At 51.3% G+C, this 127,258-nt stretch overlaps 39 protein-coding genes and 1 non-coding gene across 40 annotated transcripts in view; 21 read left to right on the top strand and 19 right to left on the bottom strand.

Moving 5' to 3' along the window:
• BO80DRAFT_428635 (uncharacterized protein) overlaps positions 1-219 on the top strand; it is a 586-nt gene extending 367 nt beyond the window's left edge. Inside the window, exon 2 of the mRNA XM_025720297.1 lies at positions 27-219. Coding sequence (XP_025571291.1) covers positions 27-80 — 54 coding nt within the window. The 3' untranslated portion in view covers positions 81-219. The remainder of the gene's footprint in view (positions 1-26) is intronic.
• Positions 220-2,038: 1,819 nt separating this feature from the next.
• BO80DRAFT_483416 (citrinin biosynthesis transcriptional activator CtnR) lies at positions 2,039-4,032 on the top strand (the record flags this gene model as incomplete). Its single annotated transcript, XM_025723434.1, has 5 exons — positions 2,039-2,246; positions 2,291-2,504; positions 2,566-3,088; positions 3,135-3,620; positions 3,664-4,032. 5 exons carry the CDS (start codon positions 2,039-2,041, stop codon positions 3,856-3,858), a joined length of 1,626 nt encoding a protein of 541 aa, XP_025571290.1. The 3' UTR covers positions 3,859-4,032.
• Positions 4,033-4,345: 313 nt separating this feature from the next.
• On the bottom strand, positions 4,346-5,070 carry BO80DRAFT_212206 (uncharacterized protein). The gene has a single exon (XM_025714316.1). It carries the CDS (start codon positions 4,952-4,954, stop codon positions 4,511-4,513), a length of 444 nt encoding a protein of 147 aa, XP_025571289.1. The 5' UTR covers positions 4,955-5,070; the 3' UTR covers positions 4,346-4,510.
• Positions 5,071-5,828: 758 nt separating this feature from the next.
• Positions 5,829-7,572, bottom strand: BO80DRAFT_505073 (MFS general substrate transporter; the record flags this gene model as incomplete). The annotated part of the gene is made up of 5 exons (XM_025724459.1): positions 5,829-5,973; positions 6,016-6,564; positions 6,606-6,955; positions 7,053-7,208; positions 7,241-7,572. 5 exons carry the CDS (start codon positions 7,570-7,572, stop codon positions 5,927-5,929), a joined length of 1,434 nt encoding a protein of 477 aa, XP_025571288.1. The 3' UTR covers positions 5,829-5,926.
• A 1,798-nt stretch (positions 7,573-9,370) lies between these two features.
• On the bottom strand, positions 9,371-11,489 carry BO80DRAFT_390701 (S8 family serine peptidase; the record flags this gene model as incomplete). The annotated part of the gene is made up of 1 exon (XM_025717157.1): positions 9,371-11,489. The coding sequence occupies one exon, from the start codon at positions 11,487-11,489 to the stop codon at positions 9,429-9,431; it is 2,061 nt and encodes a 686-aa protein (XP_025571287.1). The 3' UTR covers positions 9,371-9,428.
• A 1,513-nt stretch (positions 11,490-13,002) lies between these two features.
• Positions 13,003-13,934, top strand: BO80DRAFT_212118 (DUF3632 domain-containing protein). The gene is made up of 2 exons (XM_025714315.1): positions 13,003-13,369; positions 13,439-13,934. Exons 1-2 carry the CDS (start codon positions 13,189-13,191, stop codon positions 13,873-13,875), a joined length of 618 nt encoding a protein of 205 aa, XP_025571286.1. The 5' UTR covers positions 13,003-13,188; the 3' UTR covers positions 13,876-13,934.
• A 1,791-nt stretch (positions 13,935-15,725) lies between these two features.
• On the bottom strand, positions 15,726-22,003 carry BO80DRAFT_390696 (putative DEAD/DEAH box helicase). The gene is made up of 4 exons (XM_025717156.1): positions 21,869-22,003; positions 21,147-21,807; positions 19,250-21,096; positions 15,726-19,195 (listed from the first exon to the last, which is right to left on the bottom strand). The coding sequence occupies exons 1-4, from the start codon at positions 21,895-21,897 to the stop codon at positions 16,048-16,050; spliced, it is 5,685 nt and encodes a 1,894-aa protein (XP_025571285.1). The 5' UTR covers positions 21,898-22,003; the 3' UTR covers positions 15,726-16,047.
• A 1,577-nt stretch (positions 22,004-23,580) lies between these two features.
• BO80DRAFT_365069 (uncharacterized protein) lies at positions 23,581-24,394 on the top strand (the record flags this gene model as incomplete). The annotated part of the gene is made up of 2 exons (XM_025716181.1): positions 23,581-24,101; positions 24,157-24,394. 2 exons carry the CDS (start codon positions 23,581-23,583, stop codon positions 24,392-24,394), a joined length of 759 nt encoding a protein of 252 aa, XP_025571284.1.
• A 66-nt stretch (positions 24,395-24,460) lies between these two features.
• Positions 24,461-24,539, top strand: BO80DRAFT_t264. Its single transcript has one exon. It is a non-coding gene; the product is annotated as a tRNA-Gly (tRNA).
• A 925-nt stretch (positions 24,540-25,464) lies between these two features.
• Positions 25,465-26,379, top strand: BO80DRAFT_458548 (4-hydroxybenzoate octaprenyltransferase; the record flags this gene model as incomplete). Its single annotated transcript, XM_025722288.1, has 1 exon — positions 25,465-26,379. One exon carries the CDS (start codon positions 25,465-25,467, stop codon positions 26,377-26,379), a length of 915 nt encoding a protein of 304 aa, XP_025571283.1.
• A 202-nt stretch (positions 26,380-26,581) lies between these two features.
• BO80DRAFT_438155 (Zn(II)2Cys6 transcription factor domain-containing protein) lies at positions 26,582-28,428 on the bottom strand (the record flags this gene model as incomplete). Its single annotated transcript, XM_025721027.1, has 3 exons — positions 26,582-27,693; positions 27,799-28,056; positions 28,116-28,428. The coding sequence occupies 3 exons, from the start codon at positions 28,426-28,428 to the stop codon at positions 26,582-26,584; spliced, it is 1,683 nt and encodes a 560-aa protein (XP_025571282.1).
• A 4,151-nt stretch (positions 28,429-32,579) lies between these two features.
• Positions 32,580-37,928, top strand: BO80DRAFT_505068 (ketoacyl-synt-domain-containing protein; the record flags this gene model as incomplete). The annotated part of the gene is made up of 5 exons (XM_025724458.1): positions 32,580-35,716; positions 35,813-36,798; positions 36,853-37,215; positions 37,263-37,342; positions 37,389-37,928. The coding sequence occupies 5 exons, from the start codon at positions 32,580-32,582 to the stop codon at positions 37,845-37,847; spliced, it is 5,025 nt and encodes a 1,674-aa protein (XP_025571281.1). The 3' UTR covers positions 37,848-37,928.
• A 202-nt stretch (positions 37,929-38,130) lies between these two features.
• On the top strand, positions 38,131-39,901 carry BO80DRAFT_211948 (Rieske [2Fe-2S] domain protein). Its single transcript, XM_025714314.1, has one exon. It carries the CDS (start codon positions 38,222-38,224, stop codon positions 39,632-39,634), a length of 1,413 nt encoding a protein of 470 aa, XP_025571280.1. The 5' UTR covers positions 38,131-38,221; the 3' UTR covers positions 39,635-39,901.
• On the bottom strand, positions 39,902-42,824 carry BO80DRAFT_211947 (beta-glucosidase). Its single transcript, XM_025714313.1, has 3 exons — positions 42,717-42,824; positions 42,505-42,644; positions 39,902-42,454 (listed from the first exon to the last, which is right to left on the bottom strand). Exons 2-3 carry the CDS (start codon positions 42,638-42,640, stop codon positions 40,170-40,172), a joined length of 2,421 nt encoding a protein of 806 aa, XP_025571279.1. The 5' UTR covers positions 42,641-42,644; positions 42,717-42,824; the 3' UTR covers positions 39,902-40,169.
• Positions 42,825-46,852: 4,028 nt separating this feature from the next.
• Positions 46,853-48,108, top strand: BO80DRAFT_458543 (D-alanine--D-alanine ligase family protein; the record flags this gene model as incomplete). Its single annotated transcript, XM_025722287.1, has 4 exons — positions 46,853-47,267; positions 47,357-47,658; positions 47,707-47,916; positions 47,968-48,108. The coding sequence occupies 4 exons, from the start codon at positions 46,853-46,855 to the stop codon at positions 48,106-48,108; spliced, it is 1,068 nt and encodes a 355-aa protein (XP_025571278.1).
• A 1,749-nt stretch (positions 48,109-49,857) lies between these two features.
• aspf34 (cell wall protein PhiA) lies at positions 49,858-50,461 on the top strand (the record flags this gene model as incomplete). Its single annotated transcript, XM_025722286.1, has 2 exons — positions 49,858-50,149; positions 50,208-50,461. 2 exons carry the CDS (start codon positions 49,858-49,860, stop codon positions 50,459-50,461), a joined length of 546 nt encoding a protein of 181 aa, XP_025571277.1.
• A 6,828-nt stretch (positions 50,462-57,289) lies between these two features.
• On the top strand, positions 57,290-58,134 carry BO80DRAFT_211862 (putative GPI anchored protein). Its single transcript, XM_025714312.1, has one exon. It carries the CDS (start codon positions 57,475-57,477, stop codon positions 58,078-58,080), a length of 606 nt encoding a protein of 201 aa, XP_025571276.1. The 5' UTR covers positions 57,290-57,474; the 3' UTR covers positions 58,081-58,134.
• Positions 58,135-58,143: 9 nt separating this feature from the next.
• On the bottom strand, positions 58,144-60,534 carry BO80DRAFT_428621 (putative GABA permease (Uga4)). The gene is made up of 7 exons (XM_025720296.1): positions 59,991-60,534; positions 59,801-59,946; positions 59,709-59,756; positions 59,511-59,658; positions 58,848-59,467; positions 58,417-58,801; positions 58,144-58,368 (listed from the first exon to the last, which is right to left on the bottom strand). The coding sequence occupies exons 1-7, from the start codon at positions 60,079-60,081 to the stop codon at positions 58,190-58,192; spliced, it is 1,617 nt and encodes a 538-aa protein (XP_025571275.1). The 5' UTR covers positions 60,082-60,534; the 3' UTR covers positions 58,144-58,189.
• A 564-nt stretch (positions 60,535-61,098) lies between these two features.
• BO80DRAFT_428620 (putative mitochondrial carrier protein (Rim2)) lies at positions 61,099-62,806 on the bottom strand. Its single transcript, XM_025720295.1, has 4 exons — positions 62,379-62,806; positions 62,270-62,326; positions 61,557-62,208; positions 61,099-61,509 (listed from the first exon to the last, which is right to left on the bottom strand). The coding sequence occupies exons 1-4, from the start codon at positions 62,507-62,509 to the stop codon at positions 61,300-61,302; spliced, it is 1,050 nt and encodes a 349-aa protein (XP_025571274.1). The 5' UTR covers positions 62,510-62,806; the 3' UTR covers positions 61,099-61,299.
• Positions 62,807-64,572: 1,766 nt separating this feature from the next.
• On the bottom strand, positions 64,573-67,686 carry BO80DRAFT_458539 (uncharacterized protein; the record flags this gene model as incomplete). Its single annotated transcript, XM_025722285.1, has 3 exons — positions 64,573-65,654; positions 65,724-65,853; positions 66,445-67,686. The coding sequence occupies 3 exons, from the start codon at positions 67,684-67,686 to the stop codon at positions 64,573-64,575; spliced, it is 2,454 nt and encodes an 817-aa protein (XP_025571273.1).
• Positions 67,687-68,377: 691 nt separating this feature from the next.
• Positions 68,378-69,489, bottom strand: BO80DRAFT_415666 (NAD(P)-binding protein). Its single transcript, XM_025718147.1, has 2 exons — positions 68,834-69,489; positions 68,378-68,770 (listed from the first exon to the last, which is right to left on the bottom strand). The coding sequence occupies exons 1-2, from the start codon at positions 69,384-69,386 to the stop codon at positions 68,634-68,636; spliced, it is 690 nt and encodes a 229-aa protein (XP_025571272.1). The 5' UTR covers positions 69,387-69,489; the 3' UTR covers positions 68,378-68,633.
• A 497-nt stretch (positions 69,490-69,986) lies between these two features.
• BO80DRAFT_496620 (threonine/serine exporter family protein) lies at positions 69,987-73,358 on the top strand (the record flags this gene model as incomplete). Its single annotated transcript, XM_025724033.1, has 2 exons — positions 69,987-70,009; positions 70,761-73,358. The coding sequence occupies 2 exons, from the start codon at positions 69,987-69,989 to the stop codon at positions 73,141-73,143; spliced, it is 2,406 nt and encodes an 801-aa protein (XP_025571271.1). The 3' UTR covers positions 73,144-73,358.
• Positions 73,359-73,420: 62 nt separating this feature from the next.
• BO80DRAFT_428616 (uncharacterized protein) lies at positions 73,421-75,590 on the bottom strand. The gene has a single exon (XM_025720294.1). It carries the CDS (start codon positions 75,150-75,152, stop codon positions 73,770-73,772), a length of 1,383 nt encoding a protein of 460 aa, XP_025571270.1. The 5' UTR covers positions 75,153-75,590; the 3' UTR covers positions 73,421-73,769.
• Positions 75,591-75,946: 356 nt separating this feature from the next.
• BO80DRAFT_483386 (anoctamin family protein) lies at positions 75,947-78,326 on the bottom strand (the record flags this gene model as incomplete). Its single annotated transcript, XM_025723433.1, has 4 exons — positions 75,947-77,608; positions 77,664-77,958; positions 78,016-78,169; positions 78,233-78,326. 4 exons carry the CDS (start codon positions 78,324-78,326, stop codon positions 75,947-75,949), a joined length of 2,205 nt encoding a protein of 734 aa, XP_025571269.1.
• Positions 78,327-80,697: 2,371 nt separating this feature from the next.
• BO80DRAFT_496617 (uncharacterized protein) lies at positions 80,698-84,283 on the bottom strand. The gene is made up of 7 exons (XM_025724032.1): positions 84,102-84,283; positions 83,944-84,045; positions 83,606-83,890; positions 81,904-83,551; positions 81,764-81,853; positions 80,895-81,712; positions 80,698-80,837 (listed from the first exon to the last, which is right to left on the bottom strand). Exons 1-7 carry the CDS (start codon positions 84,149-84,151, stop codon positions 80,735-80,737), a joined length of 3,096 nt encoding a protein of 1,031 aa, XP_025571268.1. The 5' UTR covers positions 84,152-84,283; the 3' UTR covers positions 80,698-80,734.
• Positions 84,284-86,645: 2,362 nt separating this feature from the next.
• Positions 86,646-89,595, top strand: BO80DRAFT_211551 (putative membrane bound cation transporter). Its single transcript, XM_025714311.1, has 10 exons — positions 86,646-86,812; positions 86,927-87,395; positions 87,455-87,457; positions 87,519-87,534; positions 87,582-87,689; positions 87,737-87,808; positions 87,858-87,935; positions 87,986-89,153; positions 89,208-89,394; positions 89,445-89,595. The coding sequence occupies exons 1-10, from the start codon at positions 86,809-86,811 to the stop codon at positions 89,500-89,502; spliced, it is 2,163 nt and encodes a 720-aa protein (XP_025571267.1). The 5' UTR covers positions 86,646-86,808; the 3' UTR covers positions 89,503-89,595.
• A 1,301-nt stretch (positions 89,596-90,896) lies between these two features.
• On the top strand, positions 90,897-92,062 carry BO80DRAFT_211523 (WW domain protein). The gene is made up of 2 exons (XM_025714309.1): positions 90,897-91,737; positions 91,790-92,062. Exons 1-2 carry the CDS (start codon positions 91,017-91,019, stop codon positions 91,921-91,923), a joined length of 855 nt encoding a protein of 284 aa, XP_025571266.1. The 5' UTR covers positions 90,897-91,016; the 3' UTR covers positions 91,924-92,062.
• Positions 92,063-92,330: 268 nt separating this feature from the next.
• Positions 92,331-93,214, bottom strand: BO80DRAFT_468154 (class I SAM-dependent methyltransferase; the record flags this gene model as incomplete). The annotated part of the gene is made up of 1 exon (XM_025722911.1): positions 92,331-93,214. Exon 1 carries the CDS (start codon positions 93,126-93,128, stop codon positions 92,331-92,333), a length of 798 nt encoding a protein of 265 aa, XP_025571265.1. The 5' UTR covers positions 93,129-93,214.
• A 195-nt stretch (positions 93,215-93,409) lies between these two features.
• BO80DRAFT_468153 (Zn(II)2Cys6 transcription factor domain-containing protein) lies at positions 93,410-94,812 on the bottom strand. The gene is made up of 2 exons (XM_025722910.1): positions 94,092-94,812; positions 93,410-94,046 (listed from the first exon to the last, which is right to left on the bottom strand). Exons 1-2 carry the CDS (start codon positions 94,800-94,802, stop codon positions 93,489-93,491), a joined length of 1,269 nt encoding a protein of 422 aa, XP_025571264.1. The 5' UTR covers positions 94,803-94,812; the 3' UTR covers positions 93,410-93,488.
• Positions 94,813-94,973: 161 nt separating this feature from the next.
• BO80DRAFT_468152 (phosphotransferase enzyme family protein) lies at positions 94,974-96,891 on the top strand. Its single transcript, XM_025722909.1, has 3 exons — positions 94,974-95,136; positions 95,190-95,849; positions 95,911-96,891. Exons 1-3 carry the CDS (start codon positions 95,028-95,030, stop codon positions 96,816-96,818), a joined length of 1,677 nt encoding a protein of 558 aa, XP_025571263.1. The 5' UTR covers positions 94,974-95,027; the 3' UTR covers positions 96,819-96,891.
• A 748-nt stretch (positions 96,892-97,639) lies between these two features.
• BO80DRAFT_365193 (uncharacterized protein) lies at positions 97,640-98,728 on the bottom strand (the record flags this gene model as incomplete). The annotated part of the gene is made up of 2 exons (XM_025716184.1): positions 97,640-98,427; positions 98,482-98,728. The coding sequence occupies 2 exons, from the start codon at positions 98,726-98,728 to the stop codon at positions 97,640-97,642; spliced, it is 1,035 nt and encodes a 344-aa protein (XP_025571262.1).
• Positions 98,729-100,599: 1,871 nt separating this feature from the next.
• Positions 100,600-101,857, top strand: BO80DRAFT_390640 (uncharacterized protein; the record flags this gene model as incomplete). Its single annotated transcript, XM_025717155.1, has 1 exon — positions 100,600-101,857. The coding sequence occupies one exon, from the start codon at positions 100,600-100,602 to the stop codon at positions 101,812-101,814; it is 1,215 nt and encodes a 404-aa protein (XP_025571261.1). The 3' UTR covers positions 101,815-101,857.
• A 657-nt stretch (positions 101,858-102,514) lies between these two features.
• On the bottom strand, positions 102,515-104,554 carry BO80DRAFT_211437 (SGNH/GDSL hydrolase family protein). Its single transcript, XM_025714308.1, has 12 exons — positions 104,458-104,554; positions 104,107-104,411; positions 104,041-104,047; positions 103,949-103,985; positions 103,845-103,897; positions 103,684-103,799; positions 103,618-103,636; positions 103,482-103,571; positions 103,342-103,435; positions 103,239-103,298; positions 102,958-103,194; positions 102,515-102,909 (listed from the first exon to the last, which is right to left on the bottom strand). Exons 2-12 carry the CDS (start codon positions 104,303-104,305, stop codon positions 102,604-102,606), a joined length of 1,218 nt encoding a protein of 405 aa, XP_025571260.1. The 5' UTR covers positions 104,306-104,411; positions 104,458-104,554; the 3' UTR covers positions 102,515-102,603.
• A 1,058-nt stretch (positions 104,555-105,612) lies between these two features.
• Positions 105,613-107,239, top strand: BO80DRAFT_428605 (amidohydrolase family protein). The gene has a single exon (XM_025720293.1). It carries the CDS (start codon positions 105,642-105,644, stop codon positions 107,076-107,078), a length of 1,437 nt encoding a protein of 478 aa, XP_025571259.1. The 5' UTR covers positions 105,613-105,641; the 3' UTR covers positions 107,079-107,239.
• Positions 107,240-107,460: 221 nt separating this feature from the next.
• Positions 107,461-108,528, bottom strand: BO80DRAFT_390633 (uncharacterized protein). The gene is made up of 3 exons (XM_025717154.1): positions 108,188-108,528; positions 108,042-108,125; positions 107,461-107,975 (listed from the first exon to the last, which is right to left on the bottom strand). Exons 1-3 carry the CDS (start codon positions 108,459-108,461, stop codon positions 107,812-107,814), a joined length of 522 nt encoding a protein of 173 aa, XP_025571258.1. The 5' UTR covers positions 108,462-108,528; the 3' UTR covers positions 107,461-107,811.
• Positions 108,529-110,362: 1,834 nt separating this feature from the next.
• On the bottom strand, positions 110,363-112,465 carry BO80DRAFT_505042 (cell wall mannoprotein 1 family protein; the record flags this gene model as incomplete). The annotated part of the gene is made up of 4 exons (XM_025724457.1): positions 110,363-111,338; positions 111,372-111,733; positions 112,073-112,161; positions 112,324-112,465. The coding sequence occupies 4 exons, from the start codon at positions 112,463-112,465 to the stop codon at positions 110,363-110,365; spliced, it is 1,569 nt and encodes a 522-aa protein (XP_025571257.1).
• Positions 112,466-115,310: 2,845 nt separating this feature from the next.
• Positions 115,311-121,173, top strand: BO80DRAFT_365039 (P-loop containing nucleoside triphosphate hydrolase protein; the record flags this gene model as incomplete). Its single annotated transcript, XM_025716180.1, has 5 exons — positions 115,311-117,133; positions 117,182-118,622; positions 118,672-118,772; positions 118,820-120,974; positions 121,024-121,173. The coding sequence occupies 5 exons, from the start codon at positions 115,311-115,313 to the stop codon at positions 121,171-121,173; spliced, it is 5,670 nt and encodes a 1,889-aa protein (XP_025571256.1).
• Positions 121,174-122,353: 1,180 nt separating this feature from the next.
• BO80DRAFT_448768 (uncharacterized protein) lies at positions 122,354-122,808 on the top strand (the record flags this gene model as incomplete). Its single annotated transcript, XM_025721699.1, has 5 exons — positions 122,354-122,371; positions 122,418-122,474; positions 122,521-122,536; positions 122,581-122,697; positions 122,741-122,808. The coding sequence occupies 5 exons, from the start codon at positions 122,354-122,356 to the stop codon at positions 122,806-122,808; spliced, it is 276 nt and encodes a 91-aa protein (XP_025571255.1).
• A 407-nt stretch (positions 122,809-123,215) lies between these two features.
• On the top strand, positions 123,216-124,916 carry BO80DRAFT_496606 (alpha/beta-hydrolase; the record flags this gene model as incomplete). The annotated part of the gene is made up of 5 exons (XM_025724031.1): positions 123,216-123,398; positions 123,450-123,595; positions 123,638-124,058; positions 124,102-124,776; positions 124,834-124,916. The coding sequence occupies exons 1-5, from the start codon at positions 123,320-123,322 to the stop codon at positions 124,914-124,916; spliced, it is 1,404 nt and encodes a 467-aa protein (XP_025571254.1). The 5' UTR covers positions 123,216-123,319.
• Positions 124,917-125,081: 165 nt separating this feature from the next.
• On the top strand, positions 125,082-126,792 carry BO80DRAFT_390622 (zinc-dependent alcohol dehydrogenase). Its single transcript, XM_025717153.1, has 10 exons — positions 125,082-125,349; positions 125,413-125,498; positions 125,571-125,619; positions 125,678-125,759; positions 125,813-125,834; positions 125,889-125,969; positions 126,024-126,123; positions 126,168-126,218; positions 126,264-126,330; positions 126,391-126,792. The coding sequence occupies exons 1-10, from the start codon at positions 125,207-125,209 to the stop codon at positions 126,763-126,765; spliced, it is 1,056 nt and encodes a 351-aa protein (XP_025571253.1). The 5' UTR covers positions 125,082-125,206; the 3' UTR covers positions 126,766-126,792.
• The last annotated feature ends 466 nt before the right edge of the window (positions 126,793-127,258 follow it).

The raw sequence follows: 127,258 nt of genomic DNA, 5'->3' as shown, positions 1-127,258 counted from the left end.
GGAGACTGATTTTCTACTCAAACCAGATTTCGGAAGCACCGAGGCTAGGCCTAAGGTTGGACACGGCGCGTGTCGGCTAGAGAAGACCCCGAGGTAATCTGGGGCTGGCCACATTGTCATTGCATTCTGAGTATTGGTGGATAGAAACTCCGCAGAGTTAGTTTTCGCTGTTCTTTCATGCGCTTCACAACTTGCCGCGTGATTTATGCTCAACTATTTCTTGAGGTTGATATGGGAAGAGTCTACCGTGAGATACACCTGCCAAGAACGGTTCAACTGTCACTATATAGACATGATGTTCGCGTGCATTCTCCTGCTGTATATCTCGTAACGACTGTACTAGATAGGCATGTGGCCTCGATGAAGTGTTGATTGACGATCCTGCCTGAACAAAGGCTGCACCCTTGTAGGCCGGTTGTACAGTGTGAAACCAGACCCACGAATGTCGTGATCATATCACACCAACTTATTGTTCAGCCTCGGGCTCCTGGGGACAATTAATGGATCCCGAAATGCGAGCTCCCAGCAGGCAATGATATTCCCGCAGTTCCTGCAAAAGAAATCCTCGCTAGCGGCCTCAGGTTCTGCAGGCAACCCGGGTGGGGCTGTAAGGCTGCCAAGAGCACCGGAGCAGCCGATCTTCACCTTTCCATCCACTTCATCCTTCCAAGGAACCACTGTTATTATTTTTTCTGTGCTACGCGATGCATACTAAACCCAATATGATTGGTCGAGAATGGGTGCACTGGGACACTTCAAGGTTCTCGGTAAGCCCTGCGCCATTTGAGATTTCTAGATAGTCCAGACCGGGCTTACTGATTGTTTGCTTTCAGCTAGCCATTTCACTCGAGGCAAGATTGATCCAGCGCTAAATTGGGTTCTACCATGGATGATCCATCCTTCCACGCAGGTGCTGGATTGATTTGCTGAAATCAGATCTCACTCGTCACCAATGCTCTCGCCCCATCTTAATGGTGTCGGGCTGGTTTGGCCGCAGGTGCATAAAAAGTAATATGGCACCACCCATACCCACCAAAGCCCGGGGCCCCGATGGTGCGTGGCAGCAAACCGAGGCTAGTCGAAAATCAATTTCAGAGGCTTGTTCCTTCCGAAGCGCACGCTAAGCTCTTTCGAAGCACGCTGATGCGGTGATGCATTTTCCAGCAGGTTCTACGCAAGCATCCCAGAACATGGCTGTCTGTTTAGCCCTAAGATTGAAGGTTAAAGCATGCAGAACGGACTCCTTTGCATCGCGGAATGAATTCTCGCAGTAAGCTAGGCGTGATTTATTGACCCGGTCTGCCAAACGACACTCTCTTCTCCGGCTTGAACAGACTATTGATGCACTTATGCATTTACACTGGACCTAAGCTGCAGCGTGCAACAAGCTTGCGGATGCAGATCAATAATAAGTCTCCTGCATCCAATGCTTCATTTGAAACGGTAACGAGTCTCAGCCGGCGTTCCACCCGGAGTTCCCGCATTCCATACGCTGTGGCTGCTGTGCTACTCTACCCTCGCAGCTGATCATGGCCAGCGGTAAGCATCAATATGATTGGAGATACAACACCTAAGGTGTCGGCTCAATGAAGACTACCCACAGATGCGCCCCCGGCTGGTATGTCTTCTATTGGTTGCGCGCTGAGAGAGATCGTCATATGCATTTCTGTTAAGATCCTCAGAGCCTGTTTAAAGGCCCGCTTCAAAGTTCGTAGAACCTGTGTGCAAAGTCTACCCGATCTCCATAACAGGCAGTCATTCTCTCCCGGATCGTCCTCCACCATCTGCATGATAATGACGCATTATATGGCTGTGATGCACGATCGTTTGTCGACTACCTCAAGTACTAGCCTCCAGCGTTGCAAGTATGCTATACCTCGGATTTAAATGCATCCTCCTTATGGTCGAGTTGACTGCATCCAGAAGTGCTAGGATATTTGTCAGTGTAGAAAAGCCACCGAGTGTCTCGGGCATCTGCAGGTGCCATATAAATACACACTCAATTTCGTCTGTTCGGATCCTAGACTATACAGAAATCATGTCTAGCCCTTCCAGCGAACAGCCCCAGTACCGCAATCGCCCCGGCTCGGCTTGTGCAGAATGCCGTCGCCGGAAGATGCGCTGCGATGGGAAACATCCCGAGTGCGATAATTGCTCTATCGCGGGTATACAATGTATATTCAGTTCCCAGCCTACACGCCGGGGTCCGAAGAAAGGTCATTTGAAGACCCTGCACATGCGCATCGGTAAGTCTTGACCGGTCTCACATACCAATACTCATCTGTGATAGCGCACCTCGAGAGTAAATTGATGGGACAGCGGCATCAGCGTTCTGCAGAGTCTGTCACGGATGATGACATTGTACCTGTGCGACCTCCTTTACGTGCCTGCACTGGGGAGTCGCAATTAGATGTGCTTCTCCAGGAGTTCGATATTCCAGGGATGACCCCTGTGCCACCATTCATAGGGGCGATCCCCATCTCGGAGTTACTGCACGCCGAGCTGTAGGTGTTCCGATGCAGCTACCGGCTGTCTTCTATCGTACTGTTGTGCTGAGCGAACTAGTGACCAGCTGTATTTCGACCGTGTCCATGTTTTTGCCCCAATTGTCAACAGAGGTCGCTATCTATCCTGGAGCAAGGATGTCGACAAGTCAGCATCAAAGATGTGCTTGCAGTACGCCATGTGGACAATGACCGCGTCCATGTCCGCCCAGCTGGATTATCTCTGCGACCCGCTCTACCGGTCTGCGCGGCAGTTGTTAGACTCCTCACAACTCGCGGATGATAATATAGCATTCTACCAGATCGAACACGTACAGGCATGGTTGCTACTTGCCATTTACGAGTTCACGCACCAGACCTTCCGTCGCGGGTGGATGAGTGCTGGGCAGGGCATCCGACTTGTGCAGATGATGAACTGGCATAGGATTGATATTAACGAGTGTAACCCGGGATTCCGCAGTATATATGGTATGCAGGAGCTCATTTGCGAAGAGGAGAAGCGTCGTGTGTTCTGGATGGCATATATCCTTGACCGATTTGTCTCTCTGCAGTTGGAGAACCCGCTGACGTTCGATGAGCGGCTTGTACGTTGATTAATCTGCGCTTGGTCTAGTCGCTGATATCTGGCAGATAGCGACACGATTACCTGCCACGGAGGAGGCCTTTCAGACCGGCCAGCTGAGTCGGCCCACCGGGTTTCTTTCGGAGTTGATCACTGCCAGGGATTCACCACCCCAGACAGAGCTAACAGATTGGATTGTACTAGCGGCGTTGTGCGGACAAAGCATGTTGCACCGGCAGCAGACCACCGCCGAGCAAGTCAACTGTGGCGTATCCACTAGCTTCTGGGAGCGGCATACCTGGCTCGATGCTATTCTGGTCCAGAAAGCGCAGCTCATTTCAACACTTCGGCCCGTGCTAACGATGCCCGTCCATCCAATGGCCTTGTTTCTGAATCTCGTGGCACAGTCGGCTCTTCTCTCCCATTCGATGGCGGTGGACTTGCTCATCAGTGCGGAAAACGAGATGGTCTTACCGGGTCGACAACAGGCGTTGATGGCTGCACAGGAGATTGTCCGACTGACCGGAATGGTGTCACAGCTGAGCTACTTCGAGGTAACGATTCTCGTTCTTGTCTTGACCAAACTGACATCTGTAGATCCATCCGTTCATGCCGCTTCCGGTCATTGTCTGCGCCAAGTACTTGGTGCGTCCGGGCATGGATGCCTCGTGTGCAGTGCAGCTGCAGGAAATCCTCGGTACCGTGCAGCACTTGGCGAGCACCAACTATCTCTGTCGGGAGTGGGTTATGCAGCATTCACATTTGTTCCCTCCAGACCCCAGCTATTCGTGAGATAATCTATAGATATGCCCAATTTATTGCTGTAGTCTACTAGGTGGAGTATTCTGTCTCACCCTCAGCAACGCATCCAACTTCGTCTCGCGCATCATCATCGGATACGCAGCCGACAAGCTAGGCCGAATCAACGCGCTAGCCGTCACAACCATGCTCAGTGCCATAGCGGTATTCGCGTTCTGGCTCCCCTCATCGCTGGTCTCGAGCGCTGCCGCCCACGGCCTCTTCATCGTCTTCACCATCCTCTACGGGGCGTTTGCCAGCGCGTACATCTCGCTCTTCCCCGCGTCGCTGGTGGAGCAGCTCTTCGGCGTGCAGCACTTTACTAGCGTGAACGGGGCACTCTATCTCGTGCGGGGGATCGGAGCCTTGCTTGGCACGCCACTCACGGGGTTGCTGATTCCTGGGGAATCTGTCCTCACGGAGTCGGGGACGTACGAGCGGGCCGCTATCACGGTGGGGGGTGTTGTTGTTTGCTGCGATGGGGGCGAGTTTCTGGGTGCGTGTTGAAGTACGGGGGAGTGGGGGGGGGGGGTGTGATACCCACTGATATTAGATGAAATGATTATAGATATCAACATGTATCCGAAACTCATTAGAATAATACAACATCCTAACCCCATCCCAACCACCAACATAATATACTACCCTAAACCAACCCACCCCCCCAAACCGCACTAACAACCACCATCCCCAACACCCCCAATCCCACCTTCCTCACCCCCCCGGCACCCCCCGTATGCGTCCCACTCGCCGCACTCCCCGTCCTCGTCCCTGTACTCCCCCCACTCCCCGTGGTACTCACACTCACCACCGCCGCCGTCGCAGTGGCAGACATATTCCCCGAGCAAAACGGCTCCGTGACAGCCCCATTGGCCTGAATACAGCCCAGCAGATCATGCACGGATTGCTCTTGCGCTAGACAGTAGATTCCGCAGTCGTTGTCGTAGGTTGTGGGCGGGGCGGGGGAACAGCATTTGCTCATTATGCTGGTGGCGTTGCCGGTGTTGGGGAGGGCGCAGGCCGCGTCTTGGATGGGGAGGATGTAGATGTTGGATGCTGTGCTGCATGTGGTGGTGGTGGTGGAGGACATTTTGGTGGTTTTGGTGGTTGGGTTGGACTGGTGGTGAGTGTGTGTGTGTGTGTTGAACGAGTGTCTGTTCTGTATGTATGTATGTAGATAAACGATTGTGTAAATACGTAGGTAGAAGGCAGTACACAGCACAGAGAAGAACTAGGAGGAAGGGGAGAATAAGAAGAAGAAGAAAGGAGCAATAAATAGGAATCCCTCTGACCTACCCCCGGCAGACGGCAGACGTATTGAATGATCAATCCAGACTCGTACCGTCCAAGACCCTTGGCGACTCCACTTGTCCCTAATTATAACCCACTTCGGGGCCGTGGGGGCTGCTCATTGGCGATCCGATGGTGGGGTTCAGGGTCGACCAATAGGTGGGACCGGGCGGGATCGGTGGCTGGGTTGTCTTTCTTCGGGTGGTCAGGTGCTGTGGGTGACGTGGTTGAGTTGATGGGTTATGGGTGTGTGAATGGTGGTTGGGTTTGTACTGTGTATTTGGGCGGTGTCTGTTGTTGTTTATTGTTGTTTTATTGAGGTTGGGTATAATCAAGTGTGTGTTGGGATAGGAGCACGGAGTATGACGATGCTCGGGAACTACCTGTCAGCTGGCCAAAGTACTTTCAGCCCTACTCCGTACATAGGTAGTATTTAATGGTTGATCATTGACAGCCTCCTCATAGCCTAATGTAGCTGCATCTCGTAGGTCAACTCCGTAGTGCATAGCGTATGCATTGCATCCATCCTCAGCCCTACCCATCACCATCTAAGTACACCTTCCACCTCTCCCTCTCCCTCTCTTTCTCCCTCCCCTCCCCACCCCAACCCCCCGATACCGCTGCTCGACCGTCCACGTCCGAATCACACCGATCCTATCCTCATCCTCACCCCTATCCCCTACCATACCATGGCTAACAAGCACATCCCCCTCCCCCCTCACAACCCTCAAAACCAACGTCCCGATAACCCTCCCCTGATACTTCGTCACGATCACAATATCCCCTTCACCACCCCCTCCATCTCCATCTCCACACGACCTAGGAAACAAACTCCGTACTCGTTCCGCCCTCTCCACATACCCATGTGTGCTATACGCAACACCCAGCAAAAACACCATAATGCAGGCAGGCCAGGTGATGAGCAGCATAGTAGGCCAGGTGGTCGGTTGGAGCATGCAGGTAGCATGGTAGGTGAGGGAGAGGGCGGTGATTCGACTGAGAAGGAAGAGTGGGTGGTGGAGGATGGATTTATTGGCTGCTTGGCGTTGTTGGGTGATGCTGGTGGCGATGAGGTGCAGGGAGGCGAGGTGGTCGGGGGGGTGGGTGGTTGTTGTTGTGGTGAGGGTGGGCATGTTTTGGATTGGTTGTCTGATTTCTTCAACGGCTCGTAGGCAAACCCAATGATGATGAAGAGAATAGTCAAGATCACAAACCCGGTGATCTGGATTGGCTTGCGGCCCAGCCAGTCCACTGTCGCAACTGTCATCAAGTATCCCGGGATAGCTCCCGCACAGATCAAAATCAGGTTGCCCACGGCGTTGCGATAAAAGTATTCGTACACGGTGCTGCCCCCATTCCAGCCGATGGCCGTCAGAATAATCGAATTGTTGAGTCCAAGACCGTAGAAAGCTACAATGTCAGCTCATTCGTAGTAAGAATGAAATACTCACCAACATGGAGGAAAAACCACGAGCCGGCACTCCCGAGCAAGACCTTGCCATGTCTCCAGGTCAAATAATGAGACCAGAAATCTGACCAGCTCGCCTTTGGTGTCACTAGTCGGACATCGACACTCTGGAGCACTGCCACCCGCTTGACCTCGTCCGGATGACCTTCGCGTTTACCTTCAATGTAGGCCTCGACATCTTCATCCGCCTTGAGTAGATCTCTCGCAACATCAAACGTGTAGCGCGGAGTCTCGGGAATGGTGAGACGATAGTAGAGTGCCACACAGGCCGGAACCGCTCCGAATCCAATCACAACCCGCCACATCTTGTCGACGGCGAGCTGGCAGACACCACTGCATGGCAAAGACGGCACCCATCATGGCTCCTCGGCGCTTCGTAATTCGCGAACCTAGAGGGTCAGCTCAGCGACGCGGCAAGGATGAGACATACTCTGAGGTTATGATCGAAGACAACGGATAGTCACCACCGATTCCGACACCCATCACTGTACGCCAGAAAACCAGCAGACCGGTGATAGACATGGCGGGAGAGCTCGAAGACAGACACTGCGCCAGGGTGGCCAGGATGATGATGATCAATTCAATCCTGTACATGCGCTTGCGACAATGTCGGCCAACCATCCAAAGAACAACTGGCCGATGACGGTACCAGCTGAGGTAGAGACTTTGATCGCAGTGTCGGAGCTGTATGGCATCTTGCCGGGGCGGGTAGCTGCGTCCTGCCAGAAGACAACGCCCAACATGCTCGAGCAAAGGTTGATGGCGAAGATGTCATACGAGTCGGTAAAGAAGCCCACGCCAGCCACGACGACCGCGCGAGCATGACGCCAACCGAACGGGGCATTGTCAATGCGGGCTAGGGCCTGCTGACGGCGCTCATTGGGATCCTCCACGTGAGAAAGGCCGACATTGTAGTTGGGGAACGCTGTACCACCAGAAGGAGCAGCCATGTCAGCTTGAGAGGCACGGTAGACTGGTTCTGCAGTAGCCAGAGCGGTTAGCGGTAGAGATGAGAGAGAAAAACAACATACAAGGTGGAGGCAGCCTGCTTTTGAACGATGTTCAATATGAGATAGGATCAGTCTTCCGTCAGTTTCTTCCACAACGGCTCACGCTGCTGTCATGCTTTGACATTGAGACCAATTAAAGGATGTCGCGGAGCTGCGTGCTCATGGGAATGAATTCGGACAGAGCTCAAGAAGTCGTTGCCAGTCAGGGTCAGGCAACCCACGTGCCCCCCTGACTGGGGTCGGCAGCACCCATGGGTCACTCCTGTCAGACGGTCTGGAGTCTTGTCGATCATCCCCAGATCAACCTTATTTGGACCTGGAGCAAATGCTTCCCCACGATACTGTACTGACATCATACGGGATCATCTTCCTGCCAAGCTGGCTTGTGACCGTACTTTAACCAGCGGCATGCTCTGACTTTAAGTCGGATTCGGCGTTAACAGAAGATGATCCACTCATGTGCTGACGGCTTTGGAAAAAGAAACCAGGCAACATAATGTTCCGGATGCGACCCGATCGCCCGTAAATCCTCGGCAGATCATAGAAAAGACGGAGGACATGATCTCACAGAAGGCTAAAGTGTCCAATGGCCTTGGAAGGAATAATTCGAGCTGAGGAAAGGGAGACAAGAAATACCGGGGGAGGAGAACACGCCAGCTCTGCTCAAGGAGAACTCCAGGTCGATGTACACAAACTGGTTGGTACGTAACAGAGGTAACGTATCAGCTGAGAGAAATTGCCGGACACAATGCTCATAATGGCTTTTTCTCTTCATCTTCTTTTCTTCTGATTTAGTGCTTGGAGGAATGGTAATGTGGATGGAGTTCCCGCTACTCGTTCAGGGGTCTTTGGCACTTCCCATGACAACTCATAACCAGGGCTGCATGTTGTGATAACTCCATTTCCATAGATCACCCGACCTCGTAAAAGTGTCAAGAAAAAAGCCCTTCAAAAGTTGAGAGGATAAAAGCTGTAGTTGTGCAGAGAGCGCGACATGGTCCATAAGTATTGTTTGAACAGCCACGACTTAGTCGAGTCGCTCGGAGATGATAACAAGGCAGATGGTTGGATGTGAGGAGAAAAATAGTGGAGGACCTGACCTGGTCCACGGCTAATAATCTTCACAGTCATGGCTTTGTCCGATGGCCTTCAGATTAAGGTTAGAAACAGATCGCACGCCAGTAAGAGGATGGGTGGATAAGGCAGGTCGGACCGTGTCCGGTGGCCGAGGGGATGGGATATGGAACGATTCATAGTGGGTAGGATGAGAGGCGATGGAAACATGAGAGTAGAAGAGTCGCAGTTGGAACAATCTCGCGCAAGGGGCGAAGGTCACAACACCTCGCTTAGCCTATCATTCACGGCAGGGATTCACGGCCTTAGCAACCCACCCCCCCTTTGTGCTTGAGGCTTAACATGTCACCCTGATATTTGAGTATGAAAGACACGTAGAAGCTTATACCAAAATAATGCTCGAAAGTAATAACATGTCCCCGGCAAATTGCTACAATTACTGGGCCAAAGAAATGGCGCAATGAAACATTGAGACTGAATAATATGTGGTCAACGACTACTGGAACTGATTGAATAATCAAGTACAAAAGGATATCAAATTGTCGCCGGTCAACCCCAGATTCAATTCCCCTTTCTCAATTCCTGCTTTTCGTTTCTGGACGAGGGAGCTCCCTCTCTTCGACTTTTCGAACATGCCAGTGATAAACTTGACTAAGAAACCAATCATAATACAAAGATCAATAAACCCGACAAGAGAAAGGAAGAGACTTTTGTGGCATGTGTCAGTGACGGTTGATGGTCCAAACCACTGCATAGGGCTGGCTGTGATTGCGTTGGAAGATATGGAAAGCATGCACTTTAATCTTGATGCTGGTGCCGGGCTGCAGACCTTTCCACTCGACTTGCTCGACATTGTTCTTTCGGTCAAACTCAGGACTATCACCCATGTTACCGTGTCTTTCCCTGCCGTCTGGACCGACCACACTCAGATCCAAATCATTCTGGAGCTCGGTACCAGGGGGGTCAGTCCAAACTAAAGTTACCTTGATAGTCGAACTTTCCGCTCCCGGCGGGATTGGGACGTCGAACTCTCTGCTCTGGCCTTGGGCCAGGGGACCTCCTTCAACAAAGCCTCCGTCGTTCTGGTTGGGGAGGATCACTGATTTGGACAGATTCACGCGCCCAAAGCCACTGCTGTTGTTTGGGGACGGTCCGGCCTCACTTGGGACATACTGACCAGTCAGTTCAACCGCTCCATTGATTAGCAATGCCTTGATCAGGGCTGCGGTGGGCTGCTGGGTTCCATTCTTCATCAAAGACTCCCGCAGCACTGCAGCACCACCCGCAACGAGAGGAGTCGCCATACTGGTCCCAGCCAGAAACCACCAGGCCGGATCATCGCTGTGCCCAAAGTCCTCCTCTGCCTTAATCACTTTCCTGGACAGGGCCGATAGAATTGCTGTTCCTGGCGCGACAATGTCGGGTTTGATGCGCCCTTCCTTGGTGGGACCGCGGCTGCTGAAGGCTGCCATTCCCTGCGGTCGATCCGCCATCAGATCTCCCGTAATGGGACCTCGAGGCCATCGAGAACCATATCGAATCGGAACCTCCGGGCGTTCATTCTCACTCGCTCCCACCGTGATGCAGTTTTTGGCGGCCCCTTCCGCCCCAATCTGGCGGGGGTCAATGACTCCGTTTCGATCTGCGTCGACTCCACTATTACCGGCGGCGAAAAGAATCACCATATCTTTGTGATCCCAGACAAACTGATCAATGGCTTCACTGGACTGGTTATATGGCAGCTGGGTACCATCGAAGGATTTGGTACCCCATGAGTTCGTATGGATACGCGCTTGAGCTTGATCATCTGCTTTAGCTTTATCGTCCCTGTACGGCGGCGAGAAAAGATCGTATAAATTAGATGGAATTCCGCCAAGTCCATTGTGACGGTCAAGAAGAGATTGCAGCACAAGCTTGGCTTGCGGTGCGGTGCCGCGGATATCCCCACCCATCGCCACAGAATTCCCATCCCCAAGAACCGATCCACAGACATGAGTACCATGGCCGTCGGGATCACAGGCCTTCCTGGGACGTCCCAGGGCGTAAAGACGACTGACTCGGCCGGTAAAAGCAGGGTGAACATCCCGTTTCGAGCCCTTATCAAATCCAGTATCGGCCACTGCTACGAACTGCCCTTCACCTTCAAAGTCACAGCCATTGACTTGGACAGGAGCCCCCATGATGGCTGTTGCCCGAGTGTTGAACAGTCGCGCCTTATAAACTGGTTCAATGACCCGCACTTCGTCGATGGCAGCAAGATCATCCAGGTATTGGTTTTCGACATTAACCCGGATCTTATTCCCTGCCACTTCCAAATCGGCCGGATCTGCATGTACAGCAGCTCCGATTGCTCTTCGAAGGCCCGGTGCTTCGGGATCCACATACTTATGGAGGCCGATGTCCACGAGATGAGAGGTACGATTTTTGGGCACGGCTGGAAATAGAGACTCCTCTGCAGCATGGGCGGAAGATTTCAAACTCGATTCAACGACGAAATGATCCAAGTAATCGTTCATCCAAGAGACATACCCAAGGTCTTTGATGTTTGAAAGTTGATCTCGTTTCTTCAACTCACAGAGATAGGTGTTCGCAGAGACATACTCCAGGATCTTGACTCCTAATCCCTCAAGTTCAAGTTCCTGCACATCGGAAAGGGGCTCGTTGGTCTGGACCAGGATATGATTTGAGATTGATACATCCTCCGACTGGAGCCCCAAAGCACTGAGTAACGGACGTTGTGCCGTGGGGTTCAGTCGGTTTCCATTAATTGTGAGGACAGACATGATGATGTATTCTGCCACAGCAAGGCTGATGATACAACACCGTTTACGAAAGTAAGATAGAACAGGATAGTTCAGCAGATAAACATGTGAATTGAAGGGATGGAATGATAGTAAAGGAGTGCTATTGAGATGTCAGGATTACCTCTGGGGGCTTCTTTCGATGGTTTATCGATGTCTTTTATAGGTGAGAGAGGACAGACGTTGACCCCAGGAGCCAAACCCAGGAATGTAGGTTTTGAGCGAAGAAGTCCTCTGACCATCCTCATTGATCCGGTGACTATATTTCGTGAAATGGAGCAATCTAGGCTCGACCCCTTGCTCTCGATCAAAACACATCTTTCTGCTCGTTGGCGGATTGAATACGATATAGCTGTGCAACTGCAAGGCCTTGGCGCCCGTATAAGCTTTGGCTACCAGCGATTGCCTATAACCACAGCCTCTTCCTCAAGCGCTACCAATCATGATACAGTAGACACGAGCCATGGGAGAGACAGCTAGCTATTCTCAACTTTATCAACCAGCCATCGAGACTGATGCCATTAGACTTGCTCTATTCTCGAACCAGTTCATGCAACAACACCATTTCTGTGATAACCCACCTGTCCGAATCTGGCTTAGAGCGATGCAGCCAATTGTGCCTATCTCACGGATTCCGTTCGAGGTATTCATCCTCCAAGACATCCGTGACTACCATCCTGATCATCAGATGGATGGCTGCCCCATGCAAACGCACCAGGCTTGGCATAAACCCCGCAATACCACTCCCAGCGATTGATGCGGCCGTTCGCGTCCATTTGACCCCGTTCCAGACTGGTCTGGGTGGGCTTGACGTCCGGTTCTCGTGCTAATCCCAAATCTCTGCTGTGGGTTCGTATTCGTGTGAGCGTAAAGCCTAACCTAAAGCTAAATTTTGAGCGGATCTGAACTTACGCTGGATCTTTAGTAGAGATACTTCATGGTAAGCTTGGAGGTCGATTGGTATCTAAGTATCACGTCATGAACCTAGAATCTGCAGGATCTGTTGTAGCTGGCTAGCTGTAGTTCTAGCTTGAGGCGGTGGTGAGATGGGATCGACGGCGATCGTCTGACCGGGACGTCCCGGACGGGGACTACGGCGGACCTTTGCCGCATGGCCGCTATAGCCTGCCGTACCGGAGGCTGTGCAGCGGAGAAATAAGCCTCTTTCTGCCTCCCCTCCTTCCTGCCTTACGGATAGGTTACTTAGGCGAGGATCATGGTCTTTTTCTTGTTGAATGGAAAAGGCTGGAATTGAATACAAATCAACCTAGGTCCTATTTTAGGCTTATGATCCTAACTAAAAGCTGACATGATATTTTAGACCGGGGTGACTTACTAGTTGTATACACTGAAGATGAGGTTGAATTGACAGCCATTGATTTTAAAGGCGGCGCATCGCAGCCTGCAAACCTTCCTACATACACACTTCGTACCAGCTATCCATCACCTGCGAGATGGCATCCAACCCCCTATGCCTATCCCGCGAGGATCCTCATCCACCCTCCCCGGTCGAGAAGATCGTTTTCAATCTCCTGTGCACCTACCTCCCGCCAGATTCCTCTCTAACAGCCATGGAAGCAGCGAGCCAAATCCACGCCGAATTCCCAAGTACCCCACCCAAGCCCAGAGACGATGATGACTTGGCCCGACCGGAAACACCCGAACACTTTCTCTTCGAGCTATGGGAGATGATGTTTCGCATTGTGCCTCAGCTACACTGGGGCGAGGAACCCATGCAACGGTTCTGCAAGCCGTCAGATCGTTACCTAAAGTCCGCGTTGAAGATGAGGACCAAGAAGATGGGTATAAAGATTGGTCACTCAAGGGTTATCTTCTTTACGGCTTAGATGAGCGGTGGCGTCGTATGTATCATTCTGTCATTTCTCGCCAATTCTGTGTGCTGTGGTAAGTCAACTAACAGTGTATCCTAGAGACCAGGACCCCCGAAGAACTCGGCGACAAGTGGGATTTGAAGCACAGGAATCTCAACGGGCTTCTGGCCCACTTCGCTAATCGTGGAATCTATTCGCCTTGGGATTGGGTAGCTTTGCGCAGTATGGTATCGTTAGAGACGCATAAGAGGATAGGTCATAAGGTACTGCTGAACGCTGCTATCCCGAATGCGACGGTCTGGATTATTTTGTCTGCACCCACTCTCTATACAGCTTGTCGGGAACGGAAGTGTGCGGACAAGGAGACACGAGGGCAATTGTGGAAGGCGGATCAATTGCAGGGCTTCTCAATCCCACGGTGGAAGTTCTGGAGGCATCGACTGGAGGAGGTGAAGGGCCATCCGGATGGGACGGAGGAATTCAGGGAACTGTGTCAAACTGCGCTTGATGCGATGGACAGATGCGAAAAGCCGTGAGGTAAGCGGATATATCTATGGCCTTGGCTATGTCCATGTTCAACCTGCAAGATCAGTCCGAGCATGCGAGAGCAGTCACCATTCCTCAAGGGGTAAGGTAAGTCGCATGATCTTCGGCTCACCGGCCTGACCACCTCGAGTTGCAACTCCTGCTGGCCCCGCACAGCGTGCTTGGAAGTCGGAATGGCTTGCTGATCCTTCCTAGCCAGGTAACTGCACACTGGAGGATATCCCGCGCTTCTAGAATGAAACGTCTCAAGTCCACTTCATGCCTTCGCAGGAGGACATCGGGTGGCATTGTACCCGAGTTCCGGACAACTTGCGCATTCGGCCATGATGGCCAGTACTCCAACGGCAGGTGAGATAGACATCAAAATCCAGATATTATCTAGCCAAACCTTCTGTAATTAAAGTCGGAGGATCAGGGATAGCAGGACCGCCAATCCCGGGCCTAAAAAGGTAAAGGACGCAATTCTGACAACGACCGAACCAAGCCCCGGAACAGTTTAATGCATGACATCGCAGCATAACCCAGCATCCAAGCATTGTTCAATCACGGAGACTGTGCACCGAAGAGACTGAGAATAAAAATAGACCTGGAGCCGTTTCATACCAGCCGCAGATCCACAGCGGTGTTGCATCTGGGGCTGGCTCGTCGGAACCGAACCGACCAGCCCACCGTTGTTCAAACACAGAAAAAGCGAGGTAAGACCACCCGTTCGTGTTTTTCGGTCCTCTCGCCAAGTCCCTCCAACTTGCGGGGTGAATCTCATAATATCCCAAAGACCAGAATGTCTAGCCAAGATGGTCATCACCCCCGGCAGCGGAACCCAAAATTGAGTCAACGGTCGAACCTAACCTCCTCAATCAACCCCCTTTCAGACCGAACCTTACCGATCGCAGTCTCGATAAGGAAGATCGGCGATTCCTCCGTTTGGAATCCCCACAATCTGAAATTAAGCTCCAGCCCGCGGTATCAGACCTCAAACGCCCCTGACCCCTCCATATACCCATCGCCCGACTTCTCGGAGATGCTGCTTTCAGAGGGGAGGCAAAAGATATAAAAGCATACAAGTATCCTGTCTGAACTGCTTCTATTCCATCCATCATCACAGCATCTGTCTCTTTCTCGGCCATCTCCTTCACTCGCTCTCTCTTTCTATTTCATTCCTTGACGGGTACGTTGATTCCCATCACAAACATATTAAAAATCATTTCTAACGAAGAGTAACATACAGAACCAATCCCGCAAAAATGCAGTTCACCACCCTCGCCGCCTTCGCCACTGCCTTCCTGGCTGCTTTCGTCGTCGCCGACCCCAACCCCAACCCCAACCCCGAGGCCTTCAACATCGGCATCGGTGGTCACGCCGGTGCTGCTGCCAACGTCGCTGCCAAGGCTGGTCTTGGTGCCGGTGCTGGTATCCACTTCAAGGCTTAAGCAGGTCTTTTTGCCGAGAGGTTGGTGCTTTTCCTGACTAGGAAATCTTGTGGATTTATGTGCTGATTGTTGGATTATAGGGACCGGTCCCTCTCGATACCCGCTATGCTGGAACATACATAGTGCTTGAATGGATGGGATTGCTTGGATTGGAATGGAGTGGATTGGGTTGGGCAATGTTTGATTTATTTAGTGGAGAGATGGGTATAATTGATAATGTTCTATCAGAGATCTTTTCTCGTTTTTGTAGTATATGTAGGTTGTTGACGTAGTAGGTGATGAGTTTCTACACGTCAAAATTGGAGCAGGAGCCTAAGATCTGAGTATGAACTTCGCTTTGCGTTCTGGGTGATGGCATTTGGACGCTCTTCACTGGAATAGAGAGGGATTTCATTAGTAAGCGTATCCATGATTCTCAATGTAGAAGCTTCCATCAGGATACACAAAGCTCCTTCTATTTCAAAAGGCAGGCAGGATAACTAGCAAGAGCATTGCCCTGAGTGCGAGTCGCGGCATCGGCCTTCTGCCCAAGACAACGCTCGCTTCCAAGAGTTGCGTCAGGGAAGTAAATCACATTCTGTATTTCATTCACCGTTAAATATCCAACAATACAACAAGCAACAAGCAACAAGCAATGTCTGCAAATATAGAAATTCAGCGAAAGCCAATCTGACAACACGTCCATCCAAGATCGGCCCAATCTCTATCCAAAAGTATCAAAAATCCGGTCTATTATGCCCACATGGCCTTGAATTTTTCATTAAATTCGGCCTGGAGCATTCTAAAGGCTTTGACGACTTGCAAAAATTCCTTCTCGTTGAAATCGCTGAAAGAGTCACTGCTCTGCTGGGTGGGCGCAATGCTACTCGTCCCCTTTCCTTGCTTCTGTTTAGCATTCGTGGTGGACTTTTCGGGTGCCTTGGGGACATTGTCCACATTTTCGCTCGGATTGTCATCCATCATCTCGTCTTCCCAGCTGTCTGCAACTTTTGGTTTCTTTGCTTTGGCGATGGGGCCCTGAGCGAGCGGAGTCTTGGCTTTGGATTGAGCCGTAGCCGAGGTTCGACCAGCTAATTTTGTGGTTCTTCCGGAGGATGGCGACGGGGATGGGGATGACTGGTCTGCGTCAATAGCATTATCATCCAAGCTGAGCTCGTGGTTATCCCCACTACCGGCCACATCCAACAAATCCAGATCTGTGTTAGGGGACAGCTTGAGGAAGTTCTCAAGGCTGGTGACAATGGTCGCAAGAACAAGGGAAAAGTCATTCAGAAGAAACCAAATGTCGCCTCTGCGGATCATATTGCCCGTTTCCAAAGCGCGCACATTGCCATGCTTGAAGAAGTCGTATAGATAGGCGTTTAGTGCAAACCGGCTCTCTTCGGGGAAAAGGCCAACATAAGGAACCACGGCCCGCTCCAGCCAGACGCCGCTACGGACCTTTTGACTGAGGTCCTCGATACTCTGCCATTCATCTCTATGCCCCGACAGTGCAACGAATGAAGATGTGACTCGAGTGGGAGGGGTGATGGGCAACGAGCGGCTGATTTCTTCCGGGGACTTATCGCCTCCGCATTTGATTCCTGTGAGCGGGAGAAAGCAGTCTGGACCCTTGACATGCTGCTCAACAAAGGTGGTAACATAGGCGGAGTAGATATCGAGAGTCTTCTTATTGTGGCAGCGGAGGACTCTAGCAGCCTGCTTTGGCAGGCCTGGAAGGACCACGACAGAGGCCGACTTCTTCTCAAACGCCCGAAGACATTCCATTATAGCAGGCCGTAAGTATTGGCGTCCAAAGAGGTGAGACATCACAAGCATTAACTTGAGAACGACATCCCCGGGTTTACTGTCGATGTCCTTGCATAATCGGTGAAAATAGCCGTCACTGAGGAGCGCATGAAATGCAAAGCTGGAATTTTCGGTATAGTACAGATGCGCCACTGTACCTGCAAAGTTGAGGGGAAACCCACTTGTGTCTAGGAGATGGTTCCGCCGAAGGTATTCGATCGAAAATCGCAGATGATGAAGGACGGTATGCTTGGACTCTGGGCCACCGAGATAGATCCGTGGACACGACAGGATCGAATTGATCGCTTTGACAGCAAATGGAGCCTGTCCTGATTTTTGTAGTAAAATAAAGAGTCGTAGCACCAAGCTCGTTGTAATGGGGAAATGACCATTCAGACTCGGGAGCCTTGAGCTCAGTAAACGGCAAACTTTGGAATGTGAGACACATTGGAAAACCACGTTGCCCAAAAAGTCGAAGCCTCGGCGTCCAGCTCGACCGGCTGCTTGCCGGAATCCAAGGGCTGTCAGGAAGACAGAATCGCCAGAGAAGACGACAGTCTTGCAAGGCATGTTGATTCCCAGAGCCAATGTCCCTGTAGCGATGACCACGCGTAGGTAACCCTTGCGGAAGAGCATCTCGCACACCTGACGGTACTTTCGATTCATACCGGCATGGTGGACACCGATTCCACGCTTAAGGGCATCGACTAGCCATTGGGGGGTCTCACGTCTCTTGAGCTCATCAGCATAGGCCTCAAATTCGGAAGGCAATAGCTTCTTTCTGTCGGCAAGGGAAAATCTGGGATCTGGCTCGTCAGGGTCAAAGGATGCGTGCCAGCTTGACTCCTCGGTAGCTTTCTCACGCATCTGCTCATCTTTGGACATGCTCTCTCCTTTTTTCGCCTGCTTGGTTGGCAGTTTCTGCTTGGCACGCTTGGCCTCCGCCTTTTTCCAGGTTTCCCACTCAGCTATCTTTTGTGCCCAAGCTGAACTCGAAGCTTTCCAATGGGCCTCAGACTCTAGCAATTCATTCAGAACATGTTGGCATAACTTTTCGCACCAACTCCGATCATAGTTAAAGAAAAGCGCTGGAAGAGCGTCCTGGTCATGTAGGGAACAAATGAGGGGAAGGGTCGTATCAAGAAGACTGTTCTTGTTTATTACCCGGGGTGTTCCTGGTTCGCCTAGTACGCCAGATGATACCTGAACATTAGTTCTGTTGCCGGACTGATTCTCAGGTGAAAGCTCCCGCAGAACCGCATCAAATGGCGAGTCCGGGTTGTTCATCCAATATTTCAACACAACTTTCAGCTGAGCCTCCCACTTCAGTATGCTAGCCTTCGAGATAATGGTTGGGAGTGCAATCGAAGGATCTAATTCTGGGTCAAGCGGATACTTTTCCGTTTTGTACTTGTCCATGGCCTTCCAAAGTGTCCAACAATCGCGTGGCTCCAAGGTTAAGTCGTCTGGGATTCCTTTGGATCGGTTAATGAGACTTGTGACTGGATGTATGAACGACATGTCCGGGCAACCATCGAGACCGAGTGCGGCCATATCGGTGACATCAAGTAGCCCCTTAAAGAGGAAAGCCTGCGGAGGATTGTACTTGAACTTCCTCAAATCAGACCAGCGCGTCTTATGTTCAATCATCTTCAAGTCACAGCCATTTTCCTTCTGAGTCAAGCTGAGCCAGTTATTGAATTCCTTCGGGTTTCCAACCGTCGCAGAGAGTGCAATAATAGGGCATGGGGCAAGGAGAAGCAATTGCTCCCATACGACACCATCTTCCGCTTGGCCGATGCAGTGGATCTCATCAAAAATTATCCGTTTGATTCGAGATGACCATGACATAGCATTCGATGGAGCAAGAAGCATGATCTGAAGTATATGAGGGACTGTGATCAAGACTTGACAGCCAGTCGGGTTGTTGATGCGGTAATCACGCGTGTGAATGGCCCAGACAGACTTCCCAGCCTTGCTAAATCTTGCCTGGACTTCAGCGGCGATTTGATTGACAAGGGCTTTGGTCGGCGCAACATATACCAAGACACCATCATTGCTATCTTCGAGGACCTGCTTCATTGCGTAGAAACTGGGCAACTTTCAGAATTTATTCCCCAGTAGCATGGCCATATCATGTACTTACGAGATGAATGTTTTCCCCGCACTAGTCGGAGCGACCACGAATAGACTTGCCTTCGCATCGATTTGGTCCAAAATATCTCGCTGCCATCGATCGGGTTCAAAATCATGGACACGAGGATCCGGCGCTGAGTCCATGTTGCGGTCAAAGTATGGCCCTGCATGAACAAGCTGAAATTCTACCGGAGACAAGTCTTCCTGATGGTTGAAGTTGGGAGATACTAGCGGCGTGAACTCGAATGAAAGCTTGCCTGTGCCGTTAGGATGGAGGTCGAGGGCTGGAAGATTAAGCACTTTTATGGTATCTTGTATGCAGCGAGCAATCTCGTCGGTAATGCCTTGCTTCGCCTTTGAAATTTGGAGGATAGTGTACCATGTGAGCGCCACTATCGGCATAGACTTGTCGTGCTCCTTGGTCGCACACTTTTGTTTCCAGAGTTGTACCAGAGTGCTTACCAGGTAAGCGAGTATGTCGACCTCCACCAAATACTTCTTTTCCTTTGGTATGCCGACAAGGTACTCACGTGCTTCTAGATACCTTCGGATCAAGTTATTTTCTTGCTCCAGACTTCGGCACTTATAGCCCCAAGCTCTCAATTGCTTTGCATCAGCAGTCTGCCGCTTTTCTTGGATCTGAATCGCCGCTTGGTGTTTAACCGTTGGCGCACTGGTCTTTTTGCGGGTGCCTTTCTTTGGGGAGTTTGCTTTTAGTTCCAGGTTCCCAACTGCTTCAGTCACTGGATGATTTGACTCCCGTGCCGGGTGACCATCCATACATTTCCCAGATTTTAGGAACACTGTCTCTGGTTCCAAAATACCCCCAGCGGCATTTGTGAGACTCGCAGCATACTTCGTAATCTCTGCCATGAAGAACTGATTCCGGCGAAGGAGCTTTTCTGGTAATGGGGCCTCATTTCGTTTATCAAGTGGGCGCTTATGGTTATGCCAGTGACTTATTTCCTCGAAAGTCCGCGACGTCACAAGATTGCTTTTCTCGGTGGAGGCCTCGTCGACGACGAGAGAAATAGGCTTGAGATGAGGATCAAAGACAGGGTTGCCGAAAGGCAGGACGGCACTAGAACGTTTTCCCTGCTCAATAGGCAAGTGCTTTATTGACATCTTCGTCCGCCTGTCCCCGCCTGTCGTTTTCTTGTCTACCTGTTTGCTCACTTCGCTGCCAGGTATCTCAGATCCGCAAAGACGTTTCACCAGTGTGGTGAGCACTGAAAACCTGGCTAATACCGACTGGCTGAACTCACATCCTCGATTTGAGGTGCGACATAACTCTAGCATTGTCAGGAACAAACTTTCGTCTATCATGTCTGCGAGGTCGCAACAGATAGATCGAGTTCTGACACCCTCATGCCACAGCGGGGACTTGAGAATGACCAAAGCTATCTCAGCATACTGCACCAGGAAGGATTTACCATTGCAATTATCTGTGGGGGTGTAGACTCGATTGCCGAGCTTGCATTCGCCCAGAATGACTGTGTGTAGGATTAAGGCACATATTGCCACCATGTCTTTCTCCTCGGGAGAGTCAGAGCTCAGCATGACACTTGCTGTGAGTACTGACACCCATTCGCGTTGGGTGATAGCGTGGCATGTAGTGTCTGTCATGGTGAGAAACTTCTGTAGCATAAACTCAGTCGAAGAGGAATTGGCATGAGTAGCGCTTTGAGAGATATGAGCTTCGGTATGGCCATGGGCTGTCTCGGTATCGGGTTTTGGTGTTCCTTTGGCGTTGGATTCTGATGGCTTTGGGTCTTCTGTTATTTCTCCATCGACAGGCCCCATTTGATAAAGGTTCTGAGCGCGTTCTGCAGAACCCTCTAAAACGGTTGTGAATACCTGTTACTGTTAGAATTTGGACTAATTAGTGGCAAAAGGGAGGGATATACCTTCGTGTCACGACACTCCACGCTGTTCAGCAATGAGATATTGAATCTATGGGCGATAAACCAACGAATCATCGATCTGAGAGCAATACTGGTCGACCAAGTTGCCGACGGAACGTCAACATCGAAATCACCATCCGAGTCATCGTCATCCGATGACATTCTCGGGCCGTGAGGGTTTCCGACCGGCTTTGCTAATATTCTGTGATGCTGGTTGGGTTCAATCAATGCTCCGTCGTGACACATCATGAAATAAACACCCTCTGCGGCAAGGTAATCCTCGAAATCCTGCTTGTCGTATTTCTCAAAGCACTTCACCTCCATGTATGGGACTGCCTTGGGAGCATTTTGCAGAAGATGCTGGAGGATAGCTTCACGAGCGAGTCGATACCTTGGCTTGGAGGCCTTGTCAGCATGCGGGGGAATCGACACGTCCGAGTGTTCTGAAAAGAAGACGATGTGAATATTGCAGTTCCGTTGACGAAGTTGTGCGAGGAATCTTTCCACGATGTAGGTAGCATGAAGCAACTGCAATCCTTTCGAGAAATCATGCTGGTCGTCGGTAAAGCAGTGCAAGAGAAGCGAATCTCCTTCAATGATGAATAGTTCGCTTCCTGCGTAGTCACCCACGAGATCGACAGTACGGGAGTAGATATCGTTGTACCTGACGAGGAATGAGTTAGTACTCTGGCTAAAGGTAGCCTAGTGGGCTGTGTCATACGTACCATTTTAAGAGCTTCTGGGGATTCTCCATGTTGAAAATCTTTAGAGAGAGCCCATAAACTCCAACGGTGTAATATGAGTAATGGAAGATGATGGGAAGAGGGAAGAATTTTCCGCAAGAGTTGGGCGAGTGTCTGTGGGCGCGGGGCAGACGGTAGAGACCAGGTCAGAGTGCACCGCAAGGCTGTAGGCAGCCTTCAAAAAAGCCTTATGCATGTGCCCGGTCAGCTTTGTTGATCTTGATTGTTCACTGAATCTGGTATCTTTGGATGCGGCAAATGAGTATATACAAGATGAACCATTTTCTGAACGATGAAATGATGACAGGCTGACAGGTACCTCTGTCGTTCGGTGCGGGTTGCGTATCAATGGGTCACCACAATCTGCAGCGACTTCTTTGTCTTGGACCATAGTAATTCCTAATTTCTTAGTCAGTGACTAGCATCACAGTCATCATCATATGACAAATTTATACGCCATTAACCACCAAGCGACTCGGCTCTTACCTATACGGTGGCAGTTCTCTTTCTTGATCATGACTCTCGTTTTTACCTTCATACACTCGGATATCCGACCGGAACATGCCTATCGCGATTGACCTTGATGCGTCATCTTTCGACTCATAGGTTGAAAACGGTGAAATCATATCTGAGCCTACTCAGTGATAGTTCAAAATTAACCCCTGCCATACGGGCATTCGAAGGAGCCAAAGATAAAAGCCACTGGATATATTCCTCCGAGATGGGGTGCTAGCTCTTTGGGGGCTGGACAATCTCTGAGGATGCTTGGAGCGAGCTGTTTTATACATTAACAGGTGCTGGGTGGTGATAGACGTCTAAATTTTTAAACCAATGCCCTGGTCAGCATCCATTGGCATAGCCTCCCACTAATGGCATCGCCGCCTCTATGCCTCTCATGGGACAAGCCTGTGCATGCTTACAAATGCCAATCATTGACACACAAGGCTTCCAGTAATCTCACCTTCGGGCCATGGGTGTTGTGACAGAGAGCATATTTGAGAAGACGCTGTTAGCGGCCCATGGTACCTCTTTCATGTTTTGTGCTACTCTCTCAGCAGCTACAGAGGGCAACCGGTGTTTGTCGTCTGATGACCCTCTCAATATACCCGGGGTGGCTCGATCCCATTGTACGGGTGGGCACTCTCTGTGTTTGATTGACACAATCACCATCCATGCAGCGTTTACATTTCGGTATTCCAACCATCTTCATTGTCAGGTTGCAACCTCTTAGCAATGTGGCATGATCTATTGGGACTCCAGCGTGCCCCGCCATTAGAGACCTCCTCTGGGCCAACGCTCACACTGAAAAAGCACTGTTAGGCCAATTTAACATCCACCCTGGTACGTCCTGTCACCAAATCGACCATTCTCTTCGGTCGATAGAATCTCTCATACGGTCTCGTTCGATGTGTTATCTCGGTTTGGGGCGGTTCATCATCAGAGAAGGTGGTAGAGGGGAACGCCCCGATCTCTGCCTAGGTCTTCCTGGTTTCGACCGGCATCGCAACGAGTCCGATATCATCTATCACATCCTCACTAATGAGTTCTTGCTATTACGTGAGCAAAACGGAATCTCATGTTCCTCTGCAACGCTGTCCAGCTCTCCGTCAATCCCGACTTCCCTTGTCTTTGAATGCCTTCCACTCACAAACTTTTTCCATTTTCTAGGACCATAGACGAGCAATCAAAGCGAAATGAGCGTCAATCACTCTGAGCCTCCCAGTTACCTATCCGCTGATTGGATTTTACCCGTCAGCTCGGCCGGTATACTCCTTTGGTGCATCAGCTACGTCCTCATGATCCGCGAGGGCATCCGCACCAAATCTTACACGATGCCACTCTTCGCTCTGGCCAACAACTTCGCCTGGGAGATAGTCTTCACACTTCATTTCGCAGATACTCCCATCAAAACCTCTGCCTTCGTAGCGTGGGCTGTCATAGACGTGGGCCTCGTCTGGCAGACACTGAAATACGGCAAGTATGAATGGGAGCATGCACCGCTTGTGCGAGACAACCTGGGGAAGATATTCTTGATGCTTACGTGCTGGTGCACACTGGGACATTGGCTCTTCCTCGACTGGTGGTTTAGCAGGTTCGGCGATCCGACGGAGTGCAAGTTCTGGGATGGAGGGCTCTCGCAGTTGTTCATCTCGGTATTGTCGCTTAATCAGTTGATTACGCGGGGGCATACGGGTGCGAACTCGATAGCTATCTGGTGAGTGCATGCTCAATTGTGAGAGATATCGTATAATGCTAAGGAGATGGGCCAGGCTCACTCGGACCTTCGCAACGATCCTCATGCCCTACATCCCACTCTTCTGGCGGACCTATACATGGCCGGATAAATATTCCTATGTCCATATGCCGCTGGGAGTCTACCTATGGTTAACCGCGTTGGTTTGCGATCTTCTCTATGGCATTCTGCTTGTCTACATCAGCGGGAGGGAAAGAGTCTTGCCCGACGGCCGAAAGGTTTCTATCTACGCTGGGCATAAAAAAGCTGAATAGCATTCGGAGGGGCTTGGCTTTTGTTACCAATGTTATTTACAAAAAAGGAGAGCTTTTCAACAAGTAGCATTAGTGGTGTAGCGGTAACATTCAACCCTTCCATGTGTGTGAGGTTGGGCTCTGGGTTCGACTCCCAGCTAATGCATCTGTTGAATTTACTTTTTGGCTCGGGTAGATTGAACCCCTCATCTTCCCCCTTTTTTGCTTCATCAATCAAGTCACTATAATGAAATTATAAAAAGCATTAAATACATAGAATCCTCATCTAAACATACTTTCAATCTAGTAACAGCTAATAAAGCATCATGCAATCTCTCGCGATCTCGACCACCAGAACCTCAGTCTGGCACACCAACGAAAATATAAATAGATCCCACTTGAACTCAACCACCAAACCTAAACCCAAGGCAACCATCGACATTCCATCCAGACTATTCTATCATGTCTCACCACCATTTTAATTCCCTCGCTAGCCACCATCTTTCCTTTCTTTTTTCTAGCTTTCATGGAGATCTAGACCGACCCACTAAAATCGTTTCCTGACAGCCATAACTCAAACCGACGGTATTCCTAAGATACATACATACATACGGCTAACGTCCCAACAAAACTAATTCTCTCTCAATCCCAACTAAAGGCGTTTACATATGTTAAACGGGCGCCTTTTAGCGCCAAGGGATATTTAAAAAGGAAACTTCAAGCTATTGGGGGCTGAAGATACGGAGTCCTGCAGCCACCGTATTCGGCGAATATTTATCTAAATCGGGCTCGGTGAGTTGTTTGGGGGGTTTCTTGAAGAGAGAGGGGTGGTGTAGTGTGTGCAGTTGGTTGTGTAACGGCTTTCTGCGATGGCGATGGATTGGGTACTGGGGATAGGTGATTTGAAGGGAGGGGTAGAAGAATAGTTTGAGATATAACTGAGGAGTAAATTGTATTATATCGTTGAGGATTTCTTTCATATTAGTTTACTAGCTATTAAGTTGATGCTATTCTTCTGTGAGAGGACCCGAAACATATCGCCCAATATGGTCTCCAAACTGGAATCATCTTCGTTGATAGAAGGAGAATACATGCCTCCTCAAGGAGGTCTCCTCTCGATCCTCCCCTCCTCCTGGGTGCCTTATGCGGAGCTCATTCGCATTGACAAGCCGCATGGAATCTTTCTCGTCTGGGTCCCTCATATCGTCGGCCTGGCCTACGCCTCCGCCATCGGACCATCACCGGCTCCACTTCGCACACTCTATACACAGGCCCTGCGCCTGATGCTCTGGGCCGGTCTTTGTCGAAGTGCAGGCTGTGTCTGGAATGATATCGTGGACCAGGACTTCGATCGAAAGACAGCCCGATGTCGGACCCGACCTATTGTCCGCGGCGCAGTCACGTCCTCGCAAGCATGTACCTGTGCGGCTGTGCTCTTCTCTCTCGCCTTCCTTTCTCTCCGGGATATGTCGACCAATGCTATGAATGTGGCGGGGATAGTAGCGGTACTGTCGCTCGTGTATCCGTTCTGTAAACGATTCACGAGCTTCCCGCAGGTGGTGTTGGGCTCATCGTTGGGGTTGACGGTCGTGCTGTCGGCGTGGTCACTGGATGTGGATGTGTTGGAGGGGGGGAATCGTGTTCCAACAATATGTTTGATGCTGGCCATTATGTTGTTGATTGTGTTTTATGATGTTCTGTATGCGACGCAGGATACGGCGGATGATGTCAAGTCTGGGGTGAAGGGGATGGCGGTCTTGTTTCGAAATCATATGCTGGCTCTTCTTTGGGCGCTGACTTGCGGCATTGCTGGTATGCTTTCAGTTTTGGGAGTATTGCTGAATATGAGACCGCTGTATTTTGTGTTCTCTGTAGGAGGGTTAGTCCTGGGGTTGATGGTGGTTGTAGGGTTGATTTATTTGCCCTCTCTTTCTCGATGGCGTGGTTTGTCTGGATGGGTCTTTGGGATTGCTTTCGCAAGTTTTATAGTTGGGTTTTTTAAGTGAACATTATCGCAGATTTTCTTTGGGTGTGTGAGAGAAGTACAATTTGCCATGAGACATGTCGGAGCAATGCTTCACTGTTGCAGTGACTTTATACGTCCATCTCCAAGTGAGAAGCTTTCGCGCCATCGTTCTGTCTGACCAATAGGGCACGGAGTGTAGGCAATAGATCTCATCGGAGGATCAGAGGGCTTTAGCCACTGCCTTAGCTGTAGTGTCGGCTGAAATTCACAACCTGGCTCAATGATTGTATCTTGCTCACAAGGCTTTGCTCACGCTCTCCAATTTCCCAGGATGCCTGGCCCAGAAGGACACCGGCAGTACTCTTGCCAAACATGGGTGTCGTACAGCCTGGACCCTGCGCCCGTAGATTGTCTTGACAAGCATACGAAACATTGTCCACCTCATCATGTAGAGGAATGTGCGGTGGATATGCATACAGCGCCTTGTGCAGGTGATCGAGCAGGTATGTAATCGTGTGAATGTGAAGGCAAGTCTCCAGCGAGGATCCGCTGCGGCTTTGACTGGCAGATACCGTTGGATCCTGATATAGACAGTTGATGATAGTTTCGAAAACGTACACAATTTGCGTGTAACACCCCATCACGAGGAAGATTAGTGTACTTGCTGGCATCGACTCTCGCTTGGCATCAGTCTCGGTAGATTCACCGGAAGCAGTGTGTGACAATTCATCGTGTTGAAAGTGGGTGTTTGAGTCCAGGCTGTGAGAGGCGCCTTCAGATTTGGTACCGGAACTATACATGCTGCAGAAAATATTTGAGCTAGGCTGGCTTGCCAGAGGGAGATGGCTCGAGCGAGGACATGGCGTGATATATGCCATGAGATCAATTAGCTCCCTTGAGAATTGGACCATCTCAACAATCACCTCATTCTCCCGACCAGCTGCAGGATTGAGGGATTGGGCAGTTGCTATTCTAGCTTTTCCCGATAACCGAAGAAGGTTCATGTTGAGATTTGCGAGTCTCGGAAGACAAGTGATGAACTTGTTGGGGGGGAGTCCTGCATATGAAGGTATGCTGGCGCCAGCCTGAGTCGAAAGCTCACCCCACTTGTGGAATGTGTCCTGTAACTTTCCACCGGTGAGGACATGACATGTAGTCATATTTCGAGGTGTCTGTGATACCATCGAGCCTTGACCGTGGGACGAGCTCGACGAAACGGCATAGTGAGGCATCGATTCATCCTTGTACATATCGCCGTACGATTGGGGATAGTGCGGAGCCTCTATCTCGTTGAACCCAGGCGAAGGTTCGTTCTGAGATTCAAGAATTGGGCAATCATAACGAGGGCCGCTCCCTGAAAGATGTGTACGTATTACTATGACCGTTCTGCATGCAGTCCAAAACATGGAACCGTGGATGCTCAAAGGGAATGGAAGGAGAGATGAAAGATGTTATGTACCCTCAGCTGACCGTGCCGCCATATTCTGGCCTAAATCCAAGATCTCAGCGTTCCCATCTGACTCTTCACCGTATATCGAAGGAATCGATCGTGTGGCAGGTATGGTAGTATCCATAGGTACCTCAGTGTTGGATGTAGTAGGGAAAGAGGCTCGGACCGGCTCCGTCGACTGCGGCACAGTTGAGAATTGATCGGGGTCTATTATCCAACCGGATTCGCTCAAATCGTGGCCCTGGGGCTTGTCGGCTTTGTAACGGCCTAATGTCATAAGATGTTGTTCACCTAAAATATGGAAGCACTGAAACCGAACCGCTCACCCTTTTCTGGTTCTTCAATGTCATCCTCTGTGCTCCCGGAAATCCTGAGATGTTCTGCATATGGTGTATGCATGCCATTTGGCAACAGCCTGGGCTTTCTATTGCGTGAGTTTGGTGGACGGCCGACCTTGTGAGCTACGCTGCTGGTACATGGTACCTGAGCTTTCTGGCAGCGAAGGCATGGTACGTTGTGGCAACTCTTATCAGCGCCCTGAGAGCGAAGGCAACGCAGCTTTTGTCCATGACATCGGTCGCAGGCATAACGTAGAGACTTTTCCGAGCCCGAGGAGGGGCCAGACTTGCCTCCAGCCATGAGTCGTGGCTAAGCACCAAGTAAGATGGAAGAACGCAGATGTTGAAAGGCTGGGCAAAGATGAAGGATGGTTTGCAGTTGGGTGACAATCAACATGGGTCAGCACGTGTCTGTAAGTATACACAGCCCCTGACGCCTGTTACGAGGATGCCACAGGTACAATTCCTCATCAAAAAAGATGCCCGCACAGTAATATCAACCCAAGTTATTGGGATGGAAGTGTCACCGACTCATTTTTATGCCCCTGAAGTGATATGACTGAGGTCCCTTGCCGGACGACCAGCAGCTCCTGGCTACAGGTCAGGCCCTGCCCATTAATTATTTACACCGGCAAGCAAGAACTTTGTTTATCTGCTCTCAAATAACGGGTGAGCTAAGATGGTACGTACGTTTATATCAGCGATCTGTGGATATGACACCATTTGAAGAGTGCTCAGAATTTTGTTATAGCCGGTAAGATACCTGGTCCAATGTCACAGGCATATGTTACTACCTTGGGGGCTGAGGCTGTACCTCTACTAGATCGTATGCGACAGTTACTCAATGACGATTGGTGCGGGGAGAAACAGGGGCAGTCTCGGCCCTTAGGCGGGGTGCTAGTACTTCCCAGGGGCTAGTGGCCGTACTTTAATCCGCCTGGTCTGCCGCTGTCACCGCCACTGCCCAAGGATCTTCCCTGACGAGAGTTGGGGCTGAGTTAGCAGACATCGAGCTGATAAAACAGCCACTAAAATGACCAGGGTTTGCCGTTGCTGTGTTGCTGACCCACCCCGTTAGTCGTTCGCTGACTGTCAGTTGAAAGAATCGGAGATTATTGACACATTAACGCCATGATCGAGCCTGTTCCTCTCAGGGTTCCCCTTGCAACTGATCGATTTCGGAAGTCTAGAGCAAGATTCTAAGACCCATGAAATGGCTCCAAATTCCCCCGTGAATCTAATTTTAATTGATGAGTTTCCCCAAAGTTGGCTGGTTTCTGAACTTTCTCTCAATCAGTACCTGAACCCCCTTGATGGCCAAGACTGACCCATAAACACTCTCATCCCGCAGCCACTACCGAACTCAGTCAGACTCTCATAAATCTGGGACTTAGATTGTGCATTGAAAGTACCCCAGCCTTTGCACACGCGGCATGCGAGCCACCGCGAATGGCTTGCGATCCGCAACACGTAAAATCAACGCAGGCTCGAGTGCCCAAGGAGAGAATGTGGTCTGCTGTACCAGGTTTCAACCTGGGTGGTAATCGCAGAGTTAGCCTTACCGGATGCGATAAGTGTGCTCGAGTTGTTTGCATCCAATTCGATCAAGTATGGTGTTTGATTTAAAATCCAACGGCTTCATTGCAGATACGACTAATGGCGCAGGATCGTTCTCTAACAGCGACCGGGAAATTATCGACTATTGAATTCTATCTTTTTTTTGACACATTATCCTTCTTGCTCGTATCGCCTGGACGACGTAGTCAGATGTTTGCCATCAAGTCTTACTTTTCTGCTCTTAGCCCTTATGTCGTGCATACCGATGTTGGCTCAAAAAACGAATGTTGGACTTTACTTATTGGTTATCTCTTGCGTTAAATCCAAAGGTCTACAAGGCTTTGTGGTTATTGGCGCACGACGGACCCGAACACTCGGGTCATTAATGGCTTGGGAAGGACAAGACTTGCTCAGACTACTGAACTTTATCTCACAGGACCTCCTTTATGAAACTGCTCACTTCGAGGAAGAACTCATATATTGCAAATATTGGCGATATACCTGTACCACAAATATGGATCAAGGTCTTCGTGCATTATTATCGGTAGTACACAGAACAACGAGTGGCATGATCGTCCCAGAAATAGGACTTGGAATCCACGTACAGGTCCCCGGCTATGCTGCAAATTTCGAGTTGCAACTCCTTGGCCCTGCGGTCCTGTTTCAAATTGTCCCTGACAGTACATTGCGGCTGTGCACGAGAAACATAATTCATACAGGATCGGACAGGTCCACGATGTCCTCACGGCGTCCCATAGTGAAATCAACGGTTCCAAAATTGCACGTACTGATGAGACGTCTGGTCTACTCTGAGCTAATCGGTCTAGACACTTAATGTCTCCCAACGGTATTCAGGAACGGCCCAACCGGTCTACTTATCTCATGTACAAGGTGGGTAAGTAACGGCCTACCACAACACAGGGTTATTGTTGGGCCTAGCATGTTCTCAATTCCCACTTGAACAAGCTGTGTCGTTAGAATGACTGGCATACCAAGATGCGTGGCCCCACTATCGAGTCTAGTGGCTGTTTCAGCGTCCCACATAGGCCATGATAGAGGCCCTGGGCTGCAGGGATCATGTAGATTGCTTACCCTCTTCGAGATTACAGTGATTGAGGCGGTGCACATTATTCCAGGACTGACAGCATAGGTCGATTAAACAGGATCCGTTCCTACGATCTCCTCATAATGGAAGGAGATTGACCAAAGCCTAAGATGCTCGCCTAGACCCACCACTCGCATGATCCATGCAGATCACAACGGACGATAGCTGTTCGGAGCATTGATAGCATAAACCCTGATTCTTTGCTATTAAGTTTGGATTACGGAAAGCCCCTGGGTATTGCACTTGCTTCCTGCGTGTAACGCGCGAGCGAGTCCCTTGAGATGTTAGTCTTAACGATGGACACCAGTTATCTCCGCAAGGATACGAATGCACTATAACAAGCTCCATCAACATATTGACTGCCAGTTGAGACTATGTACCTTCTCCCGCCAATGAAAGACAGGACGGGACCAGCTATGTCATGGTTGCCTGGTCTTGGTAGACTTCGTGTTCGGATTGTTGGACACACAAGTCACCAAACTTCTATCAACTGCAAGCCGATACACTCATAGGTTAATAATCATTCAGTAGCAGGGAATGATTGGTGTGCAGATCGTGATCGCGAAGGCGATTCCAGTCATTGCCACCATGTGAAATGATTGGTTACTAGTTGTGAAGCATGCATCCATGATTACGATATTAGTCGTGCCAGGAACGCAGGGCTACTTCTGAGCCAAGCTGGCAATTTGCGATGGTATCTGATAGGCTTGATATGCTCTCATTTGGCCACGAGCATCGTTGCGGTACACATGAGATAAAGAATGTGGACTGGTGGAAAGCTATGGAAGGCCTTCTGGGCATTCTTTCAACTTGCCACGAAACATGGCACTTAATCCCTGGCTATCCAGTAAGTTGTACAGCAAAGTCACCCAAAGATTTGGAGACTTTTCTGCAGCATACCTGCCCAATGATTCATCAGGGGTGACAGTGGTTTATTGCGCACGAATAAGCAGGAATACGACACGAGATCCGATGGGCTTGACACAAGATTACCTCCGCGGCCCTACGCAGACTAGCTATCTGACCAGATTCCTGTTTCCAGTAGCTTACTTTTCTATAGGCTTTTGAGATAAGTCAATCTTGGACGCGACTCTGAACTGGTCGTCTTTGTGCAGGGGAGGTGCTGACACGGACGATGGATGAGGGTTAGCAGTTGGAACATCCCATATCGCCAATTCAGCTATGCATGGTGTTCAAGCGCCTGCAAGGCGTAGACCGGTATGCTGAGCAGTGAGTCCTACCAGGCAGGGAGATAGGACCACTGCCAATTGTAAGGAAGAAGGTACAGGCGATAGCTACATTTATTTGCCAGAAAGGATCTTCTACACCGGGACCTAGTCGGAGAATTCATCTAGTGGTGATGGCACACTTCGGCGATCTTGCCGCAGACGGGTGAAAATATCCGACTTCAGCTCGGTGAGAATTACCCCAGTCTTAGTCTCAGACCTGGGCTTTGACTTTCGAAACCAATGGGGGAGGAAAAATGATACGTGCAGAAAACAGGGCTATCGACCTGCCCAGAATGAGCCCAAGGCCGAGACGCTTAGATGCATGCGGCAGGGGTGCTAAAGCAGCTGGCAAGAACGATGTACTGCTATTAATTATACCAGCGACATCCCGAGGAATTGTCCCTCCACCCAGGGGATCTTGTGAGAACTTAGCCAGCTTCCATTGTTTGGCACTGACCTCCATTCCTCTTTTAGTTCCACCGGTGGTAGTCAGTCCTACCTTGCCCCTTACATCAATTATACCACCATTCATTTCCCTTCCTTGGTTTTCTTCTTGCGAAAATGGCCATCCTTATACCATCGATACACACGCGCGACTCGTTTCCATCCGATGCTATTGCCATAGTGGGAGCTGCCTGCCGCCTTCCAGGAGCGGATACTCTGGAGGATCTGTGGGATGTTATTTCTCAAGGCAGGAGTAAAGTCCAAGAGATCCCTAGGGACCGGTGCATCATTGAAGAGACATTTCGTGGCCAACAGGATCAGGAATGGATGAAAGGACGGAGATTCTACGGCAATTTTGTCGCCGATGTCGCTGCCTTCGATAATGCCTTCTTCGGCATCAGCCCACGAGAAGCAAAATACATGGATCCTCAGCAGCGGCTTCTATTAGCCACCGCGTTCGAAGCCATGGATTCTAGTGGATATCTACGCAAGCACCGACGAGAAGATGGGGACACAGTAGGGTGCTTTATCGGATCGACCTACACAGAATACCTGGAAAACACATGTGCCTACAACCCATCGGCATTTACCGCCCCAGGCACGATCCGCGCCTTCTTGTCCGGAAAGATTAGCCATTATTTCGGTTGGACGGGACCGTCAGAAGTCATTGACACAGCGTGCTCAGCATCTCTCGTGGCCATTCACCATGCCTGTCGCGCCATTCAGGCTGGTGACTGCTCTATGGCACTGGCAGGAGGCGTTAACCTCATTACCGGAATTCACAACTACCTGGACCTGGCCAAAGCCGGCTTTCTCAGCCCTACAGGGCAATGTAAGCCATTTGATGAATCGGCAGATGGCTACTGTCGTGCGGACGGAGTAGGCCTAGTCGTCTTGAAGCCTCTAGACCAAGCTATCAGCAGCGGAGATCATATTTTGGCTGTGATTCGGGCGTCGGCTACGAATCAGGGAGGGCTCCACGCGCCTTCCATTACTGTACCGGATTCCAAGGCCCAGCAGAAATTATACCGCCATGCCATTTCTAAAGCAGGCATCTTGCCCGAGCAAGTATCTTACATTGAAGCGCATGGTACAGGCACGCGCGTAGGCGACCCCATTGAGATTGAGAGCATACGGGCAGTGTTTGGCGGGCCGCATCGAGCGGAACCATTGCATTTGGGGTCAGTCAAAGCCAATATAGGCCACTGTGAGACAGCTGCAGGTGTGGCCAGTTTACTGAAAGTCATCATGATGTTTTCTCACCGGAGCATCCCGCCGTTGGCGGGCTACAGCACGCTGAATCCTAAAATTGCCTCTCTTGAACCGGATCAGATAATTATCTCAAAGAAGCTCCTTCCGTGGACTTCAGAAAGTCGCAATTCATGTGTCAACAGCTATGGTGCCTCAGGGAGCAATTCTACCTTAATATGTTCTGAGTGGATGGGGGAGACAAACGTTCCGAGGGGATCTAGCCTATCCGGTGTGCCATACCCTGTGCTCTTGTCTGCAGCCTCAAAAGAGAGTCTGAAGAGATATGTCTGTGAGCTGTTATCATATATTCTCAAGTCCCCTTCGGGCATGAGTGTCGGCGACATTGCTTTTACGCTGAGTGAGCGACGCAAACATCATCAATTCCGGTGGACTACCACTGCCGCTGACTTACCCAGCTTAGTCCAACAGCTGCGTGCTGACATCCAACCCTTCGAGATCTCCAAGCAACCGAAGCGGGTAGTGCTTGCATTCTCGGGGCAAACCAAGCTCAACATTGGCTTACATCCCCAGCTGCGTGAGACGAGCCCCCGCTTCATGGCGTATATCGATGCCTGCAGCCAGATCTTGATAAACTTGGGACAACCCGACATCCGACCACATCTCTACAAGTCCGAGCCCATAGACGATGTTGTTATCCTACAATGTGGTACATTTGCGGTGCAATATGCCTCCGCGAGATGCTGGCTTGACGGTGGATTGAAGGTGGATGCAGTTATTGGCCACAGCCTGGGCGAACTTACTGCGCTTGCGGTCTCGGGAGCCCTGTCGCTGGCAGATGCGCTCAAATTAGTCTCGTACAGGGCACATCTTATGAGCAGCAAATGGGGCCCTGATCGTGGGACTATGCTGGCTATTCATGCCGACCAAGGCACCGTTAGAAACATCATCAATTGCGTTGCAACCGCCACCAGCTCGCCAGATTCCGAGACCCTCGAGATAGCTTGCTACAATAGCATGAAGAGTCATGTAGTTGTGGGCAATGAGTCATCTATAGCCGCGACTGAGATGATTTTACAGAACGATACCCAAAATTATGGCATCCGAGCGCAACGTCTGAATGTGAGCCATGGGTTCCACTCGCGATTCACAGAGCCTCTGCTCGGTGATCTTGTTGAATTTACCCGAACGATTGAGTTCCGACAGCCTAGCATTCTACTGGAGATATGTACAGAGCAGGGAGCCACGTCTATAACGGCATTAGGACCCAAGTATCTAGCTCACCACTCTCGAAAGCCGGTGTACTTTGTGAATGCCGTTCGACGCCTGGAGGAAAGGCTGGGCAGTTGTGTCTGGCTAGAAGCTGGCTGGCAGAGCCCTGTTGCGTCTATGGCGAGACGGGCTGTTGCGCACCCGGAAGCCCATATGTTTCAGTCCGCCGCGCCTATAGAAATGGCAGCAGCAAATCTCTGGCGTGAGGGAGTTGCCAATTCTTATTGGGCATTTCTCACTCCACGGGAATTGGACATCAGGCAGATCTGGCTGCCTCCGTATCAGTTTGATCGTCCGCAATATTGGCTCGAGTTTGTTGACCGTACCATCGAGGAGAGAAATAAACTTCTTTCAGCCATGGATCCGTCCTCACTCGACCCAAGACAAGCTGTCAGCCTGGTGAGCTACTGCAGCTGCCCGGATAGCAACAGTGGATCTCACAACTTTTGCATCCACACCAAGACCGAACGGTACACGCGCATTGTCAAGGGCCATGCAGTCCGCCAACGACCACTTTGCCCAGCATCCATGTACATGGAATGCGTAACTATGGCTATATTGCTGCTAGGTTCCGAGCTCAGCGGCAAGACGCTCATTTTCCAAAACATCAACTTCTATCGCGGTCTCGGGTGTGAGGAAGGTGTTGATGTGCACCTGCGTCTTGACTGTCGTGTCAAAGACAGCAGATGGAGCTTCACGGTTCACTCCACAAATGCAACCTACACAAAAGGCGACATCGATGTGTCACCTGCCGCAGATCCAGATTTTAAATTGTATGCTCATCTGGTGTCGCAACAGATAACGACGTTGCACAATAATCCGAAAACAGAGAAATTGTTGACCTACAGAGCCTATTCATTGTTTTCAAGGGTAGTCGTATATGGAGAGCTTCTTCGAGGAATTACCAGTATTACCCTTGCAGAAAACCAGGCCGTGGCGCAAATCAACGTTCCAACTGTAACGTTTGCACACCAGGAAAGCACTGCTGCAGCCATAGTTGATGCCCGAACTTTGGACACTTTCATCCAGGTACTAGGCCTGCTGATAAATAGCAGCACAGGATCCAACTCAGACGGAGAAGTGTATGTTGCCGCAGCGATAAACAAGATGGTGATCCTGCCATGCGACTTCCGATCTCCCCAGACATGGACAGTCTACGCCATGTTCTCTGCAACGGATCCGAAATATACCACTGGTGCCATTTTTGTATTTTCAGAGTCGGGCGAGATGCTTGTTCTAGGCTCGGGAATCCGCTTCGTTAAGACACAAGCAGCAAGATTAGAACGGATACTGGGAGGTCCTTCTTCACAAGCCACAACCTTAGCTCCTGGGGTTAAGCAGCCTTTGAATAACGATATTAGCGATGGAGCGACATCGCCCGCACCGAGAGTCAACAGTTACATAGACAGTCTGAAGGGAGTGAAAACTCTCGTCTCCACATACACCAGTGTCCCCGTGCATGAAATGGACGACAAGGAGAGCTTTGGTAGTATGGGTCTGGATTCATTGGCGACAATTGAACTGGCCGATGAGCTCAAAGCCAAGTTCGGAATAATCGTCAATTCAGACGACCTAATCGCATATGGCATCAAGGACTTGAAGAAGCAGCTCAATCTTCCTACGGAGAGGAAAGTTCCGAACGACGAGGGCAACGGCCACATGTCTAACCTCGCATCCATGCCCGACTATGTACCACTCTTTGATAGAGGAACGAACAGTCAGATCAAGAAGCGGAATCATCGTCCGAGCTCACGCCACAGAATCGAGACGTTAATATACAAGAAGGTTGAAGGTGTCGAGATCCCCGCTGATGTGTTCATCCCACTGGAAGCTCCACCGCGAGTCATGCCAATAGGTATAACCCAAACATAGCAGAGAGAGCCCATGACTGATTGCTCCTCTCATATAGCCCTGATGATCCACGGCGGTGGCCATATGACATTATCTAGGAAGGCAGTGCGACCTGCGCAGACCTCATTCCTGCTCGCCAAGGGCATTCTTCCAATAAGTATCGACTATCGACTTTGTCCGCTGGTCAACATCATCGACGGTCCCATGACGGATGTGCGAGATGCTTATGCATGGGTGCAGCAAGATCTCCCGCATGTCCTCAAAGGGAAGGTCGAAGTAGATCCTACGAAGATCGTGATCATCGGATGGTCAACCGGTGGCCATCTTGCCATGACGACGGCGTGGACAACGCGCGCAGCAGGCCTGGCGCCCCCACTAGCCATCCTCAGCTTCTACTGCCCAACCAACTACGATCCGTCCGGTAAGCCCATCGAATCAGTTGCTGGCTCCAGCACTAACACTTCTTAGCTCAGGCTGAAATGGGCAAACAATACCCTTCCCGAACAATGTCCATGAGCGAGATCCGCCAAGCGCTCCCCACACAACCAGTAAGACCATCCATCACATACAGCAGAACCTACTAACTAAATCCAGATAACCAGTCACTCCTTCAATACTTCTGACACCTCCAACCTAGGCTGGATTCAGCCCGGCGATCCTCTATCGGAGCTCGTCCTCGCCCTTGTCAAAGAAGAAAATGGCATGGGACTTCTCCTCGACGGCATCCCCACGGACGGCGAGCAAATCAAGCGACCGGACGCGAAACGCGCCGCGGCAATCAGTCCACTAGCGCAGGTTCGCGCAGGCTACTACCGGACCCCGACCTTCCTGATCATTGGCGAGGAAGATGAGATTGTACCGTTTCATTCGGCAGTGGAATTTGCCAATGCCCTTCAAGAGCAGGGGGTGAAGAGCGGGTTTCTGCCAATTCCGGGCGCGAGACATATTCATGATTTGTCGTTGATGCCTGGAGATGAGGAGTGGGAGAGGGGGGTGGCGCCTGGGTATAGGTTTTTGTTTGAGCAGATGGGATTATCTGATGAGGAGGATTAGTTGGTGATGATCATGGCGGTGGCGGGGTATCTCGGGTTATTGTTTGTATCATGTCATGCTGCTGTACTAATTTGAATGTGCTGTTTTGGAATGATCAGATAGTCTATAAGATGTCCCTTCATCCTATGTTGACTCGCAGCAAAGATAAAAGAAAGATGCCCGGGGAATTGCCAGGCACCCTACCCAACCCAGCCTAGCGCCACCCCACTCCCCAACCCACCCACTATCACACGTGACCTCAAAAATGGCCACCCCTCCCAAGAATCAATCTTCTCCCCAGTCCAGCCCCCTCACGGTACAGTACAGACTACACAAATCGCCCTCAATTCCTCGCTCTCTCGCCGGCCAAGCCACGACCTCACAACCCAACCAACATGGCGCGTATCCGCCTCGCCCCCCTCTCCACACTCACCCAAACCCGCTACGTCATCCACCTCTCGAACAAAAAACGCCTCGTCCTCTTCCGTCTCCCCACCATCGACCCGAAACCCAACCCCAATCCCAGATCCCCCTCAGCATCAACATCAGCATCAGAATCAGCATGTGCACCCCGCAACGAGTCCAACGGCTGGTCCTACTACGCCATGGAGGCCGAATGTCCGCACGCGGGGGGGCCCATGCAAGATTCGACCATCGATATTGAAGACTCGGCGTATATTGTGTCGTGTCCGTGGCATGCGTATGATTTTAATGTGGAGACGGGGGAGTCGAGTGTGGGCATTCAGGCGTGTACGTTTCCGGTGGATGTGCGGGGGGTGGATGGGGTGGTGGTTTTGGAGTATCCTTCGGGGGATAAGGTGGAGGTGGTGAGGCTGGAGGCGGTGAGTGAGGTTATGAAGTTGAAGAAGGGGGCGGTTGGGAGTGCGCATGGGAATGGGAGTGGGAGTGGGAGTCGTGGTGAGGTGGAGGAGTTACGGTATCTGGGTGATGATGCGACGGTGTGTGAATGGTGTGCGCATATTCTGAACACCTCCAACCCGGAACATAAGATTGAGTTGACGGCGCATTTATTCAAGTTGTTCACGGAACGGGAAGGCACGGAGTCCCCGATGGTAATTGGGAGCCGGACAGGAGTGGCATTACCGGATCTACCGCCGCGGGATGGCGTCAAGGATGTGAACCGGACGGCAGTCCCGAAGCCCGGACGAGGCGGGACGCAGAAGAGTCGGATTAACATGCTACATGCGCTCGCGAACATCGAGCAATGGGCGATCGATCTCGCGGTGGATATCTGCGTGCGGTTCGCGACGTTCCAGACGAACGGGGCCGACGCACGCGGGCTACCACGGGCATTTTTCCACGACTGGTTGAAAGTTGCGAACGACGAAGCGAAGCATTTCTCACTCCTGCGGACACGGCTCGAGGAGCTGGGGTCATATTTCGGAGCACTGCCGGTACATCATGGCCTATGGGACTCGGCGACGGTGACGGCGCATGATCTGCGAGCGCGGATTAGTATCATTGCGTTGGTGCATGAGGCGCGCGGGTTGGATGTGAACCCGGTGACGATTGATAAGTTCCGCAAGGCGGGCGATCAGGAGAGTGTGGATACGTTGGAGATTATTCATAATGATGAGATTACGCATGTCACGACGGGTCATCGCTGGTTGACGTGGATTTGTGGCCAGGAGGAGACGGATCCCGTGCAGGTGTTTCGGGGCAATGTGCAGAAGTATTTCCGGGGGCCGTTGAGGGCGCCGTTTAATACGGAGGCCAGATTGCAGGCCGGTTTGGATCAGAGGTATTATGAGAATTTGTCGGGGTATGATGTGGTGCAGGCTGCCTGATCATTGACGAGCAGTTGCTTTGTTTGACAGCGCTTCGAAAGTTATGATCTGGGTGGTGATACCCTGCAGAAAGCGCGTGCGTATCCACTGGACAAGTCTCACCGACTGACCCTAGGGTCCATAACTGCCGGTAGCATGAGCATCAGGATCAGAGTGGACATTTACCTGTCGGTAGTTGTCCCCGGGGAAACTGTGGCATCGAGAGCGGGCGTCTCAGGTACGCCTCCCGAGTACTCCCCCAGTACTTCTGGTCAAAATAGACACCTGAGGTGAGCCCAAGGTCTACCGGGTCGAGTCGTCCTCACGACAGATTCAACGAGGCCATCGCTTGTCTGCACCTACCGAAGCAAAGGCATAGACCTGCACATGTGGGCTCAACCGACACAAGTCCAGATCTGTCCCTCGAGTTGCATCACATCAGATGTCTCACAGACACTTGTACAAAATGAACAATACCCAGATACGCCATATATAGACGAACAATAAAAAGCGAATCATTTCAGAAATATCTACATCTATTCGTACAACACATACATCAAATCGTCAACGTCCCTGTCAACTGAATATCAAGCACGCTCTTCCCCACATAAACCGAATATGCTCCGGCCTGCAATCCCCAGCTCTGCTTCGTCACGTCCCAAGTACTGAGATCGCGTCTAGTGAGCTCAAACGTGACTTCCGCGTGATCTCCCGGCTGAATGAGCTGCTTCTCGAATCCTCTCAGGACCTTCGCCGGACCACCCGGGATACCAACGTAGAGTTGAGCGACCTCCGCCGCAGCCACGGAACCAGTATTCGACACCGAACAGGTAACGGTAGCCACCACATCCCAAAGGGAGGGGAGACCGCCTTCTGCGATGGTCGAGTTGGGGGGCAGATAGCTCGTGTCCACGCCCGTGTGGACGGAGACTTCAAGATCAGAGTACGAGAAGGTGGAGTACGTGAGGCCATAGCCGAATGCGTAGCGGGGGGTGATGTTCTTCTGCTCAAAGGCCTTGTAGTCGATGTAGACGCCCTCGGTGAAGTTGTCTTGCGGGTAGTACAGGTCTTGAGTTCCGGTGGGGACGACCGGGTTGAGGAGGGCACCATAGTCGGATTCGTTCTTGGCGACGGTGTAGGGAAGACGGCCGGAGGGGGACTGTTTGCCGTACATGACCTCCACCAGGGCACGACCGCTGTCTTGACCCGGGAGATGGGCGTAGATGACGGCGGTGATGTTGGAGTGGTCGATCCAGCGATCGACGAGACGGATGCCGGCGTTGTGGATGATCACCATGGTGTTGTTGCATTGGGAGGCGACGTTCTCGACCAGGGTGTCGGAGTAGGGGTCTGCCACGTATGGGCGGTCCCAGCCTTCTGCTGCGGCTTCGTTGATGAAGACGAGACACGCTTCGCTGGCTGGGTTCACGATCGGGTTTTGGGAGGCAAAGTCCCAGGCGAGGAAGGTGTTGTCGTCGTAGGCTTGGCGTTGGAAGGCATCGAAGGGGGCGTCGATGTAGGAGGGAGTGCTGGCGCCAGAGCCTCCTCCGGTGATCATGGTACCGTTTAGAGATACCCCAGGACCAGTTTCAGAAGGGTTTGCGCTGGAAAGGAACAGGTACTTGAGGTGGGACGGATCAACGGCAGTGCCATTGGGGTAGGTCAGGGTGTTGTCGAGCCCCATGGACCATAGACCCCATGAGAGATCGTCCATGGTATTTTGGGTCGCAGCGATGGCGTCGTATCCGAAGAGGGATAGGAATTTGGGCTGATTCAAAGGCAGGGCATTGTTTGTGTTTTTGACGAGGACGTGGCCTTCGACTGCCCCCTGGAGGATGGTGGCTTTGGAGGCAGGGTCACGAGCATCAACCGGTTCATGAGGGGTGAGCAGGCTGACGGGCAAGCCGTGTCCGGGGTTCTCCAGCTCAGCGTACTTGTACCAGGCGGCGACGATGCGAGTAGCCATGTCATCGAGACGCGTGGAGGACAAGGATCCATTACGGACAGCTAGAGAGAGGTTGCCGTTCTCCCAGTAGGTTGAGTCGGGCATGACCATATCGAGACCAGCTGCAGCGCTGGCAATACCAGTGTGTTGGGCATTCCAGTCGGATACAACGAACCCTTGGAAGCCCAGCTCCCCCTTGAGCAGTCCATTCATAGTCTTGCTGTTTTGACAGCCGTAGCTGTTGTTGATGCGGTTATAGCTGCACATGACGGCACCCGCACCAGCCTTGACTGCGTCTTGGAAAGGCCACATGTAGAGCTCATGGATGGTCTTATCATCGATGTTGGAGGAGACTGACTGGTTATAGCTTCCCTCCAGCAAAGCTGGCGTGTTCCGCCTTGTTTCCTGCTCATTTCCGATGAAGTGTTTGACGCAGGCAATGACGGACTCTTGCAGACCACGGATCGTATTCTGAACCAGGGAACCGGAGAGGTAGGGATCGTTGCTGTATCCTTCCCAGTTGCGACCGCCTCGGGCTATACGGCCTAATGGTCCCACGACAGGACCGAGAGCAACATTGGCTCCCTTGCGCTTGAACTCCGCTCCCATGTAGTGAGCGTTTTCATAAGCGAGATCACGGTTCCATGAAGCTCCTATGTGTAGACCCGAGGCATAGCCATTGACCATGTCGGTTCCTCGCACGCCACTTGCTGCATCCTGGAGACACATTCCGGGATATCCCAGACGCGGAACACCACCCGCCATTCCCGAGCAGCCATTTGTTGTAGACGTATATCCGTAGGTGATGTCGTTCTTCTCCTCGTCGGTCATCTGGGATATGAGAGACTTGGCTTTAGCAAATGCCTCTTCCCAGTCGCCCAAGCCCTTTGTCTCCGCTGATCATTCGAATTAGCTAGTGTCAGCACCACAAGGACGGTCAACTTACGAGTGGGATAAACAGGCTCCGAGCGCCCGTAGGACCAGTAATGCTCCAGCTCAGCAACATCAAGTGTTCGCTTTTGCACCACAGCGGCATCTGCCAACTGCAGCGCTGCAGCCGAAAGGACAAGAGACAACTTCATCTTTCTACCAGTTGAAGAAGATTCAGCGGATGTGCCCCGAGAAGCATCTGAGGTGGAAATCCAGCCACTTATATACCCACGAAATCGCAGCCCAACTCTCAACCATCCTCTTCAACGCCCACTATGACTCCATTTCTCCCGTATATCCGGCCAAGACTGAAAACTCTCGGCAAAGTGTGGCATATTGACGGCCGCATGGACAATAACAGGAAAGAGCGGGATAGGGTTTCGGGTCAGTCTCGGGCGGACATCCAATGAAATCTCGATATTAACGTGGGCCTCGTAGAATATCTCGCATGGTCGAAGTCGCGTGGCCGATTTCGGGTCCCTGCCCGGCTCCAGGAAGTTGGAAATGCGGGGACTCCACACTCGGGATAAGCGAGACTCCACGTTCTGCAGCCCGGAACGGCAATGCTGACGAGCAGCGTGACGACCCCAGAGTCACTCCTCGGCAGAATTTCGGCAGATGGTGTTATCTGGCTGGTCTTGGAGGCGCGCCAATGAAGCTAGCTGTGGTTGAGCCGTCTCTGCCATGGTTTGAATGACATATGGGGCTTAGGGGCTCCTCACTATCCCCAGGCCGATGCCATGCCATGCTCCGGGAATACGAACCCCTGTGGGGCTGAAAGCAGGCCATGCTCCAGATGACCAGAGAATGTGAAGGACCGGACCAGATATTTTCCACTGAGGGTGATAGATGCCGACCGTGCCAGTTATTCGCTGAGACGATGATGAAGATGGTTCCTCGGTCCCGCTCGGAGGTTCCCCGCCCCGTGCAAAGATCAGGTGATGGTTGAAGAGAAATCCGATCCAGTCGGGAAATCCGACATTCTTGCCGTTACTCCGGACTGAACCCGGGGTTGAAATACTCAAGGTCAGAATCATTGCTTCAGCATAATCGTACGTATGGTGAAAAGCAGATGGGAACCGCCATCACATAGGCTTAGATTTTGCTGTCCGCATTGATGATACAGAGACTGTAGCGAAGGGAAGATACTCATTGGTAATCTTAGCCATGGGCTTCCATGAAGCTGGACCAAATTCGGCGTTAATACATCATGGTGCGCTCTGACAGCCCCACTAATCCAACACTCGCACGCCCACAAAGTCTGCTCCATAGGATTGAAATCCCTCATCCCCTCCTACATTACCAATCACCACCTCGTTCGCACCCTCCTTCCAGCCAGTCGTTAGCAATCCCAAGGTCGCCGTGTCCCACCATCCCAATCCCGGCCCAAACAACTCACTATGCCTTCCGCTTAACGGCACCTCAATCCTGACTGGGTCCTCGCTATTCACCGTCACCGTCAGGTTCCGAGAGTTGGACCCCCAGCCCCACGAGGAATCGAATGCGATATCGTTGTTAATGTAGTCAATCTCCAGATACTTACTCCCGCCCGTGGTCACGGAAACGGTCACCTGGGCTGTCCCACTGGGGCTGATGTAGCCGATATTCGAGCCAACTGGCTGGCAATAACCTGTCCCGCAGGTGGTAAGGGTGCTGGATCCGGCGAGGGTAAAGTTCGTGCAGGGGTAGTAAGTCCCGTTCGGAGGCGTGATGTGGATAGCATCAATTGATAGTGAGGTGTCAATGGCGATTGTGTTGGAGGAGCTGGCGGTGAGAGGGATATTCGCTGAGATTGACGTGGAGGATGCTGGAACTTGGGTGGCTATCGTACTGTTGCTTGCGCCTGATCCAATAGTGACGTTGGCTGTTGATGAGCTCGCAGCAGAGAAGTAGATGGTAAGGGTATACTGGGCACTGGTCGTGACGGCATAGATTTGTCCGAATGTTGTTGTTTGCCTAGCCATGTCAGATGCGTTCTTGTTGGGGCAAGAGTAAGCTTACCCGGATAATGTCCCGTAGATTGCTGTTGAATACACCCCAGCTTCAGTAGTATCCTGCAGCTCTAGCAGCATTGTGCCATGGCCGGCTACTGTCGCTGAGTATGAGGTGCGCACATCCTGCGCAGTACTTCCGCCCCAAATGTTTTTCACAGTGCCTGCATACTGGAGCCCAATATCTGGCAGATCCAAAGTCAGATCCCTGCTCTCATCACGCCAATTGATGACAGCGGCTACTGTCCGATCGTCTGATAGCGGTCCGCTCCAGACTTCGTAACCGTCCTCGGTCCAGCGTCGGCGCAAACTCGCACTCTTTCCCAGTGAATCTTGATTGTATGCAATGACATCAGACTGTTTGAGGACTCCGAGCGAGGCATCGTTGATAGCGGTGAGTTCGTCTTTCAGGGCAGCGCCGATGACCAATGGACTCTTGAGAATCGCCCAGAGAGAGAAATGTGTCTCCTCCTCCGACAGGGAGAACACATTGTTACCCACTTCCAGCATATCAAGGTCAGGCCACTGCCCTGGGCCAGCAAAGTCCGTTTGTGGGGCTGCCTGGTTTATAATCCGGAAAATGGTTCGCCAGTCGGGAATGATGTCGTTCCCAATGCGCCAAGAGTGTCCAATAGAAGGTGCCCAGCCAGCGGGGAAACTAATGCCCCATTCACAGATCTGGAAGAGGATGGTTCGGTTTTGTTGCAACAGAGCATGAGACATGTTGGCGAACCTGGGCTCCGGAGAGGTACTGGGCGCATAGTTGACGTTGGGGTAATTCGTTGCGGCGTCAGAATAGCAGTTGTCGTCTAGAAGGTAATCAGTGACTGAACAAACTGTCAAAAGGTGAAAAATTACATTTCAGGGAGTCAACTTTCCATGATGCAAATGTGCTTGCATCCTGTGCTTCGTGGTCTATACGCCAGATTAGTAACCTGGATCACTGTTGGTCCCAGATAACATACACAGGCTGCCCGTTTCATTCGGTGGACTTCCGCAGAGCAGAATACCGGAGTCCTGATACACGCCAAAAAGAAGACCCAGGTCATGAAGATATTCACCCAGAGCTGGGAAGCCCTGGGGGAATAAATCATCATTCCATGTCAAGGATCCGTCCGGCAGTCGGTCCGCGACTGTCCAGCCACAGTCTGTCGTGACGTACCGATATCCAAGTGCAGATAATCCTAGATCTACTAATGCCTGTGCATTAGAGTGGACAATGGTTTCATTCGGAGAACATGAGTAGTGGTTGTAAGTATTCCATCTGGTTTATTGTGTTAGTTCCCCGTATTAAAAGACGTGTCTAGCTTACCCCATCTGTGGTGTCAAAGCAAGACCATTGTCCAAACGTGGCTTAAGATTTGCACTGGATACCACACTGCCTACTGCAGCATACAAAAGAAATTGAAGGAACATTGTCACGACTGTCTGCCGAAAGACGCCGGGCAATTGAGTTTGCGTCAAGTGCGGGGTGCGTCTGCAGACTTATATTCATGCATTTAACCGATGCTCGGGATGGAAACAATTAGCCGGGACATGGGAACTTCCAACAAGCCCTTTCTGACATCCTCTGAGACTGATGATGCTTGACCCCTCTTCTGAATTTATGTCGGCCACTGATTCTCACTTCATCCGGCCGCTTCCGGGATGAAAACTCTACATGCGAAGCTAGCTACCGTATTAGTGTCCACCTTATATGCGAGATAATCCGGATCTCTCACCTGATTGTTGTTGCCATGTGCGATGAGATATTATCATTTCAACTGTTGCTAAGCTTTGGCTGGTGGCAGTTTCAAGTCAGCAACACTGCAGACTCCAGTAGATACTCCACGGCAAGTCAGCTTCCCTTCCATTCACGACAGCCATGAGAATCAGGGAAGTTGACATGTACAAATTGCAACTATGTAGCTGTAGTCGGCAGCAACACGCACTGATATAACATCAAAAGCGGATCTGCGCTCTCGCCACCCCGAGCGGGATCTGGACGGGATCTGGGTGATCACTAGCTTCATCTAATTTGCCAGCTGGCCAGGCCCACCGGTCAGGCATAGCTAAGGAGAAGTACTCCGTATCGTATGCTATACTCACGACACGCCACGTACTTGGGGCTAATGCTGATTGTCATCACCGATGTGGAAATAATGTCCGGACAAAATTTATTGGTGTGGGTGACCTCATTGTGTCGGTCTTCATGGCTGTGGTGAGATTGTGATTGCAAGTTACACCGCAAATTTGCGAAATTACTTTTTTAATCAAGATCATACATGACACCTGCAGGATAGTCGAAGATAGTCTTGCTGCAGTCGGTGCATGAAAAGAGGATATAAACTGCTGCCTGTTCCCCCATCTAGTTCTTGCACTGTACCGGCGATCATGACGATAAAACACCTCAAGATTGCTCTCATTTACGAGCTTCGCTCGGCTTATAAAGAGCTTGGCTACTCTGATGCAGATTGTGCCAGGCTTGAAGTCGGAGAAGCAGCCGAACATATCGCTGCGGTTCTTGAAAAGCTGGGCCATGAAGTCATCCTGATCCCCGACATCCACTCCCTCATTAAGAGGCTCGCATCTGGTGAGGGCGATACGTGGGACATAGCATTTAACACCACCGAGGGGCTACATGGATCAGCCAGAGAGGGTCAGGTGCCGGCATTGTTGGAGGCCTACCAAATCCCATTCACATTCTCAGATGCAGCCACCATGGCATTGTGCTTGGGCAAAGGGAGGACAAAAGTGAGTAGATTCCGTTTTCAGCACCTCACACCTGCAGTGTCTCTGGACCTTTTTTGTTGAGATGTCCACGATGGCTGACAGGTTCCAGATGGTCCTCGAGCACTTCGACGTTCCTACTGCACCATTTGCAGTGATCCATTTCAGTGACACCAACGACAAAGTCCCAACTGTCATTGGATGAGATCCAGTCCATGATTTGCAGGTCCCGACACTCTGAGACGCTGCTCAGTCAGTATCCATTATTCGCAAAACCTCTTGCTGAAGGCTCGTCGAAAGGGATTGTGGCAAGCAACAAGATCAAGGGCACTGGCGACCTATGCCGCGTGATCAATTCTCTCCGTGCTTCCAGCCCCTCATCACTTGGTGTGCTCGTGGAAACCTACCTCCCTGGGCGGGAATTCACAGTGGGTATTCTAGGGACCGGAAAGGACGCATGGGTTGTCGGCGTCGACGAGATTATATGGTGCAGCAAGAAATGAAATCAAAATGGCGAGGCAGTAGAGTTCACGACAGAAAAGTCCAAATCGACCGGCGATTGGGCTGGAGAAGCCGATGAGGTCAAGGTCAGTCGGGATGATCCGGAAGCTGATCTTGCTTGCAAAACGGCTCTGCGGGCATGGAATGGTTTGCGTTGTCGGGATGGAGGACGGGTTGATATTCGAATGGACGACTCCTCTGGAACCCCGGTCGCTCACGTTATGGAAGTAAGTACATCAACTCTTCCAGGAGGTTCGACGTTGGCTTACGGATTTCAGATCAACCCTCTCGCTGGACTTCTTCCTCACTGGTCGCAGCTGCCCGTGATTGCCGAACATAACGATGTTTCATTTGAGGAACTTATCGGGCACATGCTGAATAGTGCTTTGAAGAGACGGAGGGATGGAGTTTCTGTTTAGAATGCTCTGCGTATCTTTGGAGGTCGTATCGGGGCCTATGTAAAAGAACCGCTGGCATCAATGACAGGTCAGCAGACGGAGTTATACAGTCCTTACTTTATTTGTAAAAGATGATCCTCGGTAGAAAAGCCATTTGTGTTGAGAAAGATTCCCCAAGGTGTAGGCAACAGGTGGGTGGTTGTGGAAGACAAGTCAGTCGCAGCCAAGTTGGGCCTCGGCTTCTCGCCTCTCTTCGGTTCCCCGTCCGCCATCCTCGACGCCCAACGAAACCTCCAATAACATCTGTGTCTCAAGATTTTGATGGGCCCATCTTGTTCGGCATTTACCCCCTTCCCTCAGCTTTCAACTGTCATTCATATCCGCCGTATCTGAGGACACCGTTCTTTTGGTCGCAAGATCTGCCAACTGGACAAGGTCCCCACAGGCGCGAGAAGTAGGCATGTTTTTTTGAACGTCATTGGCATGGATTCAATATCTATGACTAACTGATACCTCTCAAGGCAACCATGCAAAAGTCTGGACCCCACCTTTTCGCCAAGACAAGCCAGCTGTGTCGAGGTAATCTATCCGATTCTCAATCAGTTTGTGAGGACGGCCATAAAGGGTCTCTCTCACAATGGTAACCAGGATGTAAATAGGTGAGATATGGCAAACTACCTCTATCGATACACGTCCTCATCGATGGGATAGGCGGGAGACACGAGATGTAGGATAAATTCTCTATCCTCGTTCGACCCCCTTTACGATGATCGCCGCTATGGAATAGCGGCCTGCTATTGCCAGTAGCTTCCGCGTAAACCGAAACATGGAGCAATATACTTGCACTATTGCTGTGCCGATCTCATAGGAACGGGGAAGCAGTGGGGAATCGTCCCACAATTCCTTCAACGGGACATTCGCGGGCACCACGGGAAGACTATCGGAATGTGAGCGCCACCCATCGCTCCATAGCCACAGCCTCACACTCAATCTAGATATCATCAGCAGAATAAGGTTCCCACGCGCCGTTGTGCCGGGGCTTTACCAATTCCTGGTGGATTTGCGGAACCGCACCGCATCTATCTTCTGAGTTCCATCCCCTCCAACTGCTAGAATCTGCAGCCAGAAAGTATCTGTTCACAAGATGCAGCAATGTCTTACCCTCACCATAACACCCCACACAGTCATCTCACATCTCCGTCAGACACCCCTCAATTAATGACAAGCCCATGGTGTCACTTCGGCCCGTCCGTCCTTCCCAGAATGAGACATGTCTGTAATGTGGGTCCCATCTCAGCCGGCCGATGTTCCTCGTCATAACCGATGAGCCTGCAATTACTGCATTGGCAGAGGCCATTTCTCCGATGTCTCGCCAGGGACACCCACATGGACCGAGGCTTAGCCAATCACAGAGTGTTCCGGCCCCGCCGAGTTAAATTTAGGTCGCTTTTTGCCATCGCAAAGGACCCTGATTTTGAGTCTAATCATAGTCCGGTAGGGAGCCCACCGGACTAACCCGCCCCCTCTCGAGGAATGACAACATACCTACTGTGTTGGGCGAAGTGGTACCCCTTGCGTTGAGACATGGGATAAACATTGCCATCGTAAAGTCGGAGTTGCTAAATTTGGTTCTGGTCGAGGTCGAGCGAAGGTATAAAAGGGTGCTGTTTGTCGTCAGTATAGTCCCCATCATCACAATTCTCATCTTCCTTATTCACATACACAACCTTGAAAGAACTCTCTCTCAAGCCCTTTTGAATCATCATCAAAATGCAGCTCAAGCACCTCCTCTTCACTGCCGCCACCGTCGCCGCTCTCCCGGCCACTGACGCCTCCTCCAGCGAGACCTTCGGTGTCATCGCCATCGCCTCCGGCACTGGTGTGCAGAACTCTGGATTCAGCGCTGCGAAGAGCAGCCTTTTTGCTGGCCTCCCGAGCCAGAATGCCAGCTGTGACCGCCCCAACGAGAACTTCGCCACCTTCTACATCAACGACGGTTCTCTCTACCTGTATGACGCGTCTGCGACTCCTCAGGAGTTCTTCGTTGATGCCTCTGGCATGGGTATGTCTCCCCAATCATCGATTTTCTTGTTGCATAGTCCTCTAACGTATAATCACAGGCCAAGGCGTGATCCAGTACACCACCGGTGCTCAGCCTGCCTCCGGAGCCCGTGGCGGCTGGGCTATTGACAGCAACAACCACCTGCAGTATGATGGAAAGGACCTGATTGCCTGCCCCAACAGCATTGATGGCGCTTGGAGTATTTGGGCTAATGCCGGTGTTGACAACCCTGGTGGAAACAAGAACTGTGTCGGTATTGCTGCCCGGGTTGAGAAGACCTCCAACCCCAACGGTTGCGTCTACACTCAGTAGATCGAAAACAGGGAATCTGCTGCTGGCGGAGGTCTCCTGAGATCCTGACTCTTGATTGGGCGGAATTAATGCGGAGACGCGGACTGAGCTGCTTCTGCTTCGAATTTTGTTAATATTTAATCTGGAAATCCAACCACTGAATATATAATTTGCTCGGCATTTAGCGATTCTTCGTAGAAGCAGGTCACACGGGGTCGAATCTGGACTAGCGTAAGATTGTCGAGGGGTCTAGATCCATGTGTAATTCGATGAATGCAGACACATAACATACATTTGGCAGGAGATTAGAGGCATCGACAGTGTCTAGTGACGTGCTGAACGGAGAAATGAATGGATCACCGGTCATTCACCTGCTGGAGCTCCTTTCGCGAAGACCTTGGCCCTCATCAATATGAAAGATGCCTAGTGCTGAGCCAAGTGACTGTCCTCCCTGAAGTCTATAAAGGTCCCCATCATCCAGAGGTTGGAGGTCTTGTCTGTTCAGCAGCTCATGACGAGGTCATCTCGAGCCATGACAACTATACTAGATCCCTTGTTCTATGGACAACAAGCATAGGTCATGAGCACCAGTCTTCAGAAGGTATCCTTCTGAAGACTATGTCCACAAACAGTGCTTCCTTCAGTGACCCATAACCATCCAAGTTGGCGACGCCTAGTATGTCTGCTACAATCTCCAACTCATGGCCCGGGGTATGTATGAGAACGGCGTCGATAAGCATCTCGGATAGGAGAGGGTTTTGGCGCGTAATCGAAATATTCGTGGGAACGGAAACGACCGGATGACAGGAGCCAAGGGCTCGTCATGCGAATGATTTGTGACTGTGCGGATCTGCATATATCGGTCAATATCCACTTGCTAGGGTTGCACCAGTCTTTCAAGTGGAAATGGAAGCAGCCAACTTAGGGGAGATTTTCATGTTCGGCAATCTGAGAAGTCTGCGACTATGCGGACTCTCATAAGGGTCTGGGGGTAGTCATCGAGCACTGACGATAGAAGGCCGTGCAAGTCATTCAGACATCTCTAAAGAGATTGAAGGAGCCAAAACAACATCTTGTGTCTTGAACCTCGTGTGCGGTATAGCTGTGCAGTCTGGCAATGGTGATATGAAACGAAGAAGTTCGACATATGACGTTTATACGAGCCACATTACCTGTGGGCGCAAAGCAGTGTTCGGTGTGGCTGTCGACAGACCTAAGGACATCGTGCATAAGGTCAGGAGAACCTATCACAGAAACGAGTGAGCATGCTGACGGATGCAGTTGGTTACACAAATGGTGCTTTGTGAAGAAGCACAACCTAAGAGGGATCTGCAAGATGTGATTCAATTGATCCTGACGGACCGTACCAGACGGGCCGTCCCAGGAACCAGTCCTCATGCGTCATCCATGGGCGTAGCAAGCAGGGGTCTGATCCCTACCTGAATTGGATGACGCAAAAGAAGGAGATGCTGACGTTGCTGTGAGAACTACCCTGGTGGTGGGGTCAAGGATGACTAGTATGGATGGAGGAGATGAGAAGAGAAGCACTACCGCTGGGGTAAGATTCACCCCAAAATTTCAGGCATAACTGTGGAATAATCCCACAACCTATTGGAATATTGTGAGACAACCAGTCCTTTTTTCTCGGATTGGGTTATCTGGTTTAGTCGTCCTAGTCTGATCATTTGCTTCGCCACATCCCTAGTTGTTTCCCGAGCCCATCTACACCTCCAAGCCTGATGTTGCCTAGTTGTAGACTGTAGCCGGTAATCCATTGTATTCCTCGAATTAATTACTGGAAATTTCTAGAACCTGTAGAAGCGGGCTTTTCCTCGAGCTCAGAGCAATGATACAGGCTAGTTTCCACTTCCATGAGATTCGCTGCCCATTCCATCCCAGCTCGGAATCACATAACGCCGGAAATGGGCATATAAGCAGCCTCCATCTCACGCTTTGTTGATGCTTCTCGTAGATCACAGCAGCAGTTGACTCATCGTTTCTGCTTCCCCAAGGCAACCGGCCTCTGGGTAGGCAATGTCGAGCCTCTCTACCGAGTGGCATTCGTCCTTCGTCCACTCTTTCATATATATATTATATTCACCCAGTAGCTAGAACTATCGCTCCACGGTTGCCATGACTACATTATTGTTTGTCCTTCTCTAGTCATACATCTGTTAATTAAGACTAACCATTACCCAGCTGAGGTTATGGCTTGATTGCAGGTTGAATATTGGCTAGAGGTATGACTATTTAATCTTGCCATCTGGGTGAAATCTTGGGATGGCACTGACTGACCATCACCGGCTAGCTGCAGTCATCCACGTCCCCACCTCGTTTGCTCGGCCTGTACGACTACCGTATGTTACAACACCAAGAGCTACATTGAAGTGACCGATCGATCTGCCTAATGGAGGATATACACAACAGCGGCCGTAAGAAACAGGCAGGAGGCCAAATGTGATGAAGCAGAGCCCATAATCTTATATACTCTAAGCAAGTTCAGACAGCTGCAACGGATGCCTACCCTGATCAATCTCAGTCTCAACCCCGCACGGTACGTCACGACGCCAGAATAAAGCCACTGCGCATCATCATGGGGGACAACTTGCATATATACCTACAGCGCCATGGTACAGCCTAGTACGATCGTTCTTATTGCCTTGTCTGTCATGCCTCCTAGGTGGTTGCTGCCTGGTACGGCGGTTATTTCTACCAACATCTTCATGTTGGCTTGTGTGCTCCCTGCCACAAGAGAGGATGTATAACCAATCCTCTCGCCTTATTGTCTTGTGTCTGGCTTGCCTCATATGGTCTTTCTCAACCTTGACTAGATGTGATCCTTATCATCGTCACGGTGTGTATAATATTTACACTGGTCATTTGGACTTTGGGACAAAGCACAGACTTGCCGGCATGATATCCGATTCAATACGAACTCGATGAATCCTTTTACTGGGACATTGCAGAAGAATGATGACTCATGAGGTATATTCTCATCTTTATATAGCTTTGCCAACTCTTCGCGCCATGGGGCCAAGATTCAGGACACCGCTCAAGAGAAGTATAATGGCTGGTGGGATATCTTACACCTCAGTCAAGGTTCCTGCTAGACTCTCTATACGACCATCTCTACCACAAATCATGGGGCTGGCTGTCCAAGGTCGTTTCTCGAAGACATGTTCTATGCTCGGCGGTGGAACTCATTCGACACCAGTTACAGGACCTGTATTCGCAATACCTAACATGGGTGGCGCTTTATACAACCATCTCTACCACAAATCATGGTGGGGTTGGCTTCGTTCCTCTGAGGTTTGCCTTTAATAGGACGCAGGAACAGCTCGGCTCATGGGGAATGGCAAGTGAAAACAAACACTGACTTAGAAGACATGAAGTAGTAAACTCAGGTGTTCCATGCTCGGGATAATGTTTATTCGACATCAGTCACAGGACCTTACACATGCTGTTTATGACATGGGTGATATAAGCCACAGAGATGCAACATACTCCTGATCCTGGCCGGCTAAGCGAAACAAGATTCCCTCAGTACTCGCTCACGAGTCGATGTCCTTCTACGAATGCATTGACAACAGAACTACTTGCACTACTTCGAACTGTCTCAGGGAAGACCGATAACTGGAAAGAGGAATAAGACTGTTCCGACAGTGATAGCTCCAACAACTTCTCAGCTGCAGCTCCATGCTTCTTTACTTATCTCTCGGTCATATCCACCCCACCCATGATTTATCTCAAGTGAACTGAAGACATCTGCACGATGCCACCGTCCCTATAGCGCTAAATCGGCAACCCGCTGCCACAGTTGGAAGTCCTTAACAGCATCCTCCCAAGTGGCCAGAGACTGAGATTCTCGACGCACGGCGTCAGCCTTTAGGCAATATATATAGCTTCCCATCACACCAACTCCATGGAGTGATCACTGTTCATAGTACTCAGCTGGGCTATCCAGAAGTTGGGCGGAAGGAGCACCATCACGCTCAGGATTCACTGGCTGAATGGAGATGCGACGCACGGCGTCAGGTTCTGGTGGCTGCCTTTACCCGCGATTATACGAAAAAGCGACAATGAACTTTGAATGGAAAAGAAAGGGTGGAATGATGGCTCGGCCTGGCTTTCTTGTATCGAAACAGCTTCATGGGTGCTCGAGCTACCGTCAAGGAAAACCTGAACAGGATCCGTATCACGATTAATCAAGAGCATGTCAATCGATTGTTTGCATACTACATTAGCTCCAGATTATAGCTTGCTAAAACATGGTTGGTGCTTGGACTACCCGCTATATACGAGCATCTCGATCAGCAGCATGTTGGCAACCATGTTCAACCGGTGTTATGCTGCTTTGCATGGCACATCAATAGCCGTACAGCAGACATGTTGAGCCACTTGGAGATTGGCAATCCGTTCGATCAGTGGTTGTGCTCCTGTTCATCTCAGGGTATTGTCACTTCCAATAGCATCCAGGATTGAAGATGACTATTCCCGGCCTTGATCAAAGCCAGAGCATTCGCGATGTCCTCGGCATGACAGGTACCGGTCTGACCCTGAGCAACAGCATGGTTTGTTCAACTGCATACCAGACACAAGCGCAATACCCTCTTCCGCGAATCCAGAACACATGTGGGCTTCCTCAATTGCTTCCTTGGGGTTCGACGGATTCTGCCATGCTGCACGTTGCATTTCAAGTCTGCTCTAGGAATTTGCCTTGCATCTTTGCGACTTTGGTGAATATGGATCATCACAACGTTGACAAATCACGTCCAGCGGGTGAGCATCCTCCCTACCAACTCAGGTGGTTGGAGAGCCGCGAAACACAAACCCAGTGGTCCTCTCCATGGCACATGCTTCATGAACTCATACATGGCTTGCGCAGTGCGACAAGACTCATGGTTTGGGTCTGCCATGATACTATCAAATGAGCGGTACCACCTCGTTCTGCAGTTGTTCAAAGACCTGATCCACTTCCTCCGATCTAAAAATGATAGTAACGGTCGATGCTTTTCATGAGCCTGCTTATATCGTTAGATATGCGGGCACATATATATATATATATATAGGACTGACGTCTGACACCAGCGTGTCCAGCACATAAGCCAGTTGAGATGGGTTGCACAGAGCCACTGAGAGTTCTTCATTTTATGTCCCTTTCTGGACGTACCCGGGATTGAGTCTGGAGCAATAGCCGTTACATAGATACAAGCGTCACAGTCCTTGAAGCCACTACACAAGATTTCTGCCGCTCATTCTCACGATTCTGTTGATAAATAGAAATCATTGCCAGCTTTGTCAATAACATGCTAGCTTGCGAGTCGCGAATCACGAGAGCACACACGTTCTTCTTTTTGGGACCTCACTTCAGGAACTTGACCATGTCTGCGGCAGTCCATTCCCAGTCTTGTCAATATCATGCTATGTTGCGATTTTCGAATCACTAGAACACACAGGTTCTTCTTGACGAGGTCCTTACTTCAAGAGCTCAACCATGCGGCGGTACAGGGTGAGTAGGGCGAGTGGAGAGACTACTAGGATTGATACTGCATGGCCTGTTGGTGGATATGGATCATGTGATACTGCCTTTTACATCACTAGATAGCTTTGAATATCTTCCAGCATCTAGCTCTTTATTCCAAATCGTAGGAACCTGCTTAACACTGACTCGATCTGACACAGAACAGCCACAACACGCAATCCCAATGCGTCGCAGAATCGTTTGACCACTGTTTGACAAACACATCCTGACACTGGAATCCACAGCAAACCGCATCCCAATCAATCAACACAGTTCAATCCACCGCACTCACCGAGCTGACAGCGACTAACTCAGAGTATAGTATCTAGCATGTCCCGGATCCTCCGGAGCTCATCCAGCCACCATCCCAACTAAGCCGACTGCACTCAGTCCTCCAATCCAATGCATCGGGCACCTGAAACATCCAACCCGACACCTCCGACGATCCCTCCTCATCCGGGCCGAATACCCGATGCAGTCACGTCACCGCTACCACAGCAATTCATGGATTATTTAGATTCATAGTATGATTTCACGGTACTATGTAGAATCATGAACAATGCATATTCAGCATCGAAGTACGGAATACTATTAAGGGATCAGAACCAACTCAATAATTTTCCACCCACACACACCCCCGGTGGCAACCAAACCCACGAATCAAGTCCCGTCCCAGACAGACAAAAAGTCAACCTATCGAACTGTACTGTAGTTAGGCATCCAAACTTCGGAAATCACGGAAAATACAACCCCCTCGGGAAATTCCATCTGCAGTGAGAGTAACACTACATATGCCGAGACCGGTATACGTCAACTGACCACGGGATCCTAGTACTATGCATGGATGTATGGATGTTCACAGGCAGTGACAAAGCCAAGCCCGCGCCACACACACACACACCCATCACAGCCACACAAACCCACCAACCAGCAAATAACAACCAGTCCACGTCCAAGTACTAAGTTTCCAACCCAACGACAAACAAACGCACGTCACCAGGCAACACGATTTCCACTCACCAACGAAGTTCAAAAACCGGGTTATACGCGTGGACCCTCCAACCTGTATGTCCTCATAGTGGATCCCAGATGCCGTGTTCCGTCGAATGCCGACCATCCTTCTCCATGGGATGTGGGGATGTGATTCGTGGAGGGGGATTGCCACGGTGGCTGGGCGTACCCATACTTTTGTAGCAGTGGATGTGTGCTATTCTTATCTGTTTTTGGTGCCCTGATCCATAGGATTTCTTATTTGAGCCTCGGGGTGGAAATCGGGGTATAAATTGGTTGCTTTTCCCGCTGATTGAAGCGGGATTTTTTTTTGGAGTATTGACTACTGTCTTGGTCTACTATCTACTATCTACTGTCTACGTTGGGTTGTTGTTTACTCACATACATACAACCTACCACACAATCAAACTTTCCATCCACACATCCATACAAACTCAACTCAACCTTCAACCCCTGAACCCAATCCACTCACACCACACCACGACCACAACACCCAACAAAAATGAAACTCACCACCCTCCTCCCCCTCCTTCCCCTCACCCTCGCCTCCCCCGACCTCATAACCTCCCTCGTGGGTGACGCCACATCCCTCGCCACCGCCATCGCGACCGCCGGCGGCGCCGCCTACAGCGACCTCACCTCGGACGCCGGCGCGGCCGCCTCAGACGCCCAATCATGGGGTACATCTGTAGCCTCAGACGTGCGGTCCGCGGCCACGAACGCGGCATCGGATATTCGCTCGGATGCGTCGGATGCAGCGTCGTGGGGGACGTCCGTGGCGTCGGATGTGAGGAGTGAGGCGTCGAGTGTGGCGTCGGATGTTAGGTCCAGGGCGTCGGATGTGCGGAGTGAGGTTACTTCCAGGTGGGAGAGTTTGACGACCTTGACGGGGTCGGGGGGCTCCGCGACGGCGACGGAGACGGTTAGTGGGGTTACCACTGAGACCACGGGGAGTGGGACGGGGACGGGGTCAAGGGCGAGTGCGACGGGGAGTGCGGCGAGTAGTACGTCGGAGGGGGCGGGGGCGAGGGCTACGGGGGGGGTGATGGGGTTGGGGTTGGGGGCTGCGGGGGTCGCGGGTGTGTTGGGGGTTATGGTTGCTTTGTAGGGTGGGTTGTTTGACTGTTTATTTGAAGAGGGGGGAGGGATGGTGATAAATGATACCATTGTACATGATAGCTCAGTCTATGTTATATCATGCTATGCTACTATACTTCTTATCGAACGGTAGATGCATCGTCGCTCTTCCCCGACTCGGTGTCGGTGGTATCCCCCTCGACTCCATCCACGGTCATCTTCGGCCCCGTGTACCATTTCCGTGCGAATAGGAAGTAGTACGTCATGCAGGCAATCCACACGAACCCGTTGATCACGATCGTGTAGTTCATTTCCGACGCTAGTGTCGTTAGTATACTCCGTAAGCCACGGCCAAGGAATTACATACCACTCGGGTTCGGTCCCGTGCTCGGGAACATCGACAGAATCAAGCCGAATACCAGCCAGATCACGGCCACGATCGCGATCGGCCGACTCAGCCATCCTGTGTAGAACTCGCCCGGACGGAAGCGCTCCTTCCCCCAGATCAGACGACAGAGGATCGGGGTGCCCCATGCGACATAGTTGCTCGCTACGAACAGCGAGAACAGCGCGTTCGCTGCCACCGAGTTGATCAGGCACAGCAGGCCGAAGATAATGCATACCACCACGAGACCGACAATGGCCCGCACGGGCTGGTAACGAATCCGCCGGCTGACGTGGCGAAAGTAGTTGGAAAAAGGCAATGCGCCGTCGCGGGAAAACGCCCATGCCTGTCGAGAGGCGGCGACGATCTGAGTCTTGTTAGTATCATCAACATATACATAGATGCTAACCTACCAAGCTCAGCCCGATCAGGAACTGAATGACGATCAGCACGCCCATAAACCCTAGCGCCCCCTTTTTGCCCAGCGCATCATAATAGATCTGCGCCATCGGCTGTCCAAATACCGTATTGATCGTCGCATCCACATCCTGGTTCATCACAGCGGCCAAGATACTCAGCACCAGGAACCCCAGCACGCACGCGCATCCCGAGGACCAGATAATCCCCAGGGGAACCGCCTTGGCCGCATGCAGCGCCTCCTCGCTCATGTGCACGCACGAGTCGAAGAATCCGATCGACCAGATCGGCGCCAAGAAGGCCAGGATGAAGGTCCATCCTGTCGGCCACGAGGTATCGTTATCCACGTGTCCGAAGACATATGAGCCTGGGTTGAGAGATTCCCCGCGGGACACCTTGCCCACGGGAAGAGCGATCACAGTGGCGATAATGATGGCAATGTTGATGTAGATGCAAAAGGTCTGAATGCGCGGCATGATAGGGCCCGAGAAGATGCCGCAGAGGGCATGGACAAGAATCAGGCCGACATACACGCCGTAGATGGTGCCGTTTGAGGCGGAATAGTCGCCATCGCGGGCAATAGAGACGCAGGCGAGGATCATGAGCGAGAGAGTGTCTACTAATTAGCCGCAGTCTCCCGGAGATAGTCAAGAACATACAATCCACAGAGCACATCCCACCGATCAATCCCAGGGTGTTGCTGTATCCCACCAGGAAACTCAACGCATTCTTGTACTTTTGCCCGGCAAAATAGTGCGTCCACCAGTATAGCCCACCCGCCGTGGGCATGGCCGATGCCATGTCGGCCTATGCTGTCTCAGCGTCGCTCAATCAAAGCAGGGGTATGAGGTACATACCAAGGCCAATCCAACAAAGAAGATCAAGATGCTTGCAGTAAACCAACCCTGCAGCCATTAGCACCATCCACAAGCCAGACCGAGTATCGTACCCAAATCATGCCCGCAGGCCCCGCCGGTAAGGAAAACGCAATGGTCGATGCGATCGACGGCACCAGTCCCATAATACTGAAGGCAACGGCGAAAATTTGTACGGTGGAATACTGACGACGGAGCTCCTGCTTGTAGCCGAGTTTGGCTGCTCAGGTTAGCATATCGCCTCCATGACGGTCGCAAACTTACCCAGCAGTTGTGTATCCCCCGGATCCGCGAGTCCAGCTTCCTCCGCCCCGGAGTTGGCCGAGACGGCCGTAGGTGATGCCTTGGTGACCATGGCCTCGTTATGAGCGCGCTGACAGAAAAGCGACGAAGTGAAGAGTCAAGATCAAAAAAGTTGCAGCGACGCCAGTGACGGGGAACAGCAGTTATAGGGATCGGATTGAGTTTGCCAAGCCACGGACACAAACCTTTCTTCATCAGAGCCAGACCTGGACAGACTCTGCTGCAACTGTCAAAGTGGGAATGGACCGGACAGGGGATGTCAGGCATCCCTGGAATGCTGGCGACCTGCCGGTCTGGTGCTGCCGTGCTGGGAGTCTTTTCTTCCACGGACCTCTTCATCTCCTCACTTCGGCTCCCCACATGGGGGATATCGTGGGTCGCCGATCACCGGCTGGCGAGACGTATTGTTCCACTTGCCACTGCCACGGCCACGGCCACTGACCACGAACCGTGGCACGCGAGCAATTTGCGGTTCACATATCCAGATCTCACCTGGATACCTGAGATCACTCCCTCAATTTCGACGATAAACGAGCTAGACGCTGCCTCTAAAGCGATGCAAGCAATCCGGCAGTGCTATAGTCTGCGCCGCGCCGCGCAAAGGCAATCCCGGCTCCACTTGAGTGAGACCTCGGCCAACCCCGTCCCTGGTTGCCTCCCACTAACTCTTGTCGAGTTCTAGTCTTCTACTATAGTAGACCCCGGCTAATCCCTCCATGCTCGATCCCTTCGCACAATCCTGCTAATTGCTTACCAGGTTAGCTGCGGCAGTGCGGAGACTATATCCAGCCAGACTAATTCGGTCCAAGCGAAGGGCTAACGGCGGCACACGCAGTCTACTGTATGTAGGCAATGCAGCTAGACCAAGTCTTCGGAGATGGCCCGCGGCTGGGTCGACTCAAAGTTCAGTCTTCCCTGCGCTTCTCCATCTCCACTCAGGAGCGCCGCGGAACCATAGCCAAACTTAGTTCCCCAATTACTTCCTGGCTCCAATAGTGAACCGAACTTGGGCCTCCTCATGACGTCTATCCATTCAAACACTACGCACTACGGAGTACACGAACCACTGCACGAAGCATCAAATCAATGACATTCACTGCGCTAGATCAAATCATCCGCAACATAATATACAACGGCCCTGATGATGCAAACTCCGTGTCGCCAAACCAACCCTAGCAGTCACATCATTATTACAGGGTATCTATGTCCACTTTTATCGTACAGTCTATAATACATGAGAAGGGAAGTCGCGAGGTCTGGCCTCGTCATCTTAGCGTCCCTCAAGGACCTTGAGAACCAGCTCGTATGTCCCGATGGTGATGGCCGCCGACGGGACCGTCCGCAGAAGGTGCGCCGTCAGTCCGCCGTACAGAGCGATCACGCCCTCCTCCTTTAGAATCAACCGCGCGCACTGCAGAATGCTGGTATACTTCTGACGACCGTCCGCCATCGGAGCCTGCCGAAGCCGAGTACGGATAACCTATATATGTCAGACGCGATCTAGCGAACATACAGCATTGGACTCACCTCATGAGGATACGCAATCAAACAAGCAAACAATTTCGACAAACCCGACGCTCCACTCAAAGCAAGGCCCTGGACAAAGTGGTTCGAGTCCGAGTTGTTATCCAGATCGACCTTCTTCGAGATGACTCCCTTGATCCGCTCGTACATGGCCAGGTGCAGCGTGGTCTCGATGGTGCCCAGGTAGCTAGCCGTCAGACCGCGGTAGAGCCCCTTGGGACCCTCTTGCTGCATGATCTGCTTGACACAGTCCAGACTGTTCTTGTATCGGCGAGCTCCGGCCTTGTCAAGCTGGAGACGGGTCTTCACGACCCAGATGGGGTTGGTGGCAGAGCCGGTGGCGATTCCAGCGCATGCCGCAGACATGGCATGCACAAGAGTGGTATCCTTGTCGCATCCCAAGATCTCCGGCAGGAGGCGTTTGCAGTTGCCATATGTGTAGAACTTGACCGCACTGGCCGGGACCACTCCCGTCAGGCTAGGACCCAGGCCTTTGAACATACCCCTCCATCCTTCAACCCGATGGATGGAGAAAAGGATGCCAAATGTCTCACGGAAATGGTGGATCGAGGACCGGACGAACGACTGACGGATGTGCGGTTGTGCGGGAATTGGACGGCTCGTGGCCTGCGTCTGGTAATAATCGGTTTGCAAGCTAGAAGAAGATATATTAGCATGTGAAGCTGCAGCACAGACGAACCATTGAAGGGCATTACCGGGTGCGGAGAACATCAAGAGGACTCGTGACGACCGCTGTGACCATGCCACCGGACCTATTCACTCTATCAGTATTCAGCTTCTTAAGCGGCGTATCAGTCAACTCACGCGCCGGCGATCAAATGGGACCATGATCCCAGGCTAGACACGCTGGCCTTCTCTTGGATTGCCTCGGTCGGCAGTGTCGGCGGAAGCGGATCTCCAGACACGCCTCCCGACTGGTGAGCAACGGGCTGCATCGTGCCGAGGCTGGTGTAATTGAGAATGTCTTCCTCTCTGCTCAGAGGCACTGGATGGACGGAAGACTCAGAGGCCAAGAAGGGACCGGGATGCAGGAGATTTGCCTGACCTGGCGAGATCAGGAAAGTTTTTTTTTGCAGGAATAAATACGAGCGGCGAATCCCAGGCGGTCTGGCCGCCCGTCAGATCATGTGATCTGAGTCCAGGTCCGCGTTCTGGACCGCGTCTTCATTCCATCCGTGGTCCGCAACGTCCAGCGCCAGAGCTAATTCAGCGCAGCATATCCCTGATTTAACTAGCTTCAGACAATGACCACTATCTGTAATCTCTCATAGCAACTCATATATCGGGAAAGCTGCTTACTCCGGAGTGTCGGGGCGATCTGCCCGGCCTGCCTTAGTCAGGCGGCCCCACCCCGCGGCGGCCCCACGGCTTCCCCATTCAGTCAAGTCAGGGAACCGGCCAACGGATGATACCTCAGGGCAGCCTCAGGGCAGCCTCAGACCAGCCTCAGACCCAGCAATTGTAATGATCTATTGTCAGACAGTATAACGGCAACGTTCGACGGATCTATTCCCGGAAGCTACTGTTAATACCTTGTACCATCAACCCTCATATCGGAAATATATGCATCTTGACCTAGTAATCAGAAACTAGTTCCATTTCGCATATATGTTTTCGCATTCATGAACCAGGAAGCGTAGATCATGAATAGATCAATCTGACCACCCTGAACTGCATGCACCAGTCCCTAGACAGAAGCAGAATCACAGGAACGATCGGTTAAGATCTATCCCAACGCTAAACCCCAATGACCCACGGCCTAAGAATCCAACTCCCTCGCTTCAGAGAACTTTCTCCCATCAGTAGACAAAGGAGTTGAAGGGTCTGAAAAGCTCGATGCGCGGGAGACCCATCGTAAAGCCGGGATAGTCACACATAACGTACGCCAGAATACTTTTAAGATGACTATTCTGCACATCGCATGTTTCTTACATCCAATGTAGCATTTAACATTCAGACGAGAAGCGCGTACTACCCTGACTCGGAATTGTCTGCCCGCTCGAGAAAATCACCCGGAGGCTCTTTCGACCATGAAGTCTGGGATTGCTTGTCGGGGTTTGTCTGGTAAAGATGGCAGGCCCGGTAAATGGAGTCTGCGGGGGCGTAGTCTGCAGAGGGAGAGTCGGGTATTGGTAGATGACTTCACATGGTGTTCAATAGCATTTGGGTAAATTGGTCACTAACTTGACGAAGAATGAGCTGTGTCTTGAGAGGTGAGATTTGAGGAACTGATCTCTTCCTGGGATCCCATGCTCCGCACGTCGGGATGGCCTCTCTGTCAGTAGTAGTTGTACCAGTTGCTGGAGTATTGGGGTTTCTGGGAACAGTGGGAGGTGGTCGGTTTCTGTTTGTCTCTAAGTCACGCTATGAAACCTTTGGGGGGTACATGGAGTGTTGTAGAAACAGAGGTGATTTGGTGCTCGCTTGAAGTTTCTTGGTTTGTTTGCACAAGGACCGGTGAAGCACAGGCTCTGCACCGTTCTGTAACCACACAAATGCAACTGTATTGTGTCGGCCAAAATCACGCAAAATTTGATACTAGACATGCTTATTGGCTAAGCCAAAGTGGAGATAATTGACTGTTGGTTCAGCGACTATTCTTATCTCTGATGTGATGATAAGTGGGTATGGAAGACAAGTGAGATCCATCACAGCTTGAGAAGTGCAAGCGGGGGAGGCTGGAAGCTACACGAGGACTGCCCAGTAACACAAGCCAACAGCCTTGAGACTCTTGCATTGGAAGATCAAGGGAACAGCCGAGAGTTTCCATCAAGTCTTGCTCAAAGCTATGGTTAGTGAAGTTGATCCCGGGGTCCTACCTTAGGCAGATAAAATTTTGACCTGCTGGATAAGAGGGTCACACTGCTGTATCGGATGCGTAGCCTGTCATACTACAGCCCGATGATAATTTGCCCGATATGCCTCGTAGGATATGGCATTGTGATAGATGAGGCTGAAAGTCGTAACCCAAAGAAAGGTGCACAGAGATGGTATGTGACTAGCCATGTACTCCAATGTCTATCGTCTCGTCTCCCCTGATACTGCGCCACCACTCACTCTGCCGTACAAGCTCCCCTTCTTCGCCACCGAGCAGAGTCCAATACTTCTTCAAAAACCACACCTTTGCCTCCCAACTACGGACATCCCACGGCGTACCCGTCGAAGCATATCCCATGGAGAGTTGCCGATCCCTCCTCCCGATGCCTGCACCACCCCAACACACCAATCCGGTAAGCACATCGTGGAAGAATTCATCCTCGTCAATGTATTCCGGATGGGTGATAAGGTTCCTTCGTAATGTTGGGAACGGCAGAATGTCTATGTACGGATGATGTTCGACGGTGATTTGTTCAATGTTTGGCCTCATGTCCGGCTTCAGGGCCTTGAATGCTCCTTGAACTGTGGATATCATGTTTGCTTTGGCCATATCATCTGTTAAGCCCGTGCTGGACCGAAAGAATGGTGAGAGCGCTTCCTCAGCACAGAGCACATCCTCGGTAATCCCAAGATGCGTCCCGAGAGTATACAGCGCGGTTATCGTACAGACTCTATCAATGCGAAGGTTGTTGGCATATGGATCTGCTGCGGGCGCACTTGATCCAAATCTGAATATTCTGACCTCGCCATAGTGAAGTGGGTCTGTGTTTTCTGTCCGTATGTGGAAGTGTGGGCTGGAGCAGCCACAATCGATAGTGGTCGTCCAGTATAGCTCAAGGCTGTCGTTGGGCTTATTAAGAGTGAGAAGGGAAGGGTCAATGTATGAGGTGGAGTCCCACGTATCCATCGTTGATGAGGTTCTATCTGAATGTGGCAGGTATCTTGCAACCGAATCCTCTATGGTTGGCGCCGAAGGACTGTTATCTGACTGTCGGACAAGATGTTGGCATTCCCCCGGCGTCTCCACAGACGAATTAACCAGGGTTAAATCCGAAACATCCTGAGCCAGGAGGCTCTGTGTAATAAGATTAGTTGTGTTAAAGGGGCCTGTGCCCGCAGCTGATACTCTTTCGATAGCAGACGTCTGTACACTAGCTTCTGCAAGCGCTTCAAGGCGACTCATGCGCTCGCGAAGCTTTTCCCCTAGATGAATAATCAGTCCTCATCTTCCTGTTTGCCGACAGGCTGATACTCGAGGAGACCCGCACTTACGGTATTTCCGTTGGGCTCGAATGTTCTGTTGCCGTCTCTTCTCCGGGTCACGGCGGATGGGTTTCCGCTTCTCCTTCCCCACTAGCTCATTGCACTGGGCCCCCCGAGTTTGCGGTGGCATTGTATGTTTCTACTGGCCAATGTACAGCGCAGATTTTGAGCGACCAAGTTAGGAGAAACATCAGGGGTTTGGAATGGTGAGAGTTGCGGCCCATAGCTGTGGCTGATGTTAGCCACATCCTTCCCGAGCGCCACGCTGACTATGCCCAAGTAGGACTAGTATGCTTTCTTTGTGTGAGTGAGACGAAAGCTATGAGAACAATTATCCCCAACAATTGTTATGGTGGGAGGGTTCCGCATCGTCGCAGGAACCTCCTTAGCAGTTTTGCATTCCTACATAATACACCACGGACCGGTACTTGCCATCTACGTAAGCCAGCTCTCGCTAGAAGTTACTCGCTACAGGGCCCTTCACGTCTTGGAAAGATATCAATGGACAAAAATACTACGATCGACCAATCTGTCTGCAACTACTACATTGATGCCATGACTGCCATATCCTTGTTCCTTCGCAATCTGTTATCTCAGGCCTTCGAGTAGGATTCCTTAGCACAAAACCGAAATTGCCGCTTTCTGCGAAGAAGGCCATTACCTCACCGCCAGACTAGGCCTTGCCCTTGGCCCTAGCGAGCATCTCCCCGTAGTTGTAGTGCTCATACACGGACTCGCCCTTTCCGCGTGACAATGGCTGCGGCAGGCTCTTCATGTCAATTTTGTTCTCCTGGAACATCACCACAATATCCGACCCTCCGAACTCGAAGTGCGAGATTTCATCGCCTTTGTTGATGTTGGACCCTGGCTTGAGATCGTCCCTGACTACAACGGAGGAAACCTGTGCCATCCCGATAGGTAGGACAGCAACCGTGCCCAGCTTGTCGTTTTCGATGATGATGATACCCCGTGCTTGCAGGAACTGGTATCCCTCTTTATCGGTCGCTTCAGCTCCCCTGAAAATAGGACCCGAAGCGTAGATGGGGCGCATGGGGCGTTTCGGTACAAGAGAACGAGTGTCTCTCTGATACTCGACATCCAGATAAGCCGCACCCGGGATAACGTCGATTACCTTGATAGTACCTCCCACTGGAGAGTGTTGGCGATGATAGTCGAACGTATTTAGGAAGGAATGCAGCCAGACTCCACCCTTGAAGCTGTCACCGTACTCGGATTTGTATGGTCCTAGGAGATCGCCAATGTGCCAAGGGAGGCCTTTCAGCTCGACCATTGATTCATCTGTGATATCCCAGTAGCCAGAAAAGGTTGAATCCGCGGGGAAGACAGCGATCCGGTCGTCCCCTTCGCCATCAATGGGTCGTGCACCATCCTTGAGGTGGCGAGAGAAAAAATCGTTGAAGTTTCTCCATCTTCCTCCCTCGGTTTTGGATTCGTCGGCCTCAGCTAGGTGGAAGCTCGGAGCGTTCCAGAAGGTAGTGAGCGATGCTTCATTCAGAGACTCTGGCCTGTTCATGTGGTTTCCGACTTCCTGGGCGAATTTCACAATCCATTGGGAGAGCTCCGACAGGTCTCTCCCCACGTTTTCGGGTCGAATCGCGGTTTGGCAATTTCTGAGTGGTATCTGATCCAACACAAAGTAGAAGATACACAGGACATAGTAGATGTCTCTTCCTTTGGCTGACTCAGTGGGTATCCATCCATCAACCAGCCAGGTTGCAAAATTCAAGAATCCCGCGGCAGATGTAAGGCCGTAGCTTTCCATCTCGGGGATTTCGTACTGAAGGGTAGTTTGAATAGCTTGCTCAAGGGCCTCCATTCCGGTAGCGTAGGGAAACAGTTTGTCGAGCAAGCTAACAAGCTCGTTGACTATGGCTGCGTAACGCATATTGAAGGTTGGGCGGCTTGGCGAATTATTGTATGAACGGTGCGCCAAATGGAAGAAGCTTAGCATGGTTGGATTATTCCTGGTGCTCTACCAAGGGAGAGGGGAGCTGGTATTTGTCTCTCGAGAAATTACCCGCTGCTAGGTTCGACCCAATAAATCGAGCATTGAGCATGTGGAGGACAGTCACGGTGACGTGCAGGAAAAATGGGAATATCGAGCAGGCTAGCATTGACTGGCCCTGTTATATGATGGCTTTGGCCTGTGATGCAGTTTTGGGGTATGTGTTTGAAGTCTAGGCCTCAGGCTTGGTGTCAAACGGGGTCTTTGGGATCTAGCCTGGTCCATAGCTAGAACGGACATGGGGTCCGGTCGAGGTATTGGAGTCGAAGACAAAAGTCTTGCAGGATAGAAAAATAGAGATGAAGAAGGTTATATCTGCTATTGGGAAGTACGTCAGAGGCTTGCTCCCACTTTCCGTTGACTGACTCCCCAGAACTCCGAGTTGACTTCACCTTTGCACTGTGGCGTCTCCTTACCCCCAAACCGTAATATCCGACCTCGGTGTCTTTACAGACTCATATTGTATGCTCACTTATATAGCTCACATGATAAAGTTATATTGATGGTGCTACCGTGCCATCAACAGGGTCAGCTCACCAGCACTGACTTTCCGTGGGGGCCTAGGCTTGGAAGAGCTAACTGTTAGCCTGAAAGGATACATGAAATTAGCATGGGATGTATTGTTCGGACGGCTGAACCGAGTATAAGAAGGACATTTGTCCTAGGAATTCGAGGGCTGCATTGGTGGTGGGCGTCAATGGCAAATGTTGACTTGAGAGGAGGAGATCTAGACTAAACTCCGCCATTCCCTCCGCTTCCTCCCAGATCAGCTGATCTTTCTAACTTTGGATGAAATTAGACAACAAACAAGACAGTATTTTCCCTTGAAAGTTTCCTCCTTGCCAAGCAGTGTAAAGACACGAGCCTTGTGAGAAAGTAGCCGCAGCGCATGGCTACTCATTCCACTCGTCTCGACCCAATCTGACGATATCAGCCATCTCAAGAGCCCAATATCTCGATGGCGTTTTCCCCTCGTCGGCCATACGAGCAGCTGCTACCGCTGCTCGACCGATGATTAATTGATCCTGCCCTACATGTTACGATTAACAACCAGAGCCTTCGAAGATCCAAGCATTGACTGGGTCCGCCATACCTATCATGTCCTGAACACCCTGTCCCAACTTGTCCAAATTTCCTGCAATGCTCTCCAAGAATGGTGCCTTGGGCGTATCTCTTCCGAGAATCATACCCGGCCTCAGTATAATCGCATTGTCGAAGTCGAGCTCCTTGATGGCATCCTCCACCCCAACCTTCATCTTTGAATAGGGCGCGTAGCCAGAGAGAAAGCCTCTGGTTCCTGCACTGGAGATAAACACGTACGTCTTGACACCAGCTGCCTTGGCTGCTCGAGCGTTTTCGATGCACAAGTCATGATCAATCTTCCACTGATTCTGGATTCCGCCAGCTGCCGCCCTTGTGGTGCCGACTGCGTTGAAGACTACTGACGGCTTGGGAGAGAGGGACGAGATCATGCCGCCCCATTTGGAGGTGTCACCCTCTTCGAGGGCCTGAAGCTTTGAGGACTGAGTCTTTGGTAGTCTCCTTGAGATAGTCTTGATGGATGGGAATGCATCTGTGGCCAAGAGAGTAGCGAGGATCTGAGAGCCCACTGCTCCAGTACAGCCAAACAACGCTGCTGTCGCCATGACGATCTGTTAATATAGATGGTCCGTTCTTTTGTACCAAAAAGAAAAAATGAATATGAAAGGAATGCTGGCACCAGGAGAGCTGAGATGTGCCGTGAAAAAGTAATAAATGTTGGTAGCAAGCAAAATGCCTGTCCCCATGATGGCTTATGTTATTCATTCTTGGCTGACGTGATCCATGGCAGGGGACATTAATATGGGTACTATGACATGCGTCGGCTTTTGTAGTTGAGAGCTCAGTTTCTTATCTCAAATGAGTGTCTAGGCTGCCTTGTCACGTTGCTTGGGATATTTTGATGAGACTTGAGGACATTCCTGATCAACTATGCAAACACGGCCAATGGGTCATAGCTCTATTGGTTACTGGGGAGCATGATAACACTAATATACGCACTTGGCGCACTTGACGCCTTGTTTGATAGCTTCTAATGATAATATGAATACAAACGTAAAGAATCATATTCTATCGTAGTTTAGAGGGGGCACACGATAGCACGTGATTGGGAGGGGTTGTGAAGTGAAGTCATTCTCATGTGAACACCATCTCTCCTCTTGGGTGATCTCTACCCGCCTCATCATTGCCCGATCCAGTCATCCATTATGGCCAAGTTACGATCTTCACGGCAAAATCCGCTCATCTTCAATCAGTGTCAGAGCGGTCATTGTCCAAGCTTCATTTCTGGCCGACCTTACTCCGAGCAGGCGCGTTCCTGACCAGGGAAAACCACAACGGGGTTCCTGGCATTCAAATGTTGTGGGGTATGGCATCTATTTACAGTTGATAGATGACCGTTGTCTCTAACCATAGGACCAATTTAGTCAAGGAAGCTCACTACGAAGCCTAGACCGACCGTTGGAACGAGATGCGTCATCGACTCGGTTCCCACCCAGATAAGGTTACATTTCGCCTGGCCTCTGATCCTCTCCCACACCAGCAGGCGCCATGCGGGTCCAATTTTCCATGATGTCTACCCATCATAGCAAGAGAATTTGCCCGTGGCGGGTTTATTCACTCGTTCAATCTGGCTACAATCGTCGGGCGGAGCAAATCAGACAATTCCCTTATTGTCTTGTCTCCGCTGTTCTAGACATGAGCTACATGCTTAGCGGGGCACTCTTCATTCAATGGAGCTTCTTGGGGGTCTTTCCAACTCGACCTGAAGGGGAATTCGCCTTTCTTGTCGGTTGGTGACTCGCACAATCGTCGCAGCTTTTATCTCCCTATACCCTGTGGTTTGGGGGGCTGCCTGTAGGTAGAAACAACGCGACTGTTACTATTAATGATACTTATATGCCAACAGGATCACCGCTCATACCTCGATACCTTTGACCTTTGAAAGCCATGTCCGAGGCGTCCGACAACAGGCCCGGTAGCCAGTCGAGTTCGAGTTCCTTGATCAGCTATCACAGTGTTGAGCGACCGAACCCAACTTTATCCGACAATGAAAGAAGTTCCAATTTCACCCTCGACAGCGATTCCTCGCCTAGCAGCCCTCAACGCATACATCGAGTTCACTTCGGAGAAAATCGGAGATTCGAATACGCAAGCAGGAGTACAGATGAGGGGGTTCTCTCTCCTGGCACATCTCACCTGCGACGCCGCCCATCCGCTCAGACGTCACTCGACATTACCGACGCATCTCCTAGAGCTACACAACCTCCGAATCCGCAGAGAATAGAAGACGGGAACGAGAAGAAGGGGCAGTCTGGTGCGAAGTCTGAGAAAAAGTCCAAACGAGAGCGTCTAAGAGCGTTCAGGCATTCAATCAAGGCAAAGGCCTCGAACTTGGCTGCTCGCCTCGGTCGCCCGGATGAAATCAGCGAAGATGACCTTCAGCCCATTGACTATCGGCGCCGCGGTACAGACACTGACCTAAATTATGGGCAAGACGATGGTGATAAATTCAATTGTAGTACCGAAGCACATCGGATCGTCCGTGATTTGGCACATGATCCTTCTGGTCGTCGTCTTAGCACCCGCAGGGAGTCAGCCTTACATCGTGCCGCCGGAGTTCCTTGCAACGATGATGAATCCGAGCGGGAAGAGGAGCCTCGACGTGGTTCTGGATCGGGAGGGGTTCTATCTCAGCTTCTGAAGCTTAGCGGCGGCTGGGATCAATTTCAGAGAGGTGCGCGGGGACTCAATTTGGCAAGTGATATGTTCTATCCATTTGGTGGGAGTACTCCAGGTACGACGACCCCTCGCAAGGAGAAAGTCAGATGGTACAAGAAACAAGGAAATGTTTCCACATCGACCTTGGTCGGAGTTGGTAGTGCCAGCGGTGCAAGTACGCCCATTACCGGCGAGCTCTTGACCGCTGCGTCTAGACGGCGGGACAAGCATCGCAGACATAGCATGAGGCTGGAGGAGGAGATCCAGGTGACCCTACAGATCGCAGAGATTATTGCTCGACAGAGGTATATCATGCAGTTGTGCAAGGCGCTGATGAGGTTTGGGGCCCCCACCCATCGGCTGGAAGAGTACATGCAGGTCACGGCCAGGGTGTTGGATGTCGACAGCCAGTTTCTCTATGTTCCTGGATGCATGATCATGTCTTTTGATGACGCCAGCACTCGGACTACAGAGGTCAAGCTGGTTCGGGTTGTCCAAGGTGTGGATTTGGGACGCCTGGCTGATACCCATAATGTGTACAAGAATGTCATACACGACATGATAGGCATCGAGGAAGCAGGCAACGAGCTGGAGGAGCTGATGACCAAGAAGCCCCGATTCAACAGATGGATCATCGTTTTTGTCTACGGGCTAGCCACCGCCACAGTGGGCCCTTTCGCGTTTGATGCACGGCCGATCGACATGCCCTTGATCTTCTTCAATGGTTGTCTGCTGGGCTGTATGCAGCATGTCATCGCACCACGTTCAGTCCTCTACTCCAACGTGTTCGAAGTGACGGCCGCTGTTTTAACCTCTTTCCTCGCCCGCGCATTTGGAAGCATAAAATCCACAGCCTTTACCAATGGAACAAGCGATTATCTATTCTGCTTCTCAGCCATTGCGCAATCCTCTATCGCCTTAATCCTTCCCGGATACACAGTCCTCTGCAGCAGCCTAGAACTACAGTCGCATCAAATTGTGGCCGGTTCCATCCGCATGGTTTACGCCATCATCTACTCGCTCTTCCTCGGCTACGGCGTCACCGTCGGCACCACCATCTATGGCCTAATCGATACTAACGCAACATCCAACCTATCCTGTCCCGCGGGCGGAGGATTTGGAAACCCCTATGCCCAGCGCTTTCCCTTCGTTGCTGCCTTCTCCCTCTGCCTTCTTGTCGTCAACCAAGGCAAATGGAAGCAGTCCCCGATCATGATAACCATTTCCGTAGCCGGCTACATCACCAACTACTTCGTCAGCTCCCGCCTCGGTTCCAACACCCAAGTCGCCAACACCGTCGGCGCGTTCACCGTCGGAGTCATGGGCAACCTGTACAGTCGTCTCTGGCACGGCCACGCCGCCGCAGCCGTCCTCCCCGCTATTTTCGTCCTCGTCCCATCGGGTCTCGCAGCTACCGGATCTCTGATCACAGGTGTCGATGCCGCAGACGAGATCCGCTCCAACGTTACAAGAAACTCCAGTACTAGTAGCTCCGCGTCTGGCTCATCTACCAACGACGTGTCGAACAACGTGCTCGGCTTCGGAATGATCCAAGTCGCCATCGGCATTACCGTGGGATTATTCGTCGCTGCGTTGGTGGTGTACCCGTTCGGAAAACGACGCAGTGGATTGTTCAGTTTCTAGCCGACCCTTCGCGCTTTCCTTCTATCTTTTCTTAACTGCCTTAATACTCGCATCTACAGCTACAGACTACAGTCTTTTGCATCGCCAGTTCTCTTTGATTTGCCTCCATTGCACAAAACTCGCATCTATGAGCGAACGACCCTTAATACAAAAGAATAAATAGTCATGGGAGAGTGAGAATGTCCTATTTCGGAGCGTCGCATCATCTTCTTTCAAAACATGTCTACATACGTGCCTCTTTACATAAAAAATCTAGAACTATGATCATACTAATAATGGAATGATTAAATTGCAACCGACTGCGTGTCTAGACAAATCAATCGTTTTTCTTTTCTTCTGCGGTCGTCTTTGCGTTTCAAAATTTGGCCTCGGTACTAATTTCTCTTCTGTATCTCCGCCTTTGCCTTATTACTACTATCCTCTTAATATGAAATTACGATAGTCTTGGTCGAAGAGTAGCCTACCCACGGAATCATTGAGAGCAACAGAACAAACATTAGTCATTTATATAGAGTCATCATGACCCGTGGGCCGGCGCGAGTCTTCGTAGCCGTATGCTCGAATCATCACTCTTCATGCGTATATACAAGAATGCAAGCATTACGGCATCATATATGGGGGTAACTTTAACCATCTTTCCAAGCGGTGTACCCGACCATCTCTAATAAATAACGTTCCCGGCCGAGCATTACCTGACGTCCTTCGGTATATAAAAAATTCCGACAGAATTCGTGAAGTCGGGGACGCTCGGCATCGGGCAGACTGTGAAGGTCTGCCAGCGTCAATGTGATTTCCGTATACTCCGCGGGTAGGCGGAATATGCCATTTTTGAGGTCTATTGGCACAGAGGAGTGCGTTGCGAGCCAGCCGCAAAGAGAATCGAAGAGGTGGTTGTGGACGATGAACGACAGTAGAGAGTCGAGCGAGGTCCAGTCGACGTCTATCATGGCTGTCGGAAGCGGCGTCATGGCATTTTGCATACCAATGACAGACGCCAGCGTGTCAAGGAGGATGCTGTCCTTCTCTTCATCTTCTTTACATTCTTTGAAATCCGGGATCAACCCCCAGTGCGGATGCTCAGTCACGATCTGGCGATCGTAGCCCAGCTGAACGCGCCAGAACTGGTTGCAACCCACCTCCAGTAGCATACAGGGTATCAACATGACATATCCCCACCATCGCTGACAAGTGAGCATTGAGGCTGCACCTGCAACTAGCCCGGTGATCCCGCTGACAAGAGAGTGCCACTTGAAGTATTGAAAGCGACGGTGAAGGCGATCGCGAAAGGGCGTGGTGGCGGGGGAGCGCATACATGCACGGTCGTGTCCATGAAATCGCCAAATGAGATACACGGACCAAACAGCGTTGAGGACACCATATGCGGCGGCGAAAGAGTTGCCCACAAAGCCGGACAGAAGATTGCTGATGAAGTAGATGTGGCGATGGGCACCCCAAATAGCCATTATTGTGCCGGTGCCGACCAAGAGAGCACCGATGCCAAGAAATACATCCATGATGACGCGGTCGATGAGTTCGGAGCCCAACTCGCGAAAGCCAACGCCGAGGCGGCGGTCAATCAGCCGGACCGCGGCATGGTCTACCGAGGTTGGTGTGGGTGGATCGAGATACTGCAGTCGAAGGGCCTTAAGGTACTGTCGTTCGGTTTGTAGGATGCGGACATTTCTCCAGCTGAGTATGCCATCCCAAAGTGCAGCGACGCTGATGAGGAGGGCTAATGGGCCTCCGATGGCCATGAAGATGACCGCGTACAACGGTACGGGTACGTCGTTCCACACATTTGCTGCAAAGTCGCCTGCGTTGGCGAATTCAAGGAAGCCCACACTGGCCAACAAGCTATTTCGGTACCAGGCCGGATTTGTGACAACAAACTTCCGTCTGTGGCGGACGAGGGTGACCGACGACGGGGGTAAATCGCCCGTCTCATGCTCCTCATGATGAAAGGTCTTGTCGGAGACCAGGGGCGATAAGGTATCCTGCGAGGGGGGCATGGGGGCAGGAGACCAGAGGAGGCAAGCTCCTCTCACGGGCGTGGGACCGGCAGGATGGATGAGGGGGGCGAGAAGACGGCGGGGAGAAGGGAAGAAGGGGAGAAAGCAAAGAGGTGGAGAGAAGGGGGAGAAGGGGGTGAAAAAAAGGGAAGGAGAAGAAGGAGAGGGGGAGAAGAGGAGAGAAGACAGACGGGCGGGACGACAGAATGAAATGCAGCGCACATCCACTCCCTCTCCACCTCACTTTCTGTCCCGGTCGGCGCGCATTTCAGGCCAGTTCGAGGCCAACCTCACGGAAGCCACGGCCTGATCCACCCTGATTGGCTACTCGGCTAAGGGGAGGGTCCGCACTTGGCGTGCCTTATAGGGCTGAGCCAAGTCGGCTGGCTCCCCGTTCCCACGGGTTGGGCTGGCGATTTGTTTTGTTGCAAATGAATTATGGCGTTGTTGATAGATGGTAGAAATCTTTACGTGTCAGACAGCTCAGAATTACACCGGGAAACTGGAAAGGGGGATTGGCAAGGAGGGGCAGCGGCATGGCATGGAAGGCATCCGTCTTTCCTAATCGGGTTGGTATGTCCGACTCCCTACGCAAACACACATGAATACATCCAACATTATTACTAGGATCTAACGAATGAAAGTGCAAAGAAAAGCATATCTAAGGCAGCAAAATGGCCCCTTCTGATAGGCCACCTCCTCCGCCCTGCAGGATCTGCTGACCATCTACCCGCGACGGTTCGAATCGAAAACACAAAGGGATTGGCAATATACAATGAGCGAATGGGCTTTCTTCAAGCCCCCTTGGCTCCCTTCACAGGGCCCGTCTTGGAGCCATCCATATTACTGTTGAGCGCCTTGATCAGCCGAACGCCTGCGTCCGCTGTTTCTTGCGGCGCCCAGGACCAGAACCGTCCTCCACGGCCCAATCCATCGTGCCCCGGATGCAGAAAGTCTTCCTTGCCACCGGGGACATCGGTCGACGATGAGAAAACGTTCACGCGGTCCTGGAACCGCACCCGCGGTTTAGCTCGAGGGGACACCCGGCCTGAGGTGGCCTCCAAGAAGCGCTTCCGCATTGCGTATCGCTTCGACTCCTCGCGGCGGAGCGAGATGAAACTAATCCTCTGAAGTCCGCTTCGCACAATGAAGCGAACCCCAACATAGGCCCATTCGGCAAGTAGAAGAGTCAGGAGTAGGGATGACGCGTGGACCTCCTCCAGTCCATCGTGATACAGGTACACGATGGCGGCCGTCGACAATGTACCAAGCCAGCTGAGCACCTCTAGGCCCATGAGTGATGGGCCGATCGAGTCAGCACGGATGGGAGCAGGTCGTTGACACTCCAGGCTGAGCTTGAAAAAATCTCCACGCAGCTCCAGCCAATTGTTAATCAGAAATCCCAACGAGACTAAGGGCCATGCAACGCCAAACAGGGCCAGCGATCCGAACTGGACGCACATCTCCAGGATATCATCATGGACATTGTACTCGTCCGCATCGAGTTCGTCACGCACACGCGAGAGGAACGCGGCTTCTTCCGGAGCATCGACGAGCAGTTGGTCAGTCCTTTGCGAATAACGACGGGGGTGACGTGACGAGTCCCGGCCTTCCCGCCAGTCACGCCACTTATGCATCAGGGTTTGTTTGACATAAGGAAGCACAATTTCTTCGCCGAAATTCAGAACCTGGGCGGTCGCAGACAGATAAATCACTTCCTGCTGAAGTCGGGACGTATCGATATGGATCTCTCGAGCCAGGTTGGCCGAAAGGAGACCACGGTCCCGAAGCGCGTCTAGATAGGGCCCGATTCTGCCTCCGAACGGGACGTAGGCAAATGCGGTCAGCAATGTAGGCAAGAAGGCCGTAATAAAATGCATGACGAATGTCTTCGCGGTCTGAGCCAGATCGTATTGATCCTGCGTTCGGTAGTTCTCATAGTCGGTCAACCGCTTCGCAAAGTCCGTCAATAGATTGGTGATGGAAGGTAGCGAGAGTGAAAACAGAACGGTAGGCAAGAACTCCAGATAACCCTTCATTGGACCATTGTACACTTCCGACACCAGGATCTCCAAGGCAAATGCCGCAATGATCAAGGTCCCAAGGGCCACACTGGCGACGGTCGCAAAGGGGATCAGCAAGAGCTGGCGAAGGAATTGTCTATGAGCCGAAAACACGCGGATGATTTCCCCGGTGTGCGGGTTGTGGATTTCCTTGTCCCAAACCCACTCCGGTCGGTTCACCTTCAGAAAGCCGACATCTCTGACGTTCCACCGCAGGCTCAGGTCCAGCTCGCGGGTCTTCCAGTATTCGACAAACACGATGCCCCAAATGCAAGTCACCACAGCACACGTAACTGAATAGGGGCCTAGATAGAACCAAGAAAAGATGCCCCAGGCGGCGGGAAAGATCAAGAAGCAGGAGTAGCAGTGGATGAAGGCGAAGTAGAAGGCAACCTGAACTTGTCAGTATGTGGCTTACGATGCCGACCGGGGCTCTAGGTAGGTTTACCTTTTCACCAAACAGTGCGCGAATGGCGTCGAGATCCTCAGTCGTTAAAAAAATAGTGCGACTCCATTTCCGCAGAAGCTCCGCATTGGCAGCGCGATCCTGTAGAGGAATAGCTGCTGTGATATTCTTCCACTGACCCACCTTCGGGGTAATCCCAGCACCTCCCAGCGACTTTTGCCAGGTCACCGCATGATAAACCGATCGTAGGGCCTCCGCAGGAGTATCGGCCTCGGCCTCAGCGTAGTCGCCGCCTTCAGGGAACTCGTGGATAATGCCGTGAAGCCAGTCCTTGACACTGGATATTGTTAGCATACCCGACCGTGCGCCATCCGTCATCACCAGTCAACTGTACCGAGATTTATGTACCAAGTTCCCCAGCAGGTCGGAGGGAACCCGAATGCACACAAGTAGGGAGGGACCATAGCCGTGGCGGACTTGAACCTGGAGATGCGCTTCTTGGAGGTCTTGGATCAAAGTACGGAATTCTTGGATCGCCTGCGAAAGCTCTGTCGGCGAAACGGGGTGTGAGAAAGGCCATCAACTGTGTCCGGATTGGGACGACTCCTTACCGACATCTTCGAAAGAATAATGGATGACCCAATCGACGCCGAAGTTATCCAGTTCGGCCTGGTCGAGGGCTTCGTGACCAGCAAAGAGACCCATCCCGATCGACTGATGAAAAGAGGGACGGGATGGTTGGAAGGACGGATGGGAAGAAAAAGCAAGAGATACCAGATCAGATGTGGTGGATGAATAACGAGCGGGATAGCCTCATCTCCGCGGGGACTCACGGATGCATCCGAGCTCGGTGGGATGGATGGGGGGAGCTGAAGGGAGGGAAAAGAAAAGGGAAAGGGAAAGAGGATGGCGGCGTGCAAGGGATGAATGATGCTCGCGCTCCGATGGATGGCGATGGACTATCGTCCTTACGGAGTAGCGCGGGTCTTCCTGATCGGAACCTCGATTAATAATGGCCGGTCTTTTTACGCCATACGAATAATTAGTACTCCGGGGTGCTGCGTGCTGCGTACTGCGTACGTTACGGCCAAAACCCTGGCATTCTGATGGCCAGCTCGACAAGTCGACACTTGGCGACTGGCCAGATTACCTTTGATTTACCCGAGGACCGTGCCAAGCTCGCCTCAGCCCTACAGGGCAACACGACCATTGGTTCGCTGGTGTCACGGGCGCTGGATGGGCTGGCCCTAGCCGTAATGCTAAGTATGGCTGGAAGTTATTTTTACCGTTCCGTTTGCAATCTGCCATGGTAAGCCCTCCGTACTCCAGCTTACATTGAACGGTCTCCCCGCGTCCAGCAACCGAAGCAGAGGTACTTAATTTCATACGGGACCCTCTAACGCAGTTGCATATTAAGCTGACTCCATTACTCTGATCGACTGATGAAACCGATCGACTCCAAAGATCAACCGCATTCTTCGGTAAAGTACGACGCACGCCGTACATGAAAATACTGCTGCCTGACCCAGATAATCCTTGCTTCTTGCGTCATCCCGGGTATGATGGGCTTCCGACTGCCCGTCCTTTTATAGCAACATCCCATCCGAAAGCGGTATAGCTTCAGCGGGTCACTAGCGGGGCGCTTCACCACCAACCAATGGTGATTCCATCTTCCCCCCAATAATGAAGCAATCCCTGCAGGCATCCATTTTTGGTCGGCGGTGGATGGCGTATCAGGACCGCATCAATTGATTCCCCCATGTAACTTACCACTCTGGTACCTTACCTCTCGGGATCCAGGCCAGGCACCGGCTATTGGCAGGCAGACTTCAAATGGTTGGACTCCCTCCCCTTGTCGACGTCTTCAGCCTGGACCTGAAGAAACGGTCGATATCCATCTTCTGACTTTTTCAAGCCGCAGAGCTGACTGACTCTCGTGGTCTGGCTGGGTCGACCCGGGCCACCAGAGTACATAAAATCCAATCTCCGTGCCGGCCCAGTGCGCCCACTCCACTTTAGCTTCACCCCAGCATCACTCCCTAGTTCCTACCTTTATTACGACGATACGGACAAACTCTTCTTTCAAGTTCCCTTCATCTCGTCCCACCCCGCCAGTCGAATTATAAATATACCTTGAACCCTGATCATCTACTCGCTAGTCGCCCTCACTAGACGGATCTCCAATCACTAGCGTTGATCTTCTTTGTCTGACCTCTACCCCAACAACAACCCCCTGCCCATGGAATTAACACTCGCTTCAGTTGTGGATCTCATGGCTCGTCGATTCTTTCCTGGGCATAGTGCCGCTTTAGGCCTGAGCTTATTCCTCTTCCTGTTTATGTTTCTCCCGACGCTCGTGGTGTTGTTGGCCGTCGTGGTGTTCTTCCTCTTCTATTATCCGAGACTGCAGAAGGGGTCGCATGATCATTGATTATTATTCTTTGCTTGGTTTTATGAAGGTGGTATGTATATCCCGGAGTTGGGTTTATTTTGTGACTATGAGACTAATAATGAGGCAGTATAATATATGGAATACGGAGTTTATGATGATATGATACCATCGGGTTTGGTTGATTGATTGTTGTTTATATATCGGTAGTATATAGCTGCTATGGTATGTACCGTGTCGGAGTGCTTTTGCTTGCGGAAGTGGCCAGAATGTAGTTTAATGCAGTTTCAATGACACATCATGCAAGTCCACGGCAACACACCTGGTCCAAGTTGTGGTCTGCTTGTAAAGAGTAATGGGTAGACATCCTATTTTAATGATCTCTGGATGGCCTTATCTGTAGTTGTGTCGCTCAGATTAGCCCTGTCACGTACCAGGTAACTTCTTCTATCCTACTTCGGTGAAATGAGTATACATGTACACTCCCATGAATAGTATTTTCGGTGACACCCAGATCATAATCTGACCAGTTTAAATGTCCGGACTGCACTAGTGAGTTTTATTTTCATTTTTCATTTTTTTTTTGGTATGGGAAATGATGCTTTTTATATATTGAGAGCGAAACAAAAAGAAAGTAAGATGGTATGTTATTATAACTTGAGTACAATATATACAACATCGTATTTACAATAATCTACTTTTATTTGTACGGCCAAGAGACCATCTAATCACCTTGGGTATTTGCTTCAGACATCAAGCGCTGAGACTCGGCGGCATGCTGGACGTGGAAATCGAAGCTGAGTTCCCCGACTAAGCTTTTCACATTACTACGAAGCAGACAAATATTAGTAACGTTCCCATTCCGACACAGAAAGGATACATACCACAGAAGATCATCCAGGGTAAAACCAACCACCGACCTCAAGACTTCGAGACAAACGAACGCCGAGAAAGCCGGGTCCTGTACATGGCGAATACTCAACAGTTTCTCATCGATACGCTGCAATTCCCTGGCGAGAGGAAATGTGTCCCCCGTTGATAGATATGGCGGTAAAGGCTGCGAATTCAACACCGAAGCAGACAGATGGCAGAGGAGGGAGGTGATCTTGTGGGACTTGAAACCGGAGGATTGAAGAGCAATCGACGCGAGACGTGAGACCCATTTGTCATCCTCATTGTCGTGTTGGTCCTGGGAGCTGGAGTCGCTGGTGGATAACGCGTCCAGGTTCTGGGTGGTATGTGCCATGAGGGCCATGCTCGTTAGCATGCGCTGGATTTGGGAGATGATTTGGTCGTAGGTGGGTTTGGGGAATTTGCCGCCGATAGGAGGCTCAAAAGTGCTGAAATGGCTGTGCATGCGGAGGCTGTTGAGCATGAGCATCTCTTCTTTAAAGACTTTGTGGCGTGAGCGTTCAAGGGTGTAGGATGCGGAGCGGACATCTTCGGTTTCGCCGAGTTCGCCGGTGAGCCAGAGCTCGATAGTTGTGTGCATGCAGCTGTAGAATTTGGCCAGCACGTAGAGGCCTTGTCCGATGGACTTTCGGAGGGTCGATTTGGCGGTGATTGGATAGGGGAACACCACCCAGAAGAAGGAGATGGCGCAGCCGGCGGCTACGGCAGCGAGTTTGTAGGGTCCGAAGAGATAGATAGGGTAGTAGGGTTGACCATTGGATGTGGCGACCTCGACGCCTAATTTGCGGACCTGTATCGGTTAGTGATGGGCACGATTGCACAGGAGGGGTGTTGGCTTCACCTGTAATTCGTATCCAACAATGACATTGAGAGTCACGATGGCAATGACAGATGCTCCAAAGTATTGTGGGACTTTCACATAAAAGTAGTACTGCAGGAGAGTGTTAGCCGGAACCATCGCCGCGACGCTGGCATCCTTACCTCGAAGACATTGGCGAGATAGAGGAATACAATAACACCCGGAGTCTTCTCATCCACGATATACCAGACAATCAGGCTCAGAACTAACGAGACGGCGGTTGCGACGATGCGCGCGACAAAGCCAAACATTGTCTGTCCACTCGTGGGGTTCATTCCGATCACAATGACGATCATGGCCCAGATGCATCTTTGGTGGATGAAGAATTCCTGGGTTTGACGGAGATATGCCAGAATACCGACGCTAAATGCAGCTGCAGCGACGCGAAAGCCAAACAGGCTTTGCTCGGAACGGATAAAATGTGACAAGTATCGAAGCACCAAGCTGCCTTTCTCGAACCAGTTCGCAGGGGGAAGATGTTCGGGGTCCGGGAAGTTGTTTGCTTCAGTTTGTGCAAAGGCCGGAGAAGGATCGACATGTGAGGATTGTCTGCTTTCCGGCGCTGTCTTGGAGTTCTCCGAGGAATCAAGAGAAAGCCATCTTCGGATGCTGTTGAGTTTTGGGAGAATCAATCGGCTTCGTTCCATGGTACCATCCTCAATCTTGTTATCTGCAAATTGAATCAGATCGAGCGTCGCCATCAGCAGGGTATCCTGCAAGTGACCCATGTACAGAATTAAGAAAAATTCCTGTTTGACATCGGGGTCAGTGGTAACCGCTCTCATGTCATCTTGACATGTAGCATCATTTAACTTCTCTGAGGAAAATGCCTCAAGAGATGCTAGACTTTTCGTGAGATCCTTGCGACGTGAGAAGTATTGCCTCATAGCCTTCTCAAACCGCAGCGCAAAATCCGGCTGTAGCGGAGCGAGTATCTCGCCTGCTGCCTCTTCGTCGCGGTTCCCTAGACACTGTTCCTCCATCTGCTTTCTCTTGACAAGCTCAAAGGCTAGTAGGACATATTGTAATCCAATGGTCACCAATCGGGAGGCGTCCACGAGGCGGCCGTGAAGCGTTTCGACAACCTTCTGAATCTCGGAATTCTTCACCGATCCTTCCTCACCGTCATCTCGTGGTTCAAGACTACCATGGCGCGTCCCTTCGTTCTTGATAATCATATCCAACACTTCAGGCAGCATTGCCATTCCAGAAAGCGGCAACAAGATGCTTCGTAGCAGACTGCCAACTTTATTCAGGTCGCCTGCTGACAGTTTGCCCCAAGCAATTTCGTCAGTCGAGTAAATCAAGTCTGATTGTAGCTTTCCGTGCAGTGTGTTCAACTTGGTTATCGAAGCCGTCAAAGCTTTCTGTTTCGATTCTAGATCCGAGCTGGGGTTGTTCTCCATATCCCGCATACTCAGAGCCGTGCGGGTTCTATTCAGAAGCCCTTGGCTATTAGTCCAGACCTCCGACGTGCCTTTCACAAAGGCGACCTGGGATTGAAGCACGGTGTCAATTTGCGCGATATAGGCCTTGATATCGTCGAAGACATGCCCTCGGCTAGTGATGGGGAGTATTAGGAGAGAAACCCCGGTGGCAATTGCGAACCCCAGCATAAACCCCTTCAGCAATCTGGAAATGAACGACAGACCCTCCGATAGGGTGGTAAACATACCCCCGCGGGTGATGGTGACGCAGGAGAAGATGGAGAAGGCGACCATAGGATCCTGCAGCTCCATCGGACGCCAAGCACGGATCGTATTAGCGATCCTATTTATATTCAGCCAGGGTGTTAGAAGCAGGTGACGTAGCATAAGTACATACCAGATCATGAAGATCAGCCATATGGCGGATACAGCACAGGCATCGCTACTGAAACCGTTTCGGACGGTCTCGCTGGCGCCCGCCGGGGTGTTGTGCTCTCTCGCCCGTACCGCACAAAAGACTGCTAAACAGCAGAGAGACGCCGATACACATGTTGATAGGAGGTCAAAAAACATGATCCGCATGAACTTGGCTCGGGGGGTGAGTGCCTGTGACAGCACCGATATCAGGGCTGACAGGTAACCGATCGTCGTGGTAATGTCTGCTATAGCGCTACTCTGATAACTGTGGCATATCAGAGATGTTAATAGAGGTCATGGTAAGAAGTTATGGCCTACATCGCGATCACGATCGTGGGTGGCAAAGCACCTTTTAACATGATAAGGAAGCTTCGAGTGTCCAGTTCGAGGCGTTGTCTCCATGTCAAGGGGTTCAGCACGCTGTGAGACATGATTTAGTATCCAGGCTGTCTACTAGCGCTCGGTTATTTGCCTACCTCAACAACCTAGCCGCTTTACTTCCACCAGGACCCCTTGAAGAAGCCATGGTGTCACTGCTGTGTCCGTACAGCTGGAGGTTACAGTGAGGCAGGGTATCTCGTGGACTCCCATATGGGCAGAATAAAAGGGTAATTTGAATTAGTCTAGATTAGGGTGAAGAGATTTTCGTCTATCTGGCCCCCTATGCCCGAAAGATCCTCGATCGAGCCGGACTGAAGATGGCGCATCCGGGTCGGGTTGCCGTGCCTGGATCTCGTGACGCGTGCCGAGCGAAATGCCGATAGAAGGTTCTGCTAGTAACTCAATGATGCGTCCATACCCATTGTCCAATAGAGAGCTCGACGGCCATATGTTATGTTTACGACGCTTCGAACTTATATGTTAGAGAGTTACCCGCCGATAGTCATTGTGGGAATTCGCAGCGTTGGTCGCACTGAGACGTTCACTGTAAAGATGGAGTGCATGTTGAGGACCCGATTATCAGTGCCCAGGACAGAGTAAACCCCACAAGTAGACAACATCGTTTCCTAAGCTATCGGAATACAGCACGGGCAAGATAAGAACCCTACCTTTGTCCCTTGGATCTGCATAATATTACATAGTACGTCGGACGGTCGGAGGCCCAAGTCAATAATGGATGCATGAAAGTCGGAAAATAATGGGATTGGGACTGGGGCGGCTGAAACCTTTGCCGTGCCCCCCCGCTCGTGAGTCACGTGCTTCTCGGCACACTTGCTACAACTGTCTACTTTCCCCAGGGATCATGCAGAGGGAGAGAGCAATGATGATATTCCTCATTATTATTCGTATCTTTGTCGTTGTTGAGTCGATACTTCTAGCCCGTTTATTTTGGAAGAAAAGCTCGGTCTTGACTGAGCAGTCCTCCAGCGTGCTATCATGACGAAGGGACACATCATCTTCTGTCTTGGTACACCAAGACATCACCTGCATATGCAAGCTTTAATACTCCGTGGTTATACTTCCGCCTATGACCAAGGCTGTCAGATAGAATTTGCGCCGGGCTTGCGTGCATTCTAAATCCAACGCCGTTGAGGGTGTCCATGGCCATGATCTCATCATGGCCAGGTCTACAACCGAGTAGACTGGTTCCCTCTCCATTGACATAGGCCAAGCCGGAGACGCGGTAAGAGGCACTGGATAGGATGACTCTGACTCTAAAATGCAGTCAACATTAACTACATGCGTCGATAGCAGACCCATGTCAACGGTCCACGACACAGCCATGGGTGATACTCAGCCACAGTGGTGCGGAGACGGAGGGGAAATGACAGGTCGTGGTCTAGATCGTGACTCAGCGGTCGGATTAACTACGATGCGCCGGATCGCAAGGAATGACGCGGACTGGGCAAGCAAAGGTACCTGTGCTCAGTGCTCGGTGCTCCTGTGTTACAAGTATCGATCGAGTTGACAGGCCAAGATTCCGGAGATGATGGATCGACGGCTGAGTGTCCATCGCACAACAGGCTCATGTGACGCGTTACCCAAAGCTGCTGCCAGCCGTCGAAACTGAAATCTGAAATCTGAAAACCCAAGCCCAGTAAGGTACCGTCACGGATACCGGAGGACGGAGATATGATCCCGAGACGAGGCTGACTCCTGACGTAGGGTTGTCCAATTAAAGAGGAGTGTCACCAGGGCGCAAGGAACACGGCAAAACCATTGGTCACAAATTCAAGTGGGGCTCCCGTGCTGCGGGATCCAATTTGTTGAGAGTTGGAGTGGACTTGGCAATCCATTCCCAGTTTGGCTTCTCAATTCTCGGTCGGAATTTTGGAATTCAGAGATTTCGGCCTTGCTCTGTCTCTGTATGTATCTGCTCGTCCGCCGGTAGCAACCCACTGGATACGGAGCATCTTGCCCCTTGCTTCTGCAAGCCACAACACTCCAAGGATGAGTGTGTAAATGATTCGCAAATGATTCGCAGTACAACGATCGCGTTGCCCGTCAATGGGATGATGTTTTTATTAAGTTTACTTTTTTGCGCCTTTCCCACTGGTTTCACTAGCCCCGCCATCGATGTCGTAGGTGTGCATCTCTCGGGCTGGTTTCGGCAAGGTGAGATTCTCCTATGGATCTGCGGGCGAGGGGTGGAGACCTATCTATTCACTATCTCCCAAAAATAATAGTACCTCTCTGATTCGATGCCCGGCGTCCATGCCGTGATCGCAGGCAACTCCGAGACGACAAGACAAGACCGAGCAGCCGTGGAAACCGGTTCTCCGAGCCATTGCCGGAGATAGGAGATGACCTCAGCGGTGCCTTGGGTGGTGGCCAAGCTGCTGTGATAGGATGTCGAGAGAATGCAGTCGTTTGGCCACGATTGATAAGGTGCACAGTGGGGACGCTGCGTGTCCATTCACAGTTGCGTCGGCATCCAGGGCCTGGGCAAACGGGGCGGACCATGGCTCCATTGCGCTTTGGGGTCAGGATCAGGATGATCATCCTGGGGCCTTGGCAAACATCATTGGCTCTGCTGCCATGCCACAGGTCCGGCCCAGCAGGCCAACGTTCTCTTATAATCATCCGGTCGCTCAGGTTAGGGCCATCCAGCATCTCCTTCTGAAGCTTGGCTTGCTTCTGCCTGTGTTCGACACAGCTTCGATCTCCGTATCACACATCTCTCACTCAAGGCTCCCTTCTGCCGCCCCTACCTGATCATTACCGTTCCTGGTCCTGAAATACATGCGTGAGTCTCTCCTTCTCCCTCCATCGCTATCCCTTTTCTCGGCCCTTCTGGCCCTCACCCGCCACCACTCTTAGTTGGATAACCCCCGACTGACTTTGTGGTTCCCCGTTGCAGACCGGATTCACTCGTGGGCGAAAGCTCACGCGTCTACCCCCAATACTCAATCCCAGGGTCCCAACCAAGCGAACAACCAGTCCTCCGAGGACGCTTCTGCACAAGATGGACAAGTGAAAGAAGCTATACGTGACCCGGCCAGCCCGGAGTCGGAAAAGAATGCCAAAGAAACCCCCAACCCCGGACTCATCGTCCGGATGAAGAATGGAATTGTTCGTTTCACCGGACACACCAAAAGGGCCCTTTGCCACAGCTGGGTCAATGTGCTGCTCGTATTCGTGCCCGTGGGCATCGCCGTCGAGGCCGCGGGATTGAACCCAGGCCTGATCTTTGCCATGAATGCGATAGCTATCATCCCCTTGGCCGGTCTCCTCAGCCACGCCACCGAATGTGTTGCCAGTCGATTGGGTGATACCGTGGGTGCGCTCATTAATGTCACCTTCGGAAACGCCGTCGAGTTGATTATCTTGTATGTTCTCAAAGCCATTTTCTATGTTTTTGAACGGTTCGGTACTAATGTCTCGGTAGCATGTAAGTCATGGTCATGCGTGAGCCCTTAATGACCAGGTACTAAACACATCGGTGATTTCAGTATTGCCCTAGTCAAGGTGTGTAATCCCATTAACGAAATATGGATGACCCTAACATAGTATAGAATGAAATTCGGATTGTCCAAGCATCACTGCTGGGCTCCATCCTGGCGAACCTACTGTTGATCCTAGGCATGGCGTTTCTGCTTGGAGGTTTGCGCTTCCAGGAACAGGCAAGTTTGCCATCCACTGCGTGTAGAAGCTAAACTGACAGTACTAGATTTATAACAGCACCGTCACCCAAATGAGTGCATGCCTGCTCAGTTTGAGTGTAATGAGTTTGCTTCTGCCGGTATGTACGCAAGGTCGATTGGTTGCCTACGTGCTGACATTGCTTTCAGACAGCCTTCCATGCCTCATGGTCGGACGAAACGGATGCTGATAAATACACCCTCAAAGTCAGCCGTGGCACTAGTGTTGTAAGTAGAGCCCTGCTACGACGCGCAATTGCCGATCTGACTCGTCATAGGTCTTGCTCCTGGTATACATCTTGTACATTGTGTTCCAGCTCAAGTCCCACGCCTACCTCTATGCTAGTATCCCACAGCAGATCATTGACGAGGAATCTCACCCCGGCGTTTTGGCCGAGTTTATGAACAGCTCGTCGGATTCGAGCAGTTCCTCGGATGAGTCAGTGGATACTACGACGTCCTGGTCCACCGCCAAGCGCATAAAGAGGGCCATGAAATATAGACGGCATCGGAAATCGAGCACCAGCTCTCGTGGAACCGTTTCCCCCCAGTCGTTCCGTAAGAAGTCGCTGGCCGATTGTCCTCCCACGGCGGTTATAGATGAGAATGGCGGGTCTGTTGCCGACTTGAGCGTCACTCACCAAGACGGGTCCGGGTCGTTTGTCATTGATTTCGGAGATGACACCCGATACGATGCGGATCATGAACCACAGTCGAGAGATTTCGGGCAACATGCTGGTGCCAAGGCCTCCAAGGAAGAACGGAAGAAGAGACGTGAGAGGCGAAAGCAAGAAAAACGCACCGAAAAGGAAAAGGCCGCGGTTTCAATCACCAATACCCCTTTCACAGGGCGCCCTCCTATGAAGAGTCACAAGTCGGAACCTACAGTCGATCGCGGACAGCCTCCCTTGCCAGTCGAGGAAGCAATTGAACCTGCCAAAAGGAAATCGGCCTTCCGTCCCATGATGCCGTCCTTGTTAACCAACACAGTTTTCTCGAGCTCGCCCGCCCCGAACGCAGCGGTGCCGGCAAGCCCTTCAAACCCCTACGGACTTCGGCGAACTCATTCTCTGCCGTCTTTTACGAACCGCCCTCCACCTCCCGGAAGTGCCGTCCAGTTTGCTCGGGGCGCTTCTCGCTTGCCCACTGCCGTGACCAACACTACGGCCGAGGTGGCCCCCGAAAACCCCGAGCCAGAAATGTCCCGCACTGCAGCGGTGGTGCTGCTCCTGGTGTCAACCGGTCTTGTCGCAGTGTGCGCGGAATTCCTCGTCGATGCCATCCCCACCATGGTGGAAAGCTCATCTGTGAGCGAAGCTTTCATCGGTCTGATCATCCTTCCCATTGTCGGCAACGCCGCGGAACACGTGACGGCGGTCAGTGTGGCCACCAAAAACAAGATGGACCTGGCGATCGGTGTATCCGTGGGAAGCAGTATCCAAATCGGTATGTATCGTCTATTATCTTTTTTGGAACTTGAATTCAAACTCATGCTCGCAGCAATCTTTGTGACTCCCCTCGTCGTCATTCTCGGCTGGTGTATGGACAAGGACATGTCCTTGTACTTTACGCTGTTTGAGACCATCTGCCTGTTTGTCACAGCATTCGTTGTGAACTTCCTGGTGCTCGACGGTCGAAGCAACTATCTGGAAGGCTCTCTACTCATTGCAGCCTATGTCATCATCAGGTAAGCCACCTGTGGAATTGGCGCCGCATCGGACACTAACATGTTTCTAGTGTTGCCGCGTTCTATTATCCCGACAGCGGGCAGTCCAGCACTACGGCAGGGGCCTAGTTGCTCCGTACAACTTCAAGCTGAGTGTTGCAATTCTAGGATATATACGCCAGACTGCACATTGGAGATGACCGGAGGTGTCCTACGTGGGTGAGGCATAGGATGGTAGGAGGGAATTCAATAGTCTTATATCGAGATTGTAAATTATTGCTGCCTGGTTTACTTGGCATATCGCAGAATGCAAACTATAATTTCGCTATGGTTATTCCAGCCTGTTTCATAACTGCGGTATTTGTTTGGCACTGCAGCCGGTGCCGCTGCCCTGCGTGAAATAATAAATCATGTCTGCCAAGATGAAAGATTCCTTGTTCGGGATTGTACACTCCACCCGAGCAGTCACAGCAGGCAACCGGATTCTACCTTCTTCCGACGCATCTCTTGACTCAGGGCTGCAGGCTGCAGACAGGTCTGATTGCGATAATTTCATAAGGAAGTGTGGCTAAGGTCACCCGCCACAGCCACTGGGCAAGACACACGTGGCGCTTTGCTCAGGGGCTGCGGAGGGGCCGGTCTTGGCGTAATCTATTCGGTTCCAGCTACATCGCCCAGCCCGTTTATTACCGTGCTTCATTTCGCCTATGCGCTCTGTATCTTGACCAAAATTGACATCGTTGGTGTCATCTGCCTAGTGCTATTCTACGTATACTTTAGACCACCTTCTGGAACCCTGCCCAAATGGACCGTAGCCGGCTGGGCATGATCGATCCATAATACGTCCTCATTACATGGTGGGGAGTACTGTGGCTGATGGGATACAACGCTTCCGATTGGGCGGAAGGAAAGCCTCGGCACCAGCCCTGTGTGGCGCCAAGCAAAAATAGGAGCGACGGACTGCTGCGGAATCGTTGGGACAAGTCAGACGGAGAATTCGGTAGGTCTTATTCTTAGCAGTAGCGCCGGTCGGTCATTGGTGGTTTCAAGGTCGTGCAGCGAGGCCTGGCGGGCTGGTTAGCCAGGCATCAACAATGGAGGCATCTGGCATCTGGCATCTGCCCCTCCATGTCCGGAGTACAGCTTAGGCATCCCGCATCAACACCGAGTGTCCAAATTAACTGGGGTGAAGGCCATGGTCCTTCAGCCACACTGCAGTCTGCACATCGCCATGTCAGAGAATAGCCCCATCGCCCCAGTTTTACCGCCTTCAGGGGCGGCGCTGTTACGTCTCTGCCTAATGGGCTGCATGTCCAGATCTACAGCGTCGAGTCACCACATCCACCCGACTATTGACGCTTCCCCATCCCACCTAATAACCGGTGGAGACTGTCTCTCTTAGCGCCAGCCTGGTCCCGATGGGCTGAGGTGAATCCCTGAGAGCCGTTAATGCCGCGACGCGCCAATGGGGATGATGCATCCGTGTCCCAACTCCAAACCATTCTGCCCTTCCCCTCCCCCTCCACCTGACAGGGTCTCCGGAACCACTCTGGATATTTAAGGGTCTGCCATCCGTCCGCTGTCCCTTCTTCTTTTCCTTTCTCTATCCTCCTCCTCTTCCCATCCTCTGCCAATACACCACCATGTCTTACTACCAACCACAGGATTCCTACTACGGAGGACGTCCTTCTTACGAGCGTCCTCCCTACGAGGGTGGCCCTCCTCCTCAGCGGCCCCCTTACGATCGCCCTCCCTACGAGGGTGGCCCTCCTCCTCAGCGGCCCCCTTACGATCGCCCTTCCTACGAGGGTGGTCCCCCTCCCGACAGACCTCCTTATGATCGTCCTCCCTACGACCGTCCCCCTCCCGAGAGATACAACTCCGGTCCTCCCCCGCCTGAGCGCCCCCCATACGATCGTCCTTACAGTGACCGTTCGCCCTTTGAGGGCGGCGAACGCTCCTTCGACTCTCCTCCCCCTCGTCCTCCCTACGCCAGCCCTCCTCCCTCCTCTCGTCCTCCTCCCGTCCCTCCTCCGCCTCTCCCCGTGGATTGGACCCAGGAATGGGACCCCAACTCCCGCCGCGCCTACTTCGTCCACATGCCCTCTGGCCGTTCGGAATGGATTCTTCCTGCCGATGGCTCTCGCGACATGCCTCCTCCGGGACCTCCGGGTGCAGGACCCGGCTTCTACTCGGGGCCCCCTCCCCCGGGACCTGAGGGTGGATACTACTCTCCGGACCCCGAGGCCGCGCAGGCTGCTGCGGAGGAGCAAAAGAAGAAGGACCGGAAGAACATGCTGCTCGGAGCCGCCGGTGGTCTGGCTGTCGGTGCTCTCGGAGCTGCCTTCATCACCCACGAAATTGGTATGCCCCTACCCTCGTCCTTTCATATACCCCATACTAACTGTAACAACAGATGAGCACCGGGAAGAAGAGCGCGAAGAAGAGGAACGCGAGGACGGGCCTCCTCCGGTCATCTACGAACGGGAGACCATCATTGAGCGTGAGGAGGTGCCCGCCTATGAGACTTACCCGGAGGATGACTGGTAGACTCGCATACCTTGTTAATCATTGCATTTTCGGGATTGTTTAGCTGTATCTTAGCATATACCTCTACGCATAAATAGATTGACCTTTTATCTGTGCTGTTACGTGGCAGTAGGCAGTAGGCAGGGCAGGCCGAGTATATCTCACCTGATAGTCTTTGCTATCTCGGTTGATTCTAGAGTGGTATTTATGTACTACTATCAATCATTGTACTGCTAGTATCTCTACACGTTACATCCGGGTTATATTTACAGACATTACATCGAAAACTACTCAACTATATGTCAACAAGCACAAATTGTAATAAGTACAACGTAACCCGGGGAAGACACAATATCCCAGAATACATTTCTATCTATATAGAATCAACACCACTCAACCCATTCCCATCCAACCCTCGACAAAACCAACTACTTAAAACAAACAATCTCCCCATGCAAAACCCCAAACCACCCCTCCTCACAATCCACAAACTCCTCCCACCCCCTCACAATCCTCCCCAACCCCTCCCTATCCACAAACCCCTCCCTCAACGCCAACTCCACAAACCCACTCTCCCTGGCCCTCCCCGCCATCGACCCCCCCCAATACCTCCTCTCCTCCCCCGTACTAAAACACCACGCCCCCGCACTCCTCCTCATCCTCTCCCTCCCCAACCCCGCCTCCTCCGCCCACACATGGATCCGATTCCCCGGATGCGGATTCCCCCCCCTGGCCCGTCCCATCCGATTCGTCACCTCCCACCATTCCCCGATCCCCTTGTTCTCCGGATACCATGACATGGCGCTGGACTCCCGCGCCGCGATTATTCCGCCGGGTTTCGCGACGCGGCGCATCTCCCGGAGTGCTTGGATTGGGTCTGCGATGTGTTGGAGGACTTGGTGCACGTGGACGAGGTCAAAGGTGTCAGAGGCGAAGGGGAGGGCGTGGATGTCGCCGACTAGGAAGGTGATGTTTGTGAGGTTTGCGGCTGTGGCGAGCGCGCGCGCGTGTGGGAGGGGGTCCGCGACGTATTCGAGACCCGTGACGTGGCCCGTGGGAACGTGTCGGGCGAAGTCGATGGTTATGCTGCCGGGGCCGCAGCCGATGTCGAGGATTTTCATGGATGGTTGGAGGTAGGGGAGGAGGTAGGAGGCGGAGTTGGTGAGGGTGCGCCAGCTGTGGGTTTGCAGGACGGAGGGGGCGTGGTTGGTTGTGTAGGTTGTCATTTCGATGTTAATATTAGTGCTCTTGTGGGTTTGGTTATAGTTGAGGATGAAATGGGTGGGTGAAGTAGAAAGTTGGGGGTTTTATACCTCGGGGTGGATGCTGTCCTACCTGCGGATGTATGGTGTCATGGTTGTCGGCGTCGGGGGTGGGCTCGGAATTCCGAGATATCTTCCGTATGGGGTATCGTGGGATGATCGATGATCTAATGATTTGATTCTACAGATGTATGACTCAGAATGAATAATACTCAAGAAGATACCAGTTTAGATTGCGTGAAAAGGAATAATATATTCGAGTTACTATCCAGAATATTAACTGCTCTAGTAAGAGAATCCCTAGCAGATAATCTCAGTCATATATCAACACCCGTGGACATGAGCAGTCACCCCAAACATCATCATGCCAAACTCATCCACTGTCTTAAGCCACCGCTCGATTCTTTCCGGCCTTCGCGGTGTTCCCGTCTCCGCGGATCTCCACAGTTCCGATATCTCCAACATCCCATCTTCCCAGTTGAGTAGATGACGATCGTACTCTTTCTCCCACGTTTCCCGGGTGCTGGCCTCCCACAATGCCTTGCCTTCAGGTGCAAAAACACCCGTCATCTCATCCGCAATAAAGTTAGGCAGAAGATTATCGGCGTTGTACACGCTGCAGAACAAGTACATAGTGAAGATCGCTCGCCGCTTGGCGGCCGCCACTATCCACGACTCCCAGCTAGGCCTATCATGTGATATCTCAGCGGTGCAGAAAATGCCATTTCTAGCGGTACTGGAGGCAATCTCCATGAGTGTAATCATTATCTTGTCGGTGACCGTCGGGCCGCCGGGCAGAGGAGAAAAGTATAGCATGATGGAGTAAATAAGGTACGCCTGGAAGGTCGCAAGGAGGTCAAAGTCACCTAAGGTCGACGGTGTCTACTTCATGTCAGCTCCAATATTTGGTAAGATCATGAAGTATACCTCGTTTGCTAGGCGGTCCATCTCCTTCTCCACAGTCTCTACCACCAACGCTTCACTTCCCGCCGCGGCCTGCTCCCACATCCGCACTAGACTGTAACAGTTCGCCAAGGCACGGGGCATTCTGCGTCCGACAACCTGCAATCGATGAATGATTGGCGGTACATCGCCGTCTCGTAACATACCTCGGGGATATGTCGTCAAGATTCTGGAAATGTACTGCAGTGTGAATGGATGATAAACCTTTGGAACCTCATCTTGACCTAACGGAGGCAGAATGTATGGCCGCAGCCATCGATCTCGAATCCCCGCCGCATCTCCACTCGGGACTAGATCAATGAAAGTGAAGTCCAGCTCATGGGTTTCTTCACATGCACTGATCACTTGCCTGCGTGGCTGACGTGGCGTCCAGGACGGACTGCTAAAGCTGGGCAATGGGATCGGCATCTCTGGATTGAGTTGCGCTGCACCGAATATGGGAGGCTCTGGTTCTGGGCTGGTGGGATTTGTGGGTACAGTGTAGAACTCGGTTGGAGGTCTGGAGACTTGAGATGTGGGAACCGTTCTGGTTGGATATTCACAGGGCCGTCCGAGCGACCGGCAACGGGAGCAGGCCGGTCTCTCGAGATCGCAACGGACCTTGGATTTGGTGCAGCTTTGGCATGCCTTCTTGCGTGGAGGCCGCTCCCCTCGTCTCGGGTGTGGAGATGTCATCGTTGTGGACATCGTCGGGGAAGTGTTCGGAATTCCGATATCTGGTGACGGACGACCAAATGTGGGGAATTCGGACGGCAATTTCTCGCTGGAAGGCGGTCAACTTGGCGGTGACCCCAGTGTCCTGTTACCCCAGGGTAGGTGTTTGGAGAACAAACATCCTCTTTGCATCGCACCTTTCTCAAAAATATAACTCCAAGGCTACCAGTCAAGCTGTCAGTCGTCATGAATCCCATACGTGTAATAAAACGGGTCACCAGATGGACCTTCTCGCGGCTTCATCGCAAGCATCTTTCCACTGTTAGCTCCATCTCCCCTGACACATTCCCTTCCGGTAAGTCTTGAAGAGGGCATCACTTGGTCTTCTGATAACACCTCTGATCACAGGGTCATCGAACCCAAGTCGAGAAAGACCAGATCCCCTCTTCTCATACACTTCTGGACGCTGGCTATGGGATGAAGCAACCCAACTTCGTAAACGATACCAACCCTTCAATGTTAACGAGCTCAAAAAAACTGCCGCCAGATCAGTCAATGCTAAATCCTGCACCAAGATAGCCAAGTTACCTGAAGGCGCCTACAATAAGACTTTTCTGTTGACAATGGACAACGGTGTCGAGATCATTACGAAGATCCCGAACCCTTATCTTCCTCAGAAATTTGCAACAGCCAGTGAAGTTGCAACGCTTGACTTCCTGCGTAACGAGCTAGACATACCAGTTCCTCGTGTGTTCGCATGGAGTAGCAGGAAGGACCAATCTGTTGGAGTGGAATATATCATCATGGAACGAGCACCCGGTCATGAGCTGAACAAACTTTGGTCTGCCATGAATGTATCCGATCGGGTGGATATTGTGTCTCAGTTGGTGGGGATTCAAAAAAAGATTGCTGCTGTCAACTTCCATAGTTATGGAAGCCTGTTCTACAAAGATGACATTGAAAATGGCCTTCATGTGCCTGGACTTGACCGATTCTGCATCGGTCCCAGCTGCGAAGTACGATTTTGGGAGGGGAAGAGGAGCTCAATGACCAAGTATCATGGTCCTTGTATGTCATTCATGCCGTTATCATTATGCGGAAGAGGCTAATGGGAGAGCGAGCAAAACAGGGACCTCATCCGTGGCATATGCGCAAGATATCGCCAGGCGGGAGAAAGAATGGATCATGCGATTCGCAGAGCCCCGTCATCCATCAGACCCCCTCAGACAGTCAGGAAGCCAAGAGTCTCCTGGATGTCATGCTGAACTGCTTGATAAATACCTGGAGGTGATACCTCGTATGATACCATCACATAAGGGCCTAAACCGTTCGGTCCTTTGGCACCCCGATCTACACTCCGGTAATATCTTCGTCGACAAAAACCGGATTGTGAGCATTATTGATTGGCAGGGCTGCTTGAGCCTTCCAATATTCCATGCATGCAGAATACCGAAGTTCCTCAAAATAAATGGCCCGCTCCTTTTCGACCTACCCCCGGCTACAGACCTTACTTCGCAAGAAAAAGCAGAGAATCTACGGAGATACCAGCTTACACAGCTCCAAAGGTTCTACATCTCCAAATTTCGTGAAATTGACAACGATATCTTCTCTGCACTGTCGTTCCCTCAGGCTTTAACTCGACAACAGCTCCTTGATTTCGCAGGGCACACGTGGGATGACGATGGGCTATTCTTGCTTCGGGAGATGATACACCGAACGTCGCGTGAATGGACAGAATTAACAGGCCTGCCACAGAGCTCCTGTCCTGTCAGACCTGACACAGATGCAGTTGCATGCCATATTGCCGAAGCAAAAAGTTGGGAAGATCGCCAAGCTCTCTTCGGCACCCTTGGTATCCCTCTGGACGGCTGGCTACACCCTGACGAATTCGAGGCCAAGGTCGAGGCGATGCGGGATCTAGTGAACTCTATTATCGCGTCAGCTGATGATAAGGAGGGCGCAAAACAAGCATTAAGAGCTTGGAAACTGTCCGATTCAGGACCTGCCAGCCTATCAGGGAACCTGATGGAGATCTAGTCCTCTTGCAGCGCATGCCGTGCGTTACCCGGCCCGGGTTACTACCGCCATTAAGTGAAGTAGTCAACTTCTATTGTGAAGGCTACCGTAGGACCACGTAGAACTTATGCATCACTGTGCTGATGTTACCGCCACCAGAATATGCATTACGCAATCGGTAAGTCTGTAAGACATGGAAGACCACATCATCTGCACAGTTTGGCTGCACGACGTGGACATACACACAGTTCGAGCCATCAACGCAGACTGCTGAATCAAGTGCAGCACGGTTCACTGATAGTGATGTCCTTGTTATTAAAGAGTGGAAATAACTCATCCCAGCGAGGTGATTGGAGTGAGATATACTCTCCTTCTACCAGAAACCCCAGTCAGTAGGACGCCGGGATAAGGATGCTGGAAGGACTCACTTACCCCCTGCCAGAAATGCTCTGGTAGGACATTTAGGCAAATCATCCGCGGCAGAGGTACGTGAAGACGATCCCAAAGTAGAAGTTGTGGTTGTGGGCGAGTAATAATGTTTTTGTATGGCTTTGATGGGCGGGGCTTGTAGGAAGAATTGAGAAGTTTGATGTGATGTAGAAGTGCGTAGTTGTACTGGATGTAGTGGTGAGGAGATGTTCCATTACTCGCTGTAGGAGACTTCGTTTTTGCAGCTTCCTTTGATTAAGAATACGGGGTAGGGCAAAGAGAAAGAAAGATAGTCAATCCTGATAGGCTCTAATGATAACATATCAGAGTAAAAGCAAGATATTGAACATACCCGGACGGAATAAAAACACTATAATCTGGGATGAAGCACATTCGCTTCCAGGCGGGAGAAATTAGTACACCGACCGCCCACATATCCTAAAGTCCCTCACAATGCTCTGCCCCGCAGGCCCAGCCGCCCACGCCGCAAAATGCTCGGCCAGGGCCGGATACTGAGCTCTAGCACCGACGAGCAAATGACCTTGCAGGACAAGCAAGTCATTCGGATCATTAAGCTGCCCGTGCTTGTAGACGGTCAATTTTGTATGGAGCTCGGGTTTCAAGCGATACATGCTGGATTCTGTTAGAGTGTAATACCCTAGATTGGCGGCGCCGTAGAGGTTGAGAGATGCGTCGATGTTGGCTTTAGTGAGTGGGGGATATCTGTTGATGGGTATGTATGGAAAGAACGCGGGGAGGTGAGGGGGCTGATCTACTTTTCTCACTTCTTCCCACAACTGGCATTCTCTGAGATGAGTGGCTGAACCGTCGCCTCGGGTTTCGAATGAAGCTGAGGGGTCGGTGGTCCCTGCATTTCTTGGTGTGTAGTCTAGCTGGGCTGCTTGGCGTAAGGTCCGAAACATTGTAATGATATCGGAGTTGGGATCAAGATTAGCTGGATTGGAGAGTGGTCCGACGAGTAGCAAAGGTTCGCGGAAGATGAGATAAGAACCAAGAGGAGACAGTCGGATACTCTGGTTCAAAGCGGTTGCTACTTCTACAGAGTTGCGGGTGATTACGACATCCACTATGCCGTCGTTGAGGTACCTGAGGGACTCGGATGGACTGGTCTTGTACCAAGCCACTCTGCAGGGATCGAATTTCTCAGAAACGCGGAACTTGTTGAACGCGTCACTTAGGGCTTTGAAAAGATTAGATGGGTTGGTAGGTAGGATGGGCTTGTGCATTAACTTACCTTGTATCAAGCCGCTCTGACCAGCTGCTCCGCCGGCAATACGGAGTATGGTCGGCGATGGATTACGACAATGTTTGTCGTAGATAACTGGCTGAATGTCCGTTGGGGTCGGGCGCTCGTCGAACGGCTTATCCTCGAGCAATAACCAGGCACCAGACACAAGTTGGTAAATTTCTCCCTTGGTATTCACCCGGTACGCAGAAGCCGCCACTGCGATGTAGACATTGTCTGTATGGTTGTCGATCATTTGCCATGAAGAATCATGAACAAGAACATGAATTGTCCCGTCCTTATGGCGCGTGAAAAGCCCAGCCTCACCACCCGCGATTTGGACGATGTCCGTCCCTGACTCGATAGGCTGCCAGTTTTCTTGCCCATCCAACCGGCAGATGCGCCCGTCGCGTTGGAGCGTGAAAAGAGACTTGTTGTCTGTGGCAATTGCTACTGACTCGGTGTTGGAACGAAAGGGTGTCCATCCAGAGATGCTGGAATAGGAGGAGATCCAACCACCCTGACCGAGCTGGTAGATGTCGTTTTGGACCATAACAAAATCCACCGGCGGATAACGATACTTCTGAATCACCCATTTGCCACCGGTATCAGGGCCTTGATAGTGACCTTTGCACTTGCCCCCCTTGGATGTCCAAAGGTTGCCTTTCCATCCCCAGAGCTTGGTCGCCTTATCGCCAATGTGTTCCCAGTAACGTCCATTGAATTTGTAAACATCCCCAGTCTCGCGGCGCAGACCAGCCGGAGTGCTCCCAACGATCTGAGCGTTGTTTTCCTGTTGATCTATAATTCTCCAGGCCTGAGAGGCTGGCATGTATTGTTTGATAGTTCCATCGGCAAGAAGCTGGTAGCAGTCCTTATCGGCCACGGCAATTTTGGGGAAGCTCATGGCGATCCAATATAACCAAGGTTTGATAGAGAGAAAGTGATATAAAATATAAGGAAATTGCTTCAGGAAAGCTTTATATGCGGTGATAAACCCTATCCGCTTGCAAGTCAGCCACTCGGTGCCTGCTTGACTGCGTCTCCGGGCCCGCAGGACGGTTCAGCCGATAAATATCTCGCTGGTACCGACTATCCGGAGTGGACTCTGGGAACCAACGTATGGGAAGTGCGGGAAAGTCTGCCATCACACAGGGGCACAGGGGCTACCCAGTGTAACTTGAAGAATGAGAGGGTAGGACGAGACCAGGCCGACTCAGCTGGTCATTATCCATATCGCAGTGACGGGCTGTCGACTGTATAACAGTAATCTGGCGACCGTCCAGTGCCCTTCATCCTAGTACACCACATGCTCAGATTGTCGTCCATCCTTGTTGCTAAGACTGCATCGAAGCACTGCAGTCCGGTGCCCACCTGACTCTGTCTTCGACGAGGTGCCCTTGTCAATGACATTGTGTCACAGCAGGCTGGCCTTCCTATTTGTCCACCCTCAGGTATAGCCACCTTTCTTGTCTCATTCCAGTGGTCATGATTCAATGTCCGGAGGATTTGAAACTATCAGGACGGATCCTCCGGACCTCACGTACAGGAAGGGGCGTGATATTGAGGTAGTGTTGTGATACGTTCGACCTCGGGTCTCGGTTTGGTGTTGAACCAGACGAGTCAGCTCTTGCTCGTGTGCAGCTGAGCAGTAGGAGTATTTATGGGGTGGGGGAGATGAAATGTATGATGAGCAAGATGAAATGGAGGATTATGTTGAGGGAAGGGACGAGGAAGATACAGATGGGGTTGAGTTAAGAGATTGTGAAGTAGAAGTCAGCAGAGCAGAAAGAAGGGAGTAGCAGATCCGGAAAGTGAGAAATAGGAGGCTGCCTTGAGAAAGCGTGGATGGTAGCGGAGTAGCCATTCTCGGTCGGCGCGTCAAACAGCTTGTTTCCTCTCCATTCTCCCATAAAAATTCCTCTGTCGTACCACTCAATCCAATTCTCCCAAACATCATGATCACTAGACTAACCTATCTCAAATTACCGATAATTTCTATGCGTGTCTTTCACCTCGACCCCATCGCCACCATGATCGAGTCCGTGCCCTTTCGCGTATCGACGCGTCCGCCCGGAGCCTAGCGCAAATGCAACGCAATGCAAGGCGATGATCCCAAAAGCAACCATGTCCCTCTCTCGAACATTCATCTGTCGGCTCCAGGCCAAACAAACCCGCAGCCTGACTCCAATACTCCCACACGGAGCAATCAAACATCGCACCATCACCAAAACACCCCTCACTGGCGCCCGCAAACCCGCATCTCCCCGCCCAATCTCCCACGCATTTGACCCAGCCACAGCACCACCACCTACAACCGCCCCTCCCTTCCACTTCCTCCACCCAGCCAGCCTCACTACGCCCGAATACCAACACACCATAACCATCACCCCACCCAATTTCAAAGTCCCCTGGCCAACTTCCCTCCCCTGCGCCGTACAATCTCGCTACTGGCGCGAAGCCGAACACGCAGCAACAGACTACCTATACGCCATCCTCTCATCCCATCCTAACAACGAAACCAAAGAGAAATACATCGCCACAGTATCCGACGCAGCAGTCTCCTACGCCATCAACCTCATCCCATTGGGTAATCTCGCCCGCACGAACCTCCTCACCAGGACATTCGTCCTCGCGTTCCTGCACGATGATGCTGTCGATAAGCCAGATCGGGAGAGGAATACTCATCTCATGATCCCTACTACATCTGAATCCCACATAATAGAGGAAGATACATCAAACTACGCAGCATTCAACATCCTATCAAGAGAAATCCTCGCCGAAGACCCCACCCAGGGTGAGCTCCTGCTACAGGATATCCTCTCCTGGGGCTCCATATCCCAGGATCAGAAACCAACTACGTTTACGTCCTTAGAGGAGTACTTCTCCCATGGACTGGAAGATTTCGGAGCGGAGCTTATTCTCCGGACTGTTGAGTTTTCACTCGATCTTCCACCTTTCTCCCCTGAAGAAAGGGAAGAACTGAGGGTATTGAAAGATCTATGTGTGAGACATATGCTACTTACTAATGATTTGTACTCGTATGCCAAGGAAGTCGTTGCCGAGAAACGTGGTGGAGAGAGGGTTCTGAGTGCGGTGAGGGTGATCGAGCAGGCAATGGGTGTTTCTGAAACATCGGCCAAAGTGACCTTGAGGGTTGTTATACGCGATTTGGAGAGAAAGATGAATGAGGAGTATGTTCGTTTACAACGGAAAGAGGGGATAAACGAGGCACAGTTGAGGTATGCGCGTGCAATGATCGTTGCGGTGGCGGGGAATATGTTCTTCTCGGCGACTTGTGCGAGATATGCGCGGGCTGTAGAGGGGTCGGAGTTGATGTAGATACTTCGCGCTGTACTTATTATATAGGTATACTGTTGATAACCTTCCATGAAGTATCATCTCTACATTTCCATCCAAGGTAGCCAGCTATGTCTACTCCGTATACATCCAACCAATCCCACCCACCCAACCCCGCCAAGCCCAATCCTCGGCTCCCCCCCAAGACTAACCAAACACAGCTAGCCTACACACACAACACGGTCGCATATAAGGCCTCTCACGTCCCTTGATTCCTCTTTCCCCTCAAGTTTCCTTTACATCCTTTGTTCGTGCAACAATCCAACATCCATCTGCTATTATGCCAGCAGACCGCATCATATCCGACACGATATTCACCAACTTATCACACAACAACCGCATCTATCGTGCACTAGTGCAGAGGCCCCACTTATGTGGATTATCTATATATGATCCACTTTTGATCCTTCCCGTCTATGCTTAGCGTGGTCTATCTAGAGGCGATAGATAGATAGATAGATTGGTGCAAGGAGGAGGAGGAGGAGCAGGTATTAAACCCCAGCCACGACAAGTTCCTCGGGGCCAATCATCCCCTTGCGAGTGTCGATTGCTGTATGCCTCTTGATACCGAAACCAACGGATGTCGATGACCATGTTGTTGCAGACCTGGAGTAAGGGCCGACTGGAGTAGTCGGGTCCTTGCCGTGGCTTAGCGTGGAGTCGTTGTCCTACATTTTGTATTTTTATGTAAATTTGCTTTGTTTGGTATGATACATACGTAGGTTGGTTTGATTTTGTAGGTATGGACTGGGTGGGGGAGGGGGGGGGTCTTCACCGGTAGCTGTCCTGGTTGTTCCAGTAGAGCGTGTCGTGCTGGACTTCTGGTCCGGTGGCTCCAAATTCCCAGCCGAGTTTCAGCTTAGTCCATTGCATGAGGTGGCTGGCGATTTTCAAGTGTCCGACGTCGGTGGGATGCTCTTGGGGGTCGATGTCGTTGTGTTGAAGGATGCCCTTGGTGCCGAAGTAGTGCACGAATCCGTCGTCTTGGAAGTGCTGGCTGACGCGCTGGATCTCGGAGACGTAGAATGGGGATTGTATGTAGGTGTCGCCGGAGCGGGTGAAGTTGCCCCAGAGGGACTGATTCATGGGTCAGTGTCTGCTTGGATGGATGCAGGGGTTACGTACCATGATGACTATCTGTGCGTTTGGATATGTTTTATGCACGCTGTTCACGAGCTCGACATAGCTGTCATAGAAGGTCGAGCCGGGGATGTTGTTTTGGGGCCGGCGGTCGTTGGTCCCCAGGTCTATAACGACGAGATCTGCTGGTTGGTGCGAGCTAAAGTTCCATTTCTCGGGATGGTCTCCGTAGGTAGCGTTGGCACGCACACCTGCGTCGGAGGCGTAGAACCATTGATATGTCTGATTGAGTTAGTTGACTTCCTTGTATGGTACGGGATACCAACCATGCCCCGCGCCTTATCCGCATAGCACTCTTCGTCCGTCAAGCAAATTCCGGGATATGCCTATAATGGTCAGACAGAGATGTAAAGTATTCAGAAGACATACGGTGATCGAGTATTCGACATCCCCTAATCCGGCAGCAAAGTTGTACGCCCATGATGAAAGCCCTTCATAAGTGGCATATTGTCCCGATGCGAAGCTATAATTGTTAATCATGGATGCGAACAGGATAAGGTGAATCTCACGAATCGCCGATAATTTCCACCGTCTTATTGTATGCAGGGGCTGCGACTAGTTTTGCATCCGAGGCAACGGAAACACCGGACAACTGGACTGTACGATCGGTCAGTTAGTGTCGTTGTAAAGGATCGATAAACTTATCCGTAGCCCCAGTTCGTCACTACCTCACCGTTAGTTTAATAATTGATCGGATAGGAGCGCACTTACCTCGCATCTCAAACGTGTTGTTGTTGGACAAGTTCAATCCCGGGGTCGATGATCCAGCAAATTGGTACGTCGCATTCGCAGTCACGTTCGAAAACTCCCAGTCCAAGCCGCCGATTCTATCCAGTCAGACGGATGATCAGTATTCTGCCCTGGGTACTTACCGATATGCCAGCAGGACTCCTTCACTCGTCTGCGGACCGAAGCTCAGAGCAAGCTATCCCATGTTAATACTAGCATTTCAGAATACTCATGCTCAGCATCATACCTGTTCGCCGGTAAACCCAAGCTTGATACCCGGAAGTCTGTACCCGTCAGTCGCAACGTCACCCTCACCAAAGCAAACCGAATTCGACATACGACCACCCTAAGGACCAGTCAGTTAGAAACATGCTCATGACCCGATATTTAGGCAGGATAACCCACAAGAAACATATTTGCTATCCCACCTCCCCTTATACGATATTTCCGACGCATCGGGTCCATAACTCCTCCAGGAGCCATCCTCCAGCGAAATACTCGGAGCTTGTCCAGGATAGGGATCTTCTCGAGCCTGACCATTCTGCAAAATGGTGGCCGAGGCCTGCAGAGCCCATGAGAGCAGAAAAACCGGGGAGAATCGCATATCTGTCGTTCACGTCTATGTTAGACGGGTGTGTGAAGAGGGGCCAGTTCAGTTTTAAGGACGGAGGATGTGGTGGGCTGATGACTATCGCCTTGCGTAAATTTTGCTTTTGCTATTTAGCATAGTTTGTGGTTCAGCTTAATAGAACATACACAGGGGGCAATGATCGGCCCGAGATCCACCCTTGCTTGTCGATCAGGGGAGCGGATCGATCGGGTTGTGGTGTTCCTCAGCCAGGTAGCCCTGTTCATGCAATGTAAGTTAATTGGTAGAATTCAATGCAGGGTAAATTGTGGCAGGAAGCATTGGGAGGTTGGAACTCTATGACCACATTATCCGAGTGGTCCGCATGGTTGCACTGAATAAGGTTACGGGAGGCAGGAAGAACCATCGGAAGTCAATCCGAAATGGTAAAAAGGGAGTTCTTCGTGGAGACGCCGAGATAGAAGGCATTTAATGAGTGGATAGCATGCCTTTCTTCATCCCTGAAGAAGACTTTCTGTTGTCTTTCCGATAATTTGGAACGTGCTGACTGGTCAAACTGCGCAAAACGTCAATATTTATTGCAGAGCATGTAAGCACGCGCATCCATCCTATCGACCCATGGTAGAGAACTGATGTCAATCCAGATAACCTGAATGGGATATGCAACTTTAGAACATAGGTACTTGGTGTGAATTCACACAAAGGATCTCGTGCGCAATCACTGAAACACATGGAGTTATAGAGAACTTCGAAATGAAGATGATCATTCCTTGGTGAGAACGATCGTGTCCGATCCGCTCCTCGGGTGGTTGAACGCGATATCAACTGTTCATTGTGAACGATAAGCGACCCAGCAAGATCTAGATGCTGTGGAGCCGTCTCAGGGGTGGGATCAATGACATCAGCGCTGGCTAGGTGATGCTTCTTATTTGTCACGAATTCCCTTATCGCAGGGGCTGAAGACCGAAATACTTGCCATTTTCCCCAGGGTCAGTTTGATGTCCTTGTACCTGGCCCTGTGGAAATTCAACCATCGAGTGTGATGGCGTGATGAGTCGGCTGCGGTGAGGACTTATCATGACTTTTAGTCGGGAGAAGATTTGGGGAAGGAATTTTAGGCTTCAGCAGCTCCAAGCGGGATGCTAGCTAAGTCGAATATGACTAGCCCAATGGCTAAAATCTCACATCTCCTCGATAGATACGAGAGCCAGCGGTCGGATAGTAGTAATCTCCGACGGACTCCGGAGATGACCATCACGTGTTTGCAGGCTATCCAGGAGTCATAACTGCCAGCTTCCTTAATTCTTCGTCAGCCTGTCACACAAAGCTCAACTGCAATCAATTATACATCATGGTCCGCAGACTGGCATCGGCAACACCTCCCACGCAATCGCCATCACTAGCCATGTATACCGCTCGCCCCAATTCTGTCTCAATGAACATTCATCCGAGACCACTTGTTCTAGCCACTGCTACTGACGAAGCCAAAATCACGACCATATACGCAGACCTGTTAATTCCAGGGGCCGGAGAGCTCTTGCGCAATGCTGCTCTAGTGATCAGCGATAAGGTCATCGCGTTCGTTGGACCCCAAGCCGACATCCCCAAGAAATACCTCCGGTCCACACAATCCAGCCACCATGTCCCAGTGTTAATGCCTGGCCTGTGGGATTGCCATATGCACTTTAGCGGTGATGATGACTACTACAGCGATTATACCGCTGGTCTGGCCACTCACCCGGCCTCGTCCGGTGCCCGGCTAGCCAGAGGATGCTGGGAGGGCCTGCAGGCTGGGTATACCTCGTATCGCGATCTGGCCGGATACGGGTGCGAAGTGGCCAAAGCTATCGATGACGGAACCATCGTCGGACCGAATGTGTATTCGTCTGGAGCTGCGATCAGCCAAACCGCTGGACACGGTGATATTTTTGCTCTCCCGGCGGGCGAGGTGCTCGGAAACTACGGAGTGACGAACCCGCGCCCGGGATACTGGGGAGCAGGACAGTTATGTATTGCCGATGGCCTGGAGGAGGTCCGACGAGCGGTACGGCTACAAATCCGTCGTGGAGCCAAGGTCATCAAGGTCATGGGGTCTGGCGGGGTCATGTCGCGGGACGATAATCCCAACTTTGCACAGTTCTCGCCCGAAGAGTTGAAGCTCATGGTGGACGAGGCAGCACGGCAGAATCGTATTGTCTCGGCACACGTGCATGGCAAGGCAGGCATTATGGCCGCCATCCATGCGGGATGCAAGAGTCTGGAACATGTGTCGTATGCGGACGATGAGGTATATGAGCTCATGAAGGAAAAGGGGGTTCTTTACGTGGGAACGCGAGCAGTTGTTGAGCTGCTTTTAGCCAGCAATGGAGAGGGGCTGGTGAAGGAGTCCTGGGCTAAGGTGCAGGCCCTGGCTGACGCGCATTTGAAAGCTTACCAAGGCGCAGTGAAGGCGGGGGTCACGATGGCTCTAGGCACAGATACTGCTCCTGGTGGACCTACTACGCTCGAGTTGCAATTTGCTGTCGAGAAGGGAGGCATGACTCCATTGGAGGCCATTCGAGCGGCAACTGCGAACGCTCCCCTGTCGGTTGGCCCACAGGCACCTTTAACAGGTCAGCTTCGAGAGGGCTATGAAGCTGATGTGATTGCATTGGAGGAGAATCCATTGGATGATATCAAAGTCTTCCAGGACCCGAAGGTGATTACCCATGTCTGGAAAGGTGGAAAGCTTTTCAAGGGCCCGGGTGTTGGCCCATGGGGAGAGGACAGCAAGAATCCTTTTGCGTAGCGAGCGAGCTAAACCTGTATATATTACATCCAGAGTGAGTCCCTATCTAGACCAACTCCTGTGCTCTTATTGGCATCGCGTTGTTCAAGCGCCATAGTCACACCTTGTTTAGACCGATGGTTCTCCTCAAAGATGAGTTGAAGCATTCACGGTAGAGCTGTGATTCTCTGAGTAGACACCGGGTGAATGAAGTGTCTCGATATAATTCAAACTGCAATAGCAGCCAGCACCTCACATGTCTCATGCCTTGCTAGCGAATTTCTGTCGGAATCCCCCGGTCCTAGCATCGGATAGTCTCGGGGGCTAAGATGGAGCGGTTAGAGGCGGGTGGCCGGACCGGGACAAACATGTGGGCCGGCAGACAGGAGTAATGCTAAGGCTTCAATAGAAGTTTAAAAATACGTATTATCGGAGAGGATGTTGATGAAGAGATGTCCGGGTAACTCCCGCTCAGAATTGACAGTTGGGATGACATGGTAGGCAGAATTTATCAACTAACCTTTTAGACTTAGACTTTTTGATAATCCCAGGCAGTTAGTTCAGTGATATATGGAGCATCCAGTAGTTCGTTCACGAAATGTACATGGGTATATAGTGCGTAACGGCATGCCTCCAACTGTTCCTGGATCGAGGTGATGCTAATGCCCCAAACTTTCAATCCAACTCGGCGACTCTCATCGTAGCCTAGTATGTTCAAAAGGGAAGGTCATTATGGAATGAGAGTATGCTTTCATTACCAAAACATGCTCACTCCCACTGCCAGACTAATAGCCCCGGCCGCAGCCGCTACCGGCACCGAGATCGCATCTTCATGGTATAGTCTTTGATAGGCATAGTTCAACATGCCGGCAGCGAAGAACAACCACGACGCAGGCGACCTCGCCAACAGAATCCGCTCTGTACCGAAGAAGAGTTAGTCAGCCAAGCTTCTCGCATATCCATTCAGACCGGTAGATATCTTACGGCAAGGAGACTGGAATCTCAATTCGGGCAAGAAGAACAAAACGAGAACGATTGTATGAATCACGGTGGCGGTGGAGGCGAGCCCTGGAAAAAGGATGTTAGTTCCGATACTGGGGCTTGGCGACTTGGGGACATCATCGACATACAGATTGTGAATGCTGCCGTTGGTGTTTCCTGCCAGTCTCCAATAATATCTTCCCGAATAGCGCGGTGCAGACACAAGCCAGCATCATTTCCAAAGTCACCTTGCAGATGCTTCAGTGATGCCGCACGGAGCTCCGACACCCGGCCTAGTTGCCAACAGGTGGCCAATTTCTCTGCAAGTTCGGGGGTTGCATCGTATTTCCTGATGAGTGTGCGCGTAATGTAGGCGCGGGCTGCATCCGGGCCAGCAGTGTCGGGAGGGAAGCTCGGAGCCATGGTGTCAAGGGGCAATCTAGGGGGTGAGGGGAAGTGGGAATATGGCTGTCTTGAGAGGTGAGGTGATTTCGAACTTATATGGTCGCTAAGCTCAATTCGGGGCTGTGTCGGGACGCACTGATAAGCGTGTTCCGCACTTCCGGTGGGCCAGTCGGGCGCTCCAAGCAGTCTTAGCGTGAGCTTAGCGTGGATAAAACGTGGTCGCATAGCCCTGCGGGTACTTGTGGACGTCACCCTTGACTCTATGGAGGACACTAGACCGCTGGGACGGACTATGTAGTTGAACTAGCGCTTGCTGATTAGAAGTTCTATGTGGAGTTGACTAAAGAACTGGTGAGATGGCAGCAATCTGAAACGATGCGGCTCAGTGCGTAGTTACGCAAGTGCGTGCCGCAGCAGAAAGACAGCAGCCGGACCCAACGCTGGCCCAATTTGACATGTAGAATACAGACTATGAGCCCTCCTCTGTATTTACACTGTTGTTGCCCACTATGTGAATTCATATGCCTCGTCAGACAACAGTGACAGCTGTCATGTCTAGCGACCTTGATAAGGGTAAATCGCTCATCACCGGCCAGGCATGTCGGAAGTTTGAAGTTGTAAAATATTTTTCTTATGTTAATCGTCGAGTACTATTCAGCATCAGCCCATCAATACGGACAAGAAAGTTTATGGAGAACGTTAACGAAGGAATGAAGATAAACCCGTGAAGAATGGTTGGAATAGAACAGGCAAAGGCGCAGTTGAGGGAGGAATAGTGACAAATAGGTACAAACAGGAATGTCAGAAGTGTGATGAAGTAGGAATGGCAGATTAGTGATATAGGAGGAGATACATTCAGGCTACATACGTCTTTGGGCGGTTGATAGAGCGGGAGAGATTTCTTCGCTTAACTGTAGAGCTGCCATTCTTGTCCATGGTTTCAGGCAGTATTCGTTGCGAAGTGATAGAAGCATCGATAGCTATGGACTAAAAAATAGACAAGGTAAGCTAAATTTTCTCAGAGCAGCTGGATGTTAAGCTATTCGTGTGGCAAGTAAAGGTCCAGTGCAGTTCTCAATGAAAGAAACAGAGCGGAAAGTCGTAGAGGTGGGTGAAATGATTCGAATTCAAGTTTTCCTTTCAAGCAGTCGCAACCTATGCGAGGAAGACAATGTAATTACCAAGTGAAAAATTAACGACAAAGAGCGCGACCTCGTCCAGCGCTTTTGTAAGATTGTTCGTAACCACGACCCTGTCTAGTGGTATGCAGATTGAAAAATATGAAATCGCGCTCTAGTCCAGCGCGGGGCACACAGCCTAGTCTGGTATATCACAGGGGCCCTGTGGTGACCACGACCTTGTCCACTGACTCAGAAGGCAGAGCGAAGTTGACGTACGAGCAATAAGGCGACATGGTGTGCCGTATTGAGAGAGATAATGAGATGAGACAGAAGTGGAGGGAGGATTCAATCGTACGCTTGGGTCGGGAGTGCGACGCTTTCGTAGATTATCATTGTCTGCTAATGGGGGATACTTTAGCCACCCCCCAGTCAAGGTACAAGCTTTGTACCCTCTCATTAATCTTGGTTTAAAGGAAGAATTAAGGCTCAAGGGTTGTGAAATCATCTTAAAAGTGAATGTTATTCAATCGCGCAACATCGACAGATATTGCTGCAATATATTGGATTGTATTAGACATAAAATATCAGAAGTACATATAGGTCAAGACAAATCACAAAGATACAATATATATTCAGACCCAAGTCTGACAGGATCAGAGCCTCAGTGGTGACCAGATGAAATTATGGCAAGTCCAGTGCCGGTACTGCAACAGTAGTCAAACTGTCGTGGAGCTTAGCCTCGTCACCTCATTCGTCCAGCGCAGGATGCAATCGATCGGTCATCCCGGTTGGCGCCGCTTAGGCAGCCATGGCCATGGCGGCAGCAGCAACAGCACCACCCAGGACGAAGTTGCAACGGTCCGCAGGGGCAGCACCGGTGAAGAGGGAGGGGGTAGCAGAGGCGGAGGCAGAGGCAGAGGCAGAGCCGCTGGGGGTAGCGGCGGCCGAGGTGGCGGGAGCGGGGATGACGGGGCTGGAGCTGGTGGAAGCGGCAGCGCTGCTGGACTCGGTGGTGGCCTCAGTAGCAGAAGTAGCAGCAGAAGCAGCGGAGGTAGCAGAGGTGGCCGCAGAGGTGGCGCTGGAAGCCTCCGAGCTGGATGCAGGGGAGGAGTTGGCAGCGTCCTTGTAGGCATCAACACCCTTCTGGATGGCGTCGGTGATACCGGAAGCCAGGGAGCTGGCGATGCTAGAAAGAGAGGACGGGACCTTGGAGGTGATGGCATCGGCCAGGTTCTTGGAAGCAGTGTACTGCTTCTCGAGCTGGGAGTAGACGGTGCCGCCAGAGCCAGCAGCGACGAACTGGGACTTCTTCGCAATCAGATCACTGATGGTGGTCTGAACCTCCTTGGTGACATCCTGGACAGGGCCAGTGATGGTCAGAGCATCGGTGGCACTGAGCTCAGAAGCCTTGTTGACAGTGGTCACGCCAGAGTTGATATCGGAGACCAAAGAGGTAGAGGCCGACTCGACCTTGCTGGGGTCGCCACCAGAGTAGGCATTGATGGCAGAGTCCAGGGCCTGGACCTGGGTCTGGATCTGGGACAGGACGTCGGTGATAGCAGAGGCATCACGCTCGACGATGGCGGGAGTGGCCATGACACTGGTGGCCAGCATAGTGAACAAGGCAGCGGTGAACTTCATTTTGGCGACGTAAACGACGGTGAATGAATAGATATTAAGTGCGAGAATAGAGAGAGGACTGGAAAGACCGAACGAATGCTTGAGGCTGAGACTGGCTCTGATGAATTCCGACTGAATGGCCGTGGATGAGCCTCTATATATACACGAGGAGCTCGAGGGGACTCACATGGCGGGTATACGGTGGCCGAGGACAAACTGTGGACCAGGGGAAGGTTTTCCAGCAATTCTGGGGTCGGTGGGTCCTCGGACCAAGATGTTGACCCCCATGAATGAGAAGGAATTGGTTCGTGCCTGGAACCTGCTACGAAGATCGTCATTGGGATGTTGGTTCTGGGCCAATGCCTTTGATTGCAGGGCCGATGCTCTTTTCCCTCTTTCAGTGTGGTCGGAACCTTGAGGGCTTCCGGGCATCATCCTGGCACGTCTGGCCAGGTTGCCCAAGTTGTCGCCATCGGCTGGACGGTTTACTGGAACCACAACAACAGGAGCAGTAGGTCGCAGATGGAAGCGCAGAGAAACAGCGCCTGACTAAACAACACAAATCGCTTCGCGAGGAGCAATTAATTTGACTTCGCTGGTCGGCGAACCAGCCAGTTGTGGCGTGACCATGACTTCCTAACCTAGCCCACCCCCGGATTCTTATTTGCTCGTGTCTGGGGAGTCAATGGCCTGCGTGCTAGGAAGTGTGCTGCCGTGTGTGGGCAAACCCAGGGTCTGAGGGGAAAGTGAGACATACAGGCTCCGTAGCGAGGTGCTGGTAGTGGATGCGACCCTACGGACGCTAAAAGCCGGTACCCCGCACCGGGCAGACTCATTTTCCAGCCTTCTCGTTGGGCGAAACGAGTTTCCCCCGGCGATCCTTCTCACCTCGGCCCAATCCGGCAAGACCTCCGCGATCGCCCGACCCCACCGTGCAGGTCCCGTTCTTTTTCCATCTAGACCGATTGATGCGACGCCTGGATATTACTTTGGCACCTCACGAACTGCCTCATTTTCATTCAGAGGAGCCTTTCATCAACCAAATTTCAGTATGGTTGCTTGATATCCCTTTTCCGATGCACCCTTCAAAATTGCGTGATTTTTCGAGCAGGGGTGCGTAGGCAGCAATAGCTACTCACCTTCACCTGCAGGCGTAGGGATGGCTACAGAAATTAGTGGCGCGATTTCTTTGCTAAACTGCGCTAGCCATCCGGTCCCGTACCTGGCATGTGCTGACCTTTGCTGCTGGTGGACAGATGCTCTCGGACCGTGCCCTGCCATTTGGATGGTTCGGTTCTGCGTCGTCCGTCTCTGTATGATACGATCTATGCCGGATATTATGCCCGATGGATGCAGATCTATTCCCGCTTGCTTGCTGATAGAACGGCGCGGTATGGGATGATCCAAGGTTTGTGGACCTGACTCAAGGTGTGACGATGAGGGCCTCGGATTCCTGTCATCTTCTACGGTAGGCTGCTCCAATGAGGTGCCCACCCCAGCTTCCTAGTATTCGTCCGTCTGGATGCGAGGCCAGGGTGGCAATTGACCGAGCTTGATTATCTCCAAATCCCGCTTACCACCTTCGGCATGGCCTATGAGCAAGCACGTTATTCCCACCTCGAACAGAAACTGACTTCCGAGGGTCCGCCCACCTATGTGACACCGTGACACGGGATCTGAGACGCCAATAGCTATTGTAATTTTGGTACAATGGAGCTTTAACGGGTCAGTATCAAAGCGTCTGGGTGAATTTTCGGACGTGAGGTGTTTGCCCCCGGACGATAGCCGTGCTTTAGACCGTTCCAACTCCATTACCCCTTAGTCGCGGAAACCCGGAACAGCAAACCTCATAGACCCTGTACTAGACCATATTCGGCTTGTGGCAAAGTTGGCTTGACATCTTTGGCGTCTTCCTATTCGCACGTCAATTTTGGTTCGATGATTGGGCTCGCCAAGCAAGCCAGTCTAATCATCCCTCGTGGTGGGCGGAGAAAAGGCCCGTGTCTCTTGCGCAGGTTGTCTTGCATGGAGTGCAAGCCCAGCTAGACGGAAGAACGGTATCTCAACTCTTTTTCTCTAAGGGGGCTATGATTAGAAGTGTTGGATATCGCACCATAATAGCTCAGATGGCAATTATGGTATTGTGATTAACTACAGAGTAAAAAGAATGATTTTATTCTCATAGACCCGCAGTTCGACATCTGCCAGGTTCATGCTTACTCTGAACTCTTCTAGCCTTTGTAGGCTTCCGTTCTTGTGACATCCGGCGTCTCATAAGTGGACATCCTAACCTTGAGCACTACTTCCGCGATTTAACTCATCCACAATGGTGGGCTCCCGCTCATTAGAAATTGGGTTAACATTTAACTTTTAGATTTGGAGAAAGAAAACTTTAACCAAAAAGTCCCAATTCGGAAGGTTACAAGCGACTACATTCATCCATTTTTTGGAGCGGTTTCTATTCCAGGAAGCAGAGCCTCATCTAGATTTGCCTCTTGTGGTGATCTATCCATTTACATTGGTCGACTAGCTGTTGGGGAACTCATGGATTCTGATCCGATGATCATCATCTATGGAACCAGAATAACCTTCCCAACAGCCCAGATCCTGTTTGTCCGATTCCTAGGTTCCGTTCTTCCTACACAAGACGACCAGACCTCATTTTCTAATTGCCATTTCTTGATCTAGAAGTTGAAGTACTGTCTATCATGCATAGTTGACCGCTTACTCAGACCTGAAGAGAATATATAAGTCGGACTAGAGTGCAAGTTACATCCATGTCCTTTGCTCTTTACTTTTATATGACAATCATGCTGAATTTCTAATTCTCTTCATGAGGGAATGTTTATTACGCTGTTGTTTCTCACATAAGACATGCCCACCCTTTCACACGGGATCCTCGTGTGAAGGAAGCATATCAACGCATCCTCGATGTTGCTGGCCATCGAAAATGCGCCCTGTGTGATATCCTTTATCCTGCACTTTGTTTTAGTCTATCTCATGCAGCGTGAGCTTTGTCTATAGATGTACGTAACCATAGTTAGTCTAGGGGATCAAGTAACTAATAAGAATGGCATATGAGCAAATCTATCGTGACTAGTTGGCTATGTGAGCATTCTGTTCTTCGTTCTCTTGACTCGGCACTACTTCCAAGGTTCCTATGTAATCCAGTCCACCTATCCCCAATGAGAAGTCGGCAGTGCTGGTTAGTAGTTATCATTACATTGCCAAAGTCTCAGCCTGAGCTTCAAGTGTCGCATTTTTTGACGAGTTACATGAAAAAATACTAGATGCAGGGGGGATAACAATTGCTAGAGCCTGAGAAATCAACTTCGTTGGCTGAGTTCGTTCAATACCTGGTCTAGTAAGTAGGAGTAATTCCAAAATATATAATTCACCACTCCACGGGATTCCCCACACTAATTACTGGCAACAACCTCCACAACTAAAATTAGTCCAGCAAAGGCAAGGATTATTGAGTGATTTGTGAGGCAGATTGAGAGGAAATCCCACGCCAGATGATATGCCAGTGAGAGGAGGAGACTTCCCACCCCCAGCCTTACGGCCATTCCCGTTACCCGAATAGGCTTAGTGCCACTCACGTTGTTGATCGACCCCGCCTTTGTTGACCCATTCCATCTGCATCATGTTGTCGAGAACCTTCCTAGAGAAACTGTTGATTATCTAGTTAAATGAGCTAGGTTGTACTCACAATGACGGGCCTGGATAACACTGCTGAGCTGCCTCATCATGGGAAAGGAGCTGCTAAAGGTCCTCGTGTTGGTGGCGGCAGTGGCGCCCACAAGAATGTGGTTTCTGGCGAGCATGCCTCGCATCCAGCCAGTACTGATAAGAGGTCCACTAGGAAGCCCAAAAACCAGAAGAAACGACAGAAAAGTGTTAGTTCATTCCGTCTAGGGCTTGCTCAACAAGATGGTGTTCCTGCTGAGACAACGACAACTGGGTACAGGTAAGTGGCTGCCTTACTGGGCTTGCAGACTGTCAACGCTTGAGCTAATAGTAGAGCCCTGTGCATAGACCTCACAGACCCAATAAACACCTCGTTTATTCGTCTTCAGAGCTCTCAGCTGCTCAGATGGAAGAGTTTCTGGAAACTGGCCTGGCGATGATCGACGAGACACCTGATACGCGAAGGATGTTCGTTGAAGACTTGGCTACCGAGTCTGGACTTCGTAAAGTACGACAAGTTGTTGAGACTGAATTCGCAGCGTCTTACAGCGTTTTGAGACCCATGTTCGATACGCACTGTGTTCTGTTCCTTCGTCTAGTCTCCCATGATGAGATACTGTCGTCACTTATACTCGAGAAGGCTGTGGGAACGATATACAATGTCATCTACGGACCAGGTGGTAAAAGAGGACTCGTCTTCTTTTCACGACTTGCAGAGTTCCTGACCAAGATGGAAGATGATGCTTCGCGGAGTGAAGTACTAGTTCTGGTTTCGAAAGTACTACTTAGCACTCTTACCCTCAACCAGGAGGCTGCTATCCAAGCCGACCTCAAAGGAATCGTTGACAAGCTCTACAGTTGTTACCACGCCCAAACCCCCGAGCCTGACCACAATCTCCAAATAGCACACCTGAACATGCTTAAGATCAGAGATATGCTTTCAATGGCAGACGCAATTTCTGCCACAAACGATATAAACATATCTAGGACTACACCAAAGCAGCAGATATCCCCTGAATCTGCTGTTGATCTTCCCGGCGAGTTGTCCGAGTTTGGCCCTCGCCACGATAATGACCATTCTGCCATCTCACATATTCAGATCCTACCTACAATCTCTGAGATACTCAGTGATGACGACCGACCGGAGTTCCTTCCCGTACGCTGCTCTGCCAATACCTCCTTTCAACATCATGAGAGGGGCATTCGTCGACTTCTCGATACCCAGTTTCGTCTTCTAAGGGAGGATACGTCCGGTATGCTCCGTGAAAGCATCCGATTGATAATGCGTACGTGGGAGCTCATTGCCCATGGCTCGGACTGGAGGTTGAAGCGCAAATTCCTCCGCAACAACAGTCCCACGCCAGTTCGAGTTTACTCAGGGATCGAGGTACAAAGGCTGCGATCTGAACATAAGGGGGTAGAGGTAGATGTAGAATTTGACCAGCTTCAAAGACTCAGGAATATGAATCCAGCCAAGCGAAAGCAATGGTGGGTCGACTCCAAAGCTTTGAAGGGCGGAACGCTGTTGGCCCTGCTTGATGCAGAGGACCGGGAAAACGCAGCTGCGGTATTCCTCCTTCTATCAAAAAGGGAGATCGGTTATGTGGACAAAGCCATGCAGGGCCCTTCAAAGCCTGAGCACGTCAGCGACGTGGTTAGCGATGCCAAGAGAGCAATGGTTACACTGACTCTGGCGAATCCAACAAATGCACTGGACTTGGAAAAGCTTGTTTCGTTCTCCATGAACAAGCCTTTGACAAAACCCCTCATACTCGTCGAATTTCCTGCTGTGCCATATAACTCTTTCGAGGGAGTTCTACGCTGCCTGCAAATACTGCACGAAAATCCAGCACGTATGCCTTTTTCTGCATGGCTAGCTCCCAGTATCGATAACAACGAGCTGAATGAAGCCCTAGCGAGCGGCACTGAAACAAACGGTATCAGTATCCAACCCCCTGCATATCTTCAACCAGGAACAGCTCTTGATCTTTCCTGCCTTCCTGGTCGCAAGGAAGGCAGTATAGCGCATGAATCGTTGTTCATGTCCCTCTCTCAGGACCCCCAGGCATTATCAGCAGAGCTTTCTGATAGGACTGCCTTGGATGAAGGCCAAGCGGATGCACTAGTTTGGTCACTAAGGCGCAAGATTGCGCTGATACAAGGCCCTCCAGGGACTGGAAAGTCGTATGTCGGTCTACAGCTTGCCCGATGCCTGTTGAACAACAGACACCTGCTGAATTTGGGACCAGTTTTATGCATGTAAGTAACGGTAGTCTGATGAGTTGCACTGACTGACTTGGTATTCAGCTGCTACACTGCCCACGCACTTGATCAGTTTCTTGACGGGCTTCTAAAGTCAGGCATCTCCAATATTATCAGGATTGGCCCGCGGAGTGCATCTCCACATATCGAGGCCCTGTCATTAGATGTGAAGAAGCTGGAACCGGGACCCCGAATTCGGGGCCTTCCGAGGTTGAAAGGCGAATCACGAGGAAGACTGGTTGCAATAAGTGGAAGAATTGAGGAGCTGCTCCGGATGGCAGATAATGGAAGCCTCAGTCTTGTTCTCAGACTGTTGAAAAGAAAATTCCCCTTGCATGCGAGCAGCATACTTTCTGGATCTGCCAGTGAAGAAGAAAGTGATGCAGTGAAGGAATGGGCTTCTGGAGATGCGCCTGGCGATGGTAAAGATGGCAACATTGAGCGTTCTATTGACCGACTACTCCAGGTGGACGTATGGGTGCTGAAGGCTTCGGAGCGGACTCGTCTGCTTAACTACTGGCGGGACACGGCTCTTGCGGAGCTTACGCAACAACTATCGGCTCTTTTGAGAGCGCACTCTACGGAAAAGCATCAACTGACATCATCTTACAGCCTGTCTGATGTGCATCGACTGAATGAATCTCAGGTAGTGGGTGTAACGACCACGCAACTAGCAAACAATGCTGATTTACTACGAAACGTCCATGCCAAGGTACTTATCTGCGAGGAGGCAGCAGAGGTTCTAGAGTCACATGTTCTCACTGCGTTGTTACCTTCGATCCAGCATGCCATATTGATCGGGGATCACTTGCAACTACGACCCCGTATCTCGAATCTTAGGTTGTCAATGGAATCGGATGGGCAAGGGCCGAAATACAACCTTGATGAATCACTCTTCGAACGTCTCGCCAATTATCGGTTTGGGGAGGTGGTATCTAGCCCAGAGGTGCCGACTAAGGTGGGGTACTGCTTCCCTGTCATGCAGTTGAGCCATCAGCGACGCATGCATCCGTCGATCTCGAACCTTGTCCGGCAGACATTATATCCCAGGCTTCAAGATCATGCTACGACGGCTTTATACCCCGACGTATCCGGTATTGAACGCAGATTATTCTGGCTCGATCATCGCCATATGGAGGATCCCACTGACCCCACAGAGGCAATGCAAAGCAAGACAAATACCTGGGAGGTGGGAATGGTAACTGCGTTGGTCAGGTACCTCTGTCAGCAGGGCAAGTATGGACCTGGTGAAATCGCCGTTCTGACGCCATACGCTGGGCAGCTGAGGATGCTGAAAGATGTCCTGGGAAAAGAAATGGCACTGATCATCAGCGAGACGGACTTGGACGCCCTAGACGAGCCTGAGGAGTCAGAGAGGCATGGAAGTCATGCGAATGGGAGGGGCAAATGGTACAATAGGCAAGAAAATACTCGAAAAGGGTCGCTACTGGATGTGCTACGATTGGCCACGGTAGACAACTTCCAGGTAGGAGTTCCGCCCCGACCACTAGATAGCTCTGACATAGGATCACCAGGGTGAGGAAGCGACTGTCATCATCGTATCTCTTGTCCGAAGCAACCGTTATCAAAACTGTGGATTCCTCAAGATGCCAAACCGGATCAATGTTCTGCTGAGGTGAGTGACCGACTTACTGTCTATATGCATACTAAGTCTTCGGATAGTCGCGCTAAGCATGGTATGTACATCATCGGCGATGCAAGTACGGCGTCAACTGCACCGATGTGGTCATCAGTCATCCAACTGCTCGAGAAGGGTAGGAATATCGGCCCAAAGCTTGAGCTACGTTGCGACCGTCACCCCGATAACCGATTTCATGTCTCCTGTCCGAACGACTTTTCGATACACGCGCCTGAAGGAGGGTGTGCGGAGAAATGCAGTCTGAGGCTCAACTGTGGACATATTTGCACGGTAAAATGCCATTCAGAGAGACAGCACAAAGCAGTAAGGTGCATGGAGCTATGTACCCGGATGAGAGATTGTGGCCACGCATGCGCCAAGAAATGCCATGAACCTTGTGGAGAATGTGTGGAGATGGTTTACGATGTTCCTCTCCCATGCGGACATAAAGCCGAGCGTATTGAGTGCAAGCACATGGGCGATCTTGGAAGGGTGCGATGCACTGAACAGGTCGTCCGCACAATGGACGGCTGCGGTCACATCATGAAGATACGCTGCTTCGAGAACACGGACACCCTGAGATGCTCGAATCGATGTGATAGTCCGCTGGCTTGTGGACACTCTTGCCGGCACCTATGTTGGCAATGCCGATACGTGGTTGGTGATTCTTATCATGTTGATCATGGCTCCTGCCAAAGTCCATGTGGAAGGGGATTCGCAACCTGCTCACACGCCTGTCACCGACCATGTCATTCAGGCACTGCATGTCCGCCTTGCGACCTGACCTGTGACGTACGCTGTAGACATAGTCGCTGTGCGAATAAATGCAGTGATCCGTGTCCTCCATGTGCCGAGCCATGTGGGTGGGGATGTCAGCACCGAGAACGGTGTAATCTGCCGTGTGCGGTGCCGTGTAGCAATCTTCCTTGCAGTTTCAGATGTGAGAAAAAGCTTCGCTGTGGGCACCGGTGCCCTGGATTGTGCGGAGAAAGGTGTCCGGACCCTCGGTACTGCAGAGACTGCTGTGGACAGGATATCCGCACGCAGAACGTCGACATGATCGAGTTCAGGACATACGAGGACATCAATGTAGATGAGGATCCACTGGTGTTCCTCTCTTGTGGCCACTTCTACACCGTATCCTCCCTGGATGGCATCATGGGGATGTCCGACCACTACGAATTAGACCCATCGGCGGGTGAAATCGTTGCTCCGAAGCTGCATCGAATCCTGGATTCCGGACGTCCGAAAGGGTGTCCCGAATGCCGTACACCCCTCCGTGATATTGACCGCTATAATCGGATTATCAAACAGGCATTCCTCGACGAAGCAACGAAAAGGTTTGCCACTCAAGCGAGCACTAGGTTTGCGGACCTGGTGAAAGAGGTTGGGAAGTATGAGATGGAGATTGAGAGCGAAAGAGCCAGGTTTGTCCGGGACTGGTCGCTGGAAGCAGTTGAAACAAAAGATGTCGATGAAGTCCAACGCTCAATCGATGCCTATCGCAAAAGTGGAAACAGACTCATCAAGCGGATTAAAGAGTTCACCAAATCAGTGGCGAAATCCGAACAGCCATTTGGCAGGGTGAGCAGCATCTTCGCGTCTGCAGCGGCAAGACGTGACATGCCTGCAGTCTGCTTTCAATTTAACGAGTCGGAAATCCAGACGGGCTTTCAATCACGCGGACATGTTCTGAACCTGCAACTCACATGGATCCTTCTTTGGGACCTGGATAGAATCTACAGCAACAAGACCATTGACCCACGCATCCGGGGGACTCTGGGACAGGTGGTCAAGAACCAGGTTGCCGGCCTCCTGAGCAAGTGTCTAGCGTTAGCAAACTACTGCCATGGAGCCAAGTTTCTGCAACAGGAAGTTGAGTCCCGAATCCACCATGTTTTGTTTACGATGCTATCTCTTAGCAATTCCCAAGCACTGGGTAATCCTGTCGACGGGTCTACCGACGCCTCGATCCGTGCAAAAGCGCTCGAGGAGTTGAAAGCCTGCGAACAGATGTGTTTGCGTCACGAGCACATTCTGGGGTCCTTGCGTGAAGACATCGTCCAAGCAAGGATTCTGGTCAACGGTGGGACATTTTACAGCTCCGTGACCAGGGAAGAGAGACGCCAGGTCTACCAGGCCATGGCACCGCAGTTCAGTGGAACGGGCCATTGGTACTACTGTGAAAACAACCATCCGGTAAGCCCGTTGATGCCCGTCGTGTTTGACCGTTACTAATGCAGTCCAGTTCACGGTGGGAGAGTGCGGCATGCCGATGGAGGAAGCTCGTTGCCCGCAGTGTGACGCACCAGTGGGCGGTATCGATCATCAGTTTGCTCCAGGGATCCGCAGAGCAGATGATATGGATGCGGAGTTTGGTCATGCATCACTGGTGTGAGTTGCAATGATATTGTATTGTTTATCAGGCATTGATTAGGTTGCGCTGAATTCTAGCATGACACGATAGAGAATGATAATGCAATAACATGATAATGATAAGCTGTACGAGTGGGCAGCATCTCCATAGACTTTCAATAGTAGCAATAGTAGCACTGGTGATCTCGAGAGAGGTCCAACAGGATGGATGCTTCTTGCAACGTGGGACTGCCATTGCCAATTCCGTGATACGCAGAGGATGCGATGCGGTATTTTCCGGCGCATACACGTCACGCCGCCATGGCAGATGCGCCATGGAAAGTCTCGCCAGAAGTATCATGTAGGAATGTTGACTGCTGCAAGCCGGAGACGGGGATTCGATCAGGGCATCGGCCAATCCGTGGTGTCGTCGTAGTCGCCTCATCAGGCGGGCATCCACGGGAGGCGGCTAGCCTCCATCTGCAGGTGCAACGTGTCTCGCCTCGCGTCGGCAGTTTGCTCCCATTACCCCTCCATCCTCAACCCCTCGATCGGCATCCACGTCGACTGTCAGGAGCATGCGAGACTCGGAATCAGGGATGGGTATATGCGGCGGGTTCCGAGGACTTTCCGATGCAGCTCAGATGCAGGTATGTCAATTGTCTTGTGCTTTTTCTGGTGACTGAGGATGACAGGCCCTTCAAACATGACTCCAATATAATCAACATCAATAGAGGATGCTCTGCAATGCACAGGTGGTGCTTAGGAAGCAGTCTCCTCACTACCACGTTTCGTAAGGATTGGCCTGCATCTGGTCCGAAAATCGAGTCGTTGACATATCCATCCATCAAGAACTTGAATTTTCCACCTCCATCACAGGGTCTGGTATCCTCCAGATGGAGGGGTAGCTGCAGGCAGATACGTTTGGGCATTGCTACATGCAGCCACTGTCACTACCCCGCAGTCTGCTTCGCACGCTCATACATCGAGTCAACAAGATGGATTCACTGGATGGTATCGATGCATATGTGCCAATGCCCAAACGAGGTCACCCAACATATGCATCGATAGCAGGTTATCGCGCATATCATGGATACGGGATGAGGTGACGAGGAGCTGTTGAGGGAGCTGTCAATGGTATAAAAGCCCGTCAATGTCCGCGGAATCCTCATCATCAGCAACAGTCTCTAGATCTGCCAGCCACATCCCAACCTCACAACACCATGCCTCAGGACGCCAAGGTAGGCAGACCAAGGATGATTTCCATTCACCTGCTGATGTTGATAGAACGCCTTCTACTCCGTTGAGTACCTCCGGGCTCTCAAGTCCAGGTACGAGTCTGCGGTAAGTCTGCATGCAGTCTTCTTTGATCAACTCTAACATTTACTAGACCAGCGACCCTTGCCGTGAGTACCACGATCAGAGGATGATGGGGTATTAACATAATCAGGCGGCTTGACCTTTGAGGATGCCCTCGCACACGTCAACTCGACCGGCCGGAAGAACTTCTCCCGGGATGATGTGAAGCGGTTCGACGACAACCACGATGACAACATCAACTTTGCCGGTGAGTAATCTGGCTCGCGTGAGAATGAAGCTGACCGAAGCAGAATACCTTGCCATGATGCTGGAGAACGACGAGCAGATGGCTTTCCAGAACGCCAAGTTCATTGCTTAGATTGAGAGTCTGTATATAGGCCAGATAGTGGCATGATGAATGAATCTACGGCAGTATTTTTCTAGTCTGATCTCATAGATCCACACCATGGATGTATAGCCAGATAGTCTAGATCTGTAAATGTATTGACCGGCACATACCAATATCAATCAGTGACTTCCTGTCCATCGGTAATATACTGAAGCGCATGATGTCAATGTCTCAATTTCTCAACCCTAACGTCGTGCTGAAACAGATCCCTGGATTCTTTCATCGATCAGAATGCACTCTGAAACGGGTGAATCCCCCTTGCATGAGCGCCACCGATGAATCTTCCTAGACATGATATCAGCATGGCTCCACCGCTGTCGGCAGTACTCCATATGCTCGAGTGGACTGTTCCTGAGTGAGGTCGCAGTGAATGGCAACAACCGACACATTCTTCTTGAGCCTACTCACTTAATGCCACCATTTCACCATCCCACCCTCCATCCTCCTCATCAACATCCCTCAACTTGGTAGCTCCATCACAATGTGGCTCGTGATTCTGTTTAGCCTCCTGCTGCGTCTTGCAGCCGCACAGCCTCGGTATCTTAATGACAAGACCAAAGGTACGCCATCCCAATCTGGTTCGAGTTCACTAACTCCTGCTAACGACACAGAATTTGTTGTGAACGGCTCTGGTCTCCCCTTTGTGGATTTCGACATTGGCGAGTCCTACGCAGGCTATCTACCCAACACGCCCGCTGGAATTTCCAGTCTCTACTTCTGGTTCTTCCCGTCGTCAGATCCAGAGGCATCCGATGAGGTATGTCCCACACCATATTCTGTTTACATGCTAAGAAATAAGATCACGGTCTGGCTCAATGGCGGTCCAGGCTGTAGCTCTCTTGCAGGCATCATGCTCGAAAACGGTCCTTTTCTGTGGCAACCCGGCACCTACCGGCCAGTGCGCAACCCGTATGCGTGGAACAAGCTCACCAACATAGTTTACATTGATCAGCCAGCTGGCACGGGGTTCTCGCTTGGTCCGTCGACGGTGGTGTCTGAGTTTGATGTCGCGAGGCAGTTTATCTCCTTCTGGAGGCGGTTCATCAATACCTTTGATCTGCACAATCGAAAGATCTACCTGACTGGGGAAAGCTACGCCGGACAGTACATTCCATATATTGCGTCGCAGATGCTGGATAAGAAGAATGATACGTATTTCCGAGTTGCGGGTATCCAGATCAACGATCCTTATATCAATGATCTGACTGTTTTGCAAGATGGTATGCTCTTACCCACCTGCTGCGATGTGACTGACGTGTGTAGTGCCCGCCCTCGCGGCCGTCAACGAACACCCATCTCTGTTCCCCTTCAACGACACCTTCATGGCAGACATCACGGCTCACGCTGACGACTGCGGCTATACCTCACTTTTGGACGACGCGCTCACCTTTCCACCCGAGTCTTCCTTCCCATCCGTCCCTTACAACAGCAGCTGCGCCGTCTACTCTGCGATCATCAACGCGTCCACGGCCCTAAACCCGTGCTTCAACCCGTACCATATTACCGACTCCTGTCCCATCCCATGGAACGCAGTCGGGGGTCCCATCGTTGGCCTGGGTCCAACCAACTACTTCAACCGCAGCGATGTCCAGAAAGCCATCAACGCCTACCCAACGGATTATTTTGTCTGTAAGAAGGGCATCTTCAAGACGGCCGATGGACTGGACACCTCGCCGCCCAGCTCCCTGGGTCCGTTGCCACGCGTGATTGAGCAGACGAATAATACGATCATCGCGCACGGACTTCTAGACTTTGCGCTCCTGTCGAAGGGATCTCTGATTAGTATTCAAAATATGACCTGGAACGGGCAGCAGGGGTTTGAGCAAGAGCCGGTGGAGCCGCTGTTTGTGCCGTATGGGTCATCGGGGGGAGGCGTGATGGGCACGGCGCATACGGAGCGCGGATTGACCTTCTCGGAGGTGTTTCTTTCCGGACACGGTATGCTTCTGTCCCCTTTGATTGTTCTTCTGGTTAGGATGGTACTAACGTGATTAGAAATTCCGGAGTATGCTCCCAGCGTGGCATACCGACAACTCGGGTTTTTACTAGGAAGAATTGCGAATCTCTCAGTTGCCTAGAAGATAAGTCCGATCGGATGAGACAATTATTGAAAGCTGCAGATGACAGCAGCAGTTGATATCACATCAATGCTATCGTGCGGGGTTCCCCACATCGTTCCAAAATAACTCCATCCTTATCCGTAATTCCGATCCGTTCAATCTACCATCCACCCATCCATCTATCCAACCCCCTTACCATGTAGTATTTACTAGCGCTCGGATCTCCCCGCGCTTTTCTGCAGACCTCCTCCCAAATAATCTTCTTCCTCAGGCAATTACTCACACAGCCATATTCAATCCATTTCAATATGACCACAATCCCAACCCACCAAACCGCCGCCTGCATCGACACCCCCGGCCCCGGCGCGCACCTCGTCCTCCGGAATGACATTCCCGTTCCCTCGCCGGTAGCGGGGGAAGTGTTGATTAAGTTGGAGTTTACTGGGTTCTGGTATACCTTCACCAACATTGCTATGTTATTAAGTAAATACCGGCTGATAAGGATATGAAACAGCCATTCCGATCTCCATAACATCGATGGCGATTTACACATGACGACAAATGTACCGGGTCATGAGGGGGTGGGGAGGGTTGTCCAGGGTTGGTTTATTCCATTCCTTTCTTATAGTGTACTAGGTGTTGGATGGATGATGCTAAGAGGTATGATGATAGTCGGACAAGATGTATCGAGTGACATGCTAGGGAAGAGAGTTGGCGTCAAGTATCCTCCCCATTTATCCATCTACTCCTCGTCGATAAGTCAGGGCTAACAAAACAAGATGGCTCCAGAAAAGCTGCATGAAGTGTCCGACGTGCAAGGTGCAGTATACGAATTGTTTGAATCAGGATAATTCGGGACGGGTATGTTCTTCTTCTCCATCCTGGTTTGAGGTGATGCTAATAGGGCTGGATAGAATGTTCCTGGGACGTTTCAGCGTGAGTTACTATCATCCATCTATGTGTCATCGGGTTGGGTAGCTGAGAGAATAGAATACGTCGTCTCTCCTGCGGATTTCGTCTCGCTGATTCCAGAGGATTTGGAGCCGGAGGCCGTGGCGCCGTTGCTTTGTGGTGTGTTCTTACTATCTCTCCTTATGGTGATGGTGATGCTAAACTGGTGTTTAGCTGGTCTTACGATGTACGGGGCACTCAGTAAACTGGACAAGTTCTGTGAGAAGGGCGATTGGGTGGTGATTATGGGGGCAGGGGGTGGATTGGGGCATCTGTTGGTCTTCCTCCATGGTTCTGTGGATGATGTTGATGAATCAGGGGCATTCAGATTGGCAAAGAAATGGGGTACAGGATGATAGGGGTAGATAGGTAAGTCCACGTACCCTTTCAGACACGCTGCTAAGAGATGTCCAGTGCAGCAAAAAAAGACATCGTTCTCTCCTCCGGCGCAACCGCTTTCTTCGACTTTACAGACGAGAATGTACCCCCCCCCCTCTCCACCTTTCCTTCATATGCAGCATACAGCATCCTGACAACCCAGTTAATCTCGAACATCCACACCCTAACCGACACCATCGGCGCGCACGCCATCCTCGTCGTCGTCGGCTCCGAAACCGCCTACGAACAAAGCATCCATCTCCTCCGTCCCCTCGGCACCCTCATCTGCATTGGCTTCCCCCGACCAGACTTCCACATCCCCATCACCCCACAATTCTGCGTGGACCGCGGACTGCGAGTCCTCGGCAGTGTCGTAGGCACAGAGACCGAAATGCAAGCGTTGTTGCAACTTGCCCGAGCAGGCAAGGTCTCCACGCATTACCAGGTTTTTGAGTTCCAGGAGATTAATGCGGTCGCGGACCGGATGAGAGGATATGCGGTGGAGGGACGGGCCGTGATGCGGATTCCGTCGGAGTAAGCGTGATACCTGGCTTTTATTGGTCTTAGTATGATGTGGGTTCTGTACTATGTACTCCGTACTACTGTATAATTAACGGATAAGATATTCATCTTATAGGTTGTGTAGAACTACGAAGTAGTTATAGTGGAGCGACTAGGCAACAAGCATTGAGTACGCCTTACCCGAGTGGTCCTGCAGAATGGTCCTGAGGAGTATGGCTGAATAAGATCGTGGTTGACAGCGAGTGTCGATTCCTGTACTGTGATGTGATCTGTGGAGTGGTCTGCATGTATCGTGCTGCTGCTGTCAGAGGTACACGATGTAACCTCGTTCTGTGCATAGGACGCATATACCCCCATACCTACCTACCACGACTACGAGGGGTTCGCGTTCACGGTCTCGAGCCGTATCTTGAGTTCCCGACATTGCGCGATGGGGAGGTGTATAGGAGGTGAACCGGGGGCGGATCGGGTGGTTTTTAATCGGGGGATGAGGTTGTGGGGGTGTTGTG

The sequence above is a fragment of the Aspergillus ibericus genome (genome assembly GCF_003184845.1).
Source record: "Aspergillus ibericus CBS 121593 unplaced genomic scaffold BO80scaffold_50, whole genome shotgun sequence".
NCBI lineage: Eukaryota > Fungi > Ascomycota > Eurotiomycetes > Eurotiales > Aspergillaceae > Aspergillus > Aspergillus ibericus.
This window is presented reverse-complemented; position numbering and strand designations above follow the sequence as displayed.

Excerpts from the sequence above, each read along its gene's own strand:
- BO80DRAFT_390696 (XM_025717156.1), bottom strand. The coding sequence starts at position 21,897 with ATGGAGAATCCCCAGAAGCTCTTAAAATG. Across the intron at positions 21,808-21,868 it reads CCCCAGAAGCTCTTAAAATG|GTACAACGATATCTACTCCC; the intron begins GTACGTATGACA and ends ATTCCTCGTCAG. Across the intron at positions 21,097-21,146 it reads TGGAGTGTCGTGACACGAAG|GTATTCACAACCGTTTTAGA; the intron begins GTATATCCCTCC and ends TAACAGTAACAG.
- BO80DRAFT_211862 (XM_025714312.1), top strand. The coding sequence starts at position 57,475 with ATGAAACTCACCACCCTCCTCCCCCTCCTTCCCCTCACCCTCGCCTCC.
- BO80DRAFT_211523 (XM_025714309.1), top strand. The coding sequence starts at position 91,017 with ATGTCTTACTACCAACCACAGGATTCCTACTACGGAGGACGTCCTTCT. Across the intron at positions 91,738-91,789 it reads CTTCATCACCCACGAAATTG|ATGAGCACCGGGAAGAAGAG; the intron begins GTATGCCCCTAC and ends CTGTAACAACAG.
- BO80DRAFT_468152 (XM_025722909.1), top strand. The coding sequence starts at position 95,028 with ATGAATCCCATACGTGTAATAAAACGGGTCACCAGATGGACCTTCTCG. Across the intron at positions 95,137-95,189 it reads CCCTGACACATTCCCTTCCG|GGTCATCGAACCCAAGTCGA; the intron begins GTAAGTCTTGAA and ends CTCTGATCACAG. Across the intron at positions 95,850-95,910 it reads GACCAAGTATCATGGTCCTT|GGACCTCATCCGTGGCATAT; the intron begins GTATGTCATTCA and ends CGAGCAAAACAG.
- BO80DRAFT_415666 (XM_025718147.1), bottom strand. The coding sequence starts at position 69,386 with ATGGCGACAGCAGCGTTGTTTGGCTGTACTGGAGCAGTGGGCTCTCAG. Across the intron at positions 68,771-68,833 it reads GGGTGTTCAGGACATGATAG|GGCAGGATCAATTAATCATC; the intron begins GTATGGCGGACC and ends CGTAACATGTAG.
- BO80DRAFT_212118 (XM_025714315.1), top strand. The coding sequence starts at position 13,189 with ATGGGAGATGATGTTTCGCATTGTGCCTCAGCTACACTGGGGCGAGGA. Across the intron at positions 13,370-13,438 it reads CTTAGATGAGCGGTGGCGTC|AGACCAGGACCCCCGAAGAA; the intron begins GTATGTATCATT and ends AGTGTATCCTAG.
- BO80DRAFT_428605 (XM_025720293.1), top strand. The coding sequence starts at position 105,642 with ATGGTCCGCAGACTGGCATCGGCAACACCTCCCACGCAATCGCCATCA.
- BO80DRAFT_468153 (XM_025722910.1), bottom strand. The coding sequence starts at position 94,802 with ATGACATCTCCACACCCGAGACGAGGGGAGCGGCCTCCACGCAAGAAG. Across the intron at positions 94,047-94,091 it reads TGGACCGCCTAGCAAACGAG|ACACCGTCGACCTTAGGTGA; the intron begins GTATACTTCATG and ends GACATGAAGTAG.
- BO80DRAFT_390633 (XM_025717154.1), bottom strand. The coding sequence starts at position 108,461 with ATGGCTCCGAGCTTCCCTCCCGACACTGCTGGCCCGGATGCAGCCCGC. Across the intron at positions 108,126-108,187 it reads AACGGCAGCATTCACAATCT|GGCTCGCCTCCACCGCCACC; the intron begins GTATGTCGATGA and ends TCCTTTTTCCAG. Across the intron at positions 107,976-108,041 it reads GAGATTCCAGTCTCCTTGCC|AGCGGATTCTGTTGGCGAGG; the intron begins GTAAGATATCTA and ends TCTTCGGTACAG.
- BO80DRAFT_496617 (XM_025724032.1), bottom strand. The coding sequence starts at position 84,151 with ATGGCTTCTTCAAGGGGTCCTGGTGGAAGTAAAGCGGCTAGGTTGTTG. Across the intron at positions 84,046-84,101 it reads AAAGCGGCTAGGTTGTTGAG|CGTGCTGAACCCCTTGACAT; the intron begins GTAGGCAAATAA and ends CATGTCTCACAG. Across the intron at positions 81,854-81,903 it reads ATCTCGCCAATGTCTTCGAG|TACTACTTTTATGTGAAAGT; the intron begins GTAAGGATGCCA and ends ACTCTCCTGCAG.
- BO80DRAFT_212206 (XM_025714316.1), bottom strand. The coding sequence starts at position 4,954 with ATGTCCTCCACCACCACCACCACATGCAGCACAGCATCCAACATCTAC.
- BO80DRAFT_211437 (XM_025714308.1), bottom strand. The coding sequence starts at position 104,305 with ATGCGATTCTCCCCGGTTTTTCTGCTCTCATGGGCTCTGCAGGCCTCG. Across the intron at positions 103,299-103,341 it reads ATGTCGAATACTCGATCACC|GCATATCCCGGAATTTGCTT; the intron begins GTATGTCTTCTG and ends TGACCATTATAG. Across the intron at positions 102,910-102,957 it reads ACGCACAGATAGTCATCATG|TCCCTCTGGGGCAACTTCAC; the intron begins GTACGTAACCCC and ends CCCATGAATCAG.
- BO80DRAFT_211551 (XM_025714311.1), top strand. Across the intron at positions 87,809-87,857 it reads TAATGAGTTTGCTTCTGCCG|ACAGCCTTCCATGCCTCATG; the intron begins GTATGTACGCAA and ends CATTGCTTTCAG. Across the intron at positions 87,936-87,985 it reads TCAGCCGTGGCACTAGTGTT|GTCTTGCTCCTGGTATACAT; the intron begins GTAAGTAGAGCC and ends GACTCGTCATAG.
- BO80DRAFT_211947 (XM_025714313.1), bottom strand. The coding sequence starts at position 42,640 with ATGAAGTTGTCTCTTGTCCTTTCGGCTGCAGCGCTGCAGTTGGCAGAT. Across the intron at positions 42,455-42,504 it reads GGAGCCTGTTTATCCCACTC|CGGAGACAAAGGGCTTGGGC; the intron begins GTAAGTTGACCG and ends TCGAATGATCAG.
- BO80DRAFT_211948 (XM_025714314.1), top strand. The coding sequence starts at position 38,222 with ATGGCGCGTATCCGCCTCGCCCCCCTCTCCACACTCACCCAAACCCGC.
- BO80DRAFT_428616 (XM_025720294.1), bottom strand. The coding sequence starts at position 75,152 with ATGCCCCCCTCGCAGGATACCTTATCGCCCCTGGTCTCCGACAAGACC.
- BO80DRAFT_428621 (XM_025720296.1), bottom strand. The coding sequence starts at position 60,081 with ATGGTCACCAAGGCATCACCTACGGCCGTCTCGGCCAACTCCGGGGCG. Across the intron at positions 59,947-59,990 it reads GGGGGATACACAACTGCTGG|CCAAACTCGGCTACAAGCAG; the intron begins GTAAGTTTGCGA and ends TAACCTGAGCAG. Across the intron at positions 58,802-58,847 it reads TCCTGATCGGGCTGAGCTTG|ATCGTCGCCGCCTCTCGACA; the intron begins GTAGGTTAGCAT and ends AACAAGACTCAG.
- BO80DRAFT_390622 (XM_025717153.1), top strand. The coding sequence starts at position 125,207 with ATGACCACAATCCCAACCCACCAAACCGCCGCCTGCATCGACACCCCC. Across the intron at positions 125,350-125,412 it reads TTGGAGTTTACTGGGTTCTG|CCATTCCGATCTCCATAACA; the intron begins GTATACCTTCAC and ends GATATGAAACAG. Across the intron at positions 125,620-125,677 it reads GGGAAGAGAGTTGGCGTCAA|ATGGCTCCAGAAAAGCTGCA; the intron begins GTATCCTCCCCA and ends TAACAAAACAAG.
- BO80DRAFT_428620 (XM_025720295.1), bottom strand. The coding sequence starts at position 62,509 with ATGCAGCCCGTTGCTCACCAGTCGGGAGGCGTGTCTGGAGATCCGCTT. Across the intron at positions 62,327-62,378 it reads TCCCATTTGATCGCCGGCGC|GTCCGGTGGCATGGTCACAG; the intron begins GTGAGTTGACTG and ends TAGAGTGAATAG. Across the intron at positions 61,510-61,556 it reads TGATTGCGTATCCTCATGAG|GTTATCCGTACTCGGCTTCG; the intron begins GTGAGTCCAATG and ends TGACATATATAG.